Raw genomic sequence first — 144,179 nt, 5'->3', positions numbered from 1 at the left:
AGGGGCAAAGGACACTCCTCTGGAGAAGCAAGAAGAGAAGAGAATCCAGAAAGTTGAAGATAGTGTAAGAAGCCTCTGGGACAACTTCAAGCGTGCCAACATCAGAATTATGGGGGTACCAGAAGAAGAGAGAGAGCAAGAGGCTGAAAACCTGTTTGAAGAAATAATGACCGAAAACTTCCCCCACCTGATGAAAGAAATAGACTTACAAGTCCAGGAAGCACACAGAACCCCAAACAAAAGGAATCCAAAGAGGACCACACCAAGACACATCATAATTAAAATGCCAAATGCAAAAGACAAAGAGAGAATCTTACAAGCAGCAAGAGAAAAACAGTTAGTTACCTACAAGGGAGCACCCATACGATTATCAGCTGATTTCTCAACAGAAACTATGCAGGCCAGACAGGAGTGGCAAGAAATATTCAAAGTGATGAATAGCAAGAACCTACAACTAAGATTACTCTACCCAGCAAAGTTATCATTCAGAATTGAAGGGCAGATAAAGAGCTTCACAGATAAGAAAAAGCTAAAGGAGTTCATCACCGCCAAACCAGTATTATATGAAATGCTGAAAGGTATTCTTTAAAAAGAGGAAAAAGAAGAAAAAAGTAAAGTTAAAAATTATGAACAACAAATACATATCTATCAACAAGTGAATCTAAAAGTCAAGTGAATTAAAAATCTGAGGAACAGAATAAACTGGTGAACATAATAGAATCAGAGGCATAGAATGGGAGTGAATTGATAATTCTCAGGGGGAAAGGGGTGTCTGTGTGGGTGGTACGGGAAGAGACTGGACAAAAATCATACACCTATGGATAAGGACAGCGGGGGGGAGGTGAGAATAGAGGGGGCGGGTGGGAACCGGGTAGTGGGGAGATATGGGGGGGAGGGGAGGGAAAGTAGAAACAATTGTAATCTGAACAATAAAGATTTATTAAATTAAAAAAATAAATTAACAAATATAAAAAAAAGGCATCTCCTACCTACAAAGAGAGATGCTTCTGTAGAAAAGCAGATCATTGTATTAGCCTGATCTTTTGAGTATATTATTAAAAAGTATATATATTACCAAATGTATTAAAGAGAATGAATAATTATATAAAATCCAGTTTTTCCTATCCTAGGGGAAATATGAATTTCCTTAGCTGCGGAAGACAGGGAGTCATAAGATGGAAAAACGGGAGAGTTATTTGTTGATAAATATCTCTGAGAAGGGCATCCATTTGTAATGTGTGTATCCAAAGGTTAAGTGAGAATAGTATGGAGAGGCCTTGGGACAGAACAAGGCAGACACAAAGGCAATGTTGTGTCTGATGAACAAAGATCCAACTTCCATTTGATACCTTGAAAACTGATGACAGCCACTTGAGGGCAGATAGCTTGTTCCCACCCCAACTCCACCTCCTAGGAAGTCTTGGCATGCCAGGGACTGATTCTCAATCCTGAAGCTGTATGGGAAGGCAGTAGGGGAAGCAAGAGCCTAACGTGATTGAAGAAATCCTGATTTAGCTGAAGTTAAACTTCTAAAAAATAAGGGCTTGACATAGAACTTATGTTCAATTAAAAAAAAAATAGGCATAGCTTAATGCCTGTGCTGAGAATCTAAGTTTCATGCCCACTACAGAAGTAATGAAATAATAAATAAAAAATGTTGGCAAATAACCAGAAATATTCAAATAAGATAGGTGGCCTGGTTTGCTCGTGCTCTATTGGGTCCATACTCAATAGAGTTGGTAAACTAAGCACATTTTGACAAACAAATTAATTAAACTTTTTTTTGTTTACCCACAAACTTTTAAATTATTAATGAAGTTCTATTACAGTATAATAATTAACTACGAAATGCCATAAAGTCTAAGAGATACATGTAGTTCTGTACATGGCAGACAATTCAGGTTTTAGAAATCGCCACCCTTTGAAAAAGAGCCACAAAAGAAAATGAAAATTGAGTTTCATGTAAGTCAAATATTTTGTTTAGAAAAAAGCAATAATCACTGTCAAGAAGCCAAAATAATTCATGTCTATCATGCCTCCAAAAATGCTTCCTTTACCTCTCCCTCCCTCTAGCTTACCCAGCCTTACAGCCTCTTTCCTCAGAAGTCCCTGGAGCTGAAGCAAACCTCTCAACCTATAAAATTCCAGATAACTGATTCAACTTCCTCAGAGACTACTGTTCCTGGGAACTTTGGATAAAGACAGTGGCGTGACATGTTAATACTCCACTGCCCTCTCTAAAATTTTCCTGAAAACAGTAAGAATAAAAATATGAGGGGTGGGGGGAAACAAGGAAATGAACATACTGCAGTCCACAAGCACAACACCCAAAATTTAGGGAGTCTGGGCAGAAATGGAAGGGAAGAGCTCCAGCACAGTACTTACTTCAGCTGAAGAAATTGTCAGCATTCTGTGGGGCCTAGCCAGGATCTTCAGATTAGAGCAGTATGTCCTGGGGTGGAAATGGCCCACAGAACTGAGATGTACAGTCTGCTTAGATATATCATGTTTCTTTAATGAGAACTAATTCTAATATACCTGGTAAATAGGGGTATGATGCAATATAATAATACAGTATTATTATATAGATTCATATATGACCTCTCCCATGCATTTTTTAAAAAAGGAATTCTTTTTTTAAAATATATTTGTATTTATTTCAGAGAGAGAGAGAAACATCATTGATGAAAGAGAATTATTGATCAGCTGCTTCCTACACTGCCCCCACTGGGGATGGAACAGCAACACGGCCATGTGCCCTGACCAGGAATCAAACCATGACCTCCTGGTTAATAGGGCAACACGTAACCACTAAGCCCACCAGCTGGGCTCTCCCAGGCATTTTGAAACCATCAGGGGCAAGATTTCTCAACTAAAGAGAAAGCCGTAACAGTACATAAAATCCTTTAAAAAAAATCCTTTACTTTCAATATTGGCTGGTTTAGTAACTTCAAGAACCTCAACATTTTCTACTACGGGAACCATCTGAGGGAACTGAGAGTGCAGATGTGGGAACTGCAAAGGCATTTCCCCTGTATTTAAAAACATCAATGAAAGGATACTTAGATCTGTGTCAGATCAGAGTTGTGTTTTTTTTTAATAAATCTTTATTGTTCAGATTATTACAATTGTTCCTCTTTTTTTCCCCCATAGCTCCCCTCCACCCGGTTCCCACCCCACCCTCTGCCCTTACCCTCCCTCCACTGTCCTCATCCATAGGTACACGATTTTTGTCCAGTCTCTTCCAGCACCCCCCACACCCATTCCCCCCTGAGAATTGTCAGTCCACTCCCTTTCTATGCCCCTGATTCTGTTATATTCACCAGTTTATTCTATTCACCAGGTGGGGGAAGTTTTCTGTCATTATTTCTTCAAATAGATTTTCAGTATCTTGCTCTCTCTTCTTCTGGCACCCCCATAATTCGGATGTTAGTATGCTTGAAGTTGTCCCAGAGGCTCCTTACACTATCTTCAGCAATGGCTTCGTGGGGCGGGATCTCAGGGCGGAGCAAACAGTGATGGCTTCCCATCAGCTCTGCCCTAAGAGGCTCCTGGGTCTCAGTGTCCCACAGTAATTGCTGCAAGCACCTCTGAGAGAAAGCCGCCCTCGAGTTTCGCCTGCTGCCAGACAGTCCAGTTTCTCCCCGTTTGAGTCTTGGGTCCCCAGAGTCTCACCCAGAACTGGAGTTCAGAGCAGTCGGGAGCTTTTGTCTCCCTCCTGCTTAAAAAAGCCAGCCGCGTACTCAGTTGCCAGCCCTCTCCACGTGTGCGCACTCCTCCGTACCTCTGGACTTTACTTCCGCAGCTCCTGTGAGTCTCAGCGTGCTTTTCTCTTTCCTCTAGTTGTAGAATTTCCACTCAGCCAGCCTTCCTGTGGTTCTGGATGATGTCCGTTTTGTCTTTTAGTTGTAGTTTTGAAATTGTTGTGCGAGGCAGCAGTTTAGGTGTTTACCTATGCCGCCATCTTGGTTTCTCCCCAGAGTTTTATTTTGATATCAATCTCTGTTAGAAGGAAATACTTTCAAGAACCCACCTCAGTTTAAGCTGCAAAGAATCGACTATATGATGCTGGAAGCTAATGCACAAGATTTAACTGTGCTACTGTTTATTAGAATTGTTATTGATTTTGTATTGCACTGATTATAAAATTAAAAAAATTTAAGTAGTGTTCTCCTAATCCCATTTTCCTCAGAAGCATGATTTTGCAAAATATGTGTTTTTTCAGTAATGTATAAAGGGTATTATAGCAGAAATGTCTTTAGGCCTACAGAGAGGCCCAGATCAACTCCTTTGAATGTCAGAGAAGAAAGCTCTGAAGGAGACACCATGCACATTGTCAACCCTCAGTATCCCAGCCAAGGAAACTGAGGGTCAAGGGATTTTCAAATAAGGAAGAGAAGATGGATGAGGTCTGAGAAGCTAAATGCTAAGTCCTGAGTCCCATCCCCCACTCAGGTCCAGATTTCTGGGAGCCAGGCAGGATAATGAAGGAGTCTTCTCTGGAAAACTTGCTAAAAGAGCAAAATGTAAAAAATACTAATGTCCAACAAATGATTCACCCATTACTTTGTGAAGTTCAAGAATGACAAGTTCTGCAGATAGATGTACAAGCTCCCAATCAGCTTTTTAGTTCTTAGCTCTTTAACATGAGCAAACAACCAAGTCAGACATCTAAGGAAATCAAAAAATAAAAAAGCAATTTGGAGAAAACAGTGAGGAGAAAAAAAACTCCATAAATACTAATATCCTCAGAGAGATAAAAGAGAATGTAGCATTCATGAAGCAAGAGTGGGAGGCTATTAAAAAAAGAGAGAGAGAGACCATGCAAGGAAAAAAAAGGAGATAAAACATAAAAAGTTTTAAAAGGCAACCAACCTAGGAGATACAACATTCAAAACAAACAGGAATTACAGAGAGAACAGAAAAAAATGATGGAATCAAAGTCAACAAAACAATAGAAGAATTCCCAGGATGAAAATATACAAGTTTCAAAATTGGAAGAACCTCTGAATGCATAGCACAATTAGTATTTTAATGCCATATATTAAAAAAAAAAAAGGCCCATATACCAAGCTATATTCTTGTGAAATTTCAAAACTCTGGGGACAAATAGAAGATTCTGCATGCTTCAGAGAGGAAAAAATAGGTCACTTACAAAAAAAAAACACCAGGAATCAGAAGCTTTGGATTTCTCAACAGTAACACTAGAAACAAGAACACAAAAACAAGAAGCAATGGAGCAATGTCTTCAACATTCCTCTAAATTTAGCTAAACAATTAATCAAGTATGAAGAAAGAATGAAGACATTTTTAGACACTCCAGGACTCCAAAAATTTACATCCCACACAGTCTTTTGGAAGAAACTAATGAATGTTGTTAAGCTTCACCAAAACAAGAGGGTAAACCAAGAAAAGAGAAAACATGGAGGAAAAGAAAAAGCAGAGAACTGAAGGTAAACTCAAGGTGGAATGGTGAAGGGAGATCCCCAGTTAATAATTGTGCACCAGGTTTAGAGGACAATAGTCCAGACTAAAGCAGTGTCACAAAGACAGTCATGATGAGGGATGCCACCCTTGTGTGCTGGGATTGGCTGTGGTGAGCTGGGGATAGAAAACACAGAATTGCATTCCTTCCACCTACTTTTCCTCTAGACATCCGTGGTCCACGTTCCTGGCCTATAGGAGGTTTTGACTTTCCCAGGACTTAGTCAAGCCTTTGCCCACTGACTTCTCCAGAAAGGTATCTTGTAAACCATGCTCATGAGACTCTATTCAACTTATTATAACCCAGAAGCCTTTTTCTAACAATGGCAATGGAGCTCTTTCCCTTCTCAGCTAGGTGTGTACTGATCACTCATGTTTCTATTTATGCTTATGCATGCATACACACATAGGTAGTTTTTAAAATTGTTTTTAAGTAAGGAAATTATGAACACAAAAATCACCAAATGATTACCACCAGGGGAAAAATAGTGTGATCTTACTTATTTTTGTGAGTGAATTATACAGTTCATAATTTTTCAAAATGAAGAAATAATACCTTCCTAATGAAAGGTTCTCTCAAAAAAAAAGGTCAAGAGGGAGAGAATACAACTGAGGGAAAATGTTCCTCCAGGACAAAGGCAATAACAGATTTGATGAGAGGATGCTTGAGACAATAAACTCAAATCAGGGTTCAGACTGTCCCAGTTCATGACCTCATCCACTCTTTCATCTGGTTGTCAGCCTATACATTCAAAGATGTGTAATAATCACAAGCCAACCAATGTAGAACCTATACATAAAAATTTCAAAACAGCAAGAAAGGGGGGGAAAAAAAAAACAAGCAAAGAATTGATCAAGAACAGACATCACAAGAGGAACTTACCCAAAGACTGCTGTTGATGGATTTGACTAAGTAGAATTGCTGATACTGACAAAACTTCTTGAAAATCATTGATCAGCCCTAGCTGGTTTTGCTCAGTGGATAGAGCGTCGGCCTGCAGACTGAAGGATCCTGGGTTCGATTCCGGTAGAGGGCACATGCCTGGGTTGCAGGCTGGATCCCCAGTAGGGGATGTGCGGAAGGCAGCTGATCAATGATGATCTCTCATCATTGATGTTTCTGTCTCTGTCTCCCTCTCCCTCCCTCTCTGAAATTAATAAAAATATATTTTAAAAAAAGAAGAAGAAAGAAAATCATTGATCAAGTGTCCAGGGCTAGGGGCAAGCACTCATTTAACTTCACTAAGCAAAAAGTGGAACAAAAATTTACCAAGGTCTTTAAGGGTGGGAGGAAAAACAAAGCAACTCAAAGGTAAATACCCTGTGATAGATGCCCCTTATGGATTTCTTGCCTCATTCTCCAGGGCTGCTGGGATTGAGTGAACTGGGTTCTCAGATGCATTGTCTGGACTAGAAGACGGCTTAAGTCCAAGGAGAATCCTAAACAATGGCTCAAACCATCCCTATTCAATTCTCTAGTAATGACACTGAGATGTGGGTTTCCTGGAGCAGAGACATTGATAGCAGAATTCTATAAACTTCTGCTACTCTCTGTCCTTCTCAAGATTTGGCTGGTCATCAATTTCTTAGATGAATAAAATAATCCTGTATCTGTCCAATACATTTCCTTTTTGCTTAAGCTAGCTAGAATCTACTACTGTTACTTGCAATCAGAGAGTCTTAATTCCAACAGCCTTGTAACTATTTTCAGGAGAAGCTTCCCAAAGCCTGACTTCCGAATATTTGAGTTATTTTATTTTTTTCAAAAATATTCTGTCAAACACTTAAGATTCCTGGAATCAGTATGACACATGCTGTTCTCTTTATAATGAACTCATTTCCCCCTAAAGAGAAAGCAAATCAGCTGCACAGCAGGCCTCAGGGGTAATGTCTGATAAACCAGCTTGAATAACAACCTCACTTGAGTCTGATCACCTGAATCACCCAGAGGCATCTCAGACTGGCATTCTGACAAGTATACTTATTTACACAAGGGAAATATTCCCTGAAACTTGGTGAATCACCCAATCCAGCTTGCTTGTTATCATCAATTTTATCTTTACTATTAATATTTTCATTACAGGAATAGAATGGATAAAATAACACAGGGTGTCCCAAAAAAATATATACACGTTTTAACACCTGTATTAAAATGTATTTTCATAAACTCTACCTTTATAATTATTCAAAGTGTGTTTATACATTTTGGGGGGACACTCTATATATAGTAGTGTTCATAATTAGCTAGTTGAATACGCAGTTTTCAGATATAAATTGTATTGATATAGTCAAATAATTTACAAATTAGCCATATCTAAATAAGAATTAGCAATTCAATAGTTGATAGAGTAGCCCGCAGTAATTCAGCATTTGAGTAGTTTAGAAACTTAGATCTTCTGTTCTGAAAAACGTTCTCTCCAAACCTTGAAGTCCCCAGTCTACAATGACCAGGGATTAAAGAGATTAGTGTATATTAACTCTCTAACTCTCTAACTCTCTCTCTCTCTCTCTCTCTCTCTCTCTCTCTCTCTCTCTCTCTCTCTCCCCCCCTCTCTCTCTCCTCTCTCATACACACACACCACTTTAGCAATTTACTCTTCTAAGTATTATGCCTCTCAAAATGGGAGCGCATTAAAGTTAACCAATGAACTTACATGCATATATGCATAGCCCATGGACAGGCAATAGTGCAGGGAAGGCCTGGGGAGGGGAGGAAGTGGGATGGAGGAGGTCAATGGGGGAGAAAGGAGGATATCTGTAATACTTTTAACAATAAAGATAAATTTTAAAAAAAAAAAGAAAGCTAAAGACAATATAGGCTCCAATAATGATAACAGATGATGTTTCTTGAGTGTTCATTCACAAGTCCAGCACATGCTAAGCATTTCTCATCTCTTACTTTATTTAATCCTTCCAGTACTCTATGAGGTAAATATTAGTATTACCATTTCACGGGTGAGAAAAATTGAAATTTAAAGGTCACACAGCTTGTCAGTGGTGAAGCTGGACCTCAAACTCAGGCCCAATAGCTAGTAAGTCTCAGAGCTAGAATTCTGACTTTGTCCTAGTTTTAAGGTCACTTCTTTTTCTGCCATAGGATTAACCACTCCCAAAATGACTAAGAATCACAATTACCTTCTAAGAAAATGCCTCCTATCACTTAAAAAACCCCATCCAAATCCCTTTCTTGTCTTTTAAGTAAAAAAATCTTCATTCCTGACATTAGAAAAGGATAATAACGTTATTGCTCAGAAAAAAAAAGTTAGCAAGGCCTACATTCTCTTATAAAAATACCAATGTTTACACATATAAAGGCTATGACCAGTTTTTCTAACTCCCCATGTCCTGTGTGGTCAGTTGAGCAGGACCAACACATTCAGAACTACCCTCTGGGAGCTGGCTCATGGATCTGTCACCCAGAATACCTGGAGGTCAAGTGAACAGGTGTGAAGACCTTACATACTGTTTATTTCAGTATGTTATAAAGACACAGCTTTCATATCACAGATGCATCCTACACCTTTTCATATGAACTCATCAATAAAATGATCCTTCTGCTAACCCACCCTTTAACCCCTAAACTCCTGCTGGGGCAGGTCAGGGAATGGGAGGGGATCCAGCTTTTCAAACAGCTCTCATCCATTCCTCCACACTCTTTCCAAAACCCAGAGGCATCATGTTGCTGCCAGTTACCACCTATGTTCACCAGGATCTTATCAGTAAAATAGAATATGAATAACTCCTACAAACTCAACAACAAAATAACAAACAACCCAATTAAAAAATGGACAGAGGACTAGAATAGGCATTACTCCAAAGAAGATACACAAATAACTGATAAGCATATGAAAATATGCTCAATATCACTAGCCATTAGGAAAGTACAAATCAAAACCACAATGAGATGCCACTTCACATTCAATTAGATGGCTGTTATCAAGAAACACAAAATAGAAAGTGTTAGTGAGGATGTGGAAAAATTGGAACCCTTATGTATTCCTGGTGGAAATGTAAAATGGTGTCGCCACTGTGGAAAACAGTGATCAAGCAATTCTGCTCCTATGTACATACTCAAAAGAATTGGAAGCAAGAACTCAAACAGATGTTTGTACACCCATGTTCATCACAGCATTGTTCACAATAGCCACAGGGTAGAAACAACCCAAGAGTCCATCAACAGATGAACAGATAAAATACAGTGTGTGTGTGTGTGTGTGTGTATCCTATATAATAAAAGCCTAATATGCTAAGTGTCCGGTCATCTGTTCAACCAATCAAAGCATAATATGCTAATGATATGCTAAGGCCGCTCAACAGCTCACTATGACATGCACTGACCACCAGGTGGCAGATGCTCCTACCAGTAGATTAGCGTGCTGCTGGGGTCCGGCCAATCGGGACTGAGCAAGACAGGCCGGCCACACCCTGGAGCCCTCCCACGGTCCCTCCAAAACTGGCCAACCTCCTGCGTCCCTCCCCGGCTCTGATCATGCACCAGCGGGGTCCCTTGGCCTGGCCTGAGCCCTCTCACAATACGGGACCCCCTCGGAGAATGTTGAAGAGCCGATTTTGGCCTGATGGCGGAACGACTGGTCGCTATGACGCACACTTACCACCAGGGGGCAGACCCTCAATGCAGAAGCTGAGTGTGCTCCCACAAGGGGAGCGCATGGCTGGCAAGCACAGCGATGGTGGTGGCAGCGTTAAGGATGTCTGACGGCCTAAGCCATCAGTCAGACATCCCCCAAGGGTTCCCGGACTGCGAGAGGGCACAGGCTGGGCTGAGGAACCACCTCCTCCCCCCCCCCCCCGGGAGTGCACGAATTTCGTGCACTGGGCCGTGTGTGTGTGTGTGTGTGTGTGTGTGTGTGTGTGTGTAAAATATTATTCAGCCTTGAAAATGAATTAAATTCTAATACATGTTACAATATAGATGAACCTTGAAAACATGCTAAAATAAGCCAGACACAAAAGACATGTATTATATGATATATAAGGTACCTAGAATAGCAAATTCTAGGTACAAAAAGCAAAATAATAGATGTTTACCAGGGGCTGGGATGAGAGAATGGAGAGTTAATGGGTACAGAGTTTAATGGGCACAGTTTCCATTGGAAATAATGAAAAAGTTCTAGAGAATGGAAGGCTGCACATTTTGACTATTGTTCATGCCACTGAACTGTACATTAAAAAATGGTTAAAGTGATAAGTTTTATGTGTATCTTACAATTTAAAAATTTCAATAGAATACACACTGCAAGCACCAGAGTGATCAGAATGGGGGTGCTTTGTTAACTAAATTTTCTGGCAAAGTTAGAGTTGAGCAGAAAACTTTATTTCACCTCTCAGAAAATCTTTCTAAAACTTATGACATCACTTTCCTCCTAATGACCCCAAGTGGCTGAGAACTTTCAGGTAAGAACCACTTATCTCTATACAAGTCAGCAGTAAATGATTAGCTGGCCACTGAGTCCGCCTGCAGCTAGGTTTCATTAGGCTGCCTGGTGTTTCAAAATATTTTAATTTGCTGCCAACTTTTAAAAATAACCCAAAAAAAGTCTAATAAAAATCTAGATATCCAACCTGAAATATCAAGCGATATAATGGCCCTGTGCTCATGTCATGCATGGTCACATGGAGCTGAAGATAAGAGCCAGCAGCTGCCCTATTTGACCACAATGCCTCGGACAATTCACCATTGTCCCACCCCACTTACTACCCTCCTTACATTACCTAGTTGGCCCTGTGGGCATTTTAGTTTTCAACCTCTTTTATAAGAAGTGGTCAAAAAATAGAAATGGAAAGGTTAATCTACAAACTACTGGAAGGATAGTTATCCTAAGAGACCTGTTTTTAACTTTCCATTTTTCATTCATGCAAATGATGGGGGCAGAATACATTTAATTTCAGGTACCTTGAGAAAGGCTGGAAAAGATTTCATTTTTTTATAAGGTGACATTTTATTAAAGTGACAGTTAATTTACTTTCCTAATTATATCTTAAGATAACAATAAATTTAGAGGACAAAATTGACTCTAGAACATTTTATAGGATCACAAATAACATACACTCAAATCTATCTAGAAAATGAGTCATCAAAAGAAACTATTTCATCCAGAACTGAGTTGTCACAGCAAATCACTGGAAAGAAATAATAACTACATGTAACTTATGCACTTTGGTTTTTTTATAGGTATTTGGGAATTGTAGGTGAGAGAGCACTGGGGACTGGGGATTTTAATTCCCTACTCTCACTTCCTAGCTGTGGGATATTTGATGACAGAATGAGAGCAATATTACCCATTTTGAGTTACGCTAAGGGTTAGTGCGTATGACAATGCTCTGTAGGCTGTAATGCAGTACTCAAGTGAGAGCTATTACACGCCTTCAGTGTTCTGTGTATCTGTAGTTTCCATCAGATCAGTGCTACTCAAAGTGAACTCCTGCTGACCCATGAACGCTTTGTTATTGGTCTGCAACAAGATAAATACCAAAGTTAACTGAGTAAATGTTTGGAAACAGCAATTTTTTAATTGCTGCATCGTCCAAAGTGTGTGATCAATGACTCCTCTGAGCAGTCAGTGTTAGTGAACTCATGAGATGAGGAGCAGGGGGCATAAGCTACAAACTGGTCAGGATCAGTAGGACAATTTCTTTTTAGGTTAGTTTGTCAATTGAAACCACAAAGTATATAAAAACCTGAAAAATATAAGCATTATTAATATCTCATTTTATAATTAATTTAAATGCCAGTCAACCCTTTTAAAAATCTGATGGCTAAATAAGCTTCAATGGACATTTTTGAAAAAAACATACTTTTTTCTGAATGGAGAATGGTTGTTAATCAAATGATGACAATGGGAGTGATTCCAAAAAAAAATAGAAGAGTTTGTACCTGTTTAGTTGGTTTGGTTCTATAACCATAAGTGATGATCAAGTGCTAACACCACATTGTGTTATTTGTAGAAACATATAGCTAATAAAGCAATGGAGCCACCTAAACTCCTAAACTTAAGTGGTATTTACATTAAAAAAAAATTAGTTCAGAACAAAAAAATAATCTAAGAAAGAAAAAATACTGGCTTAAAATGGAAATGAAAATTATTGGGTCTAAATTGCTCAGTTCAGATCAGTTTGAAGAGAGGAATCGAATGTTCTACTTGGCTTTCTTAATGACAAAAACTCCCCCACAGCCTTCGGCTTTCCTGCCAGGGGACAGGAAGCAGTAGGGGACACATTAGAAGAACTGTGGCTCTCCTATAGTTTTATTGAGAAGTTGAAAGGGACCCGTGTAATGAAGAAATTGAAAATTTTCTACATGTCTGATCACCTGGTGTTCGTAGGCAATCCTTTGGAAGAGAAACATTCTGCTGAGGGGAATTGGACTAAAGAGGCAACCAAGGGAGAGTTCAAACTGGAAAAGCTGGTACCCCAGTAACCAAGGAGGATGAGGAAGAAGGAAACTAACACCCCGTTTTCTGCTTTGTGTTAACTTATTTAAATGTCATACGAACAACAGACAAGTTTTGTATAATTGTCTACTTTAAAGATTCTGTGTGGTCCTAGCCAGTTTGGCTCAGTGGATAGAGCTTGGGCCTGCGGACCAAAGGGTCCCAGGTTCGATTTCCAGTCGCACATGCCCAGGTTGCAGGCTTGATCCCCAGTAGGGGGTGTGCAGGAGGCAGCCGATCAATAATTCTCTCTCATCGTTGATGTTTCTATCTCTATCTCTCTTCCTTCCTCTCTGAAATCAATAAAAAAATATATATTTAAAAAAATAAAACAGATTCTGTGTGGAGCAAAAGGTTCTTAAGATAAAACAAAAACAATAATAAAATAAAATATTAAGTGATTATCTCTAAGTAGAAGATTACAAGTGATATTTTCTCTATTCTTTTTGCATTTTCATGTTTTCCAATTTTTTCCTCAATGAACATCTATCACTTTTAAAATTAGAAAAATGTTAATTTTAAAAATACACCATGGCCCTAGCCAGTTTGGCTCAGTGGATAGAGTGTCGGCATGCGGACTGAAGGGTCTCAGGTTCGATTCTGGTCAAGGGCACATGCCCAGGTTGTAGGCTGGGTCCCAGTAGGGGATGTGCAGGAGGCAGCCAATCAATGATTCTCTCTCATCATTGATATTTCTATCTCTCTCTCCCTCTCCCTTCCTCTCTGAAATCAATAAAAATGTATTTTTAAAAAGAATATGCCATAAATCACAAATATTTATTGACATATTTCTTCAGTTTTGCTATAATATAAATATTTTTTCAATACTTTTAATTTTTAAAACTAGGATTTTGATAAGCCAACAGTGATGTCTTGGTTTATGTGAGTTCCCTTATTTAACATTAGTGAGCAAAAATACTTAATGACTTCACCAGCTCTTTGGACACCAATTTTTGGCACTATGTCCCCTAAATCCTGTGAACTCATATGTTGAAATAGTTGCTTCATTTCCACTTAATAACTGGAACCATTCCCCAGGTCATCAGAGAAGCTTGAATCTATGCCTGAATCCCAATCAAAAATAGAAGAAATGGGAACTTTATCATTCCTCCTCAGTCTGCCACAAGTGAAAAGAAGAATGCATTTGTGCCAGAGTCTGGGAAATAAAAAGAAAGGTCTTTCTGTGAGACAATTCAAGGTGGCCACCAGGTATCTTGGACAGCCTTGTTTCATGACAGTCTTCTGAGTAATCAGAATACTTAACACTGCTCAGTTGAGAGGGTATAAAGCATGGCTCCTTATCCCAAAATATCTCCTCTGTGAGATAATGCTTATGACTGTTATGCGTATGTCTGCTCCTTCCATCCAGGCACTGGCCATTCCATAAATATCCTGTAACATTCCCCTTTTTATATTTCATAAATATTACTCATCCCTAACCCTGAAAAGTTAAGAACAGGCCCCAGTTCATCTCTTCAGACTTCTCACTTCCTACTTCACAGCCAAATCCAGACACAGTTGTGAGCTTTGCTTTCTTACCCAGCTAGTCTTAGCTTTCAACCGCAACTGCATCTCCACCATCTCGGTTTCAACCTCTGTGGGCCAAATCTGATCTACCAGCTCCCAAGCTTTGCAGTCTCAAGACATTCAGCCCATTGTTCCTCTCCTGACTCTCATGGCTTCATCAGCCGGTCCTCTGGCCCATCACCATCTGCTTTCTACACTCTACCTACTGGGGCCCAGTCTTCCCACATACAACATGACATATAAGGACTAATTTATATTGTCTCCTATTTTTATTTTATTTATTTATTTATAACTTGCCCTGTTCCAGAAAGGACTTAAGAGAACATATACCTTTATCCTACCATGTTTTGTCAGATGGTATTCTTAACCCACATGGCTTCTCCCAGGGCTTCTATCTGCCCTATGAAGCATAATGGGATCCCAAAACAGTGTTTCTCTGTGACAACAATTCCTGCCCCTCCTGAGACAGGTCAACAACAGTGGCAGAGGCAATTCTCTTACCAAAAGGAAAATAAAAGTAAAGCACTAATCTTAAGTTACTGGCTAGAAGCCAAGTAAAATACTAAGACAGCAAAGACAACACTGTGATCTTTTTATTTATTTTTATTTTTCAATTACAGTTGACATGTTATATTAGTTTCAGTGTACAGCATAGTAGACATTTATCTAACCTATGAAATGATCACCCCAATAAGTCTAATACCCACCTGACACCATGCATTGCTATTATAATATTATTAACTATGCTAGAAGCTCTATGCATGGATTCGTGCACAGATGGGGTCCGGATAGCAGGTTTCGGCCTGATCCCCACAGGCCCGATCCAGACAGCAGAGAGCCCGATCCTGTGCATTGAGCGTCTGTCCCCTGGTGGTCAGTGCATGTCATAGTGACTGGTTGACCCGTCACTTAGGGTTTTATATATAGATTCCCTATCTTGTGCTTTATATTCCTGTGACAATTTTTGTAACTGCCACCTTTTTTACCATCACCCCAAACCCTCTCCCCTCTGGTGACTATCAATTTTTTCTTTGTATCTTTGAGTTTCTTCCTGTTTTATTTTGTTTTTAGATCCCACATATAAGTTAAATAACATTCTCTGTTTCACTTAGCATAATGCCCTCCAAATCCATCCATGTTATCGCAAATGACAAGATTTCATTCTTTGTTTTATGGCCGAGTAATTAATATTCCATTGTATACCTGTGCCACATCTTCTTTATCCATTCATCTATTGATGGATATTTAGATTGCTTTCATATCTTGGCTACTGTAAATAATGCTGCAATGAACATAGGGAAGCATCTATCTTTTCAAATTAGTGATTTGGGTTTCTTCAGATAAATATCCAGAAGTGGAATTGCTGAATTATGTGGTAGTTCTATTTTTTAGTTTTTTCAGGAACCTCCATACTGCTTTCCACACTGGCTGCACCAATCTGCATTCCTACCAACAATGCACAGGGTTCCCTTTTCTCCAAGTTCTCGCTAACACTTATTGTTTGTTGATTTATTGATGATAGCCATTTTGAAAGGTGTGAGGTGATATCTCATTAGATTTTAATTTTTCTGATGATTAGTGATGTTGACCATCTTTTCAAATGTCTATTAGCCATCTCCATGTTCTCTTTGGAGAAGTCTATTCAGGTCCTCAGCCCATTTTGTAATCAGATTTTTCTTGTGTGTATTAAGTTGCCTGAATTCCCTATATATTTTGAATATTAACCCCTTATCAGATGTATCGCTGAGGAATGTTTTCTCCAATTCAGTAGGCTGTCTGCCTTTTGTTGATTTTGTAGTCTTTAGCTCAGACCCTTTTTACTAGGCAGATGCTGCTCTCCCACGCCCCCTGCTGGACACCAACGTCCTAGTGCAACTCTTTCAAAGTCCACAGCCCCAGGCTGATGTGACACCCATTTAAGGCTCAAAATGTGTAAAGTGAACATTAAAGAGAAGCCACACTTGCTAATCCCACATTTCACTCATTAGAGAAAGGGACACCCCTCAGTGGAAAATGGGATGAACCACTTGTCAGAAAATGAGCATTTGAGTCTCCATTCTGTTACTTTCCAGTTGATAATAGGAAAGTTATTCTCAGCTTCTCTGGTCTTCAGTTTCCTCGTCTATAACATGCAGATGATAATACCCACCCCATACTGTTGCTATGCAGATTACATGATATAACAGTGCTCGGACTAAAGCAGGCATCCAATTTTCTTTGTCTCTCCCTTGGCACGCCAGTGACTTCCATGAAATAATGACAATACCTGCTCAACTTACCTGTGAAAGTTTGCTGGGCCAAAGGAGAGACAGATGTGTGTCAAAACACCTTGCAAACCATGAGGTGTTATGCTAATTCATTCATAAAAGACAACGCCTGCCTACCACTTTGAAGAGATGAATATGGCAATGCTAGTTTCGATCATTGCAGAATTGTATACATTTGTGGGTAAAATAAGCCTGCATGAGAATAACTATGCTTTAAAGCAGAGACTTAGTTTTACAGAAAAAGAACAATGGGATTGTGGAGGAAAGAAAAATTGGTTTTTGTCTAAGATGGAGGGTAGGACAAGAATGACTTCATGAATGTTCACACTGGACCAGGTTCTAGAGACAAGTAAGATTTGGGGCAGCAAAAATGACGAGAGGGGCCCTAACCAGTTTGTCTCAGTGGATAGAAAGTTGGCTTGCGGACTGAAGGGTCCCAGGTTCGATTCCAGTCAAGGGCATGTACCTTGGTTGCGGGCACATCCCCAGTAGGAGGTGTGCAGGAGGCAGCTGACTGATGTTTCTCTCCCATTGATGTTTCTAACTCTCTATCCCTCTCCCTTCCTCTCTGTAAAAAAAAATCAATATATATATATATATATATATATATATATATATATATATATTATTTTTATTTTTTTTTTTTTAAGAGGAGAGGGCCTCCCAGATTCCATTAAGAGTAAGAATAAAGACACAGAGAAATGGAGGGATCTGGAGACACTAAGAACTCCCAGTTTGGCTGCAGCATGAGGTGAGGTGCCAAAGTGGGCAACAAGGTTAGAAAGACAGGCTGGGACACTATGGTGCTCTGTCAGATTGAACTTTACATATAGCCAGGCAACAATGAGCCATCTGGGGTTTGTGAATAGCATGTCTGAGGAAGTTTGCTGAAGACAATGTGAAGGCATGAGATGGAAAGAATGACGGTAAGTACAGGGAAGGTCATGACTGCCAAGGAGAGAGGCGGGCTGGAATGGCAGCAAGGGCAGGGGAAAGAAAGGAGTAAAAGAAAGAGACAAACATAAATGGAAGACACTGCAATCATAGTGTTGAAAAAAAGAGCCACATATTATCACTCAGTTTTACATATACCAAAGAAAAAATATCAGAAAGATGTCATGTGCTCAAATTATCCTATTCTTGAACTTACAAAAAGACAAAAGCAGGAAATGAAGTTATAAAGTGCTTCTAGAAGTAACAGACTTCTAAAATTAATAGGGCATAAGTAGAGAGTGTGGTAGAATTACTTAGCATCTGAGTAGGTGAGTTTCAGAAATACATCTCAGCAATATACATTCAGTCAACATATACTTTGATATCTGCTTTTGACTAAAAGTTCAATAATGTCAATTAAGTTACACATTACATTATTCTTATCAGGTTGACCTGAGAGCAGTAGCATATCTGCCCACAGCTCTCCACAATCATCCTTACACAATGAGTTTATCTAGCTGTTTTTTCCAGGTGGACTGGAAAACAACCAATGCAAATCAAACCTTCTCACTTCATCAAATATCATTCATCCAATGACTAAATTTAAAAAACAAAGACAGCCCTAACCGGTTTGGCTCAGTGGATAGAGCGTCGGCCTATGGACTCAAGGGTCCCAGGTTCGATTCCGATCAAGGGCATGTACCTTGGTTGCAGGCATATCCCCAGTAGGGGGTGTGCAGGAGGCAGCTGATCAATGTTCCTAACTCTCTATCCCTCTCCCTTCCTCTCTGTAAAAATCAATAAAATATATTTTAAATAAATAAATAAATAAATAACAAAGAGAAATACAATATGGAATGGTCAACTTATAACAACAGCAAGTTTTTCTTTAAAGTAATATGTGCTTAATTCTAGTTCTAATAAGGAAGAAATAATGTATCATCCAATATGCCACGATCAATATACATTCATCATTAATATTTGGGTATAATGCCTTCTAGTCTTTTTTCTGTGCTTTTTAAAAAAGCACGTTAAGATATGTGTGTTATATATATATATATATATATATATATATATATATATATGTACCATTTCATCTTTAAATATACACAGAGCATTCTGGTTCTCCTTAACAAAAGCCTGCCCTCAAGGGAAACTATTTTGCCTCAGCCTAACAAACAGGTTTCACCAGCGCCTAACCAATCTGGAGAAAGGAAAATATCTGAATTAATAATAACTCAGATATTCAAAATTAATGACAGACACCAAAGTCCAGACAACAACAGGATAAATATCAAAATACCTACACCCAGGCATATCATACTCAGACCGCAGAAAATCAGTGACAGAGAATAGAATATCTTTTTTAAAAAAGCCAGAAGAGCCCTAACTGGTTTGGCTCAATGGATAGGGCGTAGGCCTGCAGACTCAACGGTCCCAGGTTCGATTCCAGGCAAGGGCATGTACCTTGGTTGCAGGAACATCCCCAGTAGGGGGTGTGCAGGAGGAAGCTGATTAATGTTTCTCTCTCATCGATGTTTCTAACTCTCTTGCCCTCTCCCTTCCTCTCTGTAAAAACAATCAATAAAATATTTTTTTTAAAGCCAGAAGAACTCCTGCCTGTAGAGAAAAATAAAAATGACATCAAACTTCTCCTCAGAATCCATGCAAGCAAGAAGAGTAGAGAGAAATACTAAAATTGTTGAAAGCCATGTGATAGGAAAGTGTTTGGGGGTCCCCAAGACCATCATCGTGTTCCGTGACTCACTAGAGGGATTCATGGCATTCAGAAAAGCTATTATACTTGAGGTTAGGGTTTACTACATATTACTGTGAAAGTGTACAGGTTAAAATCGGAAAAGGAAAAAGGCTCACAGGGCAGAGTCCAGGAGAAACCAGGTACAAGCTCCCAGCTGTCCTCTCCCAGTGGTCACAGACTGTGCTTAATTCGCTCAGAAATGGTGTGTGACACATGTGAAGTGCTGCCTACTAGGAGCCCCCACATGACTCAAGTCTCTAGTCCCCACCAGAGGCCAAGCTGATACAGTGTGGCCCAGGGTTCCAGGTGAACATAAACAGATGCTCACCATAAATCAAATTGTTGATATAAACTATCTGACAAGTCCCAAGACCCCAGGTACACAAATAGTACACTCTTATCCCAAGGGCTTAGAGGTTATCTCTCAGGAATGGTCAAGAACCAATCCCAAGACCTTTGCAACGTATGGAATTTCTTGAGCAACTTACAAAAAGACAAAAGCAGGAAATGAAGTTATAAAGTGCTTCATGAATTAAGCCAGGCCTGATGAATTAACACTTTACTACACAGGAAGCCATCAAGGAAACAGTAGCCTAGATGGGAGGCAGCTCACCAAATGGTATTAGAATTGAATACAGAGCTGTGTGGTCCTGTGTGCCCCTTTCCTATCCAGGCCATATGTCCTCAGTAGAGCATATGCTAGAATATGAGCAGCCAATCAGGAGGGTCACCAGTGTTCTATTATCCTTTTTGAAAGTCCCCCAGTGGGAAGGGGACTTGGCAGGAGCTCTGAAGCCCAGGTAAGGTGCTAGGCAGAACATAGGATTACTGCCCTAGGATGGTAGTGTGATGTAGAGAATTGCTGGAAAGGCTTTTGGTTATTGAGCAAACAGATATATTAATTAACATAATGCAATTCATCTGTTAGCCCTTATAGATTATCCTTCAATAGATTATTGTGATACTGGAAATAAAATACATAATGCAGAGACATAAATTATTTAGGTTAGAATTTTGTACTCTTAAGACATGCTAATGAAAGATGATCCTATCTAATAAAAGAGTAATATGCAAATCAACCATCACTCCGCTACACCCACAAGCCACACCCACAAGCCAATCAAAAGCAAATATGCAAATAAACCCAACCAAGATGGCTACAGCCACAGAGAGCAGGAGGGAGGCTTGGGTTTCCCCGGCAATGTAGGAAGCCAAGCTTTCTGCCTGCCCATGCCGGCCTAGGCCTCCACTCAAGGCTACAGAGTTTCAATGATAGAAGATACATAAATCCAAACAGAAATGGCTGCCGCCACAGAGCAAGCAGAAGGCTTGGCTCTGCTCAAGGCTACAAAGTTTCAATTGTAGAAGATAAATAAACCCCAGATACCAGGCCCTCCACTTGGGTCGCCAGGGTGTGTGGCCGGCCTGCAAACCACCACAGGCCCCTCGCCCAGGCCACCCCACACCCCAAGGGAACACCCACCCTGATCTGGGACATCCTTCAGGGCAAACCAGCTGGCCCCCACCCGTGCACCAAGCCTCTATCCTATCTAATAAAAGAGTAATATGCAGATTGACCATCATTCCAACACACAAGATGGCTGCCCCCACGTGGACACAAGATGGCCACCACAAGATGACCAGCAAGGGAGGGCAATTGGGAGGGACCAGGCCTGCAAGGGAGGGTAGCTGGGGGTGACCAAGCCAGCAGAGGAGGGAAGTTGGGGGCGACCAGGCCTGCAGGAAAGGGCAGTTGGGAGGGACCCAGGCCTGCAGGGGAGAGCAGTTGGGGGTGACCAGGCCTGCAGGGGAGGGCAGTTAGGGGCAAACAGGCTGGCAGGGGAGCAGTTAGGCATCAATCAGGCTGGCAGGGGAGTGGTTAGGGGGTGATCAGGCTGGCAGGCAGAAGTGGTTAGGGGCAATCAGGAAGGCAGGCAGGCGAGCAGTTGGGAGCCAGCAGTCCTGAATTGTGAGAGGGATGTCCGACTGCCCATTTAGGCCCGATCCCACCGGGATCCCAGATTGGAGAGGGTGCAGGCTGGACTGAGGGACACACACACACACCGCCGCCCCGTGCACGAATTTCATGCACCGGGCCTCTAGTACTTTATAATGGAGAAACTTTATCCTTTATAATAAAAGCCCAGCAACTAAATGGCAGAACAAGTCGACCAGTTACTATGACACACACTGACCACCAGGGGGCAGACACTCAACACAGGAGCTGCCCCCTGGTGATCAGTGTGCTACCACAGTGGGAGTGCTGCTCAGCTGACTGGGATGAGCAGCCGCTTCCGCTGCAAACCCCGGGCTGATGGGCCAGAACCCGGGCTGCGATCATCACCTCCTCGCCCCAGGCTCCTCCTCCTCACTCCCTGCTACCTCCTCCAGATGCCCGCAGCGCCACCACCGGGTTCACAGAACTGACCCTGGAGGCTGGGAGACAGGTTCGAGGCTGTGCTGGACTGAGGCCTACTCCGCCGCCTCTCAGTGCTATTGTCCCTGGGCCCAGCCCCAACCAGGTCCCCTGGAGAGGCGAGTGTTCCAGCTCCACAGAAGATGCCAGAGCAGGGAGCAGCCACTCAGAGGGCGAGTCCACAGCCACTTGGCTGACTGGGATGAGCAGAGCTCCCACAGTGGGCTGATCCCTTCAGGCCACGCCCCCACCAGTGCACGAATCCCGTGCACCAGGCCTCTAGTTTCAAATAACAGTAATGAGGATGAGAATGATAATGAAAATGATAATACCTCAATTATTCACTCTGCTAATTCTATATAAACTCTTGATCCACATAGCATTTAAACAATTCATTAATATTAGAAAAAACGTAAATAGCATGTTCTTAGGTGTTTTACTTCCTTTCCTTCAATATATTACTCACAAGATCCAAATAGTAAAAGAAAAAAATTAAATTTTGGAGAAGGATCCGGTTAAAAATATTCAAAATTAACGTAACATCGCAGGGAGTTCCTTGAAGATGGTAAGTACATACTGTTACAGAATTTTTAATCATAAACTTGTTGAAAAAAAGCATTTAATAAAGTTTAATTCTAGTTCCAATAAAATGCACTTGTAGCTCCTCTTCCAAGTTTAGTTTTCAACTAAATAACAGCTCTCCATTGATTATCAGAGGACATCCAAACTCTGACATTCTAGACTCCCCATTGTCTACTTCCATCTAACTTATCTGCCTCTAACTACAGCCCCCCACAAACGGTTCCCCTCACATCAGAGCAATTTTGGAGACTGGAAGTCCCAAAATCAAGGTGTCAATGATTTGGCTTCTCCTCTGGCCTTTCCGCTACTGTGAGAAAATACATTTCTGTATTTATGTCACCCATCTGTGGGTTATTTTGTTATGGCAGCGCTAGCAGACTAACACAGGCCTGAACACCAGGACACTGGGCTCATTGGGAGCCATTTTAGAAGTTGCCACGGAGGATGTTGGGCTAGTTTATTGTCAAGGCCCTTTTCTGCAATAATCTTTTAAGAGGACTCTCTGCTTTTGCAGAAAAAGACACATTTAGCACTCTCCAATTTGCAATATTAGCCTGACAGCCATTAAGCAATCTGAAATAAATCTGTATTCAGAGAATTCTAAGCTCTATGATTTACAGTCACCTGCAAAGATGTCAATTGCTAGATTTAACATTCTTTATACATTCAAAACTCAAGTATTCTAAGTGCATAACATTAATAAAAAAAAAACTTTTATATTTGCCCCCATGTGTCCTATTTGTTGTATTTAAAAACTTTTTTAAATTTGAGATTGGACCAATTTCATTTGGCAGCATTTATATATCCACGCATATCCTAGGCATCTAAACAGAAGCAAAACCATAGGAATATACTTTCTTCCAACTGAGTTTTTAAAAAAGGATTGACGTATGCTGAATTTCCTACAGTTATAGACTTTCAGAGAGCAGTCTTGCTCTTTTATAAGAAATTAAACTAATAGTTTTATGGAGACCTTTTCAATTTAAAATAACTTGTGGGAGTTCTCTTCAAAGCATTTGAAAGTTCTAATAATCTAGCCACCCGCCCACATCAATACTATTCATTAGAGCCTCTTTTTACTTGAAAGGAAGTATAACAAAACAATCAAAAGAAAAATAAGATTAATCCAAGCATATACACCAACTCCATTTCTCATTAACAACTGTACCAATTAAAAAATAAGCTGTCTTGGACTTGTGGCCTCAGCCATGTCAGAATAGCCTTAGCCTAATAGTATTAGACTTAGCCTTCCTGCCATAAACTGGACAAAAAATATGACAACAATGTTCAGGATTGGATGGCAACAAAGATTTTTTGGTAGGCATCTAACATTATTTGTCTACTTCATTGCCTACCAAATATTGAAACCCCACTATGTGCCATGCACTATTTTAGGGATATAGCAGTGAACGAATCAACTAGATCCTCACCTTTATGAGAAAGCTAGGTAAATGAGGAGGGTGGGTAGAAGGAGCAGTATAATAGGAAGAATTAAAGGCAAGAGAGTATGACTCCCACAAGAAACTAATATGATCCTTTCAGAATTAATTACTAAAACCTCTTGTCATTTCACGTCACCCACACTTCCTGTAGTTGAGCTACACCAGCTGGGCAGGAATAATCTTAATTTTAAGGACTCTCTAGTGTCCAGCGCAGAACAGAGACCAATGCTTGTTGGATTGCACTGCCCTAAAAACTAAAATTCAATAAAATGTAGTTCACAAATATAAGATATATACACACATGAAAGTGTATTCTAGTCTCAACCCTTTCCTGTGTCTTGAACATGAGCTTTAAACTCTCTTCCTTAGCTTCCTGAGATGTGAGATATGGGGACTGGTCCCTTACAACTTAATTCTGGATTCCTTTCTTTAAAATCTACTAGGTTTTATAGACAACTACAAGTTAACCCCAGTTCTGTTTACTATCCATGTTAAAATTTTATCAAAATGGACACCTGCCATAGCTTTACTTCATTTTCTAGAAATCCGGAATATGAAAGGGAAAATATACACCAAAATTCTAACTAAAAAATTCACTGACAACACTAAACAAAAAGGAATGGTGGGGGACAGGGGGAAGAAGAAATGGCCACAATTGTAAGCAATTCTATGGGATTGAAAACTAAAAATTGTTTTTTGTAATGAAGAGGTGGTTTTTTCTTTTAGCAAAATCATACATGCTGAGATTCATGATGTTGAAGCTATTAAGTGCTTACCAAAAATGGTTTTCCTGTAGTTAGCTCTTCTCAAATATTCCACTTCTAAACTCTCCTTATATAAGCAATGAGCCTCAACAATAGACTCCTACGTCTCCATGGCAAAGGTAACAAAGCTTGAGGAAATAAGTTTAAATAGCTAAGAGGGTTTTACATTGGAACTTTCTGGTAATGACAAGTCCAGTCACCTGAAATTACTTTCATGATCATTCTCTACTTGAACACTGGATGTTTAAAAACATTCAAACCAACAGGCTCCTCCCAAACAGCATCTTATTTCAAGCCCATTTTCCTACATTAATTACAACTCCCAAAACTAAGTATATCTATTCTGATAGAATTACGGAAAAAGCTAAATATAAATAGGCTTAATACAGGTCAAGCCCCAGGAAACCAGGATCTAGAACTGAAAACTGGTTGCCAGTAAGTGCCTTTTCTTCTATCAGAAAACAGAAAGTGATACTATTCTGTGTAGCTCTCAATGGGCTCTTGCCCAGCCAGCTCGTTTTCAAGCACCTCCGAGGGAAATCTTAGACTCACATTTAATTCACAAATAAATCAGACATACATTCCCCAAAGCTATTCCCGTCAATTTCCAACAGAGCCCTTTCTTTCAATCAGAACTGCACTCCAATTCAGTGCAGGAGGGAAGGGCCAGTTTATCACAAGCTAAGAGCTGTTTCTACTTTCACTACCTCAGAATATTCCAAGGAAGTTATCAATTCAACACACAGGGAAACTGGAATCCGTGTGTTAAGAAATTAACTTGGAAATTCTCTAACTTTTGAAGGTAGCATCTAGGCACAAATACAGATTCCCTGTTTCATCTTTTTTTTTTTTTAAAACAAAACAGTTTTGCTATTTTAACTGATTTTCAGAGAGGAAGAGAGAGGGAAAGATAGAAACATCAATGATGACAGAGAATCATTGATCAGCTGCCTCCTGCATGCCCCCACTGGGGATGGAGCCTGCAACCTGGGTATGTGCCCTTGACTGGAACTGAACCTGGGACCCTTCAGTCCACAGGCCAACGCTCTACCCACTGAGCCAAACTAGCTAAGGCCAGATTCCCTGTTTTGAAAAAGTACTAAAAGGCGAAATTTTTACTTAACAGTACTACTGTGTTCAATTCAAAAAGGACTCAACACATAACATTGTTAAAAAACATTTATTTTGATACAGTCTACCATAAATAAGTCAGTAGAGGTTCCACTCTGCCACAGATGCATCTGAGAAGAGCCCTGTGCCATTCCATTGGTGAACGTGTGAACGATGTCCCATCTCTTATGCCAGCCAGAGGGCACACCTTCCATGTTGTTACTGTCCATTGATTGCTTCCAAATCCAGATGACCAAACAGTCCTTTATCCCCAAAGTAAGCTAAAATGTTTGTGAAGAGGAGAAAGAAATTAAACCCCAAAGTAAAAACTCCTTAAGCATCGTTTAAGAACTAGAAGAGTTTATACATTCATGTCAGTGTTTACTCGTCTACCAAATTCAGTTACTAGAAGAAAAAGATCAATCTCATTGAAGAAAAGGAAAAATCAAACATAGAAACCCATATTTAAAGAATACAATCTTGTTAGTTTTGACAATAGTTACCTGTTATATAAACAAGAAGGAAAATGTAAGTTGAGGTCAATAAAAGATATATGATAATGATTTTCATTAACATGAAGGACTGATGAACCCAGAAAATAAACCTGTAACATTACTAGATGTAACATCAGTAAAATTAAAAATAACATTTATTGAATGCTTTCTATGGGTCAGACAACACACAGAAAGTTCACAACTCTTAGTTATGATCCCTATTTTAAAGAAGTTGAAACTGAGGCTTTGATATGGTTACATATTGTTAGTGGCAGAGTGGGATGTGACCCAGGTGCTCTTAACCATTAGCCCACACACATCCCAAAAGGAATCAGCCTTCATTTCTGCCTCACCTAATTCTTATCCCAAACATTCCACCCACTAACTAGCCCAAATTCCTGAATCATTTGCTGACTAAGCAACAGGATCCAGAAAAGGGATAAGAGGTGTTTTACTTCTAAATCTTATTGATTAAAGATGTGATTCTTAGTAATATGGCAATAAAATTGTACCACAAAATGACAATTTGAGCATTCTGTAAAATTTTTTTAAGTATTTTTCCTTTGTCTGAGAAAAAAACAACACTCTTCTAGTTCCAATTTTCAAGAGTGTATTAAAATCTCCCATTAAACACCAAGTATTTATGAATACAGGTAAGATATGGAAATAAATTACCCATCTACTAAGATCTCCTCCTCAGTGGTAATGAGCAGCCAAAATAAAGAGAAAAGAAAATCTTCCTTGGCTTTATACAGATAATGGGAACAATAATTCTCTTAATTAACCTTAGTCTTGACATATTTTACCTAAATAATGTTTTACTAAAATATTGCCCTCATTCATTAAAAAACTGCATTTTAAATGCGCATCAAGCAACATTTTTGACCACATGCCATGCACCATCCTGGGTGAGGTGCATAAAAACAAATATTTTCCTCATCTCAAGGAACCCAACTAATTAGCAAAGAAAACAGACCAGTAAATCATGAACTATATTATTTATGTATTACATAAATAAATTCATACATAAACAATAAACTTTATGTTAATGAACAATAAATTTTACATTAGTAAAACCCTAGCAGCTATCATTGTTTCTTTCAGGGTGCAAACTAGGCAGTCTCCCCAGTGCAAACAGCACAGTATATGAAATGCTATAACTGCATAATTCTCTTCAGACACTTAGTCAATTCTTTCCTAAACACAGATACTCCTGGAAGGAAACCAGAGATGCCCATAATGACAGAAAAGAGAGTCAGCACCAGAAAGGAGCGCTGAGAAGACACTAAGGTGAAGAAATGAAAAAGCAAGGGGCGATTGCTCCATCTAGTTTGAAACCACGATCAACTCTTGGTGGGATAAATGAAACCAAAAAGTACAACCAAAGGGCACATTCTATCCCCACCTCTGCATCCCGGATCACTTGGGACACACACAAAAATGGTATTTTCCAGCATGCAGGGCCAGTCCAAAATGGTACCACAAGATGCAAAAAGCCCACCAAGAAGTCAGGGTGAGCTGACTGATTAATGCAGGCGTCCTCAAACTACGGCCCGCGGGCCACATGCGGGTGTTTTTGCCGTTTTGTTTTTTTACTTCAAAATAAGATATGTGCAGTGTGCATAGGAATTTGTTCACTGTTTTTTTAAAACTATAGTCTGGCCCTCCAACGGTCTGAGGGACAGTGAACTGGCCCCCTGTTTAAAAAGTTTGAGGACCCCTGGATTAATGAATGCAACACTTATTGGCAGCTACTTTAGGTGCTTACAGAACAAAATACTATAATGTAAATACACAACAACCATAATGTAAGCAGAGAATGACAGAATACTATGCGAACACAAAAACAGATGAATTCCGCTGGAAGAAGGAGAAAATGATTTAGGGAAGAGGTGACATTTGAGATTGGGCTTTTCTAGAAGTACATTTTCAAGTGGAAACGGAGGGGAAAGAGCATTCCAGGCTGAGAGAGCACAAGTACACGGACAAAGGCATGAAAATACACAGTTCATTCTGGAATTGGCAAACACCATCTTGCAGCTAGAGCATTGTTCCCATAGGAGAAAGAAATGAGATAAAGGCCCAGCCGGCAAGACTCAATGGTTGAGCACCAACCTATGAACCAGGAAGTTACAGTTCAATTCCCAGTCGGGGCACATGCCCAGGCTGTGGGCTCAATCTCCAGTGTGGGGTGTGCAGGAGGCAGTTGATCAATGGTTCGCTTCATCATTGATGTTTCTATCTCTCTCTCCCTTCCTCTCTGAAATCAATAAAAACATATTTTTTAAAGAAATGAGGTAAAGGGGATGACACAAAAATTATTAAAAATCACTATTAACAGTTTATTGTGCACATATTACTTGCCAAGTACTGTTAATACTTCACATACAGTATTCTTAATCAAGCCTCATGGCAATCATATGAACTAGTATTATGCCCATCTTATAAAAGAGGAAACTTCATTTTAGAAAGGTTACTAGCCTCTTCGGGAAAGATATCTGTTGGCAATTTCCAGTGCTTGGAAAAATGTTCCCACAATCTGACCCAGTCGCCCATCTCTGATAACGTCTCTTAAGGTAACATTTCTCTAAGGAAACAACTAGTCTAAGGTCAATCAGCTAGTAAATAGCAGACACATTATCTCAAGTCCCCATTTTACAAAAAAAAGGAAATGGCAGTCCAATGAGTAAAGGCTAAGGAAAAAGGAACTTAGTGGTGATCTCTGAAAGCAGTTTTAACAAGCCATAGCATAAAGGTTAACCGTAGGAGGTTAAAGGGAGGGAGGAAAGTGAAGAAAGGTAGCAGTGAGTGAAGACCATTTATTAAAGCACTTTATTATGGAAAAGAGAATTAACTGCAGAAATGGACAAGTTGGGGGTACACAGGATGCTCATCTCAAGGAAAAAGACCCTTTCCTCTTATATAAGAGGCTGATAAGGCAGAGAGGGTAGAGGAAAGTCCTATCAGATGGCACTGTGCTAATTACATTAAGAGGTAAGATCATCTGAGGGAGGCCACGTGGCCCAGTGGAAAGAGTGTAGGCTTTGGAGACACATACTCATATTCCACCACCTACCAACTGTGACCTTCTCCGAAGAACTGAGGGGATAATTAGAAATATTGTATATAAAGCACCTGAAACAGTGACATTGTTAAGTGACAGTAATATTGCCATTATTATTTTCTGCCCGTTCTAAAAAAAAAAAAAAAAATGGCTTCAAGAAGGAGTTTGAAGAAACTGAAGACCTAGAATGGCTCATAAAAAGTCTGTTAGGGCCGAAACCAGTTTGGCTCAGTGGATAGAGCGTCAGTCTGCAGACTGAAGGGTCCCAGGTTCGATTCCGGTCAAGGACATGTACCTTGGTTGCGGGCACATCCCCAGTAGGGGGTATGCAGGAGGCAGCTGATCGATGTTTCTCTCTCATCGATGTTTCTAACTCTCTATCCCTCTCCCTTCCTCTCTGTAAAAAGATCAATAAAATATATTAAAAAAAAAAAAAAAAGTCTGTTAGGGCAATCCACATGAAATGTCTGTAAAATAAGAGGGTCAAGTTGAAATCCCACAGCAACTGTACAGGGGTCCTGGCCATTAGAGTGCCAAGACTATCAGTCCCTCCTATAGAACAAACCTGCCTGTTCTAGATTCTGCCTTTATATATATGTATGTGCATACACACATATGAATAGTTTTCATAAGTATACATATATACATACATGTGTCAGTATAGGAATATGTATACTCTTTGTACCTATACGTGTGTGTAGTTTTCACAAGTGCTTATCAAACACTGGCAAGGTTGTTTCTGAGAGAGAAATTTGACAATGCATTTTCAGAACCATAAGTGCTCATATAGTTGACTTATTAATCCCATGAGAATTTATCATGAGGAAATAAATCAAAACCTATAAAATCTAGGTGCATAAAAATGTTCATTATATTATTATGTAAAATATTAAAAAACTGAAATACCTAAGTAATCAAAACCTGGAAAATATATGGGATATCAACTCTAATTTTAGGTGAAGACAATAAAATACTACATACTCTTATTAGAATGATATAAAAAGTTGTATTTATCTGAATAAGGTTAAGATGGAAACATGGGAAATTTAAAACAGTTTACCTTTTAAAGTGGTAGGATGATAAATTAGTGCTTTTTTTAAAAAAAAAAATATGCTTCACTGCAACATACTGAGGATTCTTAGAGGGAAGGTCGGGGGGAGGGAGGAAAGAGGTCAACCAAAGAACTTATATGCATAACCCATGGACACAGACAATAGTGGGGTGAAGGAATGGAAGTGGGGAGACGAGAGTCTGGGGGATAAAAAGGAGGAAATCTGTAATACTTTCAACAATAAAGACAAATTTTCTTTAATTAAAAATATGCTTCATTACGGTTATATGATACAGTTAATAAAAATTAGGAAGGGGAGAGAAAGTACTTACCTGCTAACAAGCTAAACTGGTCTGCAAAATGCTGCAGTATTCCAACAGCCCAAAACTATAACAACTGGTAAAGCTCCATTACAATGCCTACCACTACTACTCTTCTGCTTCCCAGTGACTCAGTACTAACATATGAACATTTGCCCTGAAATGTTTATTTGTAAGAACAGTACCTCAAAACAGTTGGTTCAGGCATTCCAGGATCTGCACCCCTCTTAAATCCTGAGAGAGAGGGGAAGGGAGGAGAAAAAAAAGAATACTAATTAAAACCCAGCAGATAAAAAATTTATAATCAAGACTTTCTTTTTCAATAACCTAGAGTAGCTGGAATGATATCCCAATCTACCAGCTTTATCTTGATTTACCTATGCTACAGAACAGTTTCTAATCTATTATGTCAAGAACCAATCAGTAGGGAAGACAAACTTCCTCCTATTATACACACAATTTAGCACAGGAGCTAAAAGCAGAGGCATGTACTATCTTTCATTATAAAACATATTCAAGTTATTATTTAAAACCCTAATTAAAAGTCTATTCTTATTATAAGCATGATTAAATAAACCTTAACATTCGGTTTTGTTTAACCTAATCAAGTCAACATTCTTATTACAAGTACGATTAAATAAACCATTTACCATTTAAAATGTTTATTAGCACTGGCCAGGGTGGCTCAATGATAGAGTGTCAGCCTATACACCAAGGGGTCTCAGGTTTTTGTTTGTTTGTTTGTTTTTAATATATTTTATTGATTTTACAGAGAGAGGAAGGGAGAGAGATAGAGAGTTAGAAACATCGATGAGAGAGAAACATCGATCAGCTGCCTCCTGCACACCCCCTACTGGGGATGTGCCCGCAACCAAGGTACATGCCCTTGACTGGAATCGAACCTGGGACCTTTCAGTCCGCAGGCCGACGCTCTATTCACTGAGCCACACCGGTCAGGGCAGGGGGTCTCAGGTTTGATTCCTGGTCAAGGATTGCAGGTTGATCCCAGGCCCCCATTCAGGGTGGGTGTAGGAGGCAACCAATAATGTGTCTCTCTCACATGAATGTTTCTCTCTCTCTCTCCCTCTCTCTCTCTAAAAATCAATGGGAAAAATATCCTCAGGCAAGGATTAACAAAAAAATGTAGCAATAAACATATTTAACAATAAACATAATTAATAAACATATTTTATTAACAATAAAAATGTTTGTTAATTAATAGGACAACATATTAATTTGATGAAATAACTGATTAAAATTAGAGTTGGTTTCAAGAACTATGAGGGGATGAAATTTTATCCCACTTTTCAAGACAACAAACTTGTCTGCCATATTCCTAGTCAGAAACAAAGAACAATTTATTACTCCCAGCTACAGCTGTAGTCAGAGTACCATTATATCGGAGACAACCCTGCATTTAGGGAACCAGAATATTTTATATTGGGCAGTAAGCATCTCTCCCCTTCATTCTGGAGAGAGATACTATTTTCCAAGGCTGTTCATTCTACAAACGCGTCCTTAAAACGATAACATGGAACAAAGGTAGTCAGAGCCTCTCTTCACAAGAATTGTAGAAATTCAAGACACTGTGGAAAACTGTCTTCCAACAGATGGCTCATTAAAATATTTTTGTTGGTAAATGTCCAAACTGATTCTTTATTATGTCCTATTTTACAGCACTATAATCCCACTATACTCCCTGAAGTCCTAAAAAAGGTATGTTTTAACCTAAACTACACAAGAAAATTAATGTACAATTGCAGGTATTAGTGAGAGGTGAGATGGAAAAGTAAAAGAAACAACCTGGAAACTAGGTTAGACATAAATTTATATACAGTGTAAGAAAAAAGGCCATTAACAATAAGTACTGAAAAAATAGCCTCAACGTCAATCTCAACCCGAGTTGGATGCTGGGGTGAAAATACCACAATGGTAATCCTGGGAAAGAGAATATAGCCAGTGTGCACAAAAAGGAAAACAAATTCTAGGATGGAGAAGAAAAGCATTATCTACTCTTCAGACCAAAGCCCTTGATGCACAGATTGTAGCAACCAGCTACAGCTTTCTGGGAAGCAGAAAAGGAATCTCAAAAAGAGGAGGGAAAGGTAGATGAAAAGACGTTTAAAGCAGCAAAGAAACCACAGGACAGAGACCAAGAGCAGACTACAACAGGACCCCACACACACAATGGAAAAAGAAAATGGCACAATGAAGGGGAAGAATCAAAGCCGCCCTACCTTAGCTAAAAAGAGAGCTGGGCCCACTGTTCCACCAGCCAAACTGGGCCCTTCTACCATTTGAATGTCGGGAAGAGGGGTAACAGCATAGACTGCAACAGTAAGCTGTCAATTATTTAATCCTGGATACTTATACAAAGTCACTAAAATCTGGAAAAGTAATACTTTTTTTTAAAAAAAAAAATGTGTTCAAAATAAGGGAGAAAAAAAAGATCTTTTTTAAGCCCTGAATACTTAAGTATTCCCAGATTATCAGCTGGCTTGCCATTCTTGGGGAACGTCCAGCATAATCAAAGGCTCTTGCGCTTTCTCTTAGGCAAGGCACCTAAAACGAATAGGAAGCTAAAATCACAGGATTCTGAAATGTGAAACCGAGTTTCAGAAAATGTCAAACGTCATGCTCAAACGGACAGCGCTGCGGGTGTCTCTTCCCACCCCGTGGCCTGAGTCGGGCAATTAAGATGAAACAGAAAATAAAAACGACCCAAGGCTAGAAACAAGATAAAGGTCCCCATGTGCAGCCCTAGATGAAAAATAAATGCCTGAGCACTTACACATCTTTGCGGCACGGCCTAAAGGTTAAGAGGATGGGCCTGGATGGCCTGCCTGAGTTCACAGCTCCCCCATAGCTGTGTGGCCTTCCGGCAAGGAACCAAATTCTCTACGGCTCGGCTTCCTCGCCTGTGCAATGGGCTCCATAAGAAAAATCACCCCCGCCCTTCGTGGTGCAGATTAGGAAGCACCGGCGTCCAACTACTGCCATCATCGCGCTTCCAGGCAGTGGCGTGTCCGCGTCCACAGGCCTCTTCCTCGTCAGGCCCACCTGGACAGGTGAGGGCAAACCCCCGAAAACCCGCCTGCTGCCCAAGAGTGCGATGTGTCGCTTTCACATAATGTTCCTTCGTTGGTCTAACTCTCGCTTAGTCTAACTCTCCCAACAATCCTGCAAAGCATGTCCCCTCCGCTTCGCCGATGGACAAGCAGAATGGGAGGGACTGCGTGGCCTGTTACAGACCATAACAACACTAAAAGGTCGAACAGGACACTCGCCCTCAGGATGGACCGACCCCACTTGACCCGACAGCCTCCAAGGACCCGAGGCGTGACACCGCGTGGTCAGCTTTCTCTCCCCGCCCCAGAAGCCAAACATGGAGTCGCAGCCTCCGCACTCCCCGCCCTCCCGTCTCCTCACAAGTTCCTCGCCCACTGACCCAGGTAAATCACGAGAGGGATAAAGCCCCAGCGGATGGCAAACTGGCCGCCCTTGAAGAGCTGCTGCAGCCTCTGCTTGGCCTCTTTGCTCAGCTTCACCATGGTGACGGCCCGGGCGGCGCGGCGAGCACCCACGACCGCGGCGAAGTCCTCCCTCCGAGGAAAGAGGGGCGTGTGCGCAGGCGCGCCACACACGACTTTTACGGCACGAGTCGTGAGCGCCGCCAGCAGAGGTCGTAATTCATCGCCCGGAACCCACCTCGCGCCCGCCGCGGCGCTGCCTACCCAAGGCGCATGCGTGGCCGAGTCTCCACGCTGTCCGAGGCTCAAGTTCACCTCTAGGGTTAGGCACCGCCTGGTTTCGCCGGTGGCAGGATTCTGGAGGCACCGTTCTTTCCGTTTGGAACGCCCTCCTCTGTTCACCGACTTCTCCGTTTTTTCAAGTGCATCTCCACGTGTCCCCTGCCAGACATAGAAGGAGCATTATATTCAGAAGGACGGGGTTTTAGGAGAAAAGATTAAAGATCCATTGTTCCTGGAAGGCACCATATGCTCTCTTACCTCTTGCTGTCGCCTCTGCCAGAAATGCCTTCCCACACCCCCTTTTTAAAGTCCAGTCAAGTCATCTCCTCCAAGGTGTAATCTTCCTTGCTTTGCTCCTGGCCCTTATCCGGGCAAGATGAGCACTTCCTCCCGGTGCCTCCAACTCTCCAGTTGATTTATCAATATTTATTTATGTGACATTCTTCCTACATAGACTACAGGCATTATATCCCCAGTGACTGTATCTATTACACTGTGGAATTGGCCAGTTTGAGAATATTTTCCTCAAGCTGTGATAGATAAAAGAACTCTTTCCATTGTCCTGGAGCAAAACATGATTAAACTAAAAGCTTGCCTTTTCCAAAATGTCATATAGTTGGAATCACACAGTGGGTAAACTTTTGGGATTGGCTTTCTTTCACTTCGTAATGTGTATTTACGTTCTCTCCATGTCTTTTCTTGGCTTGATAGAGCATTTTTATTATTATTATTATTATTATTATTAAACTTATTGCGGTGATATTGCTCAACACGAACATGTGGGTTTCTATGTTACAAGATCTGTATATTGCACCGTGTACCCACCACCCAAGTCACATCTTCTCTTGTCACCTTATATTAGGACTGCTTTCTCCTCCGACCCCCTTCCCTTTGGCAACCACCACACTGCTGTTTGTGTTCACGAGTTTCAGTTTTATATCCTACATATGAGTGAAATCATATGGTTCTTAGCTTTTTCTGACTGACTTATTTCGCTTAGCATAATGTTCTCAAGGTCCATCCATGTTGTTGCAAATGGCGCTATTTCATCCTTTCTTATGGCTGAGTAGTATTCCAATGTGTATATGTACCACAATTCCTTTTTTTAATATATTTTATTGATTTTTTTTTACAGAGAGGAAGGGAGAGAGAAAGAGATAGAGAGTTAGAAACATCGATCAGCTGCCTCCTGCACACCCCCCGCTGGGGATGTGCCCGCAACCAAGGTACATGCCCTTGACCGGAATCGAACCTGGGACCTTTCAGTCCACCGGCTGACACTCTATCCACTGAGCCAAACCGGTTTTGGCATGTACCACAATTCTTTATCCAGTCCTCTTATCACAGGACACTTTGGTTGTTTCCATGTCTTGGCCACCCTGAATAATGATCGAACATTTCTTTTCAGCACAGAATAATATTCCATCATCTGGATGTACAGTTTATTTATCCATTCACCTATTGAAAGACATCTTGGTTGCTTGCAATCTTTTGGCAATTGTGAATAAAGCTATGATAAATATCTGTAGGTTTTTTCATGGATATGAATTTTCAACGTCTTTGGGTGAATATCAAGGGGTATGATAAGAATATGTTTAATTTTGTAAAGAACTGCTATCTTCCAAAATGCCTGTACCATTCTGCATTCCCACCAGCAACAAATAAAAGTTCCTGTTGTTCTACATCCTCACCAGCATTTGATGATTTCAGTGTTTTAGAATTTAGCCATTCTAATAAAGTGTAACAGTATATTATTGTTGTTTTAATTTGTAATTCCCTAATGACCTGTGATGTGGAGCATCTTTTCATATGCCATCCCATCACTTTTGCTGATTCTATTCCTTAAAAAAAATTCACTAGGCCCAGGCAGCACTCAAGGGGTTGGGAATCACCAAAGGGCATACATACATAGCAGGAGATGGGGCCACTGGGGACCATTTCAAAGGCTGCCCAATATAATTCAATTCAGAAAAAAAAAAAAAAAAGGAGAGGAATTGGAGACAAGCATAGACAATGCTTTTGAGGAGTTTTGCTACAAAGAGAAACAACGAAATGAGAGGTTAGTTGCAGAAAGATGTGGCATTAATGTATGCTTCCATTTTAATTATTTTACAACAAACCAGATCATTCTTTAAAAGTGGCATATTTAATATATTGAATGTGTAATTAAATAGAATTCTACTTTACACCATTATTCATATATATTTTTTAAATATATTTTATTGATTTTTTACAGAGAGGAAGGGAGAGGGACAGAGAGCTAGAAACATCGATGAGAGAGAAACATCGACCAGCTGCCTCCTGCACACCCCCTACTGGGGATGTGCCCGCAACCAAGGTTCATGCCCTTGACCGGAATCGAACCTGGGACCCTTCAGTCCACAGACCGACGCTCTATCCACTGAGCCAAACCGGTTTCGGCTTCATATATTTCTTAGAAGTATTGTGACCAACAGTGCTTTTGGTTTGTAAAAAAATAAACCTGAAAGGGAATTTTTAAAAATAGTCTGGCCCTGGCCGGTTTGGCTCAGCAGATAGACCTTCGGACTGAAAGGTCCTGGGTTTGATTCCAATCAAGGGCACATAGCTGGTTGCAGGCTCCTTCCCGGCCCAGGCCCTGGTCAGGGCTTATGCAGCAGGCAACCAATCGATGTGTTTCTCTCACATCGATTTTTCCCTCTGTCTTTTCCTTTCTCTTCCACTCTCTCTAAAATCAATGAAAAAATATCCTCGGGGGAGGATTAAAAAAGAAAAAAAAGCCTGTTTGTACCCATGTGGGGGTCCGTATTCCAGGGCTTCCGAGAGACTTGCCTGCACAGCCTCTGATTACTGATCAGCCCCCGTTTATTTAGGCAGATAAAACCAATGGGCCCAGGGAGGGCAGACATTCTCTCTTGGCTTGAAAAACAAGCCTACAGCTGCTTGGAAAAGGCAGGCTGCTGGGCCGAAACCCGCATGTGGCAAACAGCCCAATGACACCAATTAAAATGTTACCCAAATCATAAATAATGTCAGTCGTTGCTTTATCTTCTGACTCTACACTACAATAACACAATAAATTTGCACTAAACACAAAGACAAGAGTAAATGAATGGGCCCATTAATTTGCAAAAGCAAATGTCCTAGATATGTCTAATGCTAGTCCATAGAGAACCAGGGAGTCTTAGGATCGGGCAACTGCAGGGTTTGGGGAGGGCCATAAATAATGTGCTTTCTTCCCTTCCGTGCTCAGAACCCACTCAGGCATAAGACACAGAATGGAAATTAAAGTGTTAGCTTTCCAACTGATAAGATGGAGTCTTTAGAGCTGTCTGTTCTATCCCCCTTCTCAGTCCAGACCTTGAGTCACCATTTCCTTATACTGGTCCCGGGCCCTGAGGGGAGAAAAAGAACGTGAGTCCTCACAGCTAACATCTTTCTAATGGATTTGCCGTTCTTTGAGAAAGATGAGTCATTGGAGGTCACCTGCCATAACATGGGGAGGCCAAGCATTTAGAGTGAGTAAAATGCAGGATCATGTTACTGCAGGGTTAATGAGAAATAATCTCCCACTTGGTGTGGACTATCGGAAAAACGCAGGGGTAAAGGGGAGGGACTCCTCAACGGTTTCCAGGTGATCACTTCTAGTCCCCTGTCTCCCCTCCCATCAGAGAAGATCAGACTCTTGGCCTGTTTCACTGGGAACAGGGGACAGGCAGGGGAGGGAAGCCAACAAGCCTAACCCAGTTGGCATGCTCTCAAAATTCATGTTAGCACAGGATTTTATTGGAATGTCTTCTCTTCTGGAAGGGAATGAGGAGCGCGTGGGCAGAGGCTAGAGGCATTATCCAACACAAGTTCCTCTACAGAGAAACAGGGTCAGACGTGTGGTTGGGGAGTGGGGGCGGGGAGCGGAGGGGAGGATCCCCTCTACCATCAGAGAGGTGCCCAACACCTGATGCCCTGGGATGCCTGCTCTAGAAAGGATGGCCAAATACACACTGAGAGGGGAAGGACTGGGAATGCAGGGATAAAGGCACACTCAAGGTGACCTAGGAAAGCTACAGCCTGGGTAAGACCGGCCACTGCTACCTACCATGTGAGCCTAGAAGAGCTGTATCGTGTACACCCAACTATAAAGGCATATGGAGGGTAAATGGCACATCTCTCACCCTGAGTCATTTCCCACTTACCCGGGCACTAATGAGGCTGAATTCTGGGGATTCCGTGGAGGAGTCCTCATGGAGCTTATATTTCATCACCATGACAACTCTGCCATGGGAGAAGAGCCTAAGGCCGGTCTACTCCACCAGAGAAAACCCTGGATGATCTATCAAGTCCCTTCCACTCTGTGGCTCTTCAACTCCCTTGGCCTCTGACCGCCCTCGCCTATGTTGGATGTGCTGTCAGCTTCCTCCTGGGAATGCTAGACTCCGCATAGGGACCCTCTCCTGCGGGAAGCCTTCACCGACCCCTCAGCGGGCTGGCTTGCTTTGTGCGTGTCCCTGGCACGCTATGTGGGCTCCTGTCAGCGGATGGACCTCACCTTACCCTTACGTTCCTTAAGGGCAGGGGCAGTTTCTCATTGAACTTCACACCCCAGCGCCCAGCACCACGCCTGGCAGTCTGCCCTCTATACATATCTGCGGCCCTAAACAGTCCCTCCAACCAAAATGATCGCCAGCGCTCCAGTTTCTAGGAAGCCCCAAATCTCAAAATTCCAAGGGCAGGTTAAAGATAAAACGACGGGTGAGAGCGAGGCTGGGGAGGGCGCCGTCTGTCCCTCGGGGCTTCTGTGACCTGCAGGCCACCCCAGGGGAAGGCAGGCATGGATATTCGGGGCGCGGCGGATACCTAGCATTGTTTGAATGTCGGGAGCTTCATGGAACCTGCAGGGAGGTAAATGGACACCGCCCCCAGGGAGGTGTTGGGGATGGCTTCTCCGGAGTCCGCAGTCTCTGGGCCGGGGCTGGGGGTCTGGGCCGGCGCCCGCGCCGCTTTCCCCAGGCCGCCGGCAGGGGGCACGCGAGGCCTCCGGGGGGCGGGGGCGGGGGGGGGACCGCGGGCGGGGAGGGAGCTGGGCGGATGCTGGGCCGGGAGGGGCACTGGGGCAACTTTTCGGTTGGCTGCCTCCGGGTGCCGACAGCCCAGGCCCCTTTTAAACTTGGCTCCTCCGGCGCCCTCCCCTTTCGGCCGCGGCGCGCGACCTGGGTAAGTGGCTCCCGGCCGGTTCGACGCCGGCGCGGCCACGTGGCCGGGGGGGGGGGGTCTCCCCGGTGACCTTAGGGGTGCCCTTGTGGTCCTGGGCCTGCCCCGTCTGTGCCGCCAAGATCGGGGTTCGGCCCCAGCTCGGCGACCCCTCGGGAGAGGCGCTGCCAGCTCCGGGGATGGGGACCCCATCGCGGTGCTGGGAACGCTCCCGCCCCGGGACGCACCCTCGTGGCGCCTCGGGTCCCCCTTCCCCAGCGCCCGGGGGCCTGGCACCTCTCGTGCCGGCGGCCCCGACGCCCCGGGGATCGGACCTTAGGACGACTTTCCGCGGAAAGCTTAGCCTTTCGAGGATTGGCCTGCCCCGGGCGGGGGCGCAGAGGCCGGGGCGGTGCCCGGGTTCGGGGCGGTGCCCGGGTTCGGGACGCCCCGCGCGCCCCGCGCGCCCCGCCTGCCCTGGGTTCTGAGGACCCGGCGGAGCCAGTTTAGGAAGCGGCTGCTCCCGGGTCTGGAACCGAACCGCTGAGTTTCCGTGCGGGGCCGGGTCATGACGGTGTTGGCAGCAAACGGGGGTCATTTCGCCCACTCCCTCCCGCCACCATCGGCCTTCCGTGGCCACGGTGGTGGGGCTTTCATCAAGGTCTGGGGGTGAGCCCTGCGGGAGCGGGTAACATCTCCAGCGTGGGAGGCCAGTCTTGGGGGAACATCTGAACCCCGGGTTCCACCAGGACAAACCCCAGGGCTGCCCCGGGGGAGGCTTGTCTCCAGGAAGCACTAAGTTTGGGGCAGGCTCTCCAGCTCCGTGGGCGCAGGAAGGGTTCGCTACTCCGTCCATATTGCGGTAGAAAGTTAGTGTCCGAGTTGAGAAATCTAAATTTAGAGCTCAGTGAGTGAGGGAAGGAACCCTTGCAGCCCTCAGAGATACTACTGAACAATCTTCGTTTGAAATGGGAGGCTTGTGTGGGGTAGGCGTTGGCCTCGGTTATGAAAGATCCTCTTACTGATGAGGCAACCGAAGAGGACGTCTATTTTTATCAGGCTCTTAGAGGGGGAATAGTGTGTTGCAGGCTGTGCTCTAAGCACATGGACAACGTTTGCTGCCCCAGCGCCTCCGTCTCTGGTGGGGAGCACCACCTCACAGGGCAATGCCAGGGCCAGGCCTTGTTTTACAAGTTGCCTTAGGTGTCCAGCCACACTGTTTAAACAAGTCCATCCGAGAAAGACACAGGTACCGAGAGCCGGGCAGCGTGCATCTGTTCAAGGGTTGTGGAAGCTGAGCAAGGGAGGACGCCTGCTCTCGGCGCTTTGGGCTCTGGCTCTGGGCAAACAAGTGGCTGCCTTCCTTTGGCTTTAAAATCCATTAAAGCTTTGATTGTTTGTTTTTTAATATATTTTTATTGCTTTCAGAGAGGAAGGCAGAGGGCGAGAGAGAGAGAAATCAATAATGAAAATCATTGATCCAGCTGCCTTCTGCACACCGCCCACTGGGGGATCCGAGCCTGCAACTGGGCATGTGCCCTTGACCGGAATCAAACCTGGGACCCTTCAGCCGCAGGCGGACGCTCTATCCACTGAGCCAAACCGGCTATGGAGTTTTTTGTTTTTTGTTTTTTTCTAGGCAGATAACTGTTGCCAGTAATGTTTATTTTTTTCTAAAATTGATGATTATTCCATGCTATGAAACTGGAAAAGTGGTGGCTGCTGACATTCTGCTAAGTGGATTTCCAGAGTACAGGAATGTATTTCACTATTCATTTTACTCCTGGCTGGAAATCTAGGTGATTCCCAAGTGTCAGGAAATTTGGAGATTGTCCCTTTTTAAAAATAGGGATTCTATTCAACAGTAGCCCTTTATTCCATCACAGTGTGCTAGTAGATGGTCACAATGAAAGACATTCTTTACCAAAACAAAGTTACCACGTGATATTCTTAACGTTATTCTTCTTACTTTCCTACCAGGCTCAGTCCAGCTCAAGATGCTGACAAACTTCAGGTAAATGGAGAGAATTTGGATTAAGTTATGATTAAATAGTCGAGTAGAATTCTTGGCCAAGGATGAGAACTCTAATCTGATGGGATATGCCCTTGCTCTGATGGGTTAAAGGATTTACCTGAGGCCAACCTGGCAGGAACTTATTAAATGCTGTCACATCCCTCCCCACTTTAAAAAGGATGCTTAAGTGATGGACATTTAATCTTTAAAAATGTTTTTCCAGTGGTGACTATTTTGAGATTGAAAAAAGGTGGAGGTGAATTGTTAGCATTATTATTAACATAGGATTTTGAGTTTTAAAATGTGGTTTTTAAGTCAAACCATGACTGTCTGAGTGGGGAGTTCTGTTATCTATAGAGTTTGGTAAGCTGTTTTCTTAATGTCACGTCTTATCTAGTAATTGCTGATCTAATTACCTCCGGTGGCACTTTTCTTACAGGGCTGGTGCTGGAGAGACAGAATTGTGCTGGAAAGAAGCTTTTCAAGTAGATAAGGTGTATCTGAACAGGTGATGGTTGATTATGCAAAACAGAGGCTTTTGCTTTCTTTGTCCCTTTCACGCTAACAGCGGGGGTGAATTCTGGGGTTGGGGTGCAGATTTCTGCTAGAGCATGTATCTGCCCCATAGAGAATTCCCATAGAATTCAATTCCATCATTTCAGTTTTTGTTCCACAGCCCAAGCATCCTGCTTGACACAGTAACCAGACTGGGTATTCTATACTTATCTTAAGGCAGTTTTGTCCACTGTGCTTCAATTTACAAAGTTATTTTAAAATCCCATTCTTTTGACTGTAAAGATTTTTTGTTACCAAGTTATCCTTTTAAAATCCTGGTTTCATATGCTTATAGATTTTTCTAAAATGCTGTATGTAGAACACTTTAATGATTAAATGTGACCCTTTTGACAAAACAGATCGATGGATTCTGAGGTGTGGGGAGGGGCATGGGCGATTTGAGGAGCTGTTTGACATCTTGATTATGCTGGTTATTATGCAGTGGTCTGATCTAGGATGAGTTTTACTGAATGTAAATTGTTCCAATAAACATGACTCTGAAAACTTACCCTTTCTGGCATCTTAATGACATTTCCAATGAAGTCTCTGGGAAGATAGTCCTGGGTCAGCACTTGAGTGACTTCCTGAGATGTGAAAAGTGGTAAACACATCAAAATCACTTTGGAGTATGAATCACCTAAGTGACTCATGTACACAATAAATACCTGAGAAACAGGACCGAGAGGTGTATGTTGGCTCAGTTATCAAGGATATACCATTTCTGTTTATGGATGTTTCGGGCAACACTTCCTCATCTTAATAGTTGCATTTTAAATCTCACCTGTGATGGGGCCCTTCTCCCTCAATCTCTTAACAATCTGTTCTAGTGGCCACATGGTAGCAGAAAATGGAGTGTGAAAATTATTTTACCTGTAATAGTCTTGCTTTCCACATTGGCAATTTTCCCTTTGGAAAAAATGTTGCATGCTCTTGGCCAATACTGGCTAGCCAGGGGATTAGGAAATGAACAGAGGTAATCTGGTGTGGGTTGATCTCAAAGCTTAATGGATAAGCAAGCCACGCGGTTTAGTCCTGGAAGAATCAGTCTGAACTCGCCCTTTTTCTCTTGGGATATTCAAAGATGCTTTTAAAAGGAGGGATGGGCCATGAATGATTTGAGCCATAGCTCCAGTGTAGCTCTAACCTGCAGAGCTGTGGAAGCCTACCCCGTGACTAAGGGTGCTTCCAGCAGCTGCATTGTGCCATCTTACATCACCAAAGAAATCGGGATGAGTGGAGCCATTCCCACGTGCGTCCTGCAGTCAGCTTGCCCTCTGGCACAGCACATGCCTGTGTGTTAGCAGTGAAAGCAGGAGTGGGAAGATGCCAGCATGACTATTACAGGTCCAGGCCGTTCCTTTTGTGCTCGAGGGCCCTGAGAAATGAAGCGAATTGACTTGAATGAAATGTTTTCAAAGAGGATTTATTAATTCCAGGGGAGAGGCTTGGGCATGAAGAGACTATAAAAAGAAAATTGGATTGAAATACAGTGTTATGCTAATGGTTATGGTTTTGCTGAAAATGTGGACTCCAGTCACTAATCTCCCCAGATGCGACTTGCCCAGTGTCACAGTTACACTGTTGCTATGCCAGTTCAGGTACACACGTTGCGTTAATCTGATTTCAAGAAGGGGCATACCCTGTTTCTGACAGTGTTCCTGAGCCCTGAGAACAAGTAGTTCTTGCTTCTTAAAAGCAAGCAAATCTTTGCAGTTCAAGTGACTGTTCCAAATGAAGGTATGTTCTTTGAGATTCCTAAAACCTTAAAATATTTATATGATTCGGGAAATACTTGCTGTTTTCCCTGTGTGTTAAGTTCTGTGATAGAGGACTCCTGACTTGATGGAGATTGCGCGATGCGACTTAACCACATCACTATGTAAGATGAAGCTGATTAGAAGACTTACGTTGTAAGGAATAATTTCATCTAGTCAATAATTTCTGAATCGATAACTGAAAGACTCAACTGTTAGAACAAACTGAAAAGACTTATAGCTATTTACACAACACCAATATATTTCCATTAACTTGAGGTGGCTTAAACCGATAGCAAACAATACAATAATTGGAAGAGGGAGTAAGCTTGGCTAGGAGAGGGCAGGATTGTGTAAAACAAGCCATTTGACCTTGTGCTTTTGGCTTCTGCCAGTTCCGCTCTGAGCCTCCTGGGAGCCAGAGGAGAGAGCCAGTTGGCAGAGTTGCCATTGAGCACTTGACGCTTTAAATGGAGGAGGAGGAAGCGGCAGGGCCATCTGCATTCCAGGCTCCTTAGAACCCAAATGAGAAGATGCCTCCTTCCCCTTCTTGATCTCAAGTGCCTTGAAGGAAGAAGTGGAACAGAGAAGATTGTCCAGATAATGAAACGGGATGTGGAGATAGTGGAGACATGCCTTTGACTCTAGAGTCTGGTCAGTTGGTCAGTGAGCCCTGAGGCTGGACCTACTCTCCTGATGGTCAAGCCAGAGTCTGGGATAAATTACACCTCTTGAGAGCAAGGCCATGTTGAGATTGTGTGAACAGATAAACAGCCAGAGATGAGTTTGAAAGGCTTATTGTTGTTTTGTACTCATAAAGGGTTGCCTTTCCAAAATTTACTTTGTATTCATAAACTGAAAAGTTCCAATTGCAATGTTTTGTGATAAAGGGATTTATCACAATGTGGGACTATGCAACCATGACTAGAAGACCCCCTAAGTGGAGTTTATCTGTACTGCAAGGGGCCAGTTATGGTACCCTCCACCTCTACTCCCCAAACGTGACTTTCCCACATGCAGAAAGGTGCTGTGCATGGAGGCCTGTGTCCTCGCCTCTATATCGGCATTTACAGAACAGCAGCCCATGACTTCAAGTGAAGAGCTACAGGGATTTTCTTCCAGGCTCCTCAAACACTAGTTTTCGTGTTGACTGTTTATAAGTGGCCAGAAACTCAGAATTAGCTCCTCACAAACTAGTGTTTTTCTTCATCAGAACTGGTCAAACTGGAGGTCTTGGCTTGACGGCTAAGGCGAAGCTTGGCCAGGTCCACTGAGGAACTGCCAGACCCCTGTCCTGGCCCGAGTCCAGAAACCACCCAAACGTTCTACTTCCACAAGGAGCTTCCATGCTCGTGCGGGGCACTGGGCACATCAGAGGCACGTTCACAAACCAGCTGTAGAACATGAACCCACACCCAAGGAACTGGGACCAAGCTCCACGGCTCTGGTTTTAACATTGACCAGAAGCTTCTAATTTTAGAACCCGAAGAACAATAAAAACCTGGAAACATTGAGGCGTGTTGGCAAAATTAAACCCTTCAGGTTATGTGCTGGAATCTGAGTTCAGTTAATGGGCACGCCGTGAGTCAGACCCTGTTCAAGTCCTGGCTGGTATCCATCACTGCAAACATGCACTGAATACAGTCGGTGTTATTGGCTAAAGGTGACCCGAGACACAATTGCTCTCCAGTGTAGCCAGAGGACAAGGCAGGCCCCAGGAGCAGTGCAGGGAAATCACTGGAAACAATGAGACAGTGCAGTGTTCCTAGAGCTCTGAGCAGTCAGAGATGCTGCTTGCCTCCCAGGTTGAAGCATCTTTCCTCTGCTGAGTGTGGACATTTTTAATCTTGCACTTCCTTGCGTAAAGAAACTACATCGCGTGCCCTGTGCTTACACACAGTGTGGAGATGAAGACCAGCATGCCAAGCTGCTGTGGCCGCCGGGCCAACATGACGATGACATGGATGAGGCCCATGAGGTAGTTCAGGGAGCACTGCACGCTGTTCTCAGCCCCTCGCTCCATTTCTGGAATGTTCTCTTGAAGAAGCTGAGTCACAGTGAGGTCAAAGGACCAGAGACCTGCAGGGCAGCAGCAGAGGGGGCAAGATAGACGTGAATAGGCGGCAGAGACTTAGTGAGAATTCCGGCCTTTGCACTGTATTGTCTACATGAACTTTCCTGTTGCTCAGTTTCCTCACCTGGGAAATGGGAATATTTAAGAGCACTGTCTCGCGGGAGGATTACATGATAGGAGATTGTGAAGAGCGTAGCATGGCCATCTGCACATGTAGTTACTGTCTTAATTTGTGGTATTATAATTATCTCTGTGAATCACCATTACCACCACCGTCACTAGGTAACAAAAACTTCATTGTGGATGTATTTATTTATGGCTTCCGGTTCATTTCAAACACGTTTAGGAAACGGCGAGGTCTTGAGTTTCAAATCCAGTTCCATTTCCAGAGTTTTCCTCTTCACTCCTGGTTTAGCAGATAAGGAATTGGCCTCCTCTCTCCCTCTACCTCACCACTTCAACGCACGAAGGCTAAGTTTGATTACACTCCAGAGGCAGCCTCAGGACCTGCCACCCAGACATCAACTAGGGCAGTAGCCACCCGTGCTGATGACAATGCTGCCCTGGAGTGACAGCATCTTCCCCGGGATTCTGGCGCCTGCCGCCGTGGGCACCAGCTCCCGGCTGCTGCCTGGGTGGTTTACCAGCCGGCTGGCCTTCTGAATTCCCATGGTCTAGCTCTGGTCCTTTAGAATCCTCTTCTACCCTCTGTCCTGATCCCTGGATTAAACTCCGAACTCAAGAATGATGTGGAGCCCGGCCAGTGTGGCTCAGTGGTTGAGCATCGACCTATGCACCAGGAGGTCACAGTTCAATTACCAGCCAGGTCACATGCCCAGGTTGTGGGCTCGATCCCTAGTGGGCATGCAGGAGGCAGCCAATCAATGATTCTCCCTCATCATTGATGTTTCTATCTCCCTCTCCCTTCCTCTCTCTGAAAATCAATAAAATTAGAAGAAAGAAAGAAATATGGGGAGCAAATATGCCATGTCCTCCAGTGTCTGCCTTTGCAGCACTGGCCAGCTTGTTTTCCAGAGAGCTGCCCTTGTCACCTGCTGCCTGGCCAGGCCACGCATCCTTCTGTGCTGTCCTGGCATGTCCACTACGTCTCTCAGGGCTTGACCTGCCAAAGGCCTCGCCCCACACTGCACTCTGACCTGGAGCGCATCTGTAAACCCCACGCCTGGTCCTGAGCACGCAGTGCTTCCAGAGTTAGGAGTATTCGGAACCGGCTGCAGCAGAACAATGCAAAGCGCTCGGAGAACTGAGGGCTAATTATGCAGTGACAGAATTATTTCTAAATCAGGGGCACTAAGAGTTACAGCTCCTAGATTCTGGAAAGCAAAGCGACTTATGGGCAATATACCAAACTGTTTCGTAGCCAAAGTTCTGTGACTTAGTTTCCATCAGAATGGAAACCAGTATTTGCTGAGCAAATGCCTAGAATGAGGCCTATGCTCGGGGATACCTGGTGGATACCAAGGCAGGTGACAGGCTAATGGTCCAGGTGAGGGGACAGGAGTCACGGCCACTGGGCCTGGCGTGCTAACCACATGGACCACGGCACGATGCACCCTGGACACTGGTGCTTTCAACGTGTAGGATTTCAGCAGCTCACCACCAACCCCAAGGTCATTTGTCATTCAAATTGTAAATGGCACCTTGCTGGCACTGGGTGTGTGGGAGCCACTCAGCATCCGTTTCACTCAGCTCTGTGGTTCTCTCTGTCTCCCCACACACCCCACACTCCACCCTTACACAGCAATGCTCGTGAAAACGCCGAACCTGCAGCCAAAACATAAGAATGATGATGATGACTAAAGATGAGAGTTAATGTTCATGTTTAACAAGTAGCCCCTGCGGACCACACTGCCCACAGGAATTATTTAGTGCATCACCAGGACCTCTCTGGCAGGTAGGCACCATCACTACTATCCCATCCCACCGAGAAGGAGCCAGGGCCACGGAGAGCTTAGGTACCTCGCCAGCATCCGCAGGCATTGCCTGGCTCCACGTCTGGAGCTGTCTCCTTCTTGAGCGTCCAGTGTGTCCTGTGCCTCTGGATCCTTTCCAAGGGTCAGCAAAAAAAAAGAAAACCCACTATTGCAATAGAGAAAAGCCTGAAGTTCTCTCATACTGAATGCTTTTCCCGATTGCAGGCATTGATGATGAAATCTCACATTTTCCAAATGTGATCATTTCCTTTGTGTCAGGGAGACAAGAGTCACCAGTGGACTTATTTTTCTTCCTTTTGAACTAAATATTTGATTATCATCATATAATGTGAATTGCATAAATCTTAAATGGCTAATCTGTTCTCAGTTGTTCATACAATTAAGAGCTGGAAGTGCAAACCAGATACCTCAATAAAGACAATCCTCCCACTTAACATAATCTCCATATGAAAGTACAGGTTTCTAAATCAGCTATTTGGGATTAAGAAGACAGTTTCTGCCCTAGCCAGTTTGTCTCAGTGGATAGAGCGTCAGCCCTCATACTGAAGGGTCCCAGGTTCGATTCCCGTCAAGGGCATGTACCTTGGTTGCAGGCTCATATTCCCTGCATGTGCAGGAGGCAACCAACCAATGTTTCTCTCTCACATCAATGTTTCTCTCCCTTCCACTCTCTAAAAGTTACTATGCATCTTTATTATATCAGAGAAATAAGGTTTCCAGGTCAACCCATGGTTTTATAACCTCTTAAATTGGAACTACAAAACTTGCATTTTCCTTCACAACATCCCAAAGCTCCTGTGGACTAAGGGGCTCTGGTCTCCATGGAGAAATCAGAAACGTATCACCCAACCCCATGCTCCCACCACTGTGGCCCCAGAGGTGGGAAGGCCAAGCTTCGAGCCCCCAGAGAGAAGGGGCGTGCTGAAGCCTGGTGCCTGGAGCAGTGGTGAGGCATGCCGGGGCGGTACACAGGATGCTTGCTGAATGAGTGAGGAAGACATCCTTGGTGTTTTTTGTTTTTTTGTGTGTGTGTGTGTGTGTTTTTTTTTTTTTTGGGGGGGGGGGTTTGTCTTTTTATTATTATTATTTAAAGTATTACATATAGTAGTATATATATCTCCTTACATCCTTGGTTTTTGATCCACTCCTTCCACCACCATCACCACATTTCCCACTCCACCCATTTCTTTTTTTTAATTGATTTCAGAGAGGAATGGAGAAGGAGAGAGAGAGATACATCAATGATGAGAGAGAATCATTGATTGGCTGCCTCCTGCACACCCCCTACTGGAGATTGAGCCCGCAACCCAGGCATGTGCCCTTGACCAGAATCGAACCTGGGATCCTTCAGTCCACAGGCAGATGCTCTATCCACTGAGCCAAGCCGGCTAGGGCCAAAGAGACTGTGTGCGCCAATGGCTTCCTCTCCCAGCACCAGCGTCTCTGCCGGAGGGCCTCTCTCCAGCCACAGGCACATAAGGGCAGGCTGAACGTGCACAGAGGGCAATGTCCCTGTGAACAACCTTCGACTGATGAGTGACCAGACTCAGTGAAGAAATACCCCAGTTTCCTCAGCCCCTGGTGGGAAAGTTCAGAGGTATGCCCTTCAGAGTCTCTGAGAGGGCCCCCGTGGGGCTGCACCCACCGTCAGTGGTAACACCTACATCAATGCACTTTTTTTTACAAAAAAAAATTTAATGTGTTTTTTCTCCAGTTGAGATTATGCTCAGACACAAGCACTGGAAAGAAGACACGGAACACTGATATAAAGGAGAAGACAAACCAAAAGCCGTCTCCGAGGTTCCTTACCATGAATGCCCACAGCCTCCTGTAGCCTTTCTAGGAAGGCCCCCTGCTTGTGGCTGGGGTTTCACCGCCAGCTGGGGAACTCGCTGGTAAACCCTGGACAGAAACAGGAACTCTACAAGAAGTGAAACCAAGTTCCATCCAAAAATGAAACCCCCACCGATCACATGAGACGCCCATGGCAACACCTGGCCCACAGCCAGGGGAGCAAACATATTGATGATCTGGTCCAGCCACCGGACCGCCTCATTCATCCCTGTACGTGAGGGGAAGGAAACATTGGGAGCCATTGGATTTTCATCCTTCCTCCTGGGAAGTTACGTCGTGCATTTGCTGGCTTTGCGACCCATGCACTGGGTGAACGGTGGTGGAAACAAGGAAGATTCCTTTCAGTCTAACTATAGATTAGTCAGTCACAGGATTTTCAACCTGGAAAAGGCCTTCAGGATCAGTTGTGGGAATCGGAACAATTAACAGATGGGTAAGATGAGGACTGGACACACTAGGTTTTGTGGAGCTAATTATTTCAACTCCTGTCTCAGCACTCTTTTCTATCACACCGTACTGTCTTAACAGCTACGATAATATCAATAGGCATTATTATGACCAGCATGTTGACGGAATGGAAATAAAGGACAGAATTGGCTGAATACTTACTCTGCCAGGCACAGAGTTCTAAGCCTCCTACATACATTTGTCTCACTTAACCCTCACAACTCGAAGAAGTTGATGGTGTCTCCCTTTTACAGGTTGGGAAATTGAGGCACGAAGAGATGAAGTTATTTGCTCAAGGTCACAGAGAAGGGAAAAGGAGAAGCTGAGGTTTAAACCCAGGCAGTCTGACTCCCAAGCTTTGCCTCTTAACTCTTCTACCATAACTGAAGACTATATTTACAAGATCATTTTAGAAATTATAATGAAGCTCAAACCAGAACCTGTGCTTTATTTGAGGCTTAAGATGAATTACCAGAGACTAGAAAGATTTTCTTTTCCGCAGAGACCGAGGGCACTTTGAACGCCGCGTCACCCGGCTCTCACCACAGAGCTGTTTTATTTTGGATGGTGTTATTTAAGCCGCACTGCAGCCAAAGAAGTGCAGTTTAAAAGAAAGCGTGATTACCAGGGGCTTTGTAAGAAGTACATTTTAATAGACTCCCCCGTAATAGCTTCCTTTATCTTGGCTCTCAACGCTCACGAACATTTTCTAGCGGAGGGGACCAACTGCACAAATGCAGGGCAGGCCACGAGCTCCAGCTTGAAGTTGGCAATATGAATACATCGCAGTGGGAATGATCCAAGTTTTATAAACGAAGGAAAAACAAAGGAGATGCCAGATTCCTCCATTTAGCTCCATTCCTGAAAAAAGATTCTGCCTCTCACTGTCACACAAGTGAAGACCAACAGTCCCATTTGGGGTTGAATTTGGGGGTGGAGGGGGGTGGAAGCTTATCACTGGCCAGAATTTGAAAATGCTTTTAGTGCACTTCTTTTCTAGGTCTCAAATGGCCAAGGAACTTCCATGACGTATTTTGAGGGGCTTCGTTCCTCAAAGTACCATTTATATATCCCTTTGATAACAACAACGTCACCCCTTTCTTAAGAGCTTCCTATGTGCAAATATAGTGCCAAGGGCTTTACCAACCCCAACTGGGCTGGCGGAAGGGGGAAGGGAGTGGCCATTATTTCTCCCATTGTATAGATGAGGAAAATAAAGTCTAGACAAGGTAAGTGACTCGCAGCTGGTACGAGCCATAGCTGGTTTTAGCTGGATTCACATCTAGGCCTGTTTGACTCCAAGTACCCTCTCTTATAGGCTACTTTGCTGCCTCTCTCAGAGACCTGATTGGCTGGCTCATCAACCATGTTCCCTGAGCCCGGCCTACTTCTTGGCCCCGAGGACCCGTGATGCCCAGGGCGGCACAGCTCACCGGCCAGCTGGCCTCTGTTGTCACCTGTGAGGCGCACAATCCCGCCCCTCTGGATGGTGACGGTCAGCGCCGCGCTGGCCAGGTTTGCCAGAGCCGCCAGGGTAACCACAGCTGCATAGCAGGCCACCTACAGAAGGAGGGCAAAGGCTCTTGGAACCCAAGAACAGACTTCCTCAGCCCATGTGGTACATACAGCTACTGATCTGGCAGCCCGAGGACGAGCTAAACAAACACAAAAACCTTTGAGAGAAAGAGGTTCAATGTAGGTTTGGAGCCCAACGTTATTGCGTAGATTCTAAACGTTTTCTTCTTCCCACCCCATCGGCACCGGATCCGAGGCTAATTTGTACTTTGCAGACAGAGACTCTGCTGTTGTATTGACTTCATGTCTGTGGAATGTGGGCTCTGATTCACAAATTAGGGGTGAGGAGAACAGTGGCAAAGACTAGCCGGATCCAAAACCAGCGAGCAGGGCGTGCAGAGCTGACTCACTGACGGGCACTCAGGCCTCGCCTCCGACCTCCACTCTGGTGGAGCAAGCGGGACCTGGGGACACTCACAGCGAACCAGCCGTGCCAGGTCTGCGTCGTTCCCCTCTGTAGGAGAACACCAGCCTCAGGACAACACAGCCGGCCGCCACGGGGGCATTCTGAGTGAAGAGCGAGGCATGAGCAACGGCGGATGGAAACACTATTTACTCTTGGTTTTAAGATTCAGGTTGCAGCTACCTCATTGTTTGACGCAGAGCAACTGCATTGGGCCAAATTACTGTGCCAGCCACGTTCTTGCTTCTATCAGCAACTGCAGGCTTGAGCAAAAGGCACAGAGCAGGCTCATGGGCTCACTGAAGGCAAAGCCTTTGCAACAAAAAGGAAAAAAAAAAGCGGGGTTTTTCAAGTAAATGAAAACATGCTTTGAGAAAAAGACGACATGAAGAGCAGGATACTAGAAAAGTGAAAGAACTTAACATTTTCTACTGCTCTATCACTCGCTTCTCGAGTTGATTTGTGATTGAAGTTACCCATACGGCCTAAGAACCAATACTCCAGAGACTAAATCAGAAGCCTTTTTCCAAGCCTTCTCAGTGGACAGAAAACCATCAGGTTGACTAGTCATCAGAAGAGAAGGAAAAACGTGGGAAATTTTACATTCTCGCTGGAGAAAGGAGGGTAGCAAAGATAATAGAGCCAAAAGCTAAAAGGAGACCTACATTTGAACAAATAAGTATCCAGATATTAATCCCTAGTCTAGACAGATTACTTGGCACAAAGATATCTCTGACACCTAGGAATGGCCTTTAAGAAAAATGACACGAGTATCTTGTACATAGGTAATGCCAGAATTTTTTTAAAATCAGGAATTTGATATTAAAAATCTGCGATGGGAAAGAATCCAAACACTACTTTAAAACGTAGTACCAGAGAACAACACAAAGCTGAATAAGTCTATTTCCAGTTTCTAAAAGCTGTGCTCTGTTGCTATTATGTTCAGATCTGTATTTCATTTCACTAAATAAACCAAAAGAGTAAGTGAGATCATAATTCACTGCATTGTTGTATATGCCATAGACAAGAGTATTACCTCTATTTCTTGGTTTCCTGTCAATCCAATCACCAATTAAGACCCCAAATATTAGTACAGATCCGGCCATCACTAGGCCAAACACTGCTGGTAGGAGAACGTTGTGTCCATATGATTCTATCAGGAACACAGACATGGCAAAGGGCCTCATCTTCTTGAAGAAGGCAAGTAAGAAAAAAATTCAGAAATCCCTTATATGTTTGTAAATTAAGGAATACATTTCTAAATAATTCAGAGGTCAAACTGTCAATCATAATGGAAACTATAAAACATTTTTAGCAAATGTCAGATAACACTCGTCAGATACAGCTAAAGTACTGCTTAAAGAGACATGTATAGTCTTAAATATGTATATTAGAAGAGAAAGTCCGAATCCATAGAGATAGGAGCTGAGTGTCTATGGAGAAGTTAGAAAAGGAACAGCAAATTAAACCCAAAGGAAATAGAAGAAAAGCAATAATAACAGTAAGAGCAGAAATAAATGAACTAGAAAAATGAAGGTGCTTTAGAAAGGCTTAATGAAGCCAAAATCTGGCTCTTTGGGAAAACTAATAAAACAAATGGTGGTATATTATACAATGAAATACTGTACAGCAACAGAAACTATGAAACCAGAGTGCAACAACGGGGGGATTACCAACACAACGTTGAGTAGAAGAAGCAAGACAATAGAGTACGTAAGTTAGGACTTCATTTCTAGAAAGCTCATACCAAACTTGGACTAAATGAAACTAAATCATGTCATTCAGGGATGCCCACCTCGCTGGCAGCACTGTAAAGAAAAGCAAGGACGTGGATGCCATAAGAGTAAGGCTCATGGCTCCTCGTCTTTGCTGAGGGTGTGATGGAGAAAGGGGTCCATGAAGGACTTCCTGGGTGCTGGCTACATCCTAGTTTCTGACTTGAGTGATGGTTGCATGGTATTCACTTTAGAATTGTTTGTTACAATGGTTTCTTATACATATTTGTTTTATGCGCTTTTTTTCCTATTTGTGCTATAATTGGTAATTCAAAAGCACTTCTAACAAAAATACACACACATTTTGCATCCGTTATTTTGAAGCATTCTAATTGTCTATTACATTTCTCCTAACCATCGAAAATACATCACTTTCATTTTGATTCATCTTACCCATATGGACGAGGCCCAGCTTACATAAATAAAAAATCTTGGGCTCATGAGGTAGATCAAAGTTGCTCCTAAAACACATATATACAAATGATAAATGTTATTAAATAGTAGAAGTATATATATAAAGCAAAATTTGCCAGATAACTCAGAGAAAGTACAATCCTTTTAAGAGGCTTTCTGGAACCCAAAAGGCAGAATAAGACACGGAGGAAGATATCAACGTTGGACCTACCATCTCCTGACCCAGGAGCACTACCCAGCCTCCTACCCCAGAGCTGGAAGACCAGTGTCTTGGGTCCTTCACACCTATAGAGGTCACCAACCCTGTGACCCCTCTCCAGGGGCGCCTCCTCCTTTACCATCTCAGTAATGCCTGAGGCATCAGGGGTGTGCAGTCCGCCTCACACCCTAGCACAGGACAGTTCTTCCAGCGGCAGGTACTGCGCTGAAGAGCAGGGTGTCTGGCTGGCATCACAGCCTGAGCTGGGCCAGGCCCCCCACCTTGCCCTCTCCCCCTCTCCCCTCAACGCCCCCCACCCCCCTGCCGCCGGCTCTCAGTTGGTATCAAGAGTTGCTCTTGAGAGCTGGCCTCTCACATCAGGAATTCTCTGGAATGTTTCCCAATCTTCCATCTGGACTAGCCAGGGGAGAGGGCCTGGCCAGGGGTATATTACCCCCTTCCGCCCCCAAGTCCCCAGCTGATCGCACTTCAAAGTCACTCACTAACTTTATAGGCTACACCCCTTCCCCCATTGCATTTTTTATAATAATAACTTCCCCATTATCCTGACTTCCCTCCTGAAATCTTTCTTGCTGTTGTGCTAAGCTGATGGCCTGGTTTCCTGTGTCACTAAAGAAGTGGAGAGGATTTTTTTTGAGTTCCCATCATAGAGAGCACCTGCTTACCTGCCCACACCTATGCTCCATCTTCCTTCCTGTTCCTATGGGTGCCTGTCCACACTCCCTGCAAAGCCAACTCCTCACCATCTCTCTCTCCCCTCCTCTAGGACATTGACCTCCCCCCCCCTTTTTTTTAAGTAATGCATCCTTATTATATTAAGGTTAAGTCAAAAGGAAATGTTTCATATAAAACATTGGAGGAATTATTTAAAAAATACTTATCTTAAGGGTGAACTCTATTTTTGGAGATAGAATAGTCACCTGGTTTCTATCAGCGACAGGACAGCTTCAAGGGGTCATTGAAGGGAGATAGGCCACAGGTACAGCCCCAATAGGACACTTGAGTCAGGGATCCTGGTTGTCCTTTCTGACACAGAAGAGCAGGGGGCTCCTGGGCCTGTCCCAAGCCAGTTCTGCAGCTAAACCTCCATGTAGTGATCAATGTCATAACCAGTCACATCCCAGAGGATACCCAGAAACAGGGGGCAGCTAGCCATGATATATTTGAGCAAATGCCAGCCATCAACACCAAATGTAAAGCATTGGACAAATGGGCCGTTGGGGTGGTGAGGGACTTCTGGACACTCAAAGACCTTCTGAGACTAGGCCGTGCAATTCTGTGCCTTCCAAGAACACGTGACTATGGCTCCCAGCGATGTTTAGGCGGCTATTATTGGTTTGGGAATTCATTTCACTACAATGAGTGTGCAGCATCTTTCTAAAAGAAAGTCTACTCTTGGATCAAAGGTTAGGGAAGGGGACATAACCAGAGGGAACTCTAGTTATGGCTATTACCTGCTATGATCAATAATTAGCTTTCACTTAAAGAGCCCAGATATTGAGAATATTCAATTACATGGCCTCACACAGGTTGGGGAGAACGTAGAAATTAAAACAGTTGCTGAAAGCTTTTCATATTCTCATTCTTTATTAAGTCCAACGACTCAGACTGAATTGGGGATATTTGGGACAGCCTGGCATACTTTTCTTGCATCAGCGAGACAACATGTCACCCACCTTGCATATAGAGGACACTCAATCAACGGTGGCTAACGCTACAATGAGTACTGGTATATATTCTGTTCTGCTCCCCAATGTCTAGCACAACCAGAACCATCTTTAAAAGTAACCGGTTTATTAACATATATTACCAAACCTGAAAGTGAAACAAAAGGTAGTTTTCATGGGTGGGTAAAAAGTTTCTATTTCACTGGGCTAAAGAGATCATGGGCAGGAAGACAAGAAACCTAGACCCTTTGGGCCACCATTTATCTTTCTGTTAAACAGCCTCATGATAAATATAGTATGGGTTAAGTTTTAGTTTTCGTTTCATTTAAAATCATTTCTGTTACCCAGTTAAAAACAAACAAACAAACAGAACAATTCTCTTGGAGAGGAAAAGGCATCTGTTTAGCCAATGGAAAGTAGCTACCATTTTGCCTTTTTCTGGTTAACAGAACATCAATTTTGTTCCGAGTCAGTGCACCCACAGCCCAAGGGGATGAATCACATCTGACGCCATTGCCCAGACTCCCTGTGGCTAGAACTGACCTCTCACTGTTCTAACCACTGAGGTATAAGCAAAAGTCTCCTGAGGGCTTCTGGGACAGATTCTGCTTTCTGAGGAAAGAGGCAAGTGGGAGAGGACGGCACTGGGCTGTGGCCCACCCACCCCCTTGCCTTTGACTGTGGCCGTGATGCCCAGAGCCACAGCACCTGCCTCACACTCATGAATTGACAGCTCCAGAGGCCAATTAGCTGAGGGGGACAAGGCAGATGGGCAGAATTAGCCAGGGTCTGGGTGGCATCACTGGGTTGCTGAACCAACCCTGACTGAGACACCTTCTAGACTTCTCGTTTGGTAAGTAACGCGTGCTAAACGTTCAACCCTTGTCTTTTACTTGCAGCCAGAAACATTTCCAAGGAAAGACAGACCTTCAGTTCCCGGTTCAATGACTGCTCATATACCCACTATCTGAATTTGCCTATTGCTAATATTTAACACATTGGCTCTATTTCTATATGTGTATTTTCAATCTGTGTTGGAAATAAGTTGTGGACATCATAATACTTTACCCCTTAGGTACATATCTCCTAAAATAAGCATGTTTTCCTTCATGATCACAATGGCATTATCCCTCCTGAAAATATCACTCATTTTCACCCTGCGGGCATGGCTCAGTGGTCATTCGACCTATGAATCAGGAGGTCACGGTTCGATTCCCAGTCAGGGCTGGGGTTTCAGACTCAATCCCCAGTAGGGGGCATGCAGGAGGCAGCCAACCAATGATTTTTTTTCTCATCATTGATGTTTTCAACTCCCTCTCCCTTCCTCTCCGAAATCAATAAAAAATACATTAAAAATATTACTCATTCTCTGACATCTGAGAGCAGTTTCCCCTATTTTCTCCCAAATGTCTTTTTGTGGTTGGAGAAAACGTCTATTTAAATGATGCAAATGGGATTTGGGATTTTGTTTTACGTTTTCTTCTTCATTTAATAAGGGGGGAAAAAGTATCCACCATTCCCTCTTCCTATAATAACAAAATTTCATTCTCCCCTATTATGGCTTCAGAGCCCAGGACAGCCCCTCAGAAGCTATGGATAAAGCTGCCGAGTTCGGATTGTACCAAATCACCGAGGCGCCTCGGCCACACCTTTCAGAAAGCATTGTAAGAACCCCCCTGGGAACTTGCTGGGGACTGAGCTCCTGGGGTAGGAATGCTCTTCTCAATTAGATGGGGAGGCAAAGGGCTGAGAACATTTCGTGTGGCCTAAAGCTTCTCTAGTTTGGGGGCCTGTATCCCTTCCCCCCAAAAGGCCCTATACATCCCACTTCTCAATTTACATGCAACAGTCTGAAAAAAATAAATAAATAGAAGATGACACCTTTTACCCACAGTTCTTGTCATGATAACACTAACGGTGTGTTTGACATTGCCAACACTCTTTATAACTATAACTAGGAAAAATGCAGATGCACCTACACTCTGGAAGAGACAGGGAAACAAAGCTCATTGCTTTGTGGCATTCAAGTTAGTGACATCAATTGAACGTTTTGTAAGACCTTGTTATGTAAAAGTACTGCTGATGGCCTTTGGTTTTTTAAAAACGTCCTGTTTTACTTCATAAAAACCCCGCAGCTCCGAGGAGCTGTGCAAGGCCCGGCTGCTGATGGGGGCGCAGCAGCAATGTGCCCCTCGCCAAGCAGAGCTGCCTCCTGCCTGGCCAGAGACTCACCTAAACCACCCTTCTCTCCCCTCATTCGCCGGGCGCTTGCGGTTTCTCTCTGCTTTTCCTCATTTCCAAAAATTGCGGTGCCGTTTAACTCTCCCACCGTTACGGCATGCTAGGAGAAAAATATTCCAAGTAATAAAAAGTGCAATTACACTACCGCAGTACGCTCAGACACTGGAAGAACGCAGAGTGTTTTAACTTACTTTCCATTGGACTCCTCTAAGCCCATTAATATCTTATTTATTTCAACTGCAGAACGTTAATGGTGTCACCTATTATCAGGGCTTTCGTGCATTTGAACGAAGTCCTAGCAATTGCTGTTGACAGACAGAGGCCTACCACTAATGCTCAAAGCCCGTTATTTGGGGGGAAGACGTTCACCAGCTCTAATCAGAGACACACATTTTTCACACAAAAAGTAGCTACAGATACGTTTTGACTAAATTATCGGTGTTGCCGTTCAACCCAGGAACGATGGTCTAAGTCATTTGTCCTTCTTTAACGTGTTACTTTTCCCCTCTTTAATTGTTCTAAAGGGCAGATGTATTACGCTTGGTGTAATGCGTGCCCATCACAAATGAAAGCTTCGTCACGCTTTCACAAACGTATATCCCCAAGAAGCGAATGCTCGCTTCTGCTGGAGGCTATGCAACGTCTCAAACTTGAATATTGTGCTTACCGAACGCAGACAGCAAGGAGGGCCAGGTCTCCCACTGGACTCGGGCCGTGCGGATGGACGAATCACAGAGCAGTGCAGCCACCGTGGGCCGCTTTGTGCGAACGTGCTGGGGGTGCAATGTTGCCCGTGGGCTGGAGGGAGAGGGGCCAGCATTTTCTGCCAGCCGTGACGGGAGGTTGCCACGCTGGGAGAAGCAGACACGTCACCTCTCTTGTCTCAGCTTGGACAAGGATGAGAGATGACCACAACATCCCAGGGCGGGTGGGTGGGAGGTAATCAAACAAAGACCTTGAACGCATGTATGCAGAACCCATGGACACAGACAGTAGGGTGGTGAAGGCCTGGGGTGGAGGGTGGGGAGCAGGGGCGGGGGACAGGGGTGGGCCAGAAGGGGTCAGTGGGGGGGGGGGGGGGAAGGGGAACATATGTCATACTTTCAACAATAAAGATTTATACCAAATAAATGATCTCTGGGCCTAAAAAAAAGTCCCTGTCTCAAAAACCTAGGCCATGTGCCGAGAGACTTCTAAGGTTCTCAGAGAAGAGAGTTTTACGTTGAGCTTTGCAGTATGTCAGAAATCACTGAGGCAAACAAGCACTGGCCCTCTTCAGAGTTAGGAGGCAACAGGTCCCCAGGTTGCCTTCTTACTCACAGTGTCCCCTCAGGGCCCTGGCTCCCAGCATCCTCCTCTTCCTCCCTGCAGGCTTTGAAGCACTGATGCTCACCCTCGCTGCCTCAGGAACCGAGCTGCCCAGCCCCTGAGCAGATGACTCCCTCCTGAAGGTTAAGGCCAAGCACACGTTCTGGGCCTCTTGGGTTGATTGGCCTTCTCTCCAGGAGCGAGGCAGCCCACCCAAGAGGATTCACCTGCTATGGAAAGTCCAGGAATCAGTGTTTTTCCCCGTTGAGTGGAGGAGGGTGGGGCTGGGGACGTTCCCAGTCCGTTAGTTCGTGACATAAACATAACGGATAACATTTAGTGGCAGCTGTGGCCCAGAAAAAAATCTGTATGTGTGGTTTTTTTCTCTCACAAAACCTGAGAGCATTGAGTGAAAAATCCTTGAGGCCCTGATCTGCTTCAGTAATGTCCTAAAATATTTCTTACAGACAGGCGCAGAGTCTTGAGACAGCCTCCGTGCTTAGTCCGTACTTCCTGTTGGGGTTCCTGGTGACACAGCTAAGGTAAGAAGGCTTTCACTTGGTAAACGCTCTACCACAGAACGCCAGAAAGCCAGCCTCAAAGCATTCCACTTGACACATCCCAGAGACAGCATGTAAGTTTAGCTGCAAATGCTTCAGCCTAAAATAAATGGCTTTGTTTGCAGAAACATGTTTGGCACCACATGTTTGTCAAAGGTCCTCATCCACCCGGAGGTGCTGCAGTCCTGAAACGGGGAGCCCGGCAGAGTCCTGCCGGCTGGGAGGGTGCCACGTCAGCTGCATCCCCACCTATCTCAGGCCCCAGGCACAGGGCTGGGCACCGAGCAGGCAGGCAAGACAGGAGCCCATCGGCTGCATTTGTAAGTGTGAAAGCATAGCAATGGCAGGGGGCCCTGAGCTTGGGGCTCAAAGAATGACAAGGACATGTCCTCCACCTTGGATGCACACACGTGTTACACCACGTGGAGAGAAAGGGGTGCAGGTGTTGTTTTTTTCAAAAGGAAAATATTCACAAAGTAGATGGAAATATTAACACAACTTTGAAACTGCAGGTGGCTTCCCTAAACAGGATTTGGCAGAAGTCAAAAAAGCGAACTTAGCGCTCAAGGCAGAAACTCGATGGTACTTGAGAACGGGAAAAGGACGTTACAGTTCTTCCTCCAACGGTACACACACACACACACACACACACACACACACAGAGATTGCATTGTATTAGAGATGTAGACAGACATAAATATATATACATAGTAAATGCATACATATATACTTAAGTCTATGTACATATATTTAAACACGCCTTCTGTGATGTATCACAGATGCTTTGGTCACGAATAGAGAAATAATGAAATAATTCCCAATGTTTGGACAGAAGCGGGGGTGGAAAGAAAACTTTCTTGTTTGGCATAAGACAATCAGTTCCCTAAACACTTTTCTCTACATCAACTATAAAAACAACTTCAAGATTTACCACTTTATCTTTCCGTACCTGACAGATACAAAGTCAATATTCAAAGAAAAGGAATTATTTGTCACTGGCCTCCGGGACGCCAGCCCATCTCTCTTTTAAAAGATGTTTCACATTGTTGTTATTCTAAGCAGGAGGAACTGGCCATTGGGAAACTGTTGCAAGGCTTGAACATGATAGTAGGTGGGTTCCTCCCTTACTGCACACCGCCTGATAGAATTATGTACTTGACTGAGTAGCCCAGCGGCAACTGAAACCTTAAGTAAACAGGCTCAAAGTACCACAGGGAGGAAGCGATGGGGCACCAGCTCAGACAGAAGGTCTCTCCGAGGCATGCATGTTCTAGTTTAGGCCAGCTGGGGGCTGGATGCACTCCTCCCACAGACACTGATGGGCAGTGTTTCTCCAAGTACAGGAAATGCTCACACCTATCTGTGCCCAACGGTCAAACTGCCTGGGTTCAGATCCACACTCTACTCACCAGCCCTGTGGCGGCAGTTGGGTTCATTGATTTCTTCCAGCCTCAGTCTCTCACCTCTAAAATGGGGATAATCATAGCACTTACCTCACAGAGTGGTTATGAAGCTTAAGCCATGATCATGCAGGAAGGTGCTTAGAAGAGAGTCAGGGTAGAGTGAGTGCTCAAAAGAGCATAGCTATTATCATTTATGATTAGCAGTATTTGCATATTTCATTATTACCATTATTATTATCATCATCATTATTATATTCAAGGATTTGGCCTGACTTGAGGTAAAAGTATGAAACGACCATTATCATGAGGGAGAAGGCAATGAGTAAAATGTGGGAAAGATAAAATTATGCCCACAAACACTCTCTCTCTCCTTTCCCTTCATGCCAGACTCTTGCCCCGAAAGGTTTGGGATTAATGTAGGCATTCCCCCGGGATTAAGCTAACAAATTGAGTCCCTCTGAACATGATCCACAGAAATGAGCAAAGCCATCAGAGGGACACAGAGGACAAGAAAAAAAATGTAGTTTTACTCCTTTTAAATTAATTCTTAAATAATTAATGCATAAATAGATTCTCCTCATAAAAATTAATACAAATAAAGACAAACTTTCTCTCGACCATTCTTGCCAATTCTAGAGCCCTCCCCGGAGGTATGGACTGCTACTAGGGTGCAATGCATCCTCCAGACCTTGTCCATAGGAAATACACACTGTTCATTTTGGTTCAACAGTGTCTGGAGATGTTTCCATGTCAGTATATGTAGATAGTTCTACCTCATTCATTCTTTTCCGCATGTATCTATTCCTGTTAACCGAATGGATTGCTTTAATGGGTCTGGTGAGAGTCCCTCTCTTGGCCCTCGGTTGGGTCCAGAAGCAGTTGCTCTGTGGGGAAATGTCGCTAGCTTGAGAGTCTGCAGATGTGTGCTTTGGTTCCAGCACTTCTAATTAGAAGTGAGATCTTGAGATAATCATGAAGGCACTCAACTCCAGTTCCCCTCTCGAGTTAATGAGAGAATTGGGTTACATGGTTTCTAAGCTCCGATGCAGCTACAGTAGTCAGTGTTCAGCTGTTGGAACAGGGAAAGCCGTGAGTGGGCGGGAGCTGATGACTTCTCAGGAGGTTCTTCCTGTGAATCAGTATCTGCTTTCCACAAAGGTAGGTCCGTTCATGACCTATGGTCTGGCTCATTCTTTTAATGCATGTAGAGTATTTAATAGGAAGTGGGCTTTATTTTATTAAAGTCAACATTTTGTACACAAATTTGTCTGGTAGAAGTTAGTTGAAAATAACTGCAGCTGGGCTGTTTATTGGGGATGGAAGCAGGGTGTTAGACAGCAGATGTGGGGAAGTGAGTGCTAAAAGAGGGGGATCTGAGTGCTCTAAAACGGTTCATTTCATCATTTGTTCAACACTTCCTGAATGACCACTATGTCTACTGGTGAGGATATTAAAGAACCAAGGCCATTAGTCTTTGTACTTCCATAGCCTTAGCCATTGCCCGTTCTCCACCCAAAGGGGGTCCGCATGATGGTGAGACCTGTTGCTCCCCATCCATCACCAAGCTACCTGCTGTGGAGCTGCTTGTCAGCACGCTTTTTTAATACGCTTTCCTTCAACCCCACAACTCATGCTGTATTCAGTAGAAGGGGGTGGGGGTGGCTCACAATAACCACTTTATTTCTCTTATCAGTATTTCTGAAATATATTTTAAAAATTGTTACTGACACCAAAAAGAAATATTCTTTCAACAGAAAACTGGGACCTATTACGGTGTCAATGAGCAGTGATAAAATTTGGAGTGCGTAGGGAGGTTAAAGGTGAAGGTCGCAGTGTTGGATGGGAGGAGGAGACCCAGCAAGTTCCACCTACCTTCTCCCCTTTACCCTCTGCACTACAGTGGGTTGTAAAGACCTGGGGAGTCTGTAGCATGACTGCCCCACACCCCCTGGTGCTAAGCCCTCGGAGAAGCTAAGTTCTACTCCTTTGCCCCACATTCTGTTGGACCACTTCACATCCCCAACCATGTTCCCACTACTACCCAGGTATAGGCCCAGAGCTCTAAGGCTGAGGGGCTCCCAAACTTATTTCTCCCTTTACTCTCAGGATCAGCTTTGTCTGTGGAGTTAGAGTTAGTTACAAGCACAGAACCTCCCAGCCCCATCTGACTCTCTAATCAACTAAGGAAGTCCCTTAGCCTCCAGCCCTTAGACTCCTTGCCTGCTGGCATTAACAGTGGTAGGCAGGCGGGCGCTGGAATTAACCCTAGGTTTCTTTTATGGAATGCTAAACACAAGTCCACGGAGGGCCAAGCAAATCTCCACCAGCCTCCAGCCTCTCCATACTCATCACAAGTCTAGAGCCTTTCAGCAGAACGGTAAGGTAGTCCCATTGTTGGTTGTTTTGTTCGCTGGTTGGTTTGCAGCCCCCTTTGCCTACACTGACTTTCTCCTGTGCCCTCCCACTGCCCCTGGATGCCCAGAGTCCTGATTCCAAGGCTCCTCGCTGCAGGAGAGCCCTCCCAGCTCACCATCAGCACAGTGTCCCTTCCAGGGTCCTTGTGAATGGTCTGAACCACAAAGACGACTCTGGGATAAATGCATGCATCCTCTTCCCCAGCCCTAGGAAGAGCGGCCTGCTCTCTACCTTCCCAAGGAGTGATGCTAAGAGCGTTCCCGGAGGCAACAATGCTGTTAAACCTTCGTCTGTAATGGTATATTCAAACTCTATTGGGTGAAAGGAGTTGAAGGTTTTTCTGAAGCAGCTCATACCTCCCCACATTGGCCTGCTAATAATGGAAATTCATTATTCTATGAGTTTCCCTGATGTCCCTTTTCATCCTCAAAACCTGAGGGCTGCAAACAGAGAATAAAATTGCCATGTGCCTACAATTCAGCAAGACAGGAGAGACTACAAGCTATCCATTAACGTTTATGTAAGCTGGAAACAAGTTTCAGGAAATGAAAACTGGATTATATGGACACTTTGGCAAAAATACTCTGGACTTCCAAAAGCAGTCATTAACTACTATGTCTCTGTTAGGCAGGCAGAAATTCCCAAAAATATTCCACATAGATTACTCATGTTTACACACATTCCTTTTCTGATAAATCATTCCACTTATGTTAATTGAATGTCAAGAAAAGTTTTGACTTGCTTATTTTTGACATTTCACTTTTAAAATATTTGAATTATCAAAAACTTTCATTTTATCTAGTTAAAAATGCATAAGCATAATGTGTGTGTTTAATAAAGTAATTTCTTTAGAATTATAATTCATTAGGAGCATTCTGGACACAGAACGGTGGAAAGATAAATATGTAAAATTGAATAAAAGGTCTAACATTCCTTCTTCCCTTTCACTCATTTGTATCCCTTTCTACACCAGGCTCTGTTAAACTTAGTTCTACTTGAGGCATTTATGGGCAAGTGTTATCTTGCAGAGAACATCAGCAGAATTACAGGCAGAAATGCCAGAAACGTAAAAGCCACGTAAGTAGTAAAGGGAGAGACCTAACAAGCGCTAAAGCCTGTTGGGTGGGTCATCCCCCTGGGAGCCCAGACACCTGAATCCCGAGGGGTGTGTCCCACCTCAGGGGACCAGCCTTCCCTACCCTACCCTCTCCTCCTGGCGAGCTGCACTTTTCTCCTAATTTCTATGAGATGTTCGGCATTCTTATCATTTCCCCCCCTCGCGTAAACCTTATTCTGCCCCCGACAGTGAGGCAAACAACCCTGAACATTTTTAAAAGCATCCCTTCCACATTACAAGTCATCATATGTCACCTGTCGAAATCCATTCTTTGCTTCTTAGCTAGTTTTCACCATTTAATGTCCCACCGCTTAGATCCCTTGTGTACAGTGCCATTTCCCTAAGCAACCGCAAGCAGGAAGTGGTGTAGGGCAAAGACAGCACCGAACCTCAGCAGGGCAAAGAGGCTGTTTTTATTATTGTGGTTTCCTTATATTGTACACACCGTGATCCCCAGCTAGCTGAGCTCTGTGGCTCATATCGTATTTGAAATGAAAATGACTCCACGTTCTTCAAAATTTGCATTCTCAAAAGCTGTCTTCTTGAATTTCTATGTTTTAAAAACAATCTTCTAGAAATTAAGATCGTTTTTAAATCGGCTTTGCAAATTCCAGCAAGAGACTGAGTCCATATCGATCGAGGGTCTATTCTGTCGAGTTCCCTTGCTTCCCCCTAGCCAAAAAGATAAGCCATTGAAAAACGTTGTATAATTACTTTTTTAAAATAAGCTTTAAGTATTCAACATACAGCTGGCAAGGCTCCCTGGGAGTTATGGTGCAGAGCGAGCAAGGGATAAAGGGACACATGGCAAGAACTGGACGAGGAAAATCCATAAACTGAATAGGACTCTAAAGCAATGGAACAAAGCGAACATTATTGGGCGGACTGCAATTCTGGTTGAGCTGTTTCTGAAGTAACCCTGAATTAATTTGTTCAATTTGACCCCTGCAGAGCTGGTTGAAGGGCACACAGTTCACAGTTGCATGAATTCCTTTCATATGACAATTAAGCAGCAAGGCTAAAGCGACTGCTGCCTAGCAAAACGCAGAGCCCAGGAGGAGACGTGGGCTCTGATCCTAGTTTAGCTGCAGACTCCTGACTTGATGAAGTCTCTGAAAGTGTCTGCACCTTAGTTTTGCCTTTTGTTCAATTCTCCTTGGTTATTGCATGGACTTTTTGGGGGGTGAGGGGGATGTTCCCATCTCCCACCCTAAGCCATCGATTTTTTTTTCTCCCCCAAAGAGGAGTCTTCTCTGACATCTGTGAGTCCAGAGTGCAAATCCACCTCTTGTTAGCTCTGAACATTGGGCAAATGACTTACCTTCTCTAAGCCACATGCACTCAACAGATACCGAGTTACTACTATATGCCAAGCAGTTTTCTAGGGGGTGAACAAGACAGAGCCCGCACTTCCTAAGCTCCCAATCTTATGAAGTGAGAAACAACGAGCGGTGATGAAGAGGCACTTAGTATACTGTCAGGTAACCCTAAGGGCTGGGAGGAAGGTGAAGCAGGTGGCGGGAAGAGTGAAGGGAGGCTGTTTTAGATGGAGCCTCAGGAACGGACTCTCTGGGTGTGAGGCTGGGTCCGAGACTAAAGGAAGCAAGGGACTGAGCCATATCTGCGGGGAGAACAGTGACTGCGGATGGGAACAGCTCACCTGCTCTGAGAATGGCCAGGAGCCGGCGTGGTTGGAGCGAGGTCAGCGTGAGGCAGAGGAGATGAGGTCGGGGAGGTCCGTGGGGCCAGTGCCTGGGTGCCTGTGGGCCTTGTGGGACTTTAGATTCCATTCAGTGACAGGAAGTAGTCGGGGAATTTTAGCAGAGAAGTGATATGATGTCATGTTATAAAGTTGGCTCAGGCTGATTTATGGAGAATGGACTATCGGGGGGTCACCATGGAAGCAGAAAGGAAGTTATAGTAATGACTGTGGCAAGGGATGCAGGTAGTTCACTAATCTATACCATGAGGATAATATTAACAACCGCTTAGCGCTGTTGTGAGAATTAAATGAGATCATGTAAGTAAGTGGCATAACGTAGCGCCCAATACATAGCAATAACTCATTGGGAGCATTACTATTGCTATCATCGATGGTTTGGGGGCAAGTCTTCTACCCCAATGGGTAGCACCTTTTCTGAGCTTTGGCACTCCCCTTGCTCAAGGGACTCCAAATACTCCTTACTCCTAAAGCAGTCCTACATACAATATACAGATGTATATTGGTTACAGATGTTCGAAAGGCTTTCTCAAGACTATTTTCGCTGATTGTGGTAGGAAGCCCTGCCATTGATGACAGTAGAGAGGCAGCACGGTGGAGAGCAACTGGTTCAGCAGCCCTTCCGGGGGCATCTGGTCATGGGGGCGGGGTGGATGTCTGAGGGTCACAATGACGGGTCAGTGCTGGCCCTTAGTGGGTGAGGTGCAGGGATACTAAATGGGACAGCCCCACACAATCGTTTCCAACTCTAACTGCTCCTGTTGTCCCTCTGGGAAACAGGTAGGTGGCAGCGGAGTCTCCCTCCTTGCAGGTGTACACGGCCCACCTCCAGGGAAGTTGTGCAGGGGGACAGGGAGACCTGGAGATGCTGGTGTGGAGGAAAGAGCATTGGATAGAGGATCAGGCCTCAGTCTCAACTCTAACAATACAAGTCATGTGACTTTTGATATTTCATTCATCCAGCTTCCTTATCCATAAAAATGGGAGCCCGGCTGGTGTGGCTCAGTGGTTGAATGTTGACCCATGCACCAAGAGGTCACCAGTTCCATTCCCAGTCAGGGCACATGCCCATGTTTCCGGCTGGATCCCCAGCGGGGGCATGCAGGAGGCAGCCAATAGATGTTTCTATCTCATCTATGTTTCTCTCTCTCTATTCCTCTCCCTTCCTCTCTCTTAAAATCAATAAAAACATTTTCTAAATGTTTTTTTTTTTTTTAATGGGAGAATTTTCCTTGAATACCTTTGGAAGGTTAGGGAAATTCACTTTATCTTTTCCCGTGTGGGCATTTATTAAAATATAAATAATCACGAGGCCAAACAGCCTGTCTCTCTGCACACACAAGTGGCTAATGAGATAGAAAAGCTAGTCTCTGCCCTAGAGAAATTATAATTCAATCATCACTAACAAAGAGCTGCAAGCTCCCATTAGAGAAGTAGGAAATGTGCTTTCAAAATCACAGGCCTCGCTTCTGCAAGCCAAACATTTTATATTTAATTAAACTTTGCAAATGCCAATTATTTTTCCCCAAATTAAGCATATTTTCCCAAGTATATTCATATTGTACTAAAACATATTAAATTAAAGACACTCAAAATGCTACTTGGGCTTTTTAAAACAAAATTACAAGTAAAATTGTTTATGACACACATCTTTTTAAAATAGAAAAGGAAACAGCCCAAGGGCACAGATGAAGCTTTTTCTGTTTTGCCTTGTTTTTGTTTCAATTATGAGCATCTCCTTTATGGCAAAATAGTGTTGTTGGGAGAAATTCTGATCTGCTAGAATAAAATTAAACTAATCTCTTACCAATTTTTTTTTTTAGGTCAGGGAATAACCACTTCGATGCATTCATTCATTATTCATTAATTCACTAACAGATCATAATTATTATCTACCACAGGCCAGTTTTGCACAAACTTACAAATCTTATTCTAAAGAGCACTCCTAGTCCAAATAAATGACAAAATAGGAATAGGCGGTAGAGGAGCAATAAACACTAAAAGCTAAACTTTGTGTAATTCTTTGAAAGAGATGGCTTTCTTTAGTTAGTAAAATGAATTATTAATAACAAAAAATAACTGTGTTTAAATGTACTGAGGTTAAAATTTTGGTAAACTAAATATATTAAGTAAGATTAATTACTTTGGCAGACTCTGTTTATCCTATATTCACCCCTTCTTTGCTAATAACACTAATTTATTCAGGCAGCATCAGAAATCTCTCTATCTCAGCGTAGCTGGATTTTGCCTCCATTTCCAGAATAAGAATCTTAATTTGTCAAACCCCGTCCATCACTCTACGTGTGTACAATGATTGCTATGAAGGTGGTGATAAGAAGCCAGTTTTAGCCAATGAGACGTAAATAGGCCTCTGCTAGGTAGGCTTCCAAGATAGCTCTTAATTCACTGTATTGAAAAGACAGGCTCTGAAAATTAATACTCATATTTATCATATTAACTCCTGGTGCATGGGTCAACACTCAACCAAAGAGGAACCCCCATATACATTAAGAAGTCACTTCCCATTTCCGGGGCCTGGCAACCACGAATCTGTTTTCTGTCTCTCTATATTTTTGCCTGTTCTGGAAATTTCATAATGAGATATGGAATATGGAATAAATGGAACCATACAACATGAAAAAATAAAAGAAGCAACCACTAAAACAAAAAAATAACACAAAGAGGTATAGCTAAAATGCCAACAGATAAATTAAAATGGAATACTAAGAAAAAATTTTAAGTAAAACACTGGGAACAAAAGAACAAAAAACAGAGGGTACAAATGAGGAAATGATGAAATGGTAAACCGAAATTCAAATGAATCAATAATCACATCTGGTTGATGTTCTAAACACATTATTAAAAGGCTACAAAAGACATACTTGAAACAAAAAGATACAAATCGGTTTGAAAGAAGTGGAATTTTTTAAATGCTATGAATTCTAAAACAATGTTTAAGCAACACAGATGAAGGCAGGAAAAAGGAAAACAAATAAAAACAGAGGGAACTAGCATGATCGTGAGCATATTTCTTAGCAAAAGCATTATGAAATAATCAAGCTCCCTATATGATTGCATATGATATATTAAAAAGAGAAACCCTAACGATACTGAAATTATATGTCCCAAGCAAGACAGCAACAAAAACCATGAACTAGAAAGTGCCAGAAATGCAAAAGGAAATGGAACTATAAATGTAACTTAAAATCTCAACAATCCATTATCAGAATATGGCAAAACATACACAAGACACATTTTTTCTTAAAAGTTAAATAAAATAATAAACAATGTAGTAATAACTCCATTTAAAACTTATCGGTAAGGAAGAAAATATATATTCTTTTCAAATTATCATGCATTTTTCACAAAAAGTAACCGTATTTTGGGAAACAATGATGTGACTGGGAGATGAGCTAAGGCAGAAATTCTACACGCAGTGCACTCGGACCACAACCAAGTTGCATATGATGACAGAACTTATAAGTGTCCAAAGAGAAGTATATTTCTATATGCTTTCCAAATGCTTCGCTAAATTACAAAATAGCACAACATGCAAATACATTATGTCAACATTTATGGGATCCTACAAGATCAACCTTGCAAGCAGGGCTTTCTAAGGATAGTGTCTCAGGCCTGCTATTAACTCTTTTCTGCAGGCCTTCTCTCTAGGATTTTGGCTCTGAGGGTCCTAGTTGCCTAAAAGTTTTTCAATGACTCCAGAGTTTTGAAAAAGTTTATCCAATGTTGAAAGGAAGAGGAGCTACACAGTATCTTCTATGCTGCCACCCATTTCCCGGATTGGATTCGTAGTCTATCTAGTAAAACAGATCTTTATTCACCATCATGTGTTAGGTACCATACTAAAAATTCCACAGTGCAAGGGTCCAGTGAGGGAGACAAATGTGTGAAAAGATAACCCCAGTACAATGTGATGAGGATTCTATTAGAACACTTAACAAGTGTGAACCAAGTGTCATAGGGGTCAAGAAGCTTTAGGAAAAAATCTTTGAGATCATCAGTAGAACCCCAAGTCACAAAAGACATACCAATATGCTGTATCTGTTATACTGACCTACAATCTTTGAATAAGGACAAATACAGCTGAAACCATCAGTGTTGATATGGCTTAGATAAAACTGTAGTCCACCTGTCAGCATGATTTAGTTGCTTATTCCAGAAAACCTTTGCCCATGAATTGATAAGATTGTAGGCAAAACAAAGAGAAACCATCTCTAATTTTTTGTTTGCATAAGGAAATTCCCATAGGATGGAAACAATAATCTGCTTACCTGAGCAAACTGCCAGCTTCTCAAACAGGTTATCAAGACTCTTGAAGACCCTGGCTTTTGGTTTCCACCGATCCTAAACCATTTCATTAACGTTGCCAAAGCCAGTCAGTTCCCCATCTTCACAGACGTGCCTTAAAGCATTTGGGCACAGATCCCAAAACTCTACAAATATCCAATTTCCAGGTTCTGAGATACAGCTAAGTGTATCAAAGTGGTACACTCTCTTACTGCAGTTTTAGTGCTTAGTTTTACTTTATTAACAGATTGTCTGATGATCGGTGGGAGAGTTCAACAATAATGACATGGTGGGGTTTTTTATTTATTTTTATTTTTTAAATATATTTTTATTGATTTTTTACAGAGCAGAAGGAAGAGGGATAGAGAGTTAGAAACATCAATGAGAGAGAAACATCTATCAGCTGCCTCTTGCACACCCCCTATTGGGGATGTGCCCGCAACCAAGGTACATGCCCTTGACTGGAATCGAACCTGGGACCCTTCAGTCCGCAGGCCGACACTCTATCCACTGAGCCAAACCAGTTAGGGCGGTGGGTTATTTTTTTAAAAAAAGGATTGCTCATTTAATTGGTGTGTACTATACAGACCATTTTTCTGTCAGGCCAATTCACCTTTCACTAACAGATCTATGTTGCCGTTAGTCAATGTTAATTGGCTTCATCTTAGGGAGGCCGCATTTGGAATACAAGACCTCTTCAACAATTTGTCCTTTTTAAAACAACCTAAGTGTCCATCGGTGGACGAATGAATAAAGAGAGTGTGGGCTGTTATTCAGTCTTAAAATGGGATATTATTCAGCCTTAAAAAAGGAAATCTTGCCATTTGTGGAAACATGGGTGGACCCTGAGGACATTATACTAAGTAAAGTAAGTTAGAGGCAGGGGTGGGGAGTGGGAAAAATGGGTAAGCAGGTTAAAAGGAACAAACTTCCAGTTATAAAATAAATATGTTATGGGGATGTAATCTTAAAAGTCTCATCACAAGAGAAAAAAAACCTTTTACCTCTGATTGATAATGAATATTAAGTAGACTTATTATGATGATCATTTCACAATATATACAAACATTGAATCATTATGTTGTACACCTGGAACTAATATAACCTTATATGTCAATTATACCCCCCTAATTAAAAAAGGAGGTATAATCCTTTGTAACTACAAACCACCACCAGAGACACAAAGATTCATTGTTGTCATCTACTGAGCTAAGTTTGTAAACGAGTCAACCGAGGAACTCGTTAGAAATACATGTTTCCATGCTTTACTCAGTGATTCTGATTCAGGGGGATTAGCACAAGGCCCAGGAATCTACTTTTAAAAGCACCAGTTTTTCCCTAATTCAGGCTGTCTTTAGATCACACTTGAGATATATATATATATATATGTATATATATATCCACATTAAATGTTCCACATAGTTCTTAGGAAAATGGGGTTATATTCTGTCTATATATTGTTCTATGATATGCTTTTTTTTCAGGGAAACTTGTTATATAATCTTTTTGAATAATCACATACAAATCTTATTGTTTTTAATGGCTACATTATATTCCACTATATGCATGTACCATATGTTATGTAGTCCCCATATTAATGATCATTTAGGTTTTTTGTGTTTTGGGTGGTTTTTTTGCTACTATAAGCAATACTGCAATGAATACCTTACACATTTGTGTTAACATTTCTGTAAAATATAGAGTGGAATAATCATAGAAGAGTAGAATTGCTAGGTCAGATGGTATGTGCAATTTAAAGTTTGATGGATCCTGCTGAATTGCTCACCAATTTAGTTGTACTGATTTACAGTGCTGCCTAATGATGTCCCACTCCTATACCAATACCAGTATCAATCCTTTTCATCTTTATCTATCTGACGAGGTAAAGTATAAATAAAATCTTAATTTGCATTTTACCATGTTTTTGATATCAGAATAATCAGCATTCACTGTACCACTGAAATGAAATTATCTAAAATTCTATAAAACATATCATAATTTATTTTTGGAAAACTTTTATTTTTAACTTAAAACTTAAGTCTATCGCTTATAAGATAAATGGGGTGGATTTCTAAATATATGTCCATTACATAGTATTTCTTAGTTTTACCAAGTGATAAAAAAAAAAAGAAGTGAGAGTTGTCAGTCTCGTGCTCAAGCCCTAGCTTTGCCATTCAGCAGCTAGGTGACCTTGGGCAAGTTGCTTACACTATTGAGAGCTTCAGTTTCCTCTTTTGTAAATGGGGATTACACTCATTTTATATGATGTTTTTGAAGTTTAAATGAGATTTTAATTACAAATATTACAAACACCACAATAACAATGCAAGGAAAATTACCAAATGACTAGAATTATTTGTATAAGTCTTCCCTAATAATTATAAAATAATTATGTTGGTATTACCAAAGACAGATTCTATTAGATGAGTCAACAATTAATTGGCATTAATAAAGTCACTAGAAGGGTGTATTTTCCACAAATTTAACATAGTGCTTACAAAATCACTGCTCTGGTTGTTATGATTCACCACGAATACTCCTTGAAATATTTCCTAAATTACGTAGTTTCTTAGATGAAATGGAATTATCCAAGTATGTAATCAACTATTCATCAAGATTTTTATTTCAAGTTTCTAAGAGGATCCTGTTTCTGCACACAGTAATGCAATTCAAGTAATGCCACGGAGATTTCCTAGAGCCAATAAATGAAATTCTAAAATTTTACTCTAATACATTGGACACCATTATCCTTGGTTCTTTTCCAAAACTAACATCAACCTAACTCATTCATTCATTCATTGTCTCAATACCTACCATGCACCAAGTCCTATGCTAGGTACCTTGGGCATATAACCTGCGCTCAAGAGATAAGGACTCATATTCAAAATAAAAGGGCAAAGCATTATCTAAATGTGCTTGTGTCTTTGAAATGACAAATAACCAGCCAAAGGTACACGACCCATGGAACTCACCTTTTGGATGGACACTGATACACTGACGGATCTGTCACATTTCTCACCCCTCATCCATGTAAAACATAAAGCAAGGAATGAGATGCCATTGCCTTATGACTTACTTCCAAAAAGCTCTCTCAATGGCTCAGTTTATCTAAGTTTTCCTCCTTTATTTTCTTCTTCCACATCATGATTTTTACTAAGTTTTATGAAGATTTTTTTAATGAGTGAAATTATCTGGAAAAAAATATTTTTTCAATTCTTATTTTAATAAAAGTCAACACTGCTGTATAAAGTATTGCATATGGAGACCATTTACACAAATATACACAACTTCAAAAAACTAAACTCCAGTTTATTTCCATAGTGTTAAAAAGTTCGAGAACACATAAAAATATCCAAAATCATAGTTTATTCTTTAGGAATGTAAACTCTGGAAATACAATTAGAAACAGGTATACTCAGTATGAAAAAATTAGTATCACCACATAATTAGAAGTAAAGATAAGAGGTACACAATAAACTTCATTTAAGTAACAGTGTGTGAAACAGGATCTTGAATTTACTAGTAGAAACTTAATAGCAAGACACAGGTAGATACTCTAGAACTCTACGATAAAAAAACCACAAAAACATCTTCCAAATGTTCACTGCTAATCTCTTTAGATATGCACAAGGTACAAAGTATAGAAGACAACCTATTTATGTTCTCTGATGAAGAATATAATAATATTAAACATAAATGTGAATAACTCAAAGTATTGAGTAGAACTTTACTAAGCAACAAATCTAAAAGTATAAATTCATGCTACTTAAAGGATTAGAGAGTTTTTTTCCATCCAAAGATTGGGTAAACACTATTATACATTAATTTCTATCTACAATGCTTAGTTTAAGTGTCCATCAAATTATTCCTACTTTTTAAGACTTTTAAGAAAATATTTTTCAGCTACATTATTTAACATATATATTTCCTTGAAGTGCATCCCTGTAATAAACTATAGATTTATCGTACCCATAGACTCAGATTTTAACAAACTTCTTTAAATATTTAAAACTGTCTGAGAGTACATTTTTTCCATAATTTAAATTGAAAGATTTTAACACTTTTATTCTTCCAAAATAAGCAAAATCCCTTAAAACTGGAATTCTTTTTATGTATTTTGGTTTAAAAAATATTTTTTCCTTTAATTCAATTTTTTGTTTGTAAATGAGTAATGTATGCTAAGAAGTTACATCATAATTGAAAAGAGCAATAAAGTATTGCTTTTCAAAATGAACTTTGTCATCATTTAAGGACTGAGAATTTCTACTCTGCAAGTCCCACAGAGGTCCTTAAAAAGTTCACTAGTGGTGTACAAAGAACTCCAGGGTGCTCACTTGCCCTGGGTCCTCTGTGAAAAGTCTTCTTTGTTTCTCTCCCCACTTAGATTCCAAAAGGCAAATGCTGGGAACCCAGTTTTAATAGAAGACCACAGGTATTTGAAGAGTGAGACGTTTAAAATGTGGAATGGAGCTACAATGTCTGCTCAGATCCTCTGAGTGATGGGGTGTAAGTCTCCAATCTTGTGCAGAATCCTTCTCATGATTAAAAATATATATTATTCTAGATATGTAGGAAGTCTGTGACCAAATGGTCATATCAGTATCTTCATGAGAAAATGACCTACAAAAGCCACCCAACTTTCAAATTGGAAAGATGAGTGGGAAGAGAAAAGTAGGGATAATTACAACCATTATCATAGCATTATCCAATATTTATAATAGCTATAAAAACTTTTAAATGTATAATCCTTATTTAAAATAGTACCAAAGGTACTGTAAAAGAATTTTACTGTTAATATATTCTCCAGAAAATTAACTGGTGGAAATTACTTGGAGCAAAAATTCAGGACCACCCCACTGAGTAAGCCTTCAGAGTTTTTAAAAGAATGTACACGTGCAGATTTGTTGTGCATTGTATAAAAGTGTGGTATTCCTCTGACACTTAAAATTACAGACATCTACAGCTCTGATTCCATTTATGGTTAGTAAGAAAAATATAAAACGTTACATTTTTATTGTAAAATAAATGAGAATCATTAAAATGTAGAATGAGAGGACTTTAAAAGTCCTGTCATTGACACTATTAAACAATTACCATTAAAACAATGATTATGATGAGCTAGTATCTAACAATCTAACATATTTGATCTAGGGTTGTGAGACCACTGAGAACTCTAAATGTTAGATAAGTGATTTGTTTGCACTTGATATTCTCTTCTCAAACTTTATTGTATATAAAAATCACTCAAGGATCTCGCTAAAATGCAGAATATGATTCAGTAGATCTGGGATGACCTGAAATGCTGCATTTTTAACAAGATGCCAGGTGATGTCAATGCCACTATACTTACAGTTCTCAGACCACATGAGTGGCAATGATCTAGAATACCACCAAAATGAATTTTCATTACAAAAGTTGAACATTAAAATCTCATCTCTCATTTTGCCAACTAATGTCTCCACAAACTTTATCTGCAATATTTCCTAAGCATCTTAACTTGCTTAAACTGCTGATTTTTTAAATTAGTTCTTAAGACTATTAATACTGTTAGTAGCTATGCTTAGGAGAAATTCTTTGTTAAAGAATTACAAAAAGACAACAGGAAATTCACAGTGACATTTTATAAACATTTTAAATTGTACACAGGATTCCTCTTAAATTAATACTATAGCAACCCTCACTGTCTGGTTGCCTTACTTTTTTTTTTTTTTAACTATAAGTTATACCAATAGAATGCAACAAATTATGTTAAAAACCATATTCTATTCAGAGTTAATAAATGAAAATGAGTTCATGCCTTTTGAATAATTAGATTTAAAATGCTAGCCAAAGCAGTTATGGTCAGAACTGCATTTAGATTATAAATGTGTTAGCACTCAACACACACATTTTTCACATATTTGAGCTCTGGATAAGCAGGTATAAGAAGAAAACTAGTATTTTCTCTGTGTGACCACAGCGAGGGACCATGAATAAGGAGACCACTGTGTACTAACAGTGAGAGAGAACAAGTGGACAGCTCTCTAGGCCTTCTTTCCCAGTCAGCTTACTCTCATCCTTAGCCTTGCTTTCTCTCTTACTCTGAATTATTACTTATTCTTGATTCACAGGCAACCTCAACCATAGCCGAAATGACTATCACTAGCAAACACCAAACTTTTATATCCATTTAGAAGTCACACAGCTCTCTACAGCCACACACAAGTTTGCTTAACTTCCACCATATTGCCTTTTTTATATTTATTTTTTCATTGGGGGTAACTACATTGATTTTCTTCCTATTATAACAAAAACATTAAAAATAGGCCTGTTCAGAAAATAAAGAACACATGTAATTTTATCAATATTTTATAATTTAAAGTTTAAGAATACAAACATAAATAACCCTAAGTTAGTTAATAGATAAATGTCCTATCTTAATTTTTTTCATATTTTACAGATAAAAATTTACCTAATTTCCTTCATTTGCAGACAAACAATATGGCTGACACTGGCATCCTGAGAGCTGTGTTGCAAGATTTATACAATTTCCAGGCCGCCTTCAAGAATGTATACTTTGAATTATAGGAATCCAAACTAACTAGGATTTTCGAAGTCAAGCGGCATGGTAAGTCAGCCTTACAGCCTATCTTAGGAACTGAAAGGGATTTGCACCTGCTCAGCCCAGATCAAACACTTCCAAACAACACATCTGCTAGCAACATGATTTTTGACATACAAATGTTCCAAAGATAACAACAGAAATTCCTCTGTCCATCCACTGGAATCATATAATAGTCTAGGTACTAAGCCACCAAGCACTTTCCAGTGCTTTATATAAATTCTTCTACTAATCTTAAAGATGGTCTGGTTACAAACATTCTCATCAGGCACTTTTCACATCATTTTTGTTTTTTCACATGCCCATTTTTCCAAACTGACTTGCTGAACAGCCAGCTGTAGAATTCCCCGAGTTGCACCTCTGTTTCATCCTTTCAAAAAAGTTCCCATACATGAAGTTTTCCTTTTATTCTGAAGGCCAAACTTACATCTACAAAATAGGAGTTATTAGGGGGAAAAAATAACTCATGTCCTCACATGAGATATAACCAATCTGATCAGACCACGTGCCAAAATGTATTGTCATAGTGACAATCTTAGGGCAACAGAAACAAAGAGGAGAAAAAAAACCACACATAGCCAAGAAATAACAAAACCATATTTCAACTTTACTGCAACCTAGACATTATTCCCTTGATAAAGCCTTCAGAACTTAAAACATCGGGGCTCTGTCAGGAGCAGGGATGAAGGAAAGACCCTGGCACTTTCATAAAGGAGCAAAGCCATAATTCCAGATTCATTGGTCACATGAGAAAACTCTTACAAATTAATCTGTGGACAATGTAATGCTAATACTAGGAGGTCTCTGCTGACCTGATTGGTGCTTCATTGGAAGTTCAGTCCTTTCAGAAACATAAATAAGCTTTTCTTCTTGGAGACTACAAGCGGAAAACCTGTTGGCGTCTGTCCCAGTGCCACAGCCAACAACAGCTGATGGGTTATGTGGGACTGTGACACCGCTGACTTGCTCAAAGGATTTACTAAATACAGTCGCAGCAGTCTTAGCCAAACCATGGCTGTTAGGTTTAGGCAGGGACTGGCTGGTTGTTAACGTAAGTCTCTTCAAAGAGAGAAGCTCAAGATTCTCACTTTGGGCTCTCTGAGTTTGTTTTCGAGCAAAGTGATCTTTGCACGACTCCGCTGTGGTTTCTTTTTCTTTTCCTCCAGTTTTGTTTCCTCCTGACCGTCTCTGAGTCTTTCCTACACTTGTCTTGTTACTAGAATTGTGACTATTGTTTGATAAGCCTGACTGGCTGGTACTAGATGCAGCCCTGGAATAAAATCCCTCGTCAACTTCAGATATGTCCATCAGTTCTTCTTGATCTGTTAATTCTGTATTTCCTAAACAAAGAAATAACAAAGATTAATTAACATCAAGTATTTCAATAACTCTTTTTTCATGATTAATACCAAATCAATTACACTTTAAATAATTAAACTTTAGCATAATTAGGTAAAGCAAAAGATTATAGACCAAAATCAAAGAATAAATCAAAACGTTCTATAAAATGTCAAAAATAGTTCATTGTAATTAAATAACACTAATTTAGAGTATATTAAACAAAGAGCATGCCATAAACCACACCCCACTGTGTTTTTAGAAAGTATTTTCTTACTATCCATGCAAAGAATTAGAAACAATTAGGAAAAATACCACACAGTAAAGCTAGGGGCAAGCTCTCCTCCAGTAACAAAGCAGTAGAAAAATCAAAGTTCTTACCAAAGAACTTTTAAAAAATTTTTATTAAAATATTTTCAAACATCATTAAAGGTTGTATACTATATTGTAGGTTATTTTATAAAGATAAAAATATAGACTATAAGTATCACAAACTCAAACTTGTTAAAATTATATATATATATATATATATATATATATATATATTCCTTCATATCAAAGATGGCAAAAATACAATGAAATAAATAACTTTGATCTCAAAGCATAAGCAGAAAATTATTTTGAAAGCAATTTTCTGCCTCAGTTTTCATAACAATTTACTCAGAGAATAAATAGGTATAACCATTCCAAAGAGCATTAAGAGTCATTGAGAAATTATGGTGCATAATTCATGCATTTTGATTATTAGATGACATGCAAAATTGTTGTGACTGTACAACTGTTGCTTAAAACATGCAGCAGTGTCCCTTTTCCATGAGATACCTTGGAGTGCAGCTATAAAGTGCTGTGCTAAAACTGCACTCTGCCAGGTGAGTTTATTCCATCCTCCATCAGTTTTCTTACAGATTTTTGCCTCCTGATCTCTGGCAAGCCTTTGCTTTCAGTTCTAGGATCTGTGGCTGCTTCCTGCACACCCTGTATATGCTGAGCATCAATCTCTCCTAGTGTTCTGCCTTTTTCCCCATTCCCGGTTCTCTCTCCGGCCACATTTGTGACACTAATCTCAGGAATGACAAGGATGCCCAATTCAGTAGTATCATTATTGTTGTCAGGTTGCTCTAGAATTGAAGATGATAAGACAAAATGATGGCTGAAAACAAAACAAAATAAAAATGCAAAACAAGAAAAGCAAAAGATCCAAAACAAAAACTGGACAACTGAATGTTACAAATTAAGTCAAATATTTGCACTGCAGAAATTTCCATAATTTACAATACTGATGGCACTGGAGACAATAAGTTCATCTTGTTTTAAATGACAATGAAGAAACTCACAAAGCATCAATACATGTTTTGTATTTTTTTCACACACATATTTGACATGGACCATGAAAACAGAAATTTTTTATAAATCAAAACGGGATTTCTATTGTTTGAAATAATAGTGTGACCACTTGAACCTACTTATAAAGCCTTAGGCAAATATTCAAGAATATACAGCCAAAACTCTAGCTTTTGTCAACAAAAGAAATCAAGCCACTTAGGAATTCCCCTTTGTACACTTAAAATTCTATTTTTTATTAGATTACATAAAGCTGACTCCATAAATCACAATATTGAAAAAATGCTCATTCACTTATGATACCACGGTTAATAACACTACAGGTATAGTTTTTGTCTCACATACCAATCATCTTTTATATTAGTAAACATTAATGCAGCTGTGATATAACATTCCACAAATTTAGGCCATCTTGTAACAGTTCATTACTAAGCTGGAGAAAAGTAAAAATGGATTTGGAAAAACAAATTTTGTGTTAGTCCTTTATTCTTAAAAATGGCCATTGTAATCAAAACAAAGAAATGAACCTCCTAACTAGTTTATACTTGTAGACATTTTATTCTTTTTGTCTTAAATAACAAAGGCATGCTTTTATTTAAAGTAGTCAAGGAAATATCTCTAAGAAATAGAAAAAAAATAGCCTGACGATGTCTACCATGGGCCAGTAATGAAAATTAAAGTTCAAAACAACATAAGACTATGTAAAACGTCTTATACTCTTAAAAAAATGTAGACCACAAATCTGCTTGAGACATTACATATTACTTTCAAATGCTTTTCATGATAAGATCATAATGTTCTCACTAATGGTGCTAAAGCATGTGAAACAGTAACAGGTAGTAAAAGAATGGAGGCCAGAGCCACATATTCCTAAACTTTGGATCCTGACCTTTATGACGTGTTGGTATCAGCTGGGGATCTTGAAGAACTACCGATGCCTGGCTCTCACATGAGACATTCTTATTTAATTGGTATGAGCTCTGACCTGGGCACTGGGATTTTTAAAAGCTCCAGGTAACTAATGCACAGCAAAGTTTGGAAACCACAGTTCTATTCTGACCTTTCACATTTTGAAAACTTAAAAGTTATTATGAATGTCCTGGGTAGCCCATACCCGGAACAATATGCACCTTTGGAGGGCCTCAAACCTTCATGTTGCCCTGGGCTGGCTGGCCAGTGTGCTGATATAATTTCCCATTTACTTAGTGCTTCAGAAAAATTTGACTGAAGGTTCTCTAAATGAAATCTTTATTTCCTGAACAGACCAAAGCATGTTGATAAGGTAACATCACACTGCAGTTTCTGGGTGTCCCTACAACACAGGTTTAATGAGACTAGAAGGTTCCAACCAAGCCTATCAGCTGTGTTCAAAGTCAGGGCAAGTAAAATCTTAGTGAGGTAAATGCCAGAGGCCCCTACAACTGAAAGTAAAATCACCACGGCACTGTTGGGAGACAACCAAGACTTGTCTATTTACACTGTAGAAGCAGTTTCACAAATCTATTAAAGGGACCATCAATCCAAAAAATTATAAACTGTGGAAATTATCCAGACATAGCAAAGCCAATACATATTAACACAACAAAATTTTTAAAAATAAGCATAGGTGGCCTAACAAAATAGAAAATACTACTATTTGCATCGAATGGCACTAAATCATTTTTTTGAGTGTGTTCACATAATATTATTCAATTACTAGAGGCCCAGTGCACAAAAGTTGTGCACTTGGTGGGGGTCCCTCAGCCCAGGCTGTGCCCTCTCACAGTCTGGGAGCCCTTGGGGGATGTCCATCTGCTGGCTTAGGCCAACTCCCCATGGCAGGTGGACATCCTTAGCGCTGCCGCTGAGGCAGGAGAGGCTCCTGCCACTTGGCTGCGTTCGCCAGTTGTGAGCCCGGCTCAGGCTTCTGGCTGAGCAGTGCTCCTGCTATGGGAGCGCACTGACCACCAGGGGGCAGCTTCTGCGTTGAGCATCTGCCCCCTGGTGGTCAGTGTGCATCATAGCAACTGGTCGTTCCACCGTCCAGTCGATTTGCATATTAGCTTTTTATTATATAGGATATTCTCAAAACAATGTGTTCTAGTGAGCCTCTAAAGTAGGCAATTTAACTCCCATTTGCAGACAAGAAAACTGAAGGTCAGAAAGAGCCACAAAACTATTCAGTGGGGAGCTAAACAGCAAAATCTTTTGACCTAAAATACTATAAATTCTAACTCTTCAATTCATTAAAATCAATTCGAATTAAATGTTCTCTGACATCCTTCAATAAGTTTAACTTATTTGCTAGATTCCTGGTCATTTCATAGAAAGCAACTGTGGTGAAAATTTAGAATTCTGCCAGCAAAACTATAAAATGACAATAATAATAATATAAAACAGCACTAGAAAACTGGATTGCTAATTACATTTCCTGTGATAGTGGTGAAGATCTGCAGCCCAAGAAGCATAATATAAAAATTTTTCAAACATGAAATTAGGTGGCAAGTAGAAAAAATAAGAGAATGTGTTTTTTCATAAGCACAAATCTTTAATTAATATATGCATATTATCTGGTAAAAATGGCAAAAATTTTAACTGCTTAGTAAAGTAAATTCATAAAAAGAAAAGCAGGAAATTGTAAAGAGCTAGAAAGAACAGAAAAATAATTCTCAGGAAAATTACAGAATAAAGATAATTACGCAACTCCAATAAACATTTGTTACATGATATTGCTCTTCATTATTTCTCAAACATCTTCTACAAAGCTCTGTGACCCAATCTCCCTACACACACCTTCTTACTGGTCTCACTGTTCCCTAAGCCTGGACTACTCCTCGCTTGACCATCCCATCAATATTTCCCATATTTCATATACCCTCCTCCCTACTTCTTAGCACTAATCACTCTCTAACCTACAATTATTTATCTTGTCTACCAGTAAGTTCCATGAGGGCAAGGATTTTTGCCTGGTCAGTGCTGTATATACTCAGCACCTGGGAAAGTAGTTTGCATATATTAGGTGCCCAATAAATATTTGTTTGATGGACTGAAAAAATTTCCTATTATAAGGTAAAATTATTAGAACAAATAAAACATGAAGACATGAGAAAGGTAAGCTAGGAATGTGTTACTTAAATTTGGAAAAGGAAAAATAATATACAGCTGGTATTAGTAAGAATTTTTTAGCTGACAGAGAAAAGCAAAGGCTCTTTGCTTTGGAAAAGAGAAGTCGCCATCTCTAAATGTAAGTTTAGTAAAATACACAGACACTAGGGGGGTGAGGGCATGTGCCAGGGGGTGGAGGTGGCCGGGGAGAGGTCAATGGGGAGAAAGGAGACATATTAATACTATATGTAAATCTTTAAACAAAAACAAAACAAATAAACAAATTAAAAAAACCTGGAGGGAAAAAATAGATTTTTAAAAATCTATAGTTCATTTATTATGTCATCCATAGGATAACATACATACCTAAAAAGAAGCAGTTAATCCTTTCTTTAAGAAAATTATAGATATGTTTTAAGGGAATACAAATGCATAAGAAAACAGAATCTGTTTAAAAGCCCAGAACTTAAAAATCTATGCAAAAAGTGTCATGATTGTTCTATAACTATAAAAGCAATACTTACATTTGACTTCAAATAATTCGAAAAGTTCAAAAAAGATCCAAAGAGAAACTTCTCAGAGAATATTTTATTTGTATACTCTCTATAAATATGTAACCTTCTCTCCATATACAGAAATGAGGAGAGTTAAAGAATACTTTTAGTGAACATTTCCAAATTGGTTCTCAAAGGCACTCAAATAATTTCTCCCTACAAAATTTCTTCTGGCTTTGAGGGGGAGAAAAGGTAAAATAAATTGCAAATATTATTAAAACTGATCATGAAAAGCTGTGACTTCTCCCCTGTGTAATGTTATAATCCCAAATATCTACTTCATCATATAACTCATGAAACTCTTTATCCCAACTTTAGCTTTTATATTTTAAAGGCTGTCCTATTTACTAAAAGTAATCATTTAAATTAAGGAACAATATATTTCTTCATAGAATTCACACAGCTTTACACTCAGACTGCTTTATGAATCTAAAATAATCTGGTTATAACCAAAGGCACTTATAAAATTTATCTGCAAAAACAATAAAATAAGCTGAAGCTTGAAAAAAATTAATCCCCAACTTAACTGTCAACATCGTACAATTTTTATATTAATTATTAAAAGTATTTTAGAGTAAACCCCAAGGAAATTCATATACATTTATTTATAATTTATAGGATATAAATATTTAAAATATCACAAAATATCTAAACAACTTCATAATCCTTAGTCCAATCAGTTTAAGTTTATAATTTATCATATTCAATGGAATAAAATGCTATCTATAGCCATTAAGTTATTCATTGCAGTGTTATCTATAATAGCAAAAATTTAGAAACAAATCATTTAATAAATTAAGGGAATAGCTAAGTAAATGATGGAATATCAACTCTATGTGGTATTATGTAGCCATTAAAATAATTGGAGCTATTAGGAGGACTTGGGAAAATTTTTTGTTAACTGAGCAAAAGCAAATTTTTTTAAAATATATTTTATTGATTTTTTACAGAGAGGAAGGGAGAGGGATAGAGAGTTAGAAACATCGATGAGAGAGAAACATCGTTCAGCTGCCTCTTGCACAACCCCCATTGGGGATGTGCCCACAACCAAGATACATGCCCTTGACTGGAATCGAACCTGGGACCCTTGAGTCCGCAGGCCGACGCTCTATCCACTGAGCCAAACCAGCTAGGGCAAAAGCAAGTTTTTTAAAGTAATATTTTTAAATTTAAAGAGAGCACAACTATGAAAAATATATACACATATGGAAAAAATTTTAAAGTATAACTCTTTAAATACTGGGATTATAAGTGAATACCCTTCTACCCAGTTTACTATCATGTTGTTACAGTTTTTCAATACGATGAGAAAAGAAGGAACAAATTGCTCAGTCTATATTACAAATTTATGATTCATTCACTCATTCATGCATTCAACTACTACTTATTGAGCACCTACTATGTGCCAAACATTGTTTTAGCCTCTGGGGACACAATGGTCAACCAGATAAAGACACTGCCTTCACAGAGTTTACACCATAGAGTGGGAATTAAGTAAACAAGACTATTTTAGAAAGTGGAAGTAGCATAGCAATAAAGAAAATGAGAATAATGGGAGAGTAAGCAGAGTGCTAGGGGAGAAAGTCTACATTAGATGGGTGACCTGGGAAACTCTCTTTGAGGAAGGGATATTTGAGTTGATATCTTAATGATGATATACAAAACAATATGAAGGAAGTGTGCAATCTGGCACTTTCTCATCATTTAAATTTCGGCTCAAATATCCCAAATGGCTAATACAAAGCCCCTAGGCAGAAATGGCTTAATATGTCGAAGGGTTAGAAGGAAGGGTGACAGCTGTCTTCAAATGAGGTCAAAGCAGCGGTAGGTAAGACATATCACTAGGGCTACCTGTGACACAGTACGGAGCTTAGATATCATTCGGATTACAAAGGGCAGCCATTGACAGGTACACAGATCAACTATCTGGAAACTTTATTGGCATTTTTTAAACAACAGAAGTCACATTTGTGTAACGCAAAATAATGAGCGTGAAGTATGTCCTAGGTCAGAAAGAATAACACCATAACAATTCACAGCCTGGGCCAATAATTTGCAAGGCATATTAAAGGAAAGTGAATCTGCCATAGAAATACAGAATTAGGTCCTGGCAGTTAAAGGACTATACTCTGAGCAAGTACACAAAGACTAAAATCTGGCTCTTGAAGCCAAAGGTAGACTTTACAAATATGAAAGGAGCAGTACACAGAAAAATGTTGTCTAAATGATTTGTTTATAGACACATTGGTCAGGAGCTATACCAATTTCCTTAATAAAGAAGAGTCAAGTCTTTTTTAATTTTTTATTGATCTTAGAGAGAGGAAGGAAGAGGGAGGAGGAGAGAAGAATAGGGAGAGGGAGAGGGAGAGGGAGAAACATCTATCAATTGCCTCCCACACAAGCCCCGACCAGGGATAGAATCTGCAACCTGTGTATATGCCCTGAACTGGAATCAAACCTGCAACCTTTTGGTGTATGGGACGACGTTCCAACCAACTGAGTCACACAGCACAGTGCAAGAGTCAAGTCTTTAGTTTTTGTTGCATCTATAGTAAATGATACAATTCTCCTTCCTGAGGTAGATTCAGTCATTCTCAATAACATTTGTCATCTTTATTAAGTCTCAAGTTTTTTTTAAAAAAAATCCCTTCAAGAATTGCAACATGGATGCTGCTGGACCAGGTGAATCCTTCATGATGATTAAAGATCCTCATGACCAGACAGACCAAAACAGGTAAGCAACATCTATTGTAAAACTATAAAAAAAAACTATAAAAGTTTATTTCTTCCTCTGTGTGCAGTGTGCAACAAATGCTCGTAAAAGGGGGGTTGGGAGGATGGTGTAGTGCTCAATAATAAGTAACAATAAATAACCTCATTAACTACAGCAAGAATTACATATGACCTCCTTAGTAAAAATATAAACCAATAATTTACAAACAAATGTGTTTGCCTAAGGACCAATATCTGTAAAATATCTTACCTCTCTGTAGAGACAATTATTTTATTTTTACTTAGACATAGACGAAGAGTATTTTTGTTTTCTTCTAAAGTTGGCTAAGCCAGAATTCTTTCCTCTTTAAACCTAATGTTCATATGCGGAAATTGTACCAACATAATATTTTAGCTCTTTGGTCAATAGATCCTTTTTCTTTTAGTCATCTAATATTTCCTAATATTTTATTTTGTCCTTCATGAGTATAAAGTTCCATATTAAGAATGCCAGTTAAAATTCATGCAATGCTATCTTTGGCCAGAAGGAAATGCTTATTTTTGGTCTAAATGTTTTATCATCTATATTGGGAAAGGAAAATTTGTTCCTCAAATAGCATTTTAGAATCTGAAAATAATGGGGCTTCTCAAAATTATACTAAAAATATTTAAACCTTTTATAAAACTGCTAGTTTTCCTAAATTTCATTAATAAGTATAGACAACTTTTAAGTTAAAAACATAAGCTTTATACATTTCTAATTGCAGATGTAAAATTCCAATAGCCAATTCTTTAAAGTTTGCTACTTTGGAGTTTAAAATGATCATTTCTGCATTTTTCAAAATGCTTTTATAACTATTAGCAACTTTTTTCCCCACTAAACGATTTTCTCATAAAGTCATAAAATCATATTTATAAAATAAATGTAGTTTCTATAGTCCTAAAGTACCATATTCTATTATCTGACATTTATGTTACCATTAAATCAGAATTTTTCAGAATGTTATTTTAATACTTGTTTTCTTGATTAATCCCCACTTAACATGAAAATAGAAGAGATTCAACTTGTATATCTCATTTATGCAAACAGGTAGGTATCAATAATAAAAAGAAATAATAAACCCGTTCCTTTCAATTTAAAAAAGGAAAATGTGGTACACTTACAATGGCATATTATTCAGCCATAAAAAAGAAATTCTATCATTTATGACAACATGGATATACCTTGAAGGAATTATGCCAAGTGAAGTAAGGTGTCAGACACAGAAAGATAACTACTATATGATCTTACTTATATGTGAAATATAAACAAAGAAAAAACTAAACTCATAGATACAGTAAACAGATTGGTGGTTGGGGAGCACAGTGGGGTATGGGTAAAAGTGGTCCACTGGTCAATAGGTACAAACCTCCAAATATTTATATATATACTAGAGGCCCGGTGCATGAAATTCGTGCACGGGGGGGGGGAGGGGAGGGTGGCCCTCAGCCCAGCCTGCACCCTCTCCAATCTGGGACCCCTCGAGGGATGTCCGACTGCCCGTTTAGGCCCGATCCCGGTAGAACATCCTTCTCACAATCCAGGACTGCTGGCTCCCAACTGCTCGCCTGCCTGCCTTCCTGATTGCCCCTAACCACTTCTGCCTGCCAGCCTGATTGATGCCTAACTGCTCCCCTGCCAGCCTGGTCACCCCTAACTGCCCTCCCCTGTAGGCCTAGTCACCCCCAACTGCTCTCCCCTGCAGGCCTGTGTCCCCCCCCCCAATTGCCCTTCCTTGCAGGCCTGGTCACCCCCAACTTCCCTCCTCTGCCAGCCTGGTCACCCCTAACTGCCCTCCCGTGCAGGCTTGATCGCCCCCAACTGCCCTCCCTTGCAGGCCTGGTCCCTCCCAACTGCCCTCCCCTGCTGGCCATCTTGTGGCGGCCATCTTGTGTCCACATGGAGGCAGGATCTTTGACCACATAGGGGCACCCATTTTGTGTGCTGGAGTGATAGTCAATTTGCATATTACTCTTTTATTAGATAGGATAGAGGCCTGGTATATGGGTGGGGGCCAGCTGGTTTGCCCTGAAGTGTGTCCTGGATCAGGGTGGGGGTTCCCTTGGGGCGTGGGGTGGCCTGGGCGAGGGGTCTGTGATGGTTTGCAGGCTGGCCACACCCCCTGGCAACCCAAATGGAAGCCCTGGTATCTGGGATTTATTTATCTTCTATAATTGAAACTTTGTAGCCTTAAGCAGAGCCAAGCCTCCTGCTTGCTCCGTGGCTGCAGCCATTTTTGTTGGGATTTATTTATCTTCTATAATTGAAACTTTGTGGAGGCCTGGGCCGCCCAGGGTGTGCAGGAAGCTTGGCTTCCTCCATTGCCAGGGAAACCCAAGCCTCCTTCTCTCTCCGTGGCTGCAGCCATCTTGGTTGAGTTAATTTGCATACTCGCTCCTGATTGGCTGGTGGGTGTGGCCTGTGGGTGTAGTAGAGTGATGGTTAATTTGCATATTACTCTTTTATTAGATAGGCTATCCTTTTTTTTTAAAGAAACTCCTACGGATGTAATGCACATGTACAGCATGGCGACTATATTAATAAAACTGTATTTTATATTTGAAAGTTGCTACAAGAGTAGATCTGAAAATTCTCATCACAAGAAAAAAATATTTGTAACTATGTGTGGCAATGGATATTCACTAGACATGCTGTGGTGACCATTTTGCAATATATACAAATATTGAATCATGTTGTACACCTGGAACTAATATAATTTTACACATCAATTATATCTCAATTAAAAAAAAAACATAAAAGAAAAAAGATTAAAAAGGGGGAAGAAACTCAAGGAAAGGGGATTAAAGGAGCCAACTGCTTTCTTCTTTCCCAGCAGTAACAAAGAAAGAGGCAAGGAGAAAAAGAAAAAGACTCTTCCTTAAAGTTCATGCTTCTCCTCCCTTCTTCTTCCCCAATCCTAATCTTGTAGGCTTAAAATTGCATATTCCATGTCCCTACTGTGTGATACAATTCAGAGTCTGGGAAGATATCCCTCTTCCTGGGAGGTTTGGTGTGGTAAAGGAGTAGTATGAATAAAAGTGAAATAGGAAATGCATTAAGAGTTCCATCAAATAAACTCTAAATTTGTTTTCACACAGTCATAAACTAAACCTACAGTCTGCAGTACTCTGCTTCAGAAACATTAAGGGATGAAAAGGGTTATGTGGGTCACTATGGAATTTACAAGCCCTTTAGCATTGTTTCTGCAAAAATAATATATAAACAAATTAAATTTTATTGTAATTCATATATGTAATTTATATGTGAATGTAATATAATAAATGTAATTTATATATAAATAAGTTTAATTATCCATTTATAACTTGAGAATTATTTATATATGTAAGAACTAAAACAAAGATATTTTATCTTCCCCATACGAAGCCAGTGTCAGATAAAGAGCCCAGAATAATAAGGTTTTCAAGCAAGAATCAGGACTACAAAGATGGAAAACAGAAAAGTTTTTAATTCAGCAAAACAAGGTAACAATGAAAAATATTGCTGTAAAAAGGAAAGCCAAGGCTACATTAAAAACAGGAGAATGCAACCTACCTGTAGAGATAAATAAGGACCTTAGACTAGGAATACTTTAGAGTCCACTGGATAAAGGGAACTCGCACTACAGAAGTGGAAAACAAGACCGAGCTATATTCTGTATCTGTTCCATTCACCTGACTTCTTTATGTAGTTCATTCTCTTCTAAATCCTCATCTATGACTTTTTTGTTACCATAAACAGGAGTATTAGAGTTGTGAAGGTTGAATAAGTGTAAGGGACTAGATTATAAGGAAGGTTATTTTAATGAAGCTGTAGCCCTAAGTGCCAACTACCCAAGTGGAGGCCAAAATGTAATCTGGAAAATATGTAAGTATCTAATTGATACATATAACTCAAGTAGTCTTTTCTCTTGTTTTGGTAATTTATTCCTTTAAAATTATTTCTGGAAAAATGCCTTCTATTTCAATGCAGGGTACATATCTTATTCTGTTAAATGCATGCATGGACACATCCACACACCTTCTCTTTCTCTCATACAACATGCACAAATACAATTGAGCTTCAATATTTTACATTTTTAACTGAAGGACCCATATTTTTCTTTCTAATTCCCAATATGCCCATTTAATAGCAAGAAAGGAAAGTAAACAAAAGGAATTAAAATTCTTTCTTACATTTCCTAAAGTGGTATTTTGAGAGCCATTATGTCCACAATGACCCATATGATCTGATTCATTGCCTCTGTGCTTATATTCACCTATTTATGCCCAAACAAAACACTGATCTCTAAGGTACTATCTAATTAAATGATTTATACTTATAATCTAGTTCCATTCAGTAACATAATTTTCACTGAAGAAACTGAAGTATCTGTTTGTTTTAAATAGTAACATGATTTGCCTTGCTAATGGCAAACATTACCATCGTTTTAATGCCTTCCTAAAGGACCTTCAAGAATTGTCACACTACCTTTAAAGAGAAAAAGATTCATAGTGATCACTGATTAAGCTGACACTAATATTTACATGGATATTTGCCACTACAATAACTTCTAGGTAGAAGGGGAGTTATAAAAAGAATAAGAAATAATTAATTATAAGAGAAGGAAGAGAAATAGGAAGCACTGAGAAGACCATGGTGAATAAAATTAAATTCCAATAGAATTTTCAAATAATAAAATGAAACAGTCAAGGAGGAATATTAAATAATCTTTGAAGAAAATTAACTTCCAGAAAACAGGGTTGCATCAATACGATGGCATCCTTTACAGGAAATCCAGAAGAAAATGTTAAAGTCCCTATTAGTTGTTCTACTTCAATATGCAAGTATACTTTGCTAGAAAGATATTTGAGAAATTGAAAACATCTGCAAGTAATTGTGAATAGAAACTCAAAATGTATGAATAATTTTAAATGCATTTTTCTACTTTTCTCTCTATTTAAATATAATTTAAAAATCAATACAATATTTAAATAAATTTTCACTCATGTATGTAACATAAGGGGCTCTACTTTCCTTATTGCCTGTCACTCATGGACAATTAATTAGAAATTAAAAGTGACCCAATAACACTTTCTTCCATGCCACTATGATACTGTTATCTAAAGCCAGGAGTTACAGTACTAGAAAAAAATGTGATAGACTCAACAATCCTCTAATGTGTAGAGTTTTTTATTTCCTACCATGTCTTTTCCACCGATGGCCTCTTATTGACATGCTGGTTACTGCATTTCTTGATATTCTAGAGGAAGTTGGTGTGATTTCAACTTGAATACACCTTGTACCCTCCTTACTAGATTTCATGGCACCATGAGGCAATGAAGCCTTTATTGCATTAGCAACCTAAGAGGGAAACATATAGTTTAAGATTGGTATTAAAAAATAAAAATGTATTATTATACCTTAGATAAAACAAGATGTTAAATTTTAACAGGTTTTAAAAAAAAATACTTCCTATAAGATAATATATAAATCCTCTGGAATAAAGGGTAAGAACTCAGAAGAAAAATTATAGTTAAATATAATATGCAAGTGATGAAATTTCAAAAGATTAAATTATATTTCCAAATACCTAATGCTAACTAATAAGTGTAGCTCTACCATGTTAAGGAGAACATTCTTATAAGTTAAAAAGACTATTTATTAGGTATCCAAGAAGTTAGCCAAATGAAATGGTCAAATTTTATTATATGTGTACCTTTTCAAATATAAAATTTTCCTAGTGTAATAGGAGCATGAATCACTGAGTATTAATGACATATGAATGGCGATTCAATTTACAGTTCTAATTTGAGAATTTTTAAATTTAAAAATTGCATCAATAAATGAGGCACTTACCAGCAATGGCTCTGGATATAATTCTAACTGGGCTCTGTAAATAATATCATCCAATGCTTTTTCAGCTAGATCCCATTCTCCATTATAACTATAAAATTAAGTAAATAAAATATGATTATTTTAAATTAATTCTATATACTTGAACAAAATACAATGAGAAACTATCTTTACTGAGGAAAATAATTGGTCAGATTAGCACATTGCCTAGCATTATACTCTCCTTAAATACATATTTTTAAATCTTTGAATTCCTTTCAATTGTATCTGAAAGCCAACTAATAGAATAGAATATTTTATAGATGTACATTTCTTCTCTAAAGATATTTCTATTTATGAAACAGATATAAAAATAAGCCAGGCAATATCAAAGCATTTTATACTTTCAAAGCAAGTCAGAACATAGTAAATTTTATACCTTAGAATAATGTTCAGAACACTCTATGGTCAAAGTAGTGGCCTGGTGCACAAAATTCATGCACGGGGTGGGGTTCCCTCAGCCCAGCCTGCACCTCTCCAATTGGAGAGAACTGGGGGACTCCGGCGGCATGCGTGCGGTGTGGCCAGACCCACGGCCGACAGGTCTGAGGGGACTGGGGGACTCTGTCGGCAGGCGCACAGCACAGCCAGACCCACAGCCAGCGGGGCTGAGGGACTCCGGTAGCAGGCACGTGGCGCAGCTGAGGGGACTGAGTGCCACCATCTTGTGGCTATGGGCGCCACCATCTTGTGAGGGTGTGATGGTCAATTAGCATATTCCCTCTTTATTACATAGGATTATTCTGTAACTCCCATGGTTTTTAAAAAAAATTTTTAATCCTCACCTGAGGATATTTTTTCCATTGATTTTCAGAGAGAGTGAAAGAGAGAGGGGAAGACAAAGAGAAACAACAATGTGAGAGAAACACATCGATTGGTTGCCTCCTGCATGCACCCTGACCAGGGCCTGGGCTGGGGAGGAACCTGCAACCAAGGTATATGTCCTTGACCGTAATCAAACCCTGGGACCCTTCAGTCCACAGGCCAACGCTCTATCCACTGAGCCAAACTGTGGCTAGGGCTCCCACAGTTTTTAATGAGAATCTACAACTACTGTGGTTTGCAATATCCTAAGTAGTTACTTCTTTGTATTTTGGTAGTCATTTAGAAGTGCACGTGATGTATGTTGCAAATATTAGCGATATATCAGGGAAAAAGTGTGAGTATAATGGGACAATATTAAAGGTCTAATCCAGAGGTTAACTTTTTCTTAAAGGACTAGATAATGAATAATTTTGGCTTGTGATCCATAAAGTCTCTACTCAATTCTGTCACTACAGCAAAAAAGCAGCCATAGATCACACACACACACAAAATTTTTTTGAAGCAGGCAGCAGACCACATTTGGCCCAAATATCATAAATTCTGCCTCATTCAAGAGGTTTATAATCTACTAGGGAAAGTTAAAGTACCAAGTGAATATAATAAAAAATATAGTAAGATATGTGTAATAAGAGAATTACCAAGTAAAAGATAAGGTTCAAAGAAAAATACTAGTATCTAAGGCATTAAGGCTGAGCATCAATATTAGAAACTAATAATACATTATTTGTGATCAAAGAGGCTTTAAAATGTTTTTTAAGAGTTAAAATTACTAGAATGGAAAATGATATTCATAGGGGGGAACAGGCTATTTGAAAATTACAGCAAAAAGAGTAATGAAAAAAGGAACTGTGCATATACTTAGGTGTTGCTAATTTTCATTCTGTTCTTAAATTTAAGTGTTAGTTGGATGCAAATTCTTCAGAACATTAAAAGACATATTTGAAATAAAACTATTATCAAGATCTTGACATTCTTTCACAAAAATATGCCAATTATTTATCTATTGAGATAAGTATATAGTAACATTAAAACAACAAACTATAATTTTCCAAAAAGATAAAATGTTTACTTTGTATATGAAATAAACTTACAAAGCAAAATAAATCCCTGTTAACATCTGCACCATGAATTCTGAAGAAACTGGTATCCTGCTATTTACACCTTTGTATTTTCTTACATGTTGTCTGGGATATCCACAAACACAGATTCTAGAAAGACCAAAATAAAAATATTTGTAAAATTGGTAAAATTTTAGGTAATTTATTTTTTAACATTTATAAGCCAACAATGTACTGGGTATGCTTGCTTCTCTAAACAAAAGAATCTTTCCAAACAGAATATTTGTCTGTAACATTTTCCTAAGCAAATTAGATTGGGGGGGGGGGGAATGCATAAAGCTAGAGGGGTGTTAGTATATAGTAAGTGAACCATATTCTCAGAGTTGATTCACTAATTTTGATCAATTATTTTTAGTCACTGTAAAACCTAGTACATGGACTCAGCACTATTTATCATAAATAGATCTGTGGTGTGATTCTCTATTCCTGAAAAAAATTATTTTAATATATTTTTATTGATATCAGAGAGGATGGGAGAGGGAGAGAGAGACAGAAACATCAATGATGAGAAAGAATCATTGATCAGCTGCCTCCTGCACACCCCGCACTGGGGATCAAGCCCACAACCTGGGCATGTGTCCTGACCGGGAATCAAACCATGACTTCCTGGTTCATAGGTGACCCTCAACCACTGAGCCATGCCATCTGGGCGCTGACAAAATTCTTAACACAAACTGCAGGCTTAAAAAAATACTCTAAAATGACATTCAAACATCATACAGTACACACCTTAATAAACTAAAGATAGATTGAAATTTTTAATGTTAAAAACCGTAAGAGAAATAAAATAAGCAAATAGTTACCATATTTTCCGGTGTATAAGACGACTTTTTAACCCCCGGAAAATCCTCTCAAAAGTCGGGGGTCTTATACGCCAGAAAATACGGTACTCACTCTCAGCACCAGCACTGGGACAGCTGCTTGTTGGGGGAGGGGGATACAGGTATAGTATTTTCCAGTGTATAAGACTCCCAACTTTCGAGAAGATTTTTCTGGGTTAAAAAGTCGTTTTATACGCCGGAAAATACGATACATAGTCTTTGAATGCCTAAATATGACAACAAAGGTAGATTCCTAAAAAAAGATCAATATATTTTTACCAAAAATTTTTAAAGAAAGTATCATAAAAAATTGAAATAAAAAGAAGTATTTATTATAGTGAAGAATACTTAAGGTGTACTAAAATTAAGGAGTACTTATTATAATGAATAGGAAGCCACCTAAAGTCCAACACAGCGGACCAATTATAAATCATTCAGACAATACTATGAAACAATTAAACATGATGTGTGTGTTTTTTGGTTTGTGTATGTGTTTTTAGTGAAAGCAATTTTATTACAGAAAAGCTCCCTGCTGCAGGGAGGGAACCCAAGCAGGTTGCCCTGATGTTTTGAAAGTCTACTTAAATAACAGGGGAAAACTGTACAAAACCACGCATGTATCCTAATCTGTATAAAAAGATCATATACAAAGTTTTAGAGTTATCTCTGGACTGTGGGATTATAGATGTATTTTCTTCCTTGTTTTAAAAATCCTCACCCAAGGATACGTTAGGGTTTTTTTAATTGATTTTTTTTTTTTAGAGAGAGAGAGAAACATCAATGTGAGAGAAAAATAGTGATCAACTGCCTCCTGCAGGCACCCCAACCAGGGATCAAACCCAAAACCTTTTTGGTGTATGCGATGATACTCCAACCAACTGAGCCACCCAACCAGGATAACGTACTTTCTTTTTTATATTTATACTAGAGGCCCGATGCATGAAAATTCGTGCACTCGGGTGGGGGTGGGAGGGGGGTGTCCCTAAGCCCAACCTGCACCCTCTCACAGTATGGGACACCTCAGGGGATGCCCACCTGCTGGCTTAGGCCTGCTCCCCGGGGGATCAGGCCCAAGTTGGCAGTCAGACATCCCTCTCACAGTCCAGGAGCCCTCAGGGGATGTCCAACTGGAGTGGGCCTAAGCCGGCAATTGGATATCCATAGCGCTGCGTGGAGGCAGGAGAGGCTCCCACCACTGCCGCTGCACTCACCAACTGTGAGCCCAGCTTCTGGCTGAGTGGCACTCCCTCTGTGGGAGCGCACTGACCACTAGGGGGCAGCCCCTGCATTGAGCACCTGCCCCCAGTGGTCAGTGAGCGTCATAGCAACTGGTTGTTCTGCAATTCGGTCTATTTGCATATTAGTCTTTTATTATATAGGATATATTTTCTAAATTTTCTATAATCAGCATGCACTGCTTTAAAAAAAAAGTAAGTTTTCATTTTCTTTTTTTAAATTGATTTTAGAAAGGGAGAGATAGAACATCAATGATGAGAGAGAATCATTGATCGCTGCCTCCTGCAAGCCCCCTACTAAGGATCGAGCTTGCAACCCAGACATGTTCCCTTGACCAGAATTGAACACAGGATCCTTCAGTCCTCAGGCTGATGCTCTATCCACTGAGCAAACAGCTAGGGCTTTATTTTCAATAAAACAGGAGAAGAGCTGTATTCTCATAATGTGCTGTGGTTGATATAATACAACGGTTACTTAATATAGGACTTACTCCCTTCCCCCCATGCAATTACTACATGGAACTTAATATTTCCTCTACTTAAGGAATCTAAACCTTTACTTAAATATGCCCAAGTATACCATAGACCATTGGTTGGTAAACTCATTAGTCAACAGAGCCAAATATCAACAGTACAACGACTGAAATTTCTTTTGACAGCCAAATTTTTTAAACTTAAACTTCTTCTAACGCCACTTCTTCAAAATAGACTCGCCCAGGCCATGTTATTTTGTAGAAGAGCCACACTCAAGGGGCCAAAGAGCCGCAGTTTGCCGATCACTGCCATAGACCATTTCAAAAATATACTCCTGAGGTTATCATTAATTCAAAGCAACTTTAAAGAGTAAGTATAAATTCATTTGATATTGAGAGGATCTTAAAACTCTTTAGAACCATGGGTAAAAGGGAGCAGGGATACTTATGGATTGAATGTTTGTGTCCCTCTCAAATTCATGTTGAAGCCCTAATCCCCCAATACGGTAATATTTGGAGATGGGGTCCTTGGGAATAACTAGGTTTACATGAAGTTATGAAAGTGAGGCACCCACCATGGGATTAGTGCCCTTAGAGGAAGAGAGACCATGTGAAGGTACAATGAGAAGGCAGTAGCTTGCAAGCCAGGAAGATGGCCTTCACCAGGAACCAAATCTACTGGCACCTTGACCTTCAATCTGCCAGACTCCACAACTGTGAGAAATAAATGTCTATAAATGCCACTCAGTCTATAGTATTTAATTACAGCAGCCTGAGATGACTAAGACAGAAACTGAAAAAATTTAGCTGGACATAAAATAAAACCAACTTAAATGTTGTTTGCTATTACAAAAACTTATATCCAAACTAAAATAGACTCCTCTTACTCTTATTATCTAAAAAAACAAACTTAGAACCATCTTACTTTCTTATACCATATACTTTTATGATATATATGGAAGTAAATAACAGAGAAGCAATATATGAAAGATAGAATTTTTCAATTTATTTATTTATTCAGTAAATATTTATCAAAGGTTTGTATTGTGTCATACACTAGGGATATAGATGAAAGCTTTAGCACCCACAGGGATTCACAATTTAACCATGGAGACTGTGTAGTAAACAAATATTTCAATGAACAAGTTACAGAAATAACAAAAGGAGAGAGTGGAAAACTCTAGTGGAAGAAGTAGAAAGTCAGAGAAGGCTTCCCAGAAAGCTATTTCTTTGGACTTCCATAATTTATTTAACCAACTTAGTGACTCATATTAACTTATTTTACTTTTTTTTCTTTTTTAATCCTCACCCAAAGACTACCATAATTTATTTAACCAACCTAGCGCCTTGAAGAAAAAAGGATGAAATAGCATGATATCAAGGAGACTGGGGAAATTTTAGTAGGATAGAATGCTAGGAGGCTAGGAACAGAGAAGCTAGCTAAGGGTCAGATCACAGAGTATCTTATACCCTGCTAGGCTTTATCATGTAGGCAATGAGAAGCAACTAAAGATCTTGTTTTAAGCAAGGGAGTGACATGATCAGCTTGGTCTTTCAATTATATCACACAGGTTGTATTGGAAGTCACTGAAACAGGAGTGGAGAGTATTAAAATATCCCACGAGTGAGATGAAGTGAGCCAAACTAAAGAATTAAGGGTGGAGTCACATCTAGGAAATAAAACTGAATAGGAGTATATGATTATTTCTACACTAGGGTGGATAACAGTATGGATGGTAGTGTCATTAAATGAACTTGGACAAATAAGATACTGTTTTAGAAGATGTTAAGTTTCGGATATATGGTATAGATGTCTTTATATCTGTATCTGCATTCCTGAGCCCTACCCTCTAAGACACTACTCCAGAGTAGAAGCTGGGCTTTGTAGTCTGCTTTAAGGTCTAAAGGTGAAAGTTGCTGCATCAAGTCACTCCTTAAACTAGTTTTTCTGAAGTGTTGGCCCTTATTCTCATTTTAGTCCATAACAAAATTTTACTAGACCATAGTGACATGAGAAACAAAGAAAGCTAAACATCCCATTTTTAATTTATAAATTATTGTCCTTCCCTTCCACTCTCCCTGTTTTTTTATATTAAAATAGTCTCAGTTTTGTTAAATAATGTTGATGTTTATAACATCACTTGGCAAGATAAAAAGTTGGCAACACTATGTAGATATTCTACCCGCTCCATCTTTTATAAAAATTTCACAGATCTTATAAAATTCAAAAGTATGGGCACCTGTGACTAACAAGAAACATATTAGAGAAACTCAGTAAGTGGGAAAGATGGCACATTGGTATCATCTTCCAACGTCTAGGAAATGTAATTATGCTAATTTAGGAATCACCTGACTCTCCAATTGTCTATCTTCTCTTACAAGCCTCTTGCTTTATTACCAACCTTCTCCCTCTGGTCCTGTACAGTTTTATATCTTATTCAGTATCAATTTCTGATTTTCTGTTTGGTTCGTTTTGATTTGATTTCTAAGTATTGCTCTATGCACCCTCCCTCTTACTAATATTTCAAAGGTACATTTTCTAAATAAGTCCCCCAAATCTAAATTATTCTACAAGTTTATTAATTCTCTATTATCCCGATTTACTTGAACTACCAAAGGCATTTTCTATATATTTTTGTTTTGGTTTGTTGTTTATTTGTTTTTTAAAGGTAACATGTTCATCACAGCACAGCAAATTTAGAAAAGGACAGAAAATCACACAGGAAAAAATTAAAATAAACCATAATTCTACCAATCAGAAATAACTATTGTCATATTTTAAATCAATGCTGGAATCATTGCATATACAATCTATCAGTAAATACCTTTTTAAATCAGAATTTTTAAATGTTTGCATAGTATACCTAAGAACTACCATAATTTATTTAACCAACCTAGTGGCTCAATTTTGTTTAAACAAGGAAAGCTTAAAAATTGTATCTCTTACTTATTTCTTGGTACCAAATTAGAGCACATCAGAAATAAAAAATAATTGTTTTTAAAGCAAACAAGACAGAAACAACCACATGCCAAATACTGAAAGATCATAATGGCTCCATCCTTTTAATTATATAATATTATTCTTTTCTGGTGAAATATTCCATTTAATTGCTATTCATCGTTAGCTTCTTTGTTGTATTTTTTGTGACTATAATAACTTTCTATGTGTTGGCTAGGCTGAACTTCATATTAACTTATTTAATTTATTTTTCCAATTTTTAATCCTCACCCAAGGATATTTTCCATTGATTTTCATAGAGAGTGGAACAAAGAGGGAAAGACAAATAGAAACATCGATGTAAGAGAAGCACATTGATTGGTTGCCTCTTACACACACCCCAACCAGGGCCCAGGCCGGGGAGGAGCCTGCAAGTGAGGTATGTGCCCTTGGCCAGTATTGAACCTGGGACCCTTTGGTCCGCAGGCCAACGCTCTACCCATTGAGCCAAACCAGCTAGTGCAACTTATTTAACATTTTAAATATCCCTAACTGGTGTTGCTCAGTTGCTTGGAGCGTCATCCCGTACACCAAAATGTGGTGGGTTCAATTCCCTGTCAGGGCACATACCAAGGTTGCCAGTGTGACCCCTGATTGGGGCGCATGTGGGAAGCAACTGATCAATGTTCAATTCCATCATGGCATATACTGAGGTTGCAGCTTTGATCCCTGGTTGAGAGGCAGGTGATCAATGTTTCTCTCTCACATCGCTATTTCTCTATCTCTCTCTCCCTACCTTCTCTTGCAAATCAATAAAAAAAGTTTTAAACAAATAATAAAATAAAACAAAGACAACTTAGATATATAACAAACTAGCAACCCTAGATTCATATATTTCAATATTAAAAACACTTAAATTTTAATTTACCTTGAACAAATCTGACACAATGATTGAAGAGAAACACTGGGCATATAGGTTAAGGCAGCATTGTAACACAACAAAAGGAATGTCAATACTTCAAACCTAAAGATAAACCAAAAGAATATTTACAAGACTTTAAAATTTCAAGTCAACCATAATTAAATTAAGCAGGTATTGGGGAGAGGTATGTTACAGAATAAATCTATATAAAATAATCACAACAATAATAATACAAAACTCCAAAAAGAAAAAAGAAGACTTCCCAAGTAACAGTCACATGAAAATTATCTTAAAAATTCGATGTTTCCAATGACATCTAAAGCAAAGGATAAGTGGCAAATTGGGAATACGTTTTTTCTCTGTGCAATGACTCAAAATTTAAAAAACTGTTATACACAACTCATTAGACATTATTTATAAGCCTACTGAAATAATGTTTTTAATCAGTGTGGTAGTAGTATAGGTTATGTCTCTACAGCATACCTATTCTGTGCTGTTAGCATCTCCCTTTGGGGGTGAGGTCCACTGTACACAACTTTTGACAAACCATGCTGGGATAATGCACTCTCAGTCAGAGCCATGGACCCAATGCTGGAAGGCTAAAAAAAGGACATTTGAATAAAGAAGAAATAAAAACCCTTTGGTTAAAAATGTGATACTTAGAATACATATACCACTAAGAATAATTGCCATGAAATCATATATCTTAAAAATATTCAGACTGTCTACTAAATTTTCTGCTCAAAGAATAACAAACAACCAAACTACAAATAGAAATAATAGTTTAACTTCAAAAGTTCTACCATAAAAATACATAATTGCTACCAAAAAAAAATAGACAAGTCTTATCCATTGGAAGAAGAGAAAAATATTTCAAAATAAATACTTTAAATAGATTTCTTAAGAATCAGATTTTAGAGTTTAATGATTTTGAATTCTCATTTCAAATTTGAAAATAGCAAATACTTTAATGTTTTATACTTACAGTACTAATAAATTGATCAAAAACTTTGTCTCAATAATCAGACCCCAATTTATAGTAACTTCAAATCTTAGCAATAATAAGCATACTTTGATAAAATGCCACTTACTTCATGATATACAGATGGTTTGGATAAAGATGGAATCGTAAAACTCAATACTTTGCTATGTCCTTGTTTGTCAACTATTTCCTACAAAAGTAAAAGAAAGTATATTAAAATATTTATGTTTTGCACATAAATTTAAAAGTTAAATTTAAATTGTTTTTCTCAAGTATGACCTGAAAAGAATTTTAAAGTCAACTGAAATCTTAAATTATGATAACCCATCATAAATTATTCAGAAACATTTGGAGTTAACCTTCCACTTTTAAAATATAAGTAATATAATACTCTGGTTTCTCTTCAGATTGCATAAATCTTTCGCCTTTTAAAATTTAAGTAGCATAAAAATTAAATATAAGTAACATAATTTCAAGGATGGCTGACATAAAGATGTAATCTTAATAGTCATTAATTTTTTTCATGTAAAAAGTTATATTTTCTAAATCAATTGACACAGTTATGAAACATGTCAAGAAAAAGTTCTTACTTTTTTTTCCACTTTAACAAGTAGAAACCTTAAGTATCTAGAATGTCATACTAATTAATATACAAAGACAACTAGTAATTCAAACTACATGTTAAATCAATGTTTTAAACTCTGGAGACAGAGTAATTCAAACTACATGTTAAATCAATGTTATAAACTCTGGAGATTTTACAGAACTATTAGTGGTAGATGTTAGACTAAATTTTTTTCTCCTAAACTTTTTGTGAAGGTCACAAACAATTTATAGACAATAGATTTTAAGTTTAAAAACTTTTAAATTCAATAATGATATTTTCAGATACCTCTATAAAAGAACTGGTCTTATTTTCAGTCTTCAGTCAATCCCAAAAGATTTATTTACATAACTAGAGGCTCGGTGCATGATATACACGTATGGATAGGGTCCCTAGGCATGGCCGGTGATCAGGGCCGGCCAGGGCCTCCCTTCCCTAGCTGCTGGCTACTGGCCAGGACCTTCTTTCATTCCACACCACCCCCTGGTGGTCAGCATATGTCATAGCGAGCGATCAAACTCCTGGTCTCCCGGTCAAACTCACGGGGACACTTTGCATATTAGCCTTTTATATATAGAGATTATATGTATGCCCATATAGCCCTCAACCTCATAAAGTTATGTTTGGAAGAATGAGCTGAATCATTTGATGTACAAAAAAAACAAATATTAGATTTACAAACATGGAAAGTAGTTGCTATTTGCTTTTGCTGATAATGTTATGCATTTGCTTTTGCCAAAAAACATTTTGTTAACCACATTAAATACAAACCAAATTGTAAACCCCTAGAAGAAGAGCTTCAATGCATCCACTGCTGTGCACATTTCTGCTGGCTGAGACAGCTAGGTAGCACCAAATCAGTTCTGGAAGAAACTGCAGTGTAAATCGAAGTAACTTCTCCTCTCCACTGCGATAGAATTCAAAGAGCTGATGACAGACAGGTTCTAGCAACTGGAACAGGGCAAAATGTTAATTAAAAGATTGGACTGTATTTGAAAGACATTGATATATAAAATATAAAAGTTTTTCCTTGATTGGTAATTACTGAAATATATAAATGTGTTTCCCATTGTTTTGTAGGGGAGAGCAAAACTACTCATTGCTAAACTATTTAGTAAAACTTTGAACTCTATTGGAAGGCTCAAGCAAAGCAAGTGTATATAGAAGCACTTTATAAACTTTAAAATATTTTATAACTCTAAGTTAACATTGTTATTAAAACCATATCTTTTTAACTTCTTAATATACCTAGGATATAGTTTCTCCTTAATATCTTTAATACCCCTTTCTTCCTAATTAAAAAAAAATGCCACTATATAAATAATTGGCTACAGGGTTGGAGAAATTGAAGTGGGAATCATAGGTAGTTACTGTCACCTCCTGAGTTTAGAATTAGGCAGCATTTGACAACAATGACTAGTGTGTGAAATAGCTGAATAATTACAGAGCCCTTAGATCTACATCCCTATTGTAACCATGGTTAATTGCACTGGATAATCTAAACATTGTTGTCATTTTGTTTTAAACATGATTTGGAAATTATCTGTATAACCTTTTTCCTCTCCCACCACAACCTCTGAGCTATCTGTATAATAGACATTTTTAAAATCAGAAAGTCAAGATAAGAGACCCTTGTAGGTATTATAAAGCATATTCAGTGATCACACACAGTCATAAACAAATATGTGAAGAGATTCAGAGTAGTCATTTTTCACACCATCAGGCAATAAATTTAAGTCACGTTACTACACAGATTTTCAAAAACTACCAATACTTATAATGAACAGAAACTAATTTATAGTGGATGTTTATATATATATTAGAGGCCTGGTGCATGAATTCGTGCACCAGTGGGGCCCTTCGGCCTGGCCTGCAGGATGGGGCCGAAACCAGCTCTCAGACATCCACCAAGGGGTCCTGGATTGCAAGAGGGTGTAGGCTGAGGGACCCCACCAGTGCACGATCAGGACCAGGGAGAGATGCAGGAGGTTGGCCAGCCAGGGAGGGACTGCGGGAGGGCTCCAGGGCATGTCCAGCCCATCTCACTCAGTCCCGATCAGCCGGACCCCAGCAGCAAGCTAACCTACTGGTCGGAGCATCTGCCCCTGGTGGTCAGTGCACGTCATAGCAACTGGTCAACCAGTCAACTGTCTGCCCCCTGGTGGTCAGTGCACATCATAGCGAGTCGTTGAGTGACCTTAGCATATCATTGGCATATTATGCTTTGATTGGTTGAACGGTTGACAGGACACTTAGCATATTAGGCTTTTATTATATAGGATTTACTTCAGAGAGGAAGGGACAGGGAGAGAAAGATAGAAACACCCATGATGAGAGAGAATCAGTGATGGGCTGCCTCCTGCACGACCCCTACTGGGGATCAAGCCCACAACCTAGAATCAAACTGTGCATGACCTCCTGGTTCATAGGTTGATGCTCAACCACTGAGCCACGTCAGCTGGGCTGAGTTGTCTTTTAAGAATATGGATTACAGCATGGGAGAACATATTTGCCAATGTTTTATCCAACAAGGTTTTAATCTCCAATATTTGTAGGGAACTCATACAACTTAAAAGGAAGATAAAAAATGGTCAAAGGATCTAAATAGACACTTTTCAAAAGAGGACACACAGAAGGCCAAGAGACATATGAAAACATGCTCAAACTCACTAATCATCCGAAAGATGCAAATCAAAAGGACAATAAGGTACCATCTCACACCTGTCAAAATGGCTATCATCAACAAATCAACAAATGGCACGTGCAGACGAGGATGCGGAGAAAAAGGAACCCTCGTGCACTGCTGGTGGGAATGCAGACTAGTGCAGCCACTGTGGAAAACAATATAGAGTTTCCTCAAAAAATTAAAAATGGAACTCCCATTTGACCAAGTAATCTCATTTCTATAAATACTAGTATATCCCAAGAAATCAGAAACACCAATCAGAAAGGATATATGCACCCCTATGTTCACAGCAGCACAATTTACCATTGCTAAGATTTGGAAACAGCCTAAGTGCCCATCAGCAAATGAGTGGATTAAAAAACTGTGGTACATCTACACAATGGAGTACTACGCTGCTGTAAAAAGAAGGAACTCTTACCATTTCCAACAGCATGAATGGACCTGGACAGCATTATGGTAAGTGAAATAAGACGGTTGGAAAAAGATAAATATCACATGATCACATTTATTTGTGGAATATAATGAACAACATAAATTGATGAACAAAAATAGATCCAGAGACATAGAAGCATCAAACAGACCATCCAACCTCAGAGGGAAGGTGGGGGTGTACGGGGGAGGGTTTAAGAGAGCAACCAAAGGACTTGTATGCATGCATATAAGCATAACTGATGGACACAGACTGTAGGGGGGTGAGACCATATGCTAGGGGTGGGAACAGCTGGGGAGAGGTCAATAGGGGAAAAAGGAGACATATGTAATACTTTCAACAACAAAGAATTTTTAAAAAAAGAATACTGATTACACATTGCCTTTACCACCTTAATCAGGCAAAAACCATAAAACAAAATTATATGCAAAACCTCCTAAATCAGTGCTTCTAAATGTGTGGTCCATGGACTGAAAACCATCAACAAACTGTTACCAGTCCCCAACAATATAAATACAGAAACTGAAAGGAAGAAACTTTTATAGCAACTTGATATTGCTACAACATCCAAGTGGATGATCAGCAGACTTATTCAGAGTATAGATTAGTTAGGGTTGATCAAATCTGTGTGGGACCTCACATGTGATGTGAGTTGCATGTCCACCATGACCATTAGGTATACATATTCTGTAACATATTAGAAAACTTTTAAAAACTGGTCTTTCATCACAGTTTAAATTTACCTTACAAACTCTATCCAAAGTAGCCTGGTTAAAACAAAGTTCATCAGAAGAATAATTTTTAACTCTTTCAAAAATATTAAGCACAAAATGATAAATAAGATTTAACTTGCTTAAAAAAATTATAAAGCACATAGCTATACTTACTTTACTTGGTAAAATAATTCTCAACTAAATATGGAAAACTGTAAAACAGCTTTTACCCAAACATTAAAAACTAAAACTCTTCAAGAAACAATTTACACATACTATACAAATTAAGAAGCTTTGGGGAGGAGGGAAGGACAAGCAAAATATGATTATTCTATTCAGTTATTCTAGTTAACATTTTTGTCACTATACTCCCTAATCTTTCCTTCAGCACTTAAAATTCATGATGCACTTTATAGCACACTCAGCAGAAGCTGGGTTATTCCAGATCCCCTCCAAAAGAGGTGAACTACTCAAATAACCAAAGACTCTAGTTCTTATAGTTTCATCCCAAAGGCACATAGGTCTGTATAGGACTGAACTCCAAAGTATAAGTTATTTTAGCACTGAATAATAATAATACTCATGGTATTAGAGCATATCATGTCTTCTACCAAAATCAAGTACAAAAGAACCACATGCCTCGTATTCCTCCCCTCTATTCCCCCTCTTTCCATTCTAACTGGCACAGCTCAGGTTCTCAACAGCTCCCTCCTAGGCTACTTTCATAGCTTCCTAGTCTCTTGTTTTCAACTTTTCCATTCTCCAAACATATCCGCCACCTAGCCACTTTCTTAAAAGAATAATCAAGTCATCCCTTCAGTGCAAAAAAAGTCTAGACTGTTTATGATAGATTTCAAGATCCACAATGGTTACAACCCAATCTATATTTCCAGCCTCAGTTCCTACCAGTCTTATCCTCTCTTAACTACTGCATTAGCCTACGTATTTGCTTTTTTTCTAAATGCCATGCCTTTTTATTGTCAACACTATTTCTAACCCTTTTCTATTTCTACTATGAATGGTGGGATTTATAAGCATCAGAATCTGGAATATAGATCATTTTAGCACCTTCGAACTAAATTTGCTACCAAGAAAGAAAGAAAAGGAGATGGAAGCAAGAGAAAAGAAAGAAGGACTGGGGAACACACCAGCCGGTGCTTGCCTTTCCTTAAATGCCTTACATTTTTTTCAGGCCTCTGTAAACTATCCCTACGGCTTGAAATGGTCTTTTATCTTGTACACCTGGCAAATTCAAGTATATCCATCTAGCATCAGTTAAGAATTGCCTTGGAAGTATGTGTTTACTTACTTTCTACTCCTTCCTCTTTTGAGAGGAATGCTACTCATCTTTGAAAGATGCTACTTATCTTTGATTTTCTATTGCCTAGCATTGCGGCTGGCTCATAGTGGACACAAATATTTGCCAAAGGAGTAGATGAATGTAGTGACCCAGACTTTTCTAGGCTACCTCAAGCAAGATAGAGAGATAAGGAGGAACATGTTCAGAAATGGCTTTTGGATTTTGGTAATAATTCTATTTCTTGGCCTGGGGGTGGGTACACTGGAGTTCATTTTATTATAAATGTTTTTTTACTCTGCCATTTTTGAACATACAGTATTCTTCTCTTACCCCATTTCTCAAAGGCAATCAGTTAAACACTAATAATGTACACTATAGTTGTTTAAACACATATTTTTCTTACTCTTTTATATATGTTATATTTCACAATAAAAATTTTAAAATCAATCAACTGTACTAGTACAATCAATAGTTCTAGTACAATAAACTGTAAGAGTACTTACCTCACTTTGTGGCTCCTGGATAACTTTATAAAGAGATGAAACTAAAGAACTCTTATCTTTCAAATTTGTGGCATAATTTGGTAAAGATGCTTCTGGTAGTGTCTAAACAAAATAAAAAATACATTTTATTTTTATGAAATGTCCAGAATAGGCAAATCCATAGACAGAAAGTAGACCAGTTGTTTTCAGAGATTAGGGGATGGGAGAGTTGAGAGTGGCTAACAGGTATGGAGCTTCTTTTAGGGTGATGGAAATGTCCTAGAATTAGATGCTAGTTTTAGTTGCACAGCATTATGAATATACTAAAAATCACATTGTCACCTTAAGACATAAAAAAAATGTTGTGTGAATTATTTCTCAAAAAAATAATTGCAAAAATTGCCGAAACCGGTTTGGCTCAGTGGATAGAGCGTTGGCCTGCGGACTCAAGGGTCCCAGGTTCAATTCCGGTCAAGGGCATGTACCTTGGTTGCGGGCACATCCCCAGTAGGGGGTGTGCAGGAGGCAGCTGATCGATGTTTCTCTCTCATCGATGTTTCTAACTCTCTATCCCTCTCTCTTCCTCTCTGTAAAAAATCAATAAAATATATGAGAAAAAAAATAATAATTGCAAAAATAAAACAAAAAATATATTTAGTCCTCTTATGAACAGAGATGTAAATTAACATCAACACTTCATCTTTAATCACAGTGTAAGGTAAAAAATGAGAATACAAACCATATGTAAAGCCAGAGATACAGTTTTCTGTAGTATTATATAAGTTAAAAATCTCATTAGCTGTATTGATCCTGCTTTTTTCAAAAATCCTGCTTTTTAATAAACATTATATTAATAACATTGTTGTATAAGGATTGAATGTTTCAAACCTGAAAGCTACAGATCATTATCAGAGTAACTCTTCTGAGTTACATATTGTGACTATTAAATTAGGTAAGGCTGTTCTCCTTTATAAAATTGGTGAGAAATTTTAGACTTCTCAGAACTGCAGAACAAGGTAGCCACACTACCAACAAACCAGTTTTCCTCATGACATTCAAAATATAGACAACTAATCACAGCTTTCCAGCATCACCCATTCAGAAAGGACACCATGACCATAGAGGAATGAGAAGAGATAAAACTCCAGGAGTTAGTCAGATGGTTTAGGATAAAAGTAGTAGGAAAATCTGAAAAACAAAAAACAGAACACTTCATAACAAAGGATAAAAACCTATCCTAGAAAATACCCTTTCCTTAACAATATGTCTGTCTCCCAAGTCATTCTTTCTCATGCACATTACTTCCTTCAAGCAATCAATCAACAAAAATCCAGCAGCAGATATTATCTATGTATCTATATATATAAAAGGGTGCGTGACCGACGACCATCCGTCCCTCCAACCAGCCAGTACATATGACGCGCATCTTCTTCTAGATATATAAAAGGCTAAGTGACCAACCACACGTCCGTCTGACCGCCCAACTGACTGGCCAGAACATATGACGCACACTGGCAATTTAAAAATAAATGACTCATGCATGTGTGATATTTGTCCCCATCTGACACTGGCCTCCCATTTAAATTAATTCAAAGACAGTTTCCCATGATGCCAGCATTTGCAATGACTATTAATAAATCACAAAGACAAACTCTAGACCAGTGATGGGCAACCTTTTGAGCTTGGTGTGTCAAACTTCGCCAAAAAACTGAGCATAACTCGGGTAGTGTGTCACTTTGAGGAAAAAACATTATTTCGCAAATGTTTCATCCTCAGGAGCAGCAAATGTTTCATCCTCGGCGGCCGCGTGTCATCAGAAATGGCTACGCGTGTCAGTGCTGACACGCGTGTCATAGGTTCACCATCACTGCTCTAGACAGAGTAGAAATATTCCTACCTGAACCTGTTTTCAGACATGATCAGTTATACGTTACTTTCTCTCAAGTTCGAAGAGTGTGTGACGTTAAAGTTAAAGTTGTAAATACTTCATCACAAGAGAAATTAGTCAAGCACTCCGAAAGTGTTTTTACTCTTAATGTGGTATACAGAGAGATATTAGAATAAGTTTAATCAATTTATCAGTCACTGTTTTTATCAATATTGTTTTTATATCACGTTTTTGTTATTTTTATATCATGTTTTTATATCATGTCTGTTGTTATTATATCATGTTGTTATTATTTATTATTCAATTTATATATTATTTTCATATGCATTTTACTAATTTTCTTTCATCTCTGACACTTCTATTATAGAGAAAGGGCGAATAGCGATATTAAAATATTACTTCTAATTACTTTTCTTTCAATGTGCACGAACCCATGCACTGGGCCACCAGTGTCTCAATATATTGCTAACAGTCGTTCCAAGATACACTATTTTTTACATGTCCCATATCCTAGTATTTCATGATTTAAAGTGGGTTATGGTTGCCCAGCCGGTGTAGCTCAGTGGTTGAGCATTGACCCATGAACCAGGAGGTCATGGTTCAATTCTGAGTCAGGGCATATGTTCGGGTTCAGGCTCCATTCCCAGTGTGGGACATGCAAGAGGCAGCCAACAATGATTCTCTCTCGTCGTTGATGTTTCTATCTATCTCTCTTTCTCTCTTCCTTTCTGAAATCAATAAAAATATATGGTATACAGACATTTATATTTTTAAAATAAACAAACAAATAAATAAAGTAGGTTATGGTTAGTATACATAGGTGTATATGTGCATAAATACACATAGAAAATTAAACAGCATAATTTTTATAATAAGGATATCTGATTCATTTTCACTTTACTGTGAGCTCCTTAAGGATAAGAACTATCTTATTGCCTCTCCAACCATAGCACTCAGCACAAAGCCTGGTACTCAAACATTTGCTGAAGGAATTTATTATAGATTAACAGAATAAGAAATGAATACTGTCACTGTTTTCACACCTGTAGATTCTTTAAAATTAGATCACATCTCACTTTAGGTTATATAAGTAAATAGATAGTTTTAAATTTTAATAAAATAGTTTTGTTCAGCAGAGTGGTAATTAAATGTGAACTATCTGGGAACCTTCCACCATTCTCAGGTGTTGGTGGAAGGGAGGAGTTTTACTGCAACTGTTTACATAAAGAAGAGATTAGGGCATTCTTCAATATTTCAAAAGCATGTAACAAAAGATCTCCAGACAACATTTCATTTCCCTTATTTGATCAAGAGTAACCTAATACTGGAGGAATTTATATAAAAGGAAATAATAGTCAAACAGCAGATTTCTAATGCACTGGATGGAAATGAACCTGAATTATATATGCAAAATACATTATTTTATATACGCATACATATGTATGTCTAACTATAAAATTTTAAATTGAGTGAATTGAAATTAAATCATAAAAAATAAAGATTATTACAATATTATATATACTATTTAAGCTAAAATTGGAACATTCATTAAAAATGTGAGCTACAATTTTAGTTTATTTGCCAATTAAGCCTCATGAGGTAAAATATTTTCTGTGAAACAGCCAAAGACAAAACAAACAAACAAAAACAGCTCTTTTTGGAAAAGCCAACCTCTAGAAAATACCCTGGACCAAACTACTACTGTTAAATGACAGGACAGGTCTCCTAAAAATTAATGCCATGAACTACTGCATTTTATCACAATTCTATTATTATTTCATTTTGTGAATATAGGAAAAGTTAATATTGTTTATACAAGGGGAGAAAATATAATTGCTGTATTTATGAACAGTGCTTTGAAAACTAAGATCTAAAAGACCCTAATGATTTAAATAGTGTTACAGCAAATCTTTATATTTTTCTGCACTGTATCAGTTCAAAGGTACTGGCCTTTTTTTTTTTTCCCATTGATTTTTTTTAATTCTTTTTTTTAATATATATTTTTATTGATTTCAGAGAGGAAGGGAGGGAGAGAGAGGTAGAAACATCAATGATGAAAGAGAATCATTGATTGGCTGCCTCCTGCATGCACTCTACTGGGGATTGAGTCCGCAACCCAGGCATGTGCCCTTGACTAGAATCGAACCCAGTACCCTTCAGTCTGCAGGCAGCTCCATCCCCACTGATTTTTAGAGAGAGTGGAAAAGAGAGGGAAAGACAAAGAGAAATTTCGATGTGAGCGAAACACATATAGATTGGTTGCTTCCTGCACATGCCCGACCAGGGCCCAGGCTGGGGAGGAGTTTGCAACCAAGGTATGGACCCTTGACCGGAATCGAACTCGGGACCACAGGCCAACACTCTATCCACTGAGCCAAACCAATTAGGGCAGTACTGGCCTTCTTAAATACCAGTTAAGCTTTCACCCTTTTCAGAAGGCAGAACTGGAGACAAAAAAGTAGTTATTGGAAATTATGTTGGAAAATTAGTCTTGGTAAAATTTGAAGACAGATGCTTCATAAGAAAGTATCATTTGGCAGATGGTTTTTTAAATGTAAAGATGTGATATGGGTTAGGTGGAAGAGAATTAATGAAGATGGACAGATGGGTGGAGAACCAATAAATAAAGCAACTCTGTTCAAAAACGTTACACATAAGACTGGATTTTGAGTTACACTGAGATTCAGTGATTACCAGAAAATTGAAAAAATTAGGAGTCTGGAGTCTGGAAATCTGCTAGATAAATCTATATATAGCATTAAGAAAAATGATACAATCTGAAAGATAATTTGGTACAAGTAAAACTTTGAAAAGCTAGAGGTTGAAATTCATGAAATCTTAAAATAATGAAGTTCCAGTCTAATTATTATGTTGGTATATCAAGTGCACTGAAAACGAGAGCCCAAAGCCAAAGTATTCACTGAATGGTTCTTCCAAAGGGGGAAAAAAATCACACAAAGCAAATTGAGTTGTCTTTATACATTTGAGAGAATGTTGAGTGAGGTTATAAAGTTGGGAGTTCAGACTGTGACTATGGGACAGTGTAGAAGAGCTAAAAGCATCTTCACAGACTACCTAGACTTAAATTTTTCTGATGAGAATACTGAGACCCAAAGAAGTTATGTGATTGGCCCAATATCATAAAACCACCCAGCAGAAGAATTATAATTAGATCAAGATGTTTCTGACTTCTCAGAAACTTTGTACCACTTTACCAATCATGATGACTTTGGCCATATTAGCACATGGTTATTAAATTAAACAACCAACCCCCAGCAGGCGTGGCTCAGTGGTTGAGTGTCAACCTATGAACCAGGAAGTCATGATTCGATTCCTGGTCAGGGCACAATGCCTGGGTTGCAGGCTCAATCCCCAGTGTGGGGTGTGCAAGAGGCAGCCAATCAGTGATTCTCTCTCATCATTCATGTTTCTCTCTCTTCCTCTCTTAAGTCAATAAAAATATTTTTAATTAAAAAACCAAGCAGAGGCCTTTTCTAAAAATATATACTTATATATATATATAAAAGCCTAATATGCAGTGTCCCCTCGGGAGTTCGACCCACTGGGAGTTTGATCGCTCACTATGATATGCGCTGACTACCAAGAGGCGGTGCAGAACGAAGGAAGGCCCCGGCCAGCAGCCGGCAGCTGCTAGGGACCCTACCCAGGCACGAATTTTGTGCACTGGGTCTCTAGTATTTATATAAGTACTAGAGGCCCGATGCACGAAACTCGTGCAAGAGTAGGCCTTCCTTCCCCCCAGCTGCCGGCACCAGGAACCCGGGGTGGCTTCCCTACAGCTGCCTGCAGGCACCAGGGACCCGGGCTGGCTTCTCCATGGCCCCGGCTTTGTCCAGAATGATGTCCGGTCTAATTAGCATATTACCCTCTTATTATTATAGATATATCACTCAAAAATCTAATCTCATGGGTAATGTTTTTGAACAGAGTTGTTTTATTTATTGGTTCTCCAGCCATCTGTCCATCTTCATTAATTCTCTTCCACCCAACCTATATCACAAATCCTTACATTTTTAAAAAACCATCTGCCAAATGATACTTTAGTATGAAGCATGTCTTCAAATTTTGCCAAATTTTAACCAAAAATGTAATTAACATCACAAATCATTTCCAAAGACAAGATACTCTAATTTTAAAAGTACTTAAGAGGTTTGTTCTAAAGCACTTTTTTGCATTCTATTACCTCTAGTATACTGTTGATTTTGCCTGATAACTTTATTTATTTTTTTTTTAAATTTCTTTATTGATTAAGGTGTCACATATTTGTCCTCATCCCCCTTGCCTGATAACTTTAATCTCTTTACCCAACGTAAAGAAAACCGAATTAAACACACATTAACATAATTCAAAATAATACTCAAAATAATTTTCAGGACTCCATAGCAAATTACCAAGGAATAGGAAATATCTCTTTAACTGGCTATAATATACACTAGACAATAATTTAAAACATTTGTTATACCAAATTGACTGAAAATTGGGTAATTTTAATCTTGCAGGATTAGGGGAAATTAAATTAAATTACTTTTATTTCATGGGGCCCAGGATTTCACTCCTCTCCTGCCAATGGAAAAATTTCCTTTCCCCTGATTCTCCTAATTTCAATACAACACCTTAGGGTCCTAGGGTTCTTTCTTGCCTTTCCCCATTCCATGCTTCTAATTTCTTTCTCAGACACAGAGAAATCTAACTCCCATTATCCTCCATATTACTTATTTGCTCAAAGTCACCAACCTACCAATGTAACTACTCTGGTTGACTCTTGTACATGCCATCTCTGTAACCCTCCCTCCAAAAACCCATTTCCTCAAACACTCGGAACATTACTGCCCTTACTGCTACACTTCCCAGGGTATCTATATAGTCAAGCCTGAAGGGAAGGGGAATAACAAACAAAGGCGAAGGAAAGGGACTCAGTCATTATTTTAAATTATTTGCCTTAATAGTTGACCCCTCTCCTATACCCCATCTTTCAACATGATATCTTTCCATAACTCCCCTATTAAAGAGTTATTGGCTAATTGGCTATATTTGCTTTTGCAAATTTGACTTCACCATTAAACATAAGAATGTTCTAGAAGTGGTACTCAATTGTTAAACTTGACAATTTCCATCAAACTGCAAAAAAAAAATCATGATATAATGAACCATATTGAACCCTCTTGAAGCAGAAAAATAACAAAAACTTAAAAACACCTTGAACACTTAATTCACAAAGACAACAGATGCATCAAAAAAAGCACATAAGATTTAATCAATCTATTACAATATGTAAAATTTATACAGTGCACTTTTATATTATTCTAATTTACTTTATAATTAGGGTTCCATAGAAGGATACTCAATTCTTGACTATGAAAGCTGAAAAAGTAAAAATCTGCTCAGCCATTCATTCATCAGGATGAGGTAACAATGACCATAAGGCCAGTTGCAAATTTAATAGGAAATATTGTTTCTCTCAGACACATTGTAGCCGAAAGTATCATAACAAGCTCTTTTTTGAGTGACTACTATGTTGTTACTCACTGAGAAGTCTTATTGTCTAAAATCAGAAATATCAAAAACATTGCTGTTTAAACATTAATCAGTAAAAATGAAACATCCCACTTCTGCCGGGAGGAGCTACTTCACCTTGACACAGAGAAGCAGGCTCAATTTCCAACGTATGTACAAAGGTTCAGAGGAGGGGTTTTTGAACACAACATTCCATATAAATGTTAACTTTGTAGTTTCCAAGACAACAGTACCCTGGGTCTACTTCAAAGTTGAGACCAGATATTGACCCCATTTACACATAGCCCTGCTTTGTTTTAAGTCCATCAAAATACAGCTTCATTTAAATTTCATCTGAACTCCACCCTTCCTCTAAATCCTACAACAATTTTATCTTTTCCTTTGTTTGGTGAAATGCCTGCCTGGTACCTGTTATATAATCTCTCTCACTGAAACAAGCCAGAAAAGTCTGACTTTGTCAGACTATATGTTTGTCCCTGAAGGTCTTGGGGTGGTAGGGCTGAAAAAAAAAAGTGACAGTTGCAGCCCAAATCTTTCATTCCTGTGGTTCATGATCATGAAGCTCACATAATTATGTGTAACAATGAGACCCAGAAGACAAGGACAAGGTAATTAACTGGTTAAAGCAACACAATTTTAGCTATCAGAGACACAAGTCATGAAACAAGAAAACAGGCTTTATTTTCATCAACTAACCAAAAATTATACACCCCTTATATTGTCACTGAGTTAGCCAACTAGAGAAAGATCCACTGGTAGAAAATTGGGTGAATATCTTCCCATTTTCTCCTCACTGTTGATCATGCCCACTCCCATTTAACAAGTTGGGAGTTTGATGGTGCTTGAAGAGAGTGACAGCAAAATTCAGACACCAACCATTCTTTGCAGTGTTGCCATGAAAAGGAGAAAACAAACAAACTGTTTGAACCACTTTTAAGAAAAAAGGAATTGATCTCCTAGAAAAGATTACTATGTGTAAATAATTCCCTATCAAGATTTGTTGGGACATACTTCTGCTTCCACAAATATTTAGCTTTTCAGTCATAAAAAAAAAAAAAAAAAAAGCCACTAGAATTTAAACCCCAGACAAAACTTCTTTGGAATATAATAATTATATTAAAACAAATTTTACCTTAAACTCTGACAACCATTCCTCCACAACCCCTTTCTCTGAAGTGAACATCTTTCCACATCTGTTCTAAATCTTCAAGCTGAAAATTAACATAGAAAATTGTTAAAATTTTAAGTACGTTTTCTTTATAGTCAGATTATTATAGATAGAAATGAACCTATAAAATTTAGTTATTTCCTATTAGTAAAAGTAAAGCAATTTCAAACAGAAATTACTGGGTTCATTTCAAAACCGATGTGCACAAACAAGCATTAAAAGGCAAGAATTTTGACAAAAGTGTAAGTGTCATAATATGATGAAATTGGCTCTGTAACTTTCTTTCAGCTTTCATAAATGCCAGCTGCAAAACATACTGAACATTTTTTCCTAGTTTCAAGTGAATAATTTCAAATAGATGATGCATCACAAGAAAATTGCAGAAAATATTTTAAAACTGTGTATTTTCAAAAAGACATGCATCCAAAATTGACTTTATAGAAGGCATTAAAGTAATTTAATTTGCTTATATTTCAGTTATTTATAAGAACAACAGTCTACCTAGGCAAGCCACTTGGTTCCTTGAAAGCTTAATATTCATAAAACAAAAGTAAAAGTGGTAATATTCATGATAATGATTGTATTCAACAATAGTTATTCAGAAGATTGGAATTACTTAAGTATAAAAAATTTTTAAAAAAAGGAAGCTTAGAAAATGGAAAACAAATTTATCTCCGGCAAAACTTGTCAGAATTCAATGTAGTTTTCTTCATCCACCCATCTATACGAGAGTAGACTTAGAAACTGTTTCTTGAGGAAAAAATATTAGCTCTACCTAAATTTCCTAACCTCCTAATTCAGGTACAAAAGCTGCATTAGGCTTCTTAATTTTCATCAGCATTATCAAGTAGTAGAAACTGAGACATAATTGCCAGAAACTGAATCCTAATTCTATTATACTGGGCGAATAACCTTGAGCAACTTATTTGCCTTTTTTCATCTGTGAAATAGGGATAACCATAGTACCTACTTTTAAGTTGTGGTGAGAATTCAACAAAAAGTTGTAAATAAAGAACTTACTGCAGTACCTACAATAAAATATTACCATGCAGTAGTATTACTGAAGAATATCAACTCATACAGTCTCCGCTCAGCTATCAAAATATACAGATGTGGCTTAATGAACAACACAAGGTTTTAGCTAAAGAGTAAGTTGTAAAACTTGTTTAATTTCCATGAAAAACATTGTTAAGAAAAAATATATATACATATTCATATTGAGGGAGAATTACTTGAGAGATACACATTTTATTTTTCAGAATAAAAATAGCCCATTTTTTAATTCTAAATTTTATTCTTGGATCAAGTTAGACAATCAGAAAACCATCTATTTATACCGTATTATTGATTTCATAAAACTGCATTCAGATAATCTGCACTACACTTTGGAATTCTGTCCAAGCTTACTGAAAACACTGCTAGACCACATTATCCTCTTTTATTTTTTTATCTTTATTATTGAAAGTATTATATAAGTCCCCTTTTTTCCCCTATCGCCCCCCTACAGGCCACCCCCCCACCCCCACCCCGGGTCCCATTATTCCCTTTTATATCCAAGAGAGGAAAAAATTCACATCTTCCATTTTCAGTACCAGGAAAACCTGTCCTTTTACTTGTATACTTCCAAAATCCCATCTCCCTCCCATCCTTCTCCCCTTTTTTCCTCCCCCCTCCCTTTCTTTCTGTAAATGTGTATATATTAATTACAGAGAGTAATGGAGAGGGAGAGAGAAATAGAAACATCAATGATGAGAGGGAATCATTTTTTTTTTCTTCCCCCCGCCGCCCCCGCCCCGAGAGGGAATCATTGATCGGCTGTCTCCCACATTGTATCGAGCCCAAAACCCAGGCATGTGCCCTGACTGGGAATCGAACTGTGACCTCCTGATTCATAGGTCGATGCTCAACCACTGAGCCATGCTGGCCGGGCTTGCTTTCTCTATATCTGCAAATGTCTGAAGGCAAACGGGAAGGTGTCTGAGTTTATTTTGATTTCTCTCCCTCCACCTTATTAAAGGAATCTTTTTAAAAATATATATATTTTATTGAGTTTTCACAGAGAGGAAGGGAGAGGGATAGAGAGCCAGAAACATCGATGAGAGAGAAACATCGACCAGCTGCCCCCTGCACACCCCCCACCGGGGATGTGCCCGCAACCAATGCACACGCCCTTGACCGGAATCGAACCTGGGACTCCTCAGTCCACAGACCAACGCTCCATCCACTGAGCCAAACCGGCTTCAGCTTAAAGGAATCTTAATGACTAGCCATTATAACAATACTAGGAGCCCGTTGCACGAAGTTTCATGCAATAGACTTTTCCTTCACCTGGCTGCCGGCACCAGTTATCCGCCAGCAGCAGTTTTCCTCTGGCCACCCGCCGATCAGAGCGCCTCCCGCCAGCACGATCGGCTACCCCGAGAGGAACTCCGATCGGGAGGCGCTCCGATCGGGCCGGAGGCCAGAGGAAAACTGCTGCTGGCGGAAAACTGGTGCCAGCAGCCACGCAATCGGCCACCCCGAGTTCCGCCACCAGCGTCTTCCGCAGCGCCAGCCTAAGCAGCGCCGGCCGTTTAAGCCCGCGGGAGGAGCGGGGGTCGGTGACTCACGAGTCCCCACCCCCCACTCCTACCGCCAGCCAATCGGCCACCCTGAGTCCCGCCCCCGTGCCTCCAGCCGGCCCAATCGTGGGCGTAGCGGAGTGATGGTAATTAGCATATTACCATTTTATTAGGTATGATGATGATGAGAGCTCTCTAAAAATGTTTTTCTTTCTTTTTCATTTAGAAAGTTTTCCAATTCAAAGGATTTGTCTATTGACGAGTAGGATCTTAATAGCTACTCAAACCAATATTCTGGAAGCAAGGGACAGCCCCAAAGAAGAGTGCAAAAAGATGCAACCCTCACAAGATAAAGTTGTCTCCCAGAGTTAGAAATAGGCATTCCAAAATATGGGGAATCATGTTTCCCCTGCTTTTGAATGGGGTGTTTAGATTTCCTAAGGTCAAATCCACAGCCTACTTGGCTGCCTGCCATATGCATATATATTCTCCAACTAATGGAAAACAAGAATAAGGGGCCCTGTTTTTATCATCTCTGGGAGGAAATGGATATATATAGAAAATTCCCTTGAGAGCTTAACTTGGCTGGACAGAGAGCAGGATGTACACAAGTAAGTGCAACCTCTAGATAGTGGAAGCCAGAGAGAAAGTATTCTCACTGGTCATAAGGCCAAGTTCTCAGGACATATGACAAGACAAAAGGAGAGACACCAGACACAGAGAGAAATACAGAATTAATAAAATTCATAACTATTCATACCAAATAACCAAACATTGATAAGCCCAAGAAATTAGTTTTACAAATATTTTCTTTCTTCTGCCCTAGCCAGTTTGGCTGAGTGGATAGAGCGTCGGCCTATAGACTGAAGGGTCCCGGGTTCGATTCTGGTCAGGGCACATACTCAGGTTGCAGGCTCAATCTCCAGTAGGAGATGTGCAGGAGGCAATCAATGATTCTCTCTTATCATTGATATTTCTCTCTCTCTCTCCCTCTCCCTTCTTCTCTGAAATCAATAAAAATATATTTTTAAAAAATATTTTCTTTTGCTAATCTAAACTTAGAAAGGGGACAAAAAAGGACTCCGGCCACTCTGCTTCCACCAGACTGTGCTGGTAGAGAATTGGGAGTCTGATTTGTCAAGATTCTTATCTTTATGGGCTAGCTAGAGGTCCCAGGATCTTTCTACTGTAGCAGCTTCAGGGTGAGCAGTGCCCAGCCAGTGAGTTTTCCTGTTTACAGTGCCAACTGTGGGGTGGGGGTGAGGGGCGGAACTTTCTTCTATCCTCCCAGGTTTCTTTGACTAGTCTAATAATTAAATCTACATGAGACAGATTGACAAGAGAAAATAACCAAATTTAGTTATGGTGGCAGGTGAGTACTTAAAATATTGAGGCAATCATTTTGTAACGTATATGATTGTCTAATCACTATGCTATACACCTGAAACTAATACAAAATCATATTGAATGTAAAAAATTTAAAACACAAATTGATTATCATATATCAGTTTGAATGTTGAAGCAGTTATAAGGATCCAACTGTGTTCTATTAAGCTAAGACATTAAAGAAATCTGTAAAAATGTGAAACAAAGCCACACTTCCCAATACTTTTTTTGTTTAGGAAAATTTATTATAAAGATTATCCTTTTCCTACTAAATTATGGTACCACTTTCGTCATAAATCAGGTAATCATGTATGTGTAGGTCTGTTTCTGGCCACTCTGTTTCATTGTCCCCTCCTCCATTCCTCCCCCGCCCCCCGACTCTTATGATAATAGCACACTGGCTTAATTACTCTAGTTTTTGGTAAGCTTTATAGTAAGCCTTGATATTTAGAAGTCCAAGTCCTCAAGCTCTGTTGTCCTTAAAGATTACTTAGACTATTCTTGATCCTTTGCATATCTCTGTTGATTTCTTTTAACCTTTTAAAAATTAGTCTCAGCCCTGCCAGAATGGCTAAGTTGGTTGAGTGTCCTATGTACCAAAAAAGGTTGCCGGTTTGATTTCTAGTCAGGGCACATAACTGGGTTGTGGATTTGATCCCCAGTTAGGACACATTTGAAAAGCAACCAATGAATGTTTCTCTCTCACATCAATGTTTCTATCTCTCTCTCTTCCTCTCTCTAAACATGACCGTGGGTGAGGATTAAAAAACAAACACACAAAAAAGAAATAAAAATGAGTCTTAATTTTAAGTAGAGCATATTTGCGGCTGAGCCAAACCAGCTAGGGCTATTTTGCATATTTGTAAGAATGTTACCTCAATTTTTTATGACTTGATGTAGCCTAATTCTATTTGTGATAACTTTCTATCCTAATTTACTAGATAAACAATGGATAAATACCAAAAAAAATCATGTGCATTTATATTTACTGTGTTTCACTTTGCTTCACAAATGTATGTAACAGAATAAAAATAAACAAATCCAGGCAAAAAGAAAATAGGGGTAAGAGTATAATATAAAGCAATAGGTAAGGTTAAATCAGGCCTGGTTTTTTGTTTTGAGAGAGAGTTAGGACAGAAACTTTGACTCTCATTTTATTAGCATCAATGCAAGAGAATCAATTATGAGATTCATAGTATCCATAATATGAAAGCAAACCAGTTACTCGACTAGTATGTGTAACTCCATCTATTGAAAAAAATCCACCCCATTAACCGGTACGCCTAGTAACCATTCTGCACTTATGAAGAGAAAAAAACAAAAGGCAAAATCTTATTAAAAGACAATTTATACATTTTTATGTCCTAAGAACTGAACTTGGTAACTGTCAGGTTGGAAGCTACAATGTATGGCCAGACAGAAATGTGTGCTAAAATCCATTTATGGCTATGGTCCTACCAAACTGCTGCCAGCCTTCAAGGAAATTATAACCTAAAATTACAATGATTATTATGAGTAATGTTCCAAATAGAATATTAGATCATTTAAAAGCAAGGGCTTCCAAATCAAATAAACAAAATGAGATACCTATATTTTAATATTGATAGAGGTAAAACAAAGAGAAATTTCTAGGACTCCTTGACATGAGAATTTCATGAACTATGGGAACAAAAACCCATTGGTGAAGCCCTAACTCAGGCTACAATTAGATTAAAAGAATATAGTAATGTAAGGGTTGATACAATTATGAAAACTGGAAGGTTTAAACAGGCTTTATGTTAAAAAGAGTTATGTCAACTTTATCTGAATGTTTTATGGGAAAGGATGTCTGGCAGGGAACAATTCATCTACCCAAAACCTGTTGATAAAGTTCTAATGGAGGCTATAGTTAAGATTTAATGGTTGATGGAGTTAAGATAAAAGATTAGAGGCAAGCTGTTACGTTTTGCACAGGCTTCATGTAAAGTAACTGCATCTCTTTTATCTGATTGTATTGTGGAAATAGACATTGTGTCTCACCAGGAAACATTCCCCAGCCTGCCTGGGACATGAAGGCTGTCAGTTTTTTCTTTTGGCTATCAGAGGGAATGATCTGGAAGGTAATGACCTTTGCAGCCTCTTGAGTCCATGCAATTGTTTAATACTGCCAGAAATATTTACCATTTATTCCAGCTGAAACCTGACAAGCTATTTGAAAAGATTCAATACCTTTTTTTAAAAACAGAAATTTGGCAAAATCGGAAGCTGAATATTAAAGAGTATGATAGGATTTCTTAGAAATCATCTCTCTCCCCACCCCTCACACTCCATAGGTTTAGCTCAGTTGGTTGAGCTTCGTCCCATATACCAGGAGGTCGCAGGTCAGGGCACATGCCCAAGGTTTCGGGCTCAGTCCCCAGTGTGCAGGAGGCAGCAATCAATATTTTTCTCTCATGCAGGAGGCAGCGATCAATATTTTTCTCTCATCCATGTTTCTATCTCGCTCTCCCTTCTCCCTTCCTCTCTCTGAAATAAATTAAAAACAAAACATGTTTTTAAAAAAACATCCTCTCCTATGCTAAATAAAACAACACAAAAACTATGTACCCAGAGGGGAAAAAAAGCTAATTAGGGATGAAGTGGCTTGGGAGGAAGGACAACCTATGATAACGTTTGAGAAACTGAGAGCAATTGCCCTTATCTTAGAAAGGACATTGTGAAACCAGAAATGCAGCTCTAGAAGCAGTTCACAGCCCACCTATCCTTATTATCCTCAATTCCTAAGACCAAAGAGGGGAAAAAAGAAAGCCATGTGTTTTTTTTAAGTACAAACATCTATAGAAGCACCTTGCTCAATATCTAGATATGGCTAGACATCTGGAAATCTTCTCTACTGCCTCTCTTCAGAACTCAGAAACTGGGAGTATAGTCTGCTCCAATCATTAACCTTCATTTTTCTTGTTTCCATAGAAATGCCTTTTATTAAATACCTGATTTGCTTGCATCATAGGACTAATTTTGGGAGCCCACCTGCATCACCACTTCCTGAAATGAGTAACTGTTTAAATGATCTGACCTATACTTAGACAGACTAGTTTAATGAGATATGGAACAATCTCTATGGACCCAACTTCTGGAATGTGATACTTCTCTCAGGAAGCTTCAGAGGAGGGAACTGTTGGGGTTCAGAACAAGTCACCCCAAGATGTGTGTCTGTGGTATTCAGATTATTCTGAGCTAAAGACAACCGAGCTCATAAGAAACATCTGTCCCCCTCAACCCCTTTAACCAACTAGAAGAATTTTAGTTAGGGGCATTACCCATAATAAGAGATCATCATCATCAGAGACTACCTTTCTTATAAGGCCCACGCGCAAACCGATTGCGCCACTGGAGCTCGGAGAATACCTTTCTTGACCTATCTACCTGGCAGAGCAAACTACTAATTACTGAACATCTCCTCTTCTTATTGTCCTGTAATGACCACACACACTGTACCTCATTGTTAGCTCAAAATGCCCTATATACATACCTCATTTTAACTTTCTGTCCTGAACCTCTTCTCTATGTGGGGTCTCTGACTCTCTCCTACTCACATTCTGCCCACATTCAAGAAAAAAGGGATAAGGAGGAGAGAGAATGCCTTCCACCTAAGGAGACGTCCTTCCCTGAGCTCTTGATAACTTCCATAGATAGCTCATTGAGTATTAATGGCCACACACAGTGTTATAGGAGGCTAAGCAAAATAATCTTTAACAGGGTGACACATAGCTAAAAATTTGGGTTCTACTCCTGAGAAAGAAGTGAAAAACAAATAGTTGTGAACAATCAACAGTCTGTTCTACAAGTGCCTTTTGTTATCTGATAGGGGCTAGTTTATGTTACTATTATAAATGAGCTCTTCTCTTTTTTTAAACTTTATGTTTTGTTCTTTGTAATTATAATTGCTAATTACAAGTATTTAGGAAAGCCATCCTTTTCCTATGTATTCTGATTATTTCTACCAATCTTACTGAATTAGTTATTCAGACTTCTAGTAATTCTTATCTATTATCTTGAATATTCTAGATAGACAATCAAGTTAATTATAAATAACTGCTCTGACAGTTAAATTTTTTATTCTACTTCAATATTAATCTCCAATTAATCTTACATATAAGAATTTTGTCATTTGATTGTCATGTCATATTTTACATTTCAAACATTTTAAACTTACAGGTATTAAAGTTTGCTGTCATGGACATCATATGAAGAGATGTTGGCACTACTGCTAAGACAACAAGTTTCATAACATGTTATTTCATAAAAAGATTCCTGAACTTTTCAAAAATTAATAACCCAATTAGAAAAATATTAACCTAATTAGCTAAAAAAAACTGCTTGTTTGGTTCATAACTAAGTGAAACCTCTCACTACCACAGACAAATAACCTGAGCCAATCCATCCTTATCCCTCACACACTCACAAACAGACCTGCTAACACCTATACAAAGCACATTCTTGTAACAGGTTAGTAACATGCACTTAATCTTAAAAGGTAAAGCTATGAATGGAAATTAAATGAAGATCATACAGTTGATTCTAAAAAATGGACAAAAAAAGATGGGGAAACATAACTACTTACAGAAAAATAATTTAGGCGCTTAAGAGGGATTTTAAAATGTAACAATCACTAAAAAAAGGTTAATGCCACATTGGGCTGCATTAATAGAAAATATGTAGGACAAGGAAGTTAAATCAGTGACTCCAACAGAACATGATAATGTAAGGATGCTGAAAAAAGCTAGAATAGTGACGGGGGCCAGAGTTCTGTTTCCACCAATTATTCCAATGTGAGATGGCAAATTTGGTAACAAGTTTTGGTGACTTGACTGTTAAGTGACATTGAAGTGTAAAAAAAATGACAACTGTCCTACCTACCACACTCAATATTTAGAAGGAGAAAATAAAACATGAAACCACTCTAAATTGTAGAATGATAAATCAATGTAAGGTATCATTACCAGCATTGATTTGAGGAAATACTTTTTAACAAACGATCTCTAGCTAAGGATAGATTTTATTATTTTTTAATTGTTAGGCTACAAACTTATCAGAATGTGACAAAGTAAACTAAATTAAGTTTATAAAAAAAAATGTTTAGTGTAACTTCTTACTAGAATTTGAACTTCTCAAAGCAATTTTTCTTTACCAGATTTCTCAAACCTTTGAAAAATTTGAAGTGCTCAAAGAATTTTTCCTAACCAGACTGTAGTGTTGTTTATGACTATTTCTATAATTAATTTGATTTCAGAGAATTGATCAGGATTTAGCTCCTATTCCTAGAATATATTTGCAAGGCTGGTTCTATAACAGTTGGTACTAAGGCTAAAAAAAAGTCAAATCTAACAGTCAAGTTTCAATGACATAGCTCTTCAATGTAATTGTTTATAGTCATTTATCTAACAATTCAGAATTTCACAGGTAGAAGAAAAGAAATTTAGAGATCTAGTCTATCTATCTCACATTAAGAATCAAGGCACAATACAGAGGTAAAATATAAGATCACTCTCCTAGTTACAGAAATATCAGAATCCCGCCGAAACCGGTTTGGCTCAGTGGATAGAGCGTCGGCCTGCGGACTGAAAGGTCCCAGGTTCGATTCCGGTCAAGGGCATGTACCTTGGTTGCGGGCACATCCCCAGTAAGGGGTGTGCAAGAGGCAGCTGATAGATGTTTCTCTCATCGATGTTTCTAGCTCTCTATCCCTTTCTCTTCCTCTCTGTAAAAAATCAATAAAATATATTAAAAAAAAAAAAAAGAAATATCAGAATCCCCAACTCCTGGATCCTTCCAACTAAACATCATATTGTTATTGCAGATTATAATCAGGGAAAATAAAAGGATAAACCTCTGTATTAATTCACTAACTGAGGTAAATGCAAGTACATTAAATAATTTAGGCAGTACTTCCTGAGTTGATGTTATAAGAAAACTATTCAGAAAGATATTAACAGTGGTACTAAAGTTAAAAAAAAAAAAAAGGCTTTCCCCATGAAAATGTAACTATTCAAGAAAGTTAAAGAGTTTTCTTTCTTTTAAGCTTCATCAAAGGACTTTTCAGGGCCTTTATATGCTAAATCTGTGTTATAAATCTCCAAGAAAGGTGTTTAGAATGAAGTATTTTCCCAAGAGCATCTGACCATGAATCCTTTACTGTTCAGACACAACTGGCATCATTGGGAATAAAGTCTGGAAGACACTTGGTGTGAGTCAAATGTCTCATACATAGCAATGATGGATGTCCATGGATAATATTGTGATAATGACTAATATTCCTCAAGCACTTATGTGTCCAGCACCATGCTAAGTGCTTTATGGGAATTTTTATTTAATCCTCACAGTCTTCTCAAGTGGTGATAATATAATCTCTACTTCACAAAAGAAGCAGGAGGAGCAGAAGGAAGAGGAGGAAGAGAAGGAGGAGGAGGAAGATGAGGTGGAGGGAGGGAGGGAGGGAGGGAGGGAGGGAGGGAGGGAGGGAGGGAGGAAGGAAGGAAAGAAGGAAGGAAGGAAGGAAGGAAGGAAGGAAGGAAGGAAGGAAGGAAGGAAGGAAGGAAGGAAGGAAGGAAGGAAAGGAGGGAGGGAGGGAGGGAGGGAGAAGAAGGGAGGGAGCAGGGAGGGAGGGAGGGAGGAGCTGCTGCTAGCCTAAACAAATAACCTGTCCAAGGTCACATACTAGTAAGTGGTTGAGTTAAGGTTAGACCCCAAGCAGTCTAACTAGAGTCCCCATTCTCAATCATCATTCAACAATCCAATACTCTTTTATTCTTTTCTTCTCCCTAATATTTCATTTAAAATTAAAAACTAGAATATTTTCATTCCAAAATAAATTGGTAGGGAAAAATAAATTACATGGATGATTCTCTTTGGCAGCCAAGTTGAAAATTATAGGGTCATAGAAAAAACATGGTAGAGTACTGGAGTCAGTCTTTATTTCACAGTTAGACCCAGCTCTGGCACTTGTTAGCCTGTGACTTTCAGAAAATTCTTGGTTTCAGTATTTTTTTTCAATGACTGGAATGAAGAAAAAGAAAAGAGATGAAAAAGTGTATCACTGGTATTTACTATAGTGACCTCAGAACTGTTAATAAGGGTGCTCTTGACTGTGAAAAGTAGTTATCAACATCTGCACTATAGGAATGTTTTAGGGATTAAAAACAATACAAATATTAAACAAAGAATTTATATGCATAGCCCATGGACAAACATTGGTCAGGGAAGGCCTGAGGAGGGGGCAGCAGCAGTGTGGAGAGTGTCAAAGGGGGGGCATATGTAATACTTTAAACAATAAAGTTTTTTAAAAGGTAAAAAATAGCCCTAGTTGGTTTGGCTCAGTGGATAAAGCATTGGCCTGCAGACTGAAGGGTCCTGGGTTCAATTCCGGTAGAGGGCACATGCCCGATCCCCAGTGGGGGGCGTGCAGGAGGCAGACTATCAATGATTCTCTCTATCTCTCTCTCCCTCTCCCTTTCTCTCTAAAATCAATAAAATATATTAAAGATAATAATAAAAATGCTCTCTTTAAAAAAAAGGTAAAAAATAATAATACAAATAAAGCACTGGCACACCATAGACGTAAATAATGATAGCTCTCATTATCACTAACAAAATATTTATCAATTTGACAATTGAGAATGAATTTCAGGATCTTACACTTCCTGAAACGGGATGAAGGGAGAATGAGAGGAAGGCTTTATTAGATTATAATGCCCTCCAGTTACTGCCATCCTTATTTATGCTTCACTGATTAACTTTCTGATTTAGTAACCTAATCTACGCCACTGCCTCCAATTATTTCACCACCAATTTATTCCTTACCCCCTTTACAGTATTTATTGGTTCTCATCATATACTCTCCATGGTCTTATAAATAAATAAATCTATTGGTTCTTCCTCAATACTCATTCTTTCTCTTTAACCTTGTCACAAGTGTCTTCCTTTCTGAAACTCTACTAGGAAGACGTCACTGACTTCAGTATTCTGATTCTATCACCCATGTAACCATCCTTCTGATTTTCTGTACTTCTCTAGTAGTCTAGTTGATTTGCACAGTTCTACCTTCCCTACTTAGTGGATGCTTTTCCCCAACCCATTTCTAAAATACTTTCACCTTCTTCCCTATTCCTCTATCAGGACCCACTTGAAGTTTCACAATTTTCCCCAAAAGTCTCTCCCTCTTCTAAACTACTAAAGTGTGTACGTTTTAGGAGCTATGTTGTCACTCTGTCCACCACTGTAATATCTATGGGTTGACAAATGAGCAGGAAACTTGAAATTTAGGGGTGAAGAGGGTGTATATGTGCCTAGCAAGTTTAAAGAGGCCAAATGGGCAACTTGTTATGCTCCACATGGGCAGAGGAGGGGAGTGTAGTATGTGTATGTTAATTAGAACCAGTACCCTAACTCAATTAATTAAATGTTATTGACATTGAAAGGGGCAAAAAAAACAGAAGGGCTCAAAAAGATAAAAATAGAGTTCATAATTGCTTGCCCAATTTTAGCACTTTTAAGGCTTACATTATTCTCTAAATTTCCAAGTCTATAAATCACTCTATAATCTGAAATAATTTTCATAGTACAGTTTAAGAACTCAAATACAATGTTTTCATTAAGTCTCGTGCAAATAACTAAATGAATCTTTATGCATTTATATGAGAAAGCAACTAATGTTCATCAGTTAATCAAAAGACTCTTTGTTCGAGAAATACACACCAAACAAATATCACTTAACATTTACTACTACAAGGCTACACTGACACAAGCCTCAACAACGGCAAATATGTAAAAAACAGTAGGAAAGTACTGTTTCCAAAACTCCTTGATCTTACATCACATTCTTTACAAGGTACAAACAAAATTCAGGAACACAAATTGTTTTTGAACACCCAATAAATTAAAATGTGAATTATATAAAGTGCATTATATTGCCCAACCGGCGTGGCTCAGCAGCTGAGCATCAAACTATGAACCAGGAGGTCACGGTTTGATTCCTGGTCAGGGCACATGCCCAAGTTGCAGGCTCGATCCCCAGTAGGAACGTGCAGGAGGCAGACAATCAATGAGTCTATCTCATCATTGATGTTTCTCTCTCTCCTCTCTGAAATCAATAAAAATATATTTTAAAAAATAAAAATAGCTCTAGCTGGTTTTGCTCAGTGGATAGAGCATCGGCCTGTGGACTCAAGGGTCCCAGGTTCGATTCCAGTCAAGGACATGTACCTTGGTTGCGGGCACATCCCCAGTAGGAGGTGTGCAGGAGGCAGCTGATCAATGTTTCTCTCTCATTGATGTTTCTAACTTTCTATCCCTCTCCCTTCCTGTCTGTAAAAAATCAATAAAATATATTTTTTTAAATAAAAATAAAAATAAAGTGCATTATGCAAATATTATCTCATTCCCATTCCAGGATCTTCGACTTAAAGAAAATGAAAAACTATTTTCTCAACATGCTAAAAAAAATTGTCAAAAATAATGCACAACTTTGAAACCCTAAAATTATTCTCATTTAAATGAGAAACAAGCCAAAGATGTTTACTATTCGCTACCATAATTTAACATTATCCTAAATTTTCTGATAATTATAATTTTTTTAAAAAGGAATAAATATTAAATATTGGCAAGAAGACAAAACTATCATTTGCAATGCTATAACTGCCTTATTACAAATAATAAAAACTATTAGAATTAAAAGCTCATAAAATGACCATTTAGAAAACAGTATACACAAATCACCAACTTTTCTATGTCCCATACCTAGAAGATGTAATCCTCTTTAAAATACAATGAAAAAAGATTACATTCACAATAGCAAAATAAGTTTTAAAATATCAAAATTTAACTTTGAAGACAGGCAGAATCAAATGAAGAAAACTATAAAACATTGAGTAATTAAAGATGACTTGGAGAAATTATAATTATACTAGAGGCCTGGTGCACAAAATTCATGCATGGGCGGGGGAAGGGGGGGTGTCCCTCAACCCAGCCTGCACCCTCTCCAAACTGGGACCCCTCGGGACCACTGGCTCCTAACCGCTCGCCTGCCTGCCAGCCTGATTGACACCTAACTGCTCCCCATGCTGGCCCCCTGCCGGCCTGATCACCCACAACTGCCCTCCCCTGCCAGCATGATCACCCACAACTGCCCTCCCCTACCATGACCCGCCTCCTCCTCGCAAGGTGGTGGAGACGCTGGGACCGGCCTCCTCCGTGCTGTGCAGAGCCACGGGACCCCCAGGCCTCACTGCGCAGAGCAGCCACCAGGCCCCACCTCCACTGTGCATGTGGCCATCTTGTGGCGGCCATCTTTGTAGCGGCCATACATCACAAGAGGGCGTCGCACGAGGGCATGACATCACCTAGGCTTTTATTATATAGGATTGTAAAGATATCACAATTACCTCCAAAATGTTAATTTAGAAATTCCAATGGGGATCTTTTAGAATCTTAATAAAATGTTTCCAGTTAAAGGTAACCTGGAAAAATAAATACATGAAAAATGCTGAAAATCTTTTGAAAAAGATAATAGAAATTCACACAACCATATAATAAGATATATTAAAAGTTCTAATAATTAGGACTGTTTGAAATTACTGGATCAATAAAGATCCCAATGAAGCAGAATAAAAGGCCCAGAAAAAATCATATGGATATATATAGATGTAATTTGTTATATAATAAAGATGACATTTAAAACATCTGAGGAAGGATATGGAGAAAAGGGAACCCTTGTACACTGTTGGTGAGAATGCAGATTGGTGCAGCCACTATGCAAACAGTATGGAAGTTCCTCAAAAAATTAAAAATGGAACTGCCTAATGACTCAGTAATTCCACTTCTGGGGATTTATTCAAATAACCCAAAACACTAATTTGAAAAAATATATGCACCCCCATGTTCATTGCAGCATTATTTACAATAGCCAAGATTTGGAAGCATCCCAAGTGTCCATCAGCAGATGAGTGGATAAAAAAAGCTGTGGTACACTTCCACAATGGAATACTGCTTGTCTGTAAAAAAGAAGGAAATCTTATCTTTTGCAACAGCATGGATGGACCTGGGGAACATTATGCTAAGTGAAATAAGCTAGTCAGAGAAAGACAAGTAGCATATGATTTCACTCATATGTGGAATCTAATGAACAAAATGAACTAACAAGCAAAATACTGATAGACTCATATATACAGAGAGCAGGCTGACAGCTGTTGGGGGTGAGGTGGGGGGCTGAGTGGCAGAGGAGGGAGGATTGAGCCAAAAAAAAAAAAAAGAGAGAGAAAAAAACTCATGGACAACAGTGTGGTGATTGCTGGGGGAGGGGTGGTTATGAGGGTGAAGAAAGTTGAAGGTGAATATAGGGCGATAAATGGTGATGGACGGAGACTTGACTTGGGGTGGTGAACATACAATACAAGTACAGATTATGTGTTGTGCACCTGAAACCTGTATAATTCTGTTAACCAGAGTCACCCCAATAAAATCGATAAAAAGGGGGGAAACTGACTTTAAGAAACACAATAATTGTGAAGCTAAAGAAAAAATTAAAAATAATAAATCCTTTGAGGAAAAATTATTGTTCAATAAAAAGTATTAAAATAATGGACTTGCCACTCTACATTAAAAATATATCCAAAATAAAGATGTAAATATTTTTTAAAACTGTGAAAGTAATATAAGGAAATAGAGGTGAAGAGTTATATAATCTGGAAATTCGAGAAGGCTTTCCTACGCAGGGAGATACCATAAAAGAAAATTTTGATAGATTTAACTATACCAAAAATGTTTTAAAATCTGTGTAGAGCAACATCATGTACACCAAAAAGTCTCATTTCGATTCCCAGTCAGGGCACATACCTAGGTTTAGGGTTCGATCCCAGGTTGGGTGCATGGAAGAGACAACAGATTGATGTTTCTCTCTTCCTATCCCTTCTTCTCTCTCTCTCTCTCTCTCTAAAATCAATAAAAACATATCCTTGGGTGAGGATTTTAAAAATCTGTTTTAAAAAGAAAAACCTACACCAAAAACAAAATTAGGATGCAGATGACAAACTGGAGAAATTATTTGCAATGTAATTTGACAAAGGTATAACAGTTTCACATACAAAGAGCTCTCGTAACTCAATTTTTAAAAATCTCCAATATCTTAACAAAGGACACTAATGGATAATTCACAAAAGAAATACAAATATTTAGTGTCACTAATAATGAAATAAAATTTATAGAAGATACAACTTTTCATATTAAAATGGCAGTTTTTCATTGCTAGTACTGAATATGAAGAGGTTGCTGGCTTTCTCAAAACAATTAATAAATGTGAATAGTAATTAAACCTTTCTGGAAGGCAATCTATTAATATCTATTTAAAATATGCATAACTTTTGACTTCCGAATTTATCCTAAGGAAATAAAAATATAATGATTAAACTGTCAAGAACCTAACTGCTACATTATTCACTCACATTTATTGAGAAAAGCTTAAATTTTCAACAATTGAAATGGTGGTTAAATAAATGATTATAAATCCATTTGCCAAATATTATCCACACATTTAAAATGATGTTATATGTTATAAACATATAATATTTGATTGACTTGGGTAAGCATTCATTCTATTAAGTGAAAATAAAACAAGAAAACAGTTCATACCAAAAAATGAAACTTTATACGATATGGTTTCTAAAAAAAAAAAAAAAAGTAAATACCTATTAAAAAGGCCAATAAGACCAAAGTGATAATAATGATTATTTATGCTTTCCTGAATTTTACAATATTACTATAATTATTATGTATTATATTAGTAACTAAGAAAATACAGAATGTTTACAATACTGCTGTGACTATAGTAACAATGGTATCCAAAACCAGGGCAACATTGATATTCCCACTCTATTTAGGCTGCACCAAAATCAGGGATGCCAAGCCTCTCTAGGTCAGAGCATACTTTAGTACTTTAATCACAGTGAAAGAAATGTTGAGAACTCTAGAAAAGAATCAAAAGTTTTTCACTCCACCTTTATGATCAAGTACAATGTGAAAAAATATTTAGATATTAGCCATTCTGCTTTTAGCCCCATGCCAAATGTAAGAATCACGGGTAAGGAACAAGCCCTGGACCTCAGCACCAATAGGGCTCAGCTTTTACCTACATTCAAATTGTGAGCCAGAAACTATTTTCTAAAAAGTGAATGGGGTGAATATAGGTATTATCTTTCTCAGTATAGAAAGCATGGGCCTTCAACACTTTCTAATCACAAATCTTCTCAGTCTCATTTGGGAGACAGAGAAATTATTTTCTCCCCCAATGTATTTAAAAGGCATATATCCTAACGACAAGCCAGCAGGATTTATTCTGAGCAAAGATGTTGTAAACAGGAGATTTTCAAATGTTAAATGTTCTCTTTCCTCAGTGCAAATATGCAGCCTTACTCTGCGAGGGCCAAAAAGATTCTGGCTCTCAACAGTAAGCAATAATCAAACTGTTAATTCCATCTGCTCCCCTCATAAAAATTACAAAACATTACATGGTAGTGCCAGGGGTCTCAGGCTGCATTTAAGGGGTTTTCTGAAGGGCATCCATTTTCACAATATCAACATGCTAATTTTTTTTTAGTACTTCGGAGAACCAATCCTGATACTATATGATGACAACTTTGGTGCTGATAACAAATAAATATACTATCTTTAACATCTTTGTTAGAGATGTTGTTTCCAGAATTATCTTCCTTTCTTATTGGTTAAAGCACTAAATTCCAACCACTTCTATTGTCTCGGGAACTTAGTTCCAATAAACATCTAATCTTTCCTGAGTATCTTATTTCTTGCTTTCCTTAAGAATGTAAAGAAACAAGCACAACATTTCTTCAACCTGAATCCCTCTGTAGTGATTTCAACATGCCTGCACAGTGGAATTACCCAGGGAACTTTAAAATACCTATGCAACTAATCTATTGTAACAGAAAGTACAGCAATTGTTTACAGGGATGAAAGGAAAGAGACGCGAGAAAACTTTTGGAGGTGATGAATCTGTTCATTATTTTGGTGATGGTTTTGTGAGTGTAAACATATGTCAAATAAACTACACACTTTAAATGTGTAGTTTATTAAATGTTAATTACACTTCAATAAAGCTGTTGAAATAAATACTGATGTCTAGGTCCCACCCACAAATTGATATGGGGGCTCCCCCTGGAAACTGGGATTCTTAAAAACTCTCCAGATGATTGTAAAGGTGCAGCTAAGATTGAGAACCACTGCTCTATAGCGATCTTTATCTCCTCTCTCCATTCTTTCAGTTTTCTTGAAATGCCTCATTCAAGCATGTTTATTTTATCATCATCACCCATTCTTTCTCAATTTTCTGAAGACTGGTTTCTGAATCACCACTCAGCTAAAACTGTACTTGTTAAAGTCACCTATGGACTCCTGACAAATTCACTGGTTCCTGGAGTCCTCTTCTTACTTGATACCTCTTTTTTTTTTCTCTTTTTTTTAAAGTATATTTTATTGATTTTTTAGAGAGAGGGATAGAGAGTCAGAAACATGGATGAGAGAGAAACATCGATCAGCTGCCTCCTGCACACCCCCCACTGGGGATGTGCCCACAACCAAGGTACATGCCCTTGACCGGAATCGAACCTGGGACCCTTGAGTCCGCAGGCCGACGCTCTATCCACTGAGCCAAACCGGTTTCGGCTGATACCTCTTTATAGTATTCAAAACTGGCCATCCATTTCTCCTCTAAGTGAAAATCTCTCCACCCTTAGCATCTCTCCGGATGGCCCTCCCACCTTTCTCTGACTCCACCTTTCTCTCCTCTTTCACACTATTCTTCTACCTACTTCTGCTCTTTATCAGAGTCTGTTCTCCGGCTGCTGCTTTTTATCATGCTAAAGGCTTTCCCTGACTTATTTCAACATAACTAAATCAATGCAGCTTCCATTTAACCCCCAATTTTCCCTCTAATCCTGATTTCCTTTACAAATTCCACATCCTTAGATCCAAACACCTATATCTTCACCTGAATGCTCCATAGCTTGGTCAAATTCAAAAAAATTGAAAATATAATTTATCGTCTTCCCTCCACTTATGTGTTCCTCATTTCCAATCAATGGAACGAAGTCAAATTCCTCAGGGTCCTGATTCCTCCTTCTTTCTTCCAAAAGGTGACAGGGCCAATCAGATTCTACCTCACTCTGTCAGAGTGAGGGTCTAAAACACAAATAGATTAGTTTCTTATTGATCACTTGCAACGAAATCCCCTTAGCCAGGAAACAATTCCCTAGTCCAGCCTTCTACCACCCTCACTAGTCTCATCTTCCACCACTTCCCTAACCCCTGCATTCAATGTCAATGTTATTGACTTTGGACTTGTCATTGAGAATGACTTCTCTAAGCTATCATGGTTTCTCATGCCTCCTTGCCTTCTCACTTTCTATATTCTCCTCTTGGAAAGTGATTCATTGCACTTGGCAAAATTATACCATACTTCAAAACTCTACTATGTGCTCCTGACTCTACCTACACCAAGCTGTTAGCCATCTCCTACTCTGCTCCCTTACTACACTAGGCATATCACTTATCACATGGTTGTATGATTGTTATTTTACTTACCTGTCTTGTAAATTAGTAAATTCCTTGATGACAAATAGCTATGACATTCATTTCTGTATCCCTAGTACCTAACAGCTTGGGTCAGTACAAAATAAATTTGTTTGACATAATTTCAATTATTTACAAAATATAAACCTGATACCCTAAACATGATCTTCATACTAACATTATTTAAAGATTTCTTAATATTCATTATAAAATAAATATCAGGCAACAGGATCCTGAATATAACAGTCAAATATCTTGACTATAAGATATTTTTAAACTCTGTCAAAATGATACCACTCTAAACAACAACAAAAAATGCAACCAACAGCAGATTTCAGAAAAGATAAATACAACAAAGAAAGGAAGTAGGAATAACATACTAATCTAGCCAATGCCTTATCTGGATGTCCATATCCAGGTACTGTTAAGGCTGATAACTAAGAGGGTTTTATAATCCCTCTCTGGTAAGAATCAGTGTAAATAAAAAAAGAATAAGCTAAATCCAGAATTTGTTTTCTAACCATGCGATGGTTTTCTCCCTTACCATTTTGTTTACGTGAATTATTTGAATAACTAAAGGTTTTTCTTTTTTCTTGCTTGCTTTTCCCTGCATTTTAAAAATGTGGTGCTTTGGACTAATGCGGGTCTTGCAAGCCTTAAACTGTATTAACCTAAAGAATTAAAAAAAAAATGCTTGTAAGTTGGGGAACTTGAGGGGGTAGAGTTTGGATGTTAAGAGAATATTACTAAGGAAAACAAGCCTCCCAGGAATATAACATTGACTCAAGGTTACACAGATCCTTATGACTTTATGTAGATAAGATTTTAAAAGCTGAAAATCTCAAACTGTAAAAGTGTTGCATGATCCAAAGAGGTGGCATTACCAGCTCCAAAACCTACGTGTGACTCAAAGGAGAAATAATTTGCCAAAGGACTGCGGGGGCCCTCCTGCCTGCACAGTCCGGGCTCTGAGATAAGCAGTAGCTGCCAGGCCAGTGGCACCAACTCCCCTACCTGGAGAGCCAGCGAGCGGAGCGGCTGCCGCCGGGCGGGCGAGAGCGTCTGTATCCGACACCGATCCCGTGCAGTCACCACCACTAGGGCAACGCCAAATCTTTCAGAAATGCCTAAACTCTGAGTGCACAATGCACACATGTGCACACTGAAGGGCGGACACCCGGCGCAGCTGAGGCGTGCAAACTTGAGGTCTTTCAATGCCACAAGGTTCAGACAAAAACCCAGGCGGTTCTCGAGAAGGTTAACACCGGCCTCGGGGAAGTAAGAACTCAAAGAAAAAAGGAGGCAAAAGGCTGCAGAGATCTCCGGTGTCATAACCAAGGAAGGAATCGTGGCTGCTTTCTGAACCACTGCCTCCTGCGGGGGAACCACTGACCCCCAAGCCAACGCTTTCCAAGAACGAGGGCGGGGGTCGACGGGACCATGTGGGCCACCAGACTGGACCGAGAGCGGTAGCCTCGCGGGGCTGGGAGGAAAGGATGGGAGAGGTCAGGCCGGAGCATCAGCCGCGGGCGGGGGGAGAGGGGCTCCCAGCCCAGGTCGACTCCGCAGAGGGGCGGCCGGTCCCCGTCCTCCCCCCCCCGCCCCCCGCCAACCTCTCCACCCCACCCCCCCACCCCGAGGAAGCGACACCCGGGTCACGCCCGGAGTCTGGACCGCTCCTCGCCGGGAAGAAAGGCTCGAGTCCGCGCGCCCAAGGCTGCCGCCGCCCGGGCAGCGGCAGGAGGGGGGGGCGCCCAACTTCGGGGCGAGCAGCCGCCGACCGCACGCCCCTCACCCGGGCCCGCCGCTCGCCGCCCGGGACGCCCCCGCGCCCAGCGGACCGGTCCTGCGCCCACCCGCGACGCCGCGCGCGGAAGCCGTTACCTCCAACGAAGCCGCCGCCCAAGAGACAAAGTCCCCGTCCCCTCCCCGCCGCCGCCGCTCCCGGCTCCTCCCTGACAAAAAAGTTGTCGGTCGTTGGCCGCCTTGGGGCCCCGCCGTGGGTCGTTCGGCCGGACTCACCAGAGCGGCTCCCAGACCTCCACTCCCAGAACTTCCCTCGTCCGGCTCCGAGCGACAGCGAAGGCGTCTGCTCTTCCTTTTCCCGGGTAGTAGCAGCACCTGCCCCCCTTCTTCCTAGCAAAACGGGTCCCGAAGAGCCATCTTCCCCCTCGGCTCACTGACTGACAGCCCAGCTCCCAGAGCCGCCACTGCCGCCAGCTACTCTGACGGGCAAGACGAGGGACCCGTCCCCAGGCAACCAACCACTACCGCCCCACTCCCGTTCGGCCTATTGCCGTCGCCCGGGGCGGGACCAGAACAACTTCTCCACCAATGAGAATCTTCCTCTGCTGGGTCTGGGGCGGACCCGTGAGGTGGGAGGGAGGGCGACTTCGGTGGGCGTGGTCTCCGCAGTGGGCGTGGTCGGAGCGCCCAAGTGGAGATGATTGACTGTAAGTTGTGCGACAAAGAGTGATCAGGGAAGGTCTGTCTCTGAGCCGTTAGGATGTATAGCCCTCTCAGAAGAAAATAAGCCTTTCGGAGTGATGTTAACCATAATCACAGAAGAGAGACTCACTGATATTTTAATTTCTTGATCAAAAGGACTTACTTCCCAGTAAGTGGAGACACAAGAATTTATCAAAATTTTACGTTTTTATAAAATGGTAATAAAAAATTTTACGTTTTTATAAAATGGTAATTTTACGTTTTTATAAAATGGTAATAAAAACTCTTCCCACTTGATTATATCGTTGCTTTTGGCCTTAGCCTGGAAAAAGTCAAATACAATTTCCCAATTTTCTTTCCATGGACTCCCCCTCACTCCCCACCCCTCCATCTTCCTACTTCCCTATTCTTCAAGACGCACATTATTTTGTGTAACGACTGGGAAGCTGAGCACATCTGAGCCAGCTCCTACATATAGTCCCTCTTTTTTTGACCTTGTCAACTCCTCCTACCACATCCCTCTCAAATCCAATCAGAATTAATGAGAAGAAAAATGGACCTTCAACCTGGAAGACGGGAAGTCATTCTAGGTTTTTATTAAAAGGGGAAAGACTTCTGAAGCAACAAGTAAGCTTTCCAAATATGCCACACATAAATAAGAAAACATATTACTTGATATCAAAAGGGCATTAAGCAAACATTTTTAGGTAATCATTTGGGCGGATCTATAGAACAATCAGACAGGATCTCCCTTCCAAGAGCACAGCCATGATTGTTAGCAAATAATAACAAAATGCAGTGATAAGGGCAACAGAGCTAGTTTCAAAGAGCAAGGAGCACACACAGGAAGAAATTATTGTGTTTAAGAAAGGGAACTTCACAAGGAAGGTGATGTTTGAATAGGATCTTAAAAGATAGCTAGGAGTTTACCAGGGAATAAAGTCAAAGGGCATTTCAGGAAGAGAAACAGCATGTTCAGAGGCATGGAGTTGTGACAGGGCAGTGGGCGGTTAGGGAACATTGAAAAATGCGTAGGCTGAAAAGTGAGTAGCAGCCAAAAATTAAGCTAGAGCAGTGGTCGGCAAACTCAATAGTCAACAGAGCGGCAAGCCACGGCTCTTGAGCTACATGTGGCTCTCGAGCCGCAGTTTGCCAACCACTGAGCTAGAGTAAAGGGTTGAGATGATTGTAAAAGGCCTCGTGAGCTACACTAAGGTATTAGGTGAGCATTGTCCAACAGAGCTTTCTGGGAAGATGGAAATGTTCTATATTTGATAGTCGTTATCCACATGCAATTATCGAATACCTGAAATATGGTATAGCTGAAGAACTCAATGGTTATTTGCATTCTAATAACTCCCATATTGGACAGCTCAGATTTAGACTTTATTCTACAGGCAATGAGGGACCAACTGAATCTTTTAATCATGTGGACAACACAATCAGGTTTTCTTTAAAGGGTGAAAATCCTAAAGCCAGTTTAGAGAGTATCTGTTCTCTTTAAGGGGAATCTTGACAGATCAGGCCAGGGAATTGGTGGAAAATTGGGGTGATAATTTAGATCAGCTGGGCCACAGCCTGGCCAGGGCAAGTGTTTACCCAAAGGATAGGGACAGGAAGATCTAGTGAGTCTGTTATACCCTGACATCTTAAAGAACACAAGTAATCAAAACAGAGAAATTGAATTCTGCTATCAAGTCATGGCAAAACAGGGAGTAGGAGAGTGAGGGGCCAAAAAGAAAACGAAATCCAAAGGGTCAGTTAGCTCATAAAACAGGGAGAGAGCAAGAGTGAACAGAGGAGTACACACACACACACCATCAGTTTTACCGGCCATTATCCATGTGATCCACCATGTGTTGGTCTGATTTAAAGAGCCAGAGTCTCCAGTGTCAGGGAAGGCCCACTAGGATAGGGCAAAACTCCAGGAGAGATGAAGGCCTGAACCACACCTGAGGAAGTAGGCATAGGAGGGAAGGGCGAATGTTTGTTGACTTTCTGCACACTATAAGGCATTCAGCTTGACAAGAATGCAAAAGAATGCTAGAAGCTTACAGCATACATAGCTGGATAGCAGGTGAAAAGTTAAGCAAAGATTAATCATTCGACACAACAATGAAAAAGATGACACAAAGCAGAACATGACTGATTAATTATTCAGAGGATTTTCTAGGCAATAACCGCTGTGTGAGTTCAAAAGAGGGAGCAAGTCCAGCAGCCAGGGAAAGCTTCACAAGAAGGTAATACTGATCTGAGTCTTGAGAAATGAACAGGAATTTGAATCAGGGGGGCGAGGGGGGGTGGAGTGTGAGGAAGAACCTCTTGGAATGCCTGGAAACGGAACTAAGAGGAGAAGCACAAGCAATGGACCAGAGGGCATGGGAGGCTATTTGGGCTGGCCAGAGCCTGGCAAGCAATAGGTTGGAGACAGCACACAGAGCGCCTTCAATGCAAATTTAAATGTTCAGATTCTGTCCTTTTGCCTAGTGGCTTCCTGCCTGCTTCTTCAAATTACTTAGGATGCCTTCTAAAAATATAAATGCCCAAACCAAGACACACCAAATAAATCAGAAAATTGGGGGTGGAGCTTGGATGTAGGGTTTAGTTTAAAAGCTTCCCAGTTGATTCTAACATATACCCAGGGTTGAGAACATAGAAATGGCAGCATAACATTACTAACGCCAAATCGGGACCGTGCTTAGGATGGAATGAGTGGAGAGAGAACTGAAGGCTGCCTAGTATATTTACATATCTGTTTCCTTTCTGCAAGAAGACAGGAAGCAGTTGACTGCCTGACTTCACTTCCTGTTTTGCAGTGGTAAGATGATACAGAAGGCATTTTAAGTTGTCTTTCCTCTAGAGTAAAACACAAACACGAATTTATGTTTGTAATCCATTCTCCTTTTCATCACAATTTGTGCGTATAAAAATAATTTCAACAATAACAGTCTGCAGTTAACTGTTACATATAACTATTAATATTTTAGCAGCAAAGCACCAGGAAGATGCCTGAGAACATTCTGTTTTAAAAGAGAAATGCTTTTAACCTATTTTATTAAAGTCAGCATATTCCAGACCTTCCATGGTTGCTAGCCTCTGATAGCCATAGGCACAATTCTACATTAAATATTGAAATGCATTTGCCTTCTTACCAAAATGTTTATTAAAATGTCAGTTAAAAAAAAAAAAGAAAGTAAAGGGGGAGGAGGAGGGAGGGGGGAAAAGTAAGTAAAAAATAAACAAACAAAAAAGAATAAAATGTCATTTGAACATTATAAAGCATAAACATCTTTCCTATGATATTAAATTTCTGGAACTTTAAGGAAATTTTAGCTCAAATATACTTCTATTAAAATCAGCCAGAAAATAGCTAGGTAATATGACTATTTTTTTCCAGCTTTATTGAGATATGACATATAACATTGTATAAGTTTAAGGTGTACAATGTGATAATTTTATTTATATATATGTGTGTATATATGTATATGTGTGCGTGCGTGTGTGTGCATATAGTGAAATAATTCATAAGGTTAGTTAACACATCCACATCCATCACCTCATATAGTCACCATTTTTCTTTCTTTCTGTGTATGTGTGTGCGTGGTGAGAACATCTAAGATCTACTCTTAACAATTTTCAAGTATATGATACAGTATTGTTAATTATAATCACCATGCTGTACACTACATCCACAGAACTTATTTATCTTATAACTAGAAATGTGTACCCTTTGACCGTAACCTCCCTATTTCCCCCAATCTCTAGTCTTTGACAACCACCAATCTATGCTTTGTTTCTGTGTAACATGACTATTTTAAGTGAAAGAGTCAGGAGAATTTTGACAAAACATGAAAAATATATTACTTGAATGGTCAGTATACTTTTTTAAAAATCAAAATAAAAGAATGTGACTAAGAGGTCATTCTGTCTTGCTGTGCCAGATTTCCCTTCTTGGAGAGCCACTCCAGCCAATTCCCCAAGCTGAGGCAGCAGCCTAAGCTATGGTCTATGCCATATAACCCCCTTCATAGAACAGATAACCAGGCCTAAAAGGTGACCTGATGTGAACACTACCCAAACAGGGATGATGGGGACTATCTACCTCCATTCTCTTTCAAGAATATGAACTGGAAATGGAAAGAAAAGTTAATCACATGGTGGGAGTAAGGAACTAGGAAGAAGCCCTGAGAGTGGCAAGTTATGAGTAAACTGAAGACATTCGGCAGAGAAAAGACATACAAAGTGGAGGAGGAAGTCATTGGTAACAAAGGAGGAGTAGAGGTAGAGACAGTACAATGAGTCACTGTAACAAAGATGGGGATCAACGAAGTCCTGCTGTCCAGGGGACAACGAGGCAGCTCATTTCCTACTGCTGCACCGGTGTTTGTGTTCAACATATGTAAGATCCAATGGCAGCTCTTCCCACAATCCTGGAAGACTCCCATCTGCATCACCTAAGATATTCTAAGTGAATTGCTGTGCCTTTCACCCTGTATAAACCAATAGGTGGACTTCCAGAATTATAGACCAAGGGAAAGAAGTTGGACCAATTGCAGTGTGCAGAGAGAACTTTATTCTTCAAGGTTGGTTTCAGGTTTTTCTAGGAATAGCATCTGGAAAGAAGAGAATTTTCTCCATCATTTTTCAAAAAAGATTCATATATTAAAATTAATTTTAATATCTTTATAACAGATATTTTAAGGACAAAGTCTTCTTTCCCTTGTCTTTTAATAGTTGAGCCAATTTTGCGCATATTTGTGAGGAAGCTATAGAGATGGGTATGGAAAACCTAATGACTAACTGCTACCTTCAAGTGATTGGAAGTGAAAACATCCACATATGTCTTCTAAAACACTTTATTAATCAATGTCTTCTAGAAGATTGTTGGATGAGTCTACTTATGCAGCTTTTATGAATCATGTTTTTGAAAAACATTTTATGACGTGGGAAAAAGATGAATACAAAACGGCATACATGACATGGTCACAATTTTGCTAATTTTTTGTTGTTAATTCTCACCTGAGGATATTTATCCCATTGCTTTTCAGAGAGTAGAAAGGAGAGAAGGAAGGGGAGAGCGAGAGAAGCATCTATGAGAGAGAGACATCAATTGGTTGCCTCCCGCAGGTACCCCAATCAGGGCCGGGGATCAA

At 39.9% G+C, this 144,179-nt stretch overlaps 3 protein-coding genes across 4 annotated transcripts; all 3 read right to left on the bottom strand.

Annotated features, from left to right (window-relative positions):
* Positions 1-25,786: 25,786 nt before the first annotated feature.
* On the bottom strand, positions 25,787-34,301 carry TOMM7 (translocase of outer mitochondrial membrane 7). The gene is made up of 3 exons (XM_079785966.1): positions 34,113-34,301; positions 30,850-30,898; positions 25,787-26,016 (listed from the first exon to the last, which is right to left on the bottom strand). The coding sequence occupies exons 1-3, from the start codon at positions 34,213-34,215 to the stop codon at positions 26,001-26,003; spliced, it is 168 nt and encodes a 55-aa protein (XP_079642092.1). The 5' UTR covers positions 34,216-34,301; the 3' UTR covers positions 25,787-26,000.
* Positions 34,302-37,930: 3,629 nt separating this feature from the next.
* On the bottom strand, positions 37,931-53,400 carry LOC307108685 (ferroportin-like; the record flags this gene model as incomplete). The annotated part of the gene is made up of 7 exons (XM_079786834.1): positions 37,931-37,978; positions 42,661-42,735; positions 45,800-45,984; positions 49,757-49,996; positions 51,669-51,795; positions 52,240-52,358; positions 53,250-53,400. 7 exons carry the CDS (start codon positions 53,398-53,400, stop codon positions 37,931-37,933), a joined length of 945 nt encoding a protein of 314 aa, XP_079642960.1.
* Positions 53,401-74,709: 21,309 nt separating this feature from the next.
* HYCC1 (hyccin PI4KA lipid kinase complex subunit 1) lies at positions 74,710-138,798 on the bottom strand. Of its 2 annotated transcripts, XM_079785378.1 has the most exons (12): positions 138,601-138,798; positions 116,984-117,062; positions 108,450-108,551; positions 103,589-103,768; positions 102,323-102,403; positions 101,715-101,830; positions 101,238-101,333; positions 94,816-94,932; positions 92,864-92,951; positions 92,209-92,368; positions 80,120-80,415; positions 79,161-79,299 (listed from the first exon to the last, which is right to left on the bottom strand). In XM_079785378.1, exons 2-11 carry the CDS (start codon positions 117,032-117,034, stop codon positions 80,147-80,149), a joined length of 1,260 nt encoding a protein of 419 aa, XP_079641504.1. In that variant the 5' UTR covers positions 117,035-117,062; positions 138,601-138,798; the 3' UTR covers positions 79,161-79,299; positions 80,120-80,146. The 2 variants fall into 2 exon arrangements, with proteins under 2 accessions (XP_079641503.1, XP_079641504.1); XM_079785377.1 differs by lacking the exon at positions 80,120-80,415 and having other exon boundaries at positions 74,710-79,299.
* Positions 138,799-144,179: the final 5,381 nt, after the last annotated feature.

The sequence above is a fragment of the Cnephaeus nilssonii genome, assembly GCF_951640355.1.
Source record: "Cnephaeus nilssonii genome assembly, chromosome: 12".
Classification (NCBI taxonomy): Eukaryota; Metazoa; Chordata; class Mammalia; order Chiroptera; family Vespertilionidae; genus Cnephaeus; species Cnephaeus nilssonii.
This window is presented reverse-complemented; position numbering and strand designations above follow the sequence as displayed.

What these genes read in the sequence shown, in the direction of transcription:
- TOMM7 (XM_079785966.1), bottom strand. Translation starts at nt 34,215, where the DNA reads ATGGTGAAGCTGAGCAAAGAGGCCAAGCAGAGGCTGCAGCAGCTCTTC. An exon ending in CCCTCTCGTGATTTACCTGG is followed by an intron (nt 30,899 to 34,112) that starts GTCAGTGGGCGA and finishes CCTCTCTCTCAG; the next exon opens with GATTTAAGAGGGGTGCAGAT.
- HYCC1 (XM_079785377.1), bottom strand. Translation starts at nt 117,034, where the DNA reads ATGTTCACTTCAGAGAAAGGGGTTGTGGAGGAATGGTTGTCAGAGTTT. An exon ending in TATATCCAGAGCCATTGCTG is followed by an intron (nt 92,369 to 92,863) that starts GTAAGTGCCTCA and finishes TTTCCCTCTTAG; the next exon opens with GTTGCTAATGCAATAAAGGC. An exon ending in CCATCGGTGGAAAAGACATG is followed by an intron (nt 79,300 to 92,208) that starts GTAGGAAATAAA and finishes TTCTTTGTTTAG; the next exon opens with GAAATACAGAATTAACAGAT.